The sequence below is a fragment of the Pleurodeles waltl genome, chromosome 4_2 (assembly GCF_031143425.1).
Source record: "Pleurodeles waltl isolate 20211129_DDA chromosome 4_2, aPleWal1.hap1.20221129, whole genome shotgun sequence".
Lineage (NCBI taxonomy): Eukaryota > Metazoa > Chordata > Amphibia > Caudata > Salamandridae > Pleurodeles > Pleurodeles waltl.
The window spans coordinates 996,322,150-996,466,328 of NC_090443.1; positions in this window are offsets into that span (position 1 = coordinate 996,322,150).

A 144,179-nucleotide genomic window follows, 5' to 3' on the forward strand; every position below is an offset into this window, starting at 1 on the left:
CCTCATGTGCTCAAAGTCTTTTGAATCGAAATCTAATCTGTAACTTCTTTTTAAATGTTTAGGCCCGTATTTATACTTTTTGACGCTAATCGGCACTAACGCAGTTTAGCGTCAAAAAAATTAACGCCGGCTAACGCCATTCTGAAGCGCCATGCGGGCGCCGTATTTATAGAATGGCGTTAGCTGACCGGCGCTGCCTGGTGTGCGTGGAAAAAAGCCGCGTACACCAGGCAGCGCCGGCGTAGGGGAAAATGGCGTATGGGCGTCTAAAAATGGGGCAAGTCAGGTCGAGGCAAAAAAATCGTCTTAACCCGATTTGCGCCATTTTTTTACGACGCCCATCCCCCATCAACATGACTCCTGTCTTAGCAAAGACAGTAGTCATGCCCCCTTGCCCAATGGCCATGCCCAGGGGACTTATGTCCCCTGGGCATGGTCATTGGGCATAGTGGCATGTAGGGGGGCACAAATCAGGCCCCCCTATGCCACAAAAAAAAATGAAAAAAATACTTACCCCAACTTACCTTTTCTTCCCTGGGATGGGTCCCTCCATCCTTGGGTGTCCTCCTGGGGTGGGCAAGGGTGGCAGGGGGTGTCCCTGGGGGCAGGGGAGGGCACCTCTGGGCTCCTTCTGAGCCCACAGGTCCCTTAACGCATGCCCTGACCCAGGCGTTAAAAAGAGGCGCAAATGCGGGGTTTTTTGCCCCGCCCACTCCCGGTCGTCATTTTTGCCCGGGAGTATAAATACCACGCACATGCCTCGGAGTCATTTTTTAGGACGGGAACGCCTCCCTTGCATATCATTAACGCAAGGGAGGTGTTCACGCCAAAAATGACGCTAACTCCATGAACTTTGGCGCTAGACGCGTCTAACGCCAAAGTATAAATATGGAGTTAGTTTTGCGTCGAAAAAAACGACGCAAATTCGGCGCAAACGGAGTATAAATATGCCCCTTAGTGTTTCCAATATCGATATTTTATTTGTCTGCTAAGTTCGCTAATCTCTGATGTACTTTGCCTACCTCCCTAGTAATCTTGGGGCATAAGTATCTCAATTCTGCCTCTGTGTAGGACTCCAATCTATTTACTCCCATTGTCCCTTCTACCAACTCGGCAGCTTCCGCCCCTAGTCGTACAAAGTTCAAGTATTCATCTTGTTTTTCTTTCTCTGGTTCGACTGTAACCACTGCGGTTTTCTGTGAAGTATAAGTTTTTTCTAGCCATTCATTTAACTGTTGAACTGTAAAACCTTGCAGTGAAATGTTCCCTGCATGCATCATTGGGGAATGTGAGGTATTTGTGCTCATGGTTTGTGGAGTTAGAACTCCCAATCCTGCTTGACGCATTGCTTCGAGAGGTGCTCCTACTGGACTAAGGTCCATTAAGGTCCTTGGCTGTTCAATTACTTGTTCCCCGGGGGCCATTATCTGTGGAGTTCCTATGGACCCTCCTCTTATTGCCTCCTGAGTCATCACTCCCTGATCACACACGCCCGTTTTACCCTGTGCATATAGTGGCACTGGTGGACCGACAGTAATGGGTAACGATATAGAGGCAGGTGTCTGACCCGGACCCAGACTTCTTGGAGCAGCAACTCCATAAGTCTGTTCCAATGTACCCGGAACCGGCACTAATGGTGGACCTGCTACAGGGTTGTACCCTGGTATCAGCTGTGGTTGTGGTTGAGACATTAATTTCGGAGTTGATTCAATTTGTATTAGCTTTGGCTTCGTGTATATCGGGTCTGGCGGCACTATCAAGTTCGTAGTTGTCTCAAGCACTGGGACATCAGGGTAGATTCTCTGGCCCGTATTTATACTCCGTTTGCGCCGAATTAGCGTTGTTTTTTTCGACACAAATTCGGCGCAAAACTAACACCATATTTATACTTTGGCGTTAGACACGTCTAGCGCCAAAGTATGGGCAAATAGCGTAATTTTTTTGTGTGAACGCCTTCCTTGCGTTAATGAGATGCAAGGAAGGCGTTCCCGTCTAAAAAAATGACGGCGACGCAAATGCGTCGTATTTATACTCCCGGGCAAAAATCACGCCCGGGAGGTGGCGGGTCAAAAAACCCCGCATTTGCGCCACTATTTAACGCCTGGGTCAGGGTAGGCGTTAAGGGGCCTGTGGGCTCAAAATGAGCCCACAGGCGCCCTCCCCTGCCCCCAGGGACCCCCCTGCCACCCCTGCCCACCCCAGGAGGACACCCAAGGATGGATGGACCCACCCCAGGGACATTCAGGTAAGTTCAGGTAAGTATAATTTTTTATATTTTTTATTTTTTTTTGGGTGGCATAGGGGGGCCTTATTTGTGCCCCCCTACATGCCACTATGCCCAATGACCATGCCCAGGGGACATAAGTCCCCTGGGCATGGCCATTGGGCAAGGGGGCATGACTCCTGTCTTTACTAAGACAGGAGTCATTCAAATGGCGTCTGGGCGTCGAAAATAATGGCGCAAATCGGGTTGAGGCGATTTTTTTGCCTCAACCTGACTTGCCCCATTTTAAGACGCCCTAACGCCATTTTCCCCCTACGCCGGCGCTGCCTGGTCTACGTGGTTTGTTTCCACGCACACCAGGCAGCGCCGGTCTGCTAGCGCCGGCTAACGCCATTCCATAAATATGGCGCCCGCATGGCGCTTCAGAATGGCGCTAAATTTTTTTACGCTAAACTGCGTTAGCGCAGTTTAGCGTCAAAAAGTATAAATATGGGCCTCTGTATCTGTGGTGGAGGCTGCAACTGTATCGGTATGTCTGGAGCAGTGGGTACACTGACACCATTCTGTATCGAAGCTGTATCGCTAGTCTGTACCGTATCAGTAACTCCCTTTTCCTGCGTCTGGTTCCCAGGATCCAAGCTAGTACTTGGAGCACTGTCGCTCACCGCATATGGTGGCGGACGATCATGTAATAATCTGTCCATAAATTCCTCATCATCTGAATCATCTTCCTCTTCCCAAGATCTTTTATTCTCTTTAGATTTCCCTGAATCTTTGTCGGTTTTACAGGAGGCTTTCTTTCCCTGCGTCTCTTCTCCCTGTGTTATTGCTGGGAATAATTTCAATCCGTCAACAATTCCCCGTCTCCACATTTTGTTCTCATTGTCCCACCTAGCCTCTGCATAAGATTTCTCTGCCCTTCTCAGTCTTCTCTGAAACCTTTCTTGTCTATGTTTAAGAGCCACCAAGTCCCAAATCGCCAAAGCCTCATACTGAGCTGTTCTCGGAGGTGGTTTCTGCGTACTTAGGGGCATATTTATACTCCGTTTGCGCCGAATTTGCGTCGTTTTTTTCGACGCAAATTCGACGCAAAACTAACTCCATATTTATACTTTGGCGTTAGACGCGTCTAGCGCCAAAGTTCATGGAGTTAGTGTCATTTTTTGGCGTGAACACCTTCCTTGCGTTAATGATATGCAAGGTAGGCGTTCCCGTCTTAAAAAATGACTCCCAGGCATGTGCGTGGTATTTATACTCCCGGGCAAAAATTACGCCCGGGAGTGGACGGGGCAAAAAAACCTGCAATTGCGCCGGATTTTAACGCCTGGGTCAGGGCAGGCGTTAAGGGACCTGTGGGCTCAGAATGAGCACAGAGGTGCCCTCCCATGTCCCCAGGGACACCCCCTGCCACCCTTTCCCACCCCAGGAGGACACCCAAGGATGGAGGGACCCATCCCAGGGAAGAAAAGGTAAGTTGTGGTAATTTTTTTTTTTTTTTTTTTTGTGGCATAGGGGGGCCTGATTTGTGCCCCCCTACATGCCACTATGCCCAATGACCATGCCCAGGGGACATAAGTCCCCTGGGCATGGCCATTGGGCAAGGGGGCATGACTCCTGTCTTTGCTAAGACAGGAGTCATTTCAATGGGGGTTGGGAGTGAAACAAAAATGGTGCAAATCGGGTTGAGGCGATTTTTTTGCCTCAGCCTGACTTGCACCATTTTTGGACGCCCATACTCCATTTTCCCCCTACGCCGGCGCTGCCTGGTGTACGTCGTTTTTATTTAACGCACACCAGACGGCGCCGGCGGCTAACGCCGGCTAACGTCATTCAATAAATACGGCGCCCGCATGGCGCTTCAGAATGGCGTTAGCCGGCGCTAATTTTTTTGACGCAAAACTGTGTTAGCGCAGTTTTGCGTCAAAAAGTATAAATATGGGCCTTAGGGGCATATTTATACTCCGTTTGCACCGAATTTGCGTCGTTTTTTTCGACGCAAATTCAACGCAAAACTAACTCCATATTTATACTTTGGCGTTAGACGCGTCTAGCGCCAAAGTTCATGGAGTTAGCGTCATTTTTTGGCGTGAACACCTTCCTTGCGTTAATGATATGCAAGGTAGACGTTCCCGTCTTAAAAAATGACTCCCAGGCATGTGCGTGGTATTTATACTCCCGGGCAAAAATGACGCCCGGGAGTGGGCGGGGCAAAAAAACCTGCAATTGCGCCGGATTTTAACGCCTGGGTCAGGGCAGGCGTTAAGGGACCTGTGGGCTCAGAATGAGCCCAGAGGTGCCCTCCCATGCCCCCAGGGAAACCCCCTGCCACCCTAGCCCACCCCAGGAGGACACCCAAGGATGGAGGGACCCATCCCAGGGAAGAAAAGGTAAGTTGTGGTAAGTATTTTTTTTTTTTTTTTTTGTGGCATAGGGGGGCCTGATTTGTGCCCCCCTACATGCCACTATGCCCAATGACTGGGCATGGCCAATGGGCAAGGGGGCATGACTCCTGTCTTTGCTAAGACAGGAGTCATTTCAATGGGGGTTGGGAGTGAAAAAAAAATGGCGCAAATCGGGTTGAGGCGATTTTTTTGCCTCAGCCTGACTTGCACCATTTTTGGACGCCCATACTCCATTTTCCCCCTACGCCGGCGCTGCCTGGTGTACGTCGTTTTTTTTAACGCACACCAGACGGCGCCGGCGGCTAACGCCGGCTAACGTCATTCAATAAATACGGCGCCCGCATGGCGCTTCAGAATGGCGTTAGCCGGCGCTAATTTTTTTGACGCAAAACTGCGTTAGCGCAGTTTTGCGTCAAAAAGTATAAATATGGGCCTTAACATCCACCTCAAATTTTCCAGTACCTTTGGATTAAACATCCCATGCTCTGGGAACGCTAGACATCCCTCTTTCTCTGTTAATTTGCGCCATTGTTTCATCCACAAGCAAGGCGCGACACCTTTCTCTTCCATGACTATGTAAGCTGGAGTACCCTCAGGTGGGGTAGGCTCCCCATCGGTTACAACAATATATACGTCTCCCTTTAGAGCGCTCTTAAATGCTTTAACGAAATTAATTTTTGTGATTCTCTTATTTTGTATTTAATCAGAAGTGACTTAGTTCCCAGGACACTCTTCACCCGCCTTATTCCATCTATTGCCTCCCACGGACGGCAACCAATCCGTGCGCGACCCCTCTCGACAACTAACCTATCTCAGCACTATGCACTGACGTCACACTCACACACACTGCAGCTGACAAAGTCTCACGGCTCATCCGCTCCTCACTGAACCCATACAATCTCACATAAACTAATGCGATTATTGCAAGCACTTTAAATGACAACACAAATCTGCCGTTTTACTACAGGAAGGGTAACACATTCGCTTCAGAACTTTACAGAGATTTCACTTGAAGCCTCGGCCGCTACTCTCTCCTTATCAGTTCCCGCATACGCAAGCAGAATTCGACCAACAAATCCTACTCTTGACTTGTCAATGGCTCCTTCTAGTGCACTTTAGAATTTGTCAAATCTCCATCAACGGTTTTCATACACACATTATGACCCAGACTTGACTTGTCAATCACACCCGATTGACCTATTAAACTGCACAGATTACAACATAAACCATATTTTCTTCATACTCCGGAGTCTTAGACCTCGACCGGTCCGTACACAACAACCAACCACGTGGATAATTTTGAGCATTAAAGCGCTACATTCACATGAAGTACGCCGACTTCCCTACTCTCATACTGTGGAGTACGGCCACTCCTACTAAACAACACTTAGGCCCATATTTATACTTTTTGACGCTAAACTGCGCTAACGCAGTTTAGCGTCAAAAACTTTTGCGCCGTCTAACGCCATTCTGAAGCGCCATGCGGGCGCCGTATTTATGGAATGGCGTTAGACGGCGCAATCAGACCGGCGCTGCCTGGTTTGCGTGGGAAAAAAACACGTAGACCAGACAGCGCCGGCGTAGGGGGAAAATGGCGTATGGGCGTCTTAAAATGGGGCAAGTCAGGTTACGTCGAAAAAATCGTCGTAACCCGACTTGCGCCATTTTTTTTCGACGCCCATCCCCCATCAACATGACTCCTATCATTGTAAAGATAGGAGTCATGCCCCCTTGCCCAATGGCCATGCCCAGGGGACTTCTGTCCCCTGGGCATGGTCATTGGGCATAGTGGCATGTAGGGGGGCACAAATCAGGCCCCCCTATGCCACAAAAAATAAAAAAATAAATACTTACCTGAACTTACCTTAATGTCCATGGGATGGGTCCCTCCGTCCTTGGGTGTCCTCCTGGGGTGGGCAAGGGTGGCAGGGGGGGTCCCTGGGGGCAGGGGAGGGCACTCTGGGCTCATTTTGAGCCCACTTGTCCCTTAACGCCATGCCTGACCCAGGCGTTAAAAAGCGGCGCAAATGCGCCGTTTTTAGCCACGCCCACTCCCGGGCGTCTCTTTTGCCCGGGAGTATAAATACCACGTAAAGGCCTGGGAGTCATTTTTTAAGACGGGAACGCCTCCCTTGCATATCATTAACGCAAGGAAGGGGTTCACGCTAAAAAATGACGCACATTCCGGGAACTTTGGCGCTAGACGCCTCTAACGCCATAGTATAAATATGGCGTTAGTTGGCGTTAATTTAGCGTCGAATTTGCGTCGAAAAAAACGACGCAAATTCGGCGCAAACGGAGTATAAATACGGCCCTTAGTTTGGCCTAAATACACACAATTCTTCACAATCACCTGCAAAATGCATAAGCTAAGCAAGCGCAAAGACCCTAACCACCTATACTATGGCGCCAAGAACATTCCCCAACTCATTCAGGCAGGCTCCGAGATCCCGGGAAAGTCATGGTGAACTTAGAAACCCATCATACCTCCAATTTGCATTATCACAGAAAAACAAATTAAACAATGAATCTCCGTCCTAGGGCCCCCAAGGGCCAAACCGTCACTCTGCTACCAAACTGATAACACGTCCCTTTATGGCAATTTTATACACATTAGGACTCGTTTTAGGCAGATGAATTTTTTGACCCAGTGGTGAGACACCGTAGAACGAGATAACTGATCAATATGTCAAGCAATATGTCAATGACGTTATCAACATATATCACCACAATATACTTTACTTTGGATAAAGACATTTATTAAACTGCTTGGCGCAACCATGACCTTTCAGCCATGAATAACCACACCTTTATTGGAGTTTTTGTGAATTTTATTCCCTATTGATTACAATCTAATAATAAAAGTGTCAATCTCAAAATCAAGAAGCATATGAGCAAAGTCACAACACGACAGCTATGATAAGGCTTCAATAATGCAAAGATCACAGACATTAAGAGCACCAAGATAAGAGATGCATAGATCAGAGTGCATAGAATGTCATATATGTCTCAGTTCAGCATAGCGCAATGTCGGTCACGTCTATTTGCGTCAGTCAAAGTGATCACCTAGCCTAACCACTAATTAGCATCAGCATGTTGGACTTCATGCAAAATAATTTTGAACACAAATTTGGAAAACATCTGACTAAGGACTCTATCCAAAAATACAGCAGTTGGTACCTAGAAAGGAAAAGCAACAGACAAATTACAATAGCATTGTCATAATTACCCTCCTCGGCATACAGGATCAGTCTTCGTCTTCAGGGCATCAGTTGGATCGCCAACAGTTTATTTCATCTAAGGGACAGGGGACACTTCCCTCATAAGGAGGAGAAGTGTAAAGGGGCAGTCTATGGATGAGGATGTTTGTTTAAGTCTCAAGTCACCAAACAGAGTGACAGAGTTTCTGGATGCAATCGATATCATTCCCTACCTAATTCTAACAACACTTCTGTGTCATGAGTTTTGATCCCTTTTTTGCAATACCTTCCCCCAAAATTCTATTGGATAATCGCTATACCCCACTATCTTTAGCCTATCAAATTATACATTAGGTAATCCAAATTGTCACCCCACGATAAGTTATAACGTTTTGATTGGTCTTCATAATTGACGTCTTCGTAGGTGGCACATCCGGGGTTACTTCATCCTTTGGCACGTTCTTCGGGTCAAAAGTTCTCTTTTCCATGGTAAAGTGTCCTTGAATGTTTCTATATTTGTTTCAAAACGTATAAACTTATACTAAGGCAGCTAGCATGTGGATGGGAATAAGGCATAACTTGCAACATAAAACAAAGTAAAAGAACACATGCTGGGTCATGGCATTTTACGAATCAGTACACTGAAAAACAGAAAAATATGCTTTAATATGAGAGCTACACGGCTAACTTTCAACTCACGCTAATTTAAGGCCTATAGGTTCTAATGCAAATGCAATATTCGTAAGCGTTAACATATTCAATTAATTATAATGCAAACAATTATTTCTTGCAGTCGACATTAGTTTATGTGCACAATAGTAACTTCACTCTTATAATCATGTTAGGAATACATTTAAGCAAATAATATTTTATGATCGTTTTTGTATGCAGCATTGTTAGGTATAAGCATTTCACATCTAATATGAAATATTTAAACTACGCTCTCTCAGTGGGAATCTCCTTAACGCCACCTGAGCGTAAAAAAAATGGTGCTAGGGTGCCGCAAAGGGGGTGCTAGAGGCTTGTAAACATGCCCCATCTGTGCATATTTACAAGAAAGTGGTGCATCGGTCCTGATACGCCACTTTTCTTGCTCCGCCCCATTCCACCATATGACAATCACGGTGGTGCAGTATTTAAAATATGGCGAATCGTAGAACAAAAACATCAACATTTTTTATGCTGTTGTGCGGCTTTTCTGCAGTAGCATCAAAAATATTGATGCTAGTGCAGCAAAGCACTTTGAGGCCAGCGGCAGGGAGGAGAGCGGCAACGCAGCTCAAAACTCACATTCTTCACGGATGACTACGTAGAGAAAACAAACTCCAAATCACTTTATAATTATAATGCTAAAGATGCGTTTTTTTTATCACGCTTTTACAAACAACAAGGCCCGTATTTATACTTTTTGACGCTAAACTGCGCTAACGCAGTTTAGCGTCAAAAATCTTTGCGCCTGCTAACGCCATTCTGAAGCGCCATGCGGGCGCCGTATTTATTGAATGGCGTTAGCCGGCGCAAGCAGACCGGCGCTGCCTGGTGTGCGTGGAAAAAAAACATGTACACCAGGCAGCGCCGGCGTAGGGAAAAATGGCGTTAGGGCGTCTTAAAAATGGCGCAAGTCAGGTTGACGCAAAAAAATAGTCTTAACCCGATTTGCGCCATTTTTAACGACGCCCAGACGCCATTTAGATGACTCCTGTCTTAGTAAAGACAGGAGTCATGCCCCCTTGCCCAATGGCCATGCCCAGGGGACTTATGTCCCCTGGGCATGGTCATTGGGCATAGTGGCATGTAGGGGGTCACAAATAAGGCCGCCCTATGCCACCCAAAAAAAAAAAAAAAAAATTTATACTTACCTGAACTTACCTGAATGTCCCTGGGATGGGTCCCTCCATCCTTGGGTGTCCTCCTGGGGTGGTCAAGGGTGGCAGGGGGGGTCCCTGGGGGCAGGGGAGGGCACCTGTGGGCTCATTTTGAGCCCACAGGCCCCTTAACGCCTACCCTACCCCAGGCGTTAAAAAGTGGCGCAAATGCGGAGTTTTTTGCCCCGCCCACTCCCGGGCGTGATTTTTGCCCGGGAGTATAAATACGACGCATTTGCGTCGCCGTCATTTTTTAAGACGGGAACGCCTTCCTTGCATCTCATTAACGCAAGGAAGGCGTTCACGCAAAAAAATGATGCTATTTGCCCATACTTTGGCGGTAGACGCGTCTAACGCCAAAGTATAAATATGGCGTTAGTTTTGCGCCGAATTTGCGCCGAAAAAAACGACGCAAATTCGGCGCAAACGGAGTATAAATATGCCCCCAAATATAAATCAGATATAAATAGCAGTTTTCATTATACAGTAGATCTAAATTAAACAACTATTATAACTTTTATAACAAAGGTTTTTACAGACCTCTGAATAATCAAAGATCTTCCAAAAATTTCAATGTCTCATCTTCAGTCACCACACAAAGGGCCATATTTATACTTTTTGACGCAAAACTGCGCTAACGCAGTTTAGCGCCAAAAAAATTAGCGCCGGCTAACGCCATTCTGAAGCGCCATATGGGCGCCGTATTTATTGAATGGCGTTAGCCGGCGTTAGCCGACCGGCGGTGCCTGGTGTGCGTGAAAAAAAAGCACGTACACCAGGCAGCGCCGGCGTAGGGCAAAATGGCGTTTGGGCGTCCAAAAATGGGGCAAGTCAGGCTGAGGCAAAAAAATCGTCTTAACCCGATTTGTGCCATTTTATTTTGGCGCCCAGACGCCATTAACATGACAAAGACAGGAGTCATGCCCCCTTGCCCAATGGCCATGCCCAGGGGACTTCTGTCCCCTGGGCATGGTCATTGGGCATAGTGGCATGTAGGGGGGCACAAATCAGGCCCCCCTATGCCACAAAAAAAAATAAAAAAAATACTTACCACAACTTACCATTTCTTCCCTGGGATGGGTCCCTCCATCCTTGGGTGTCCTCCTGGGGTGGGCAAGGGTGCAAGGGGTGTCCCTGGGGGCTTGGGAGGGCACCTCTGGGCTCATTCTGAGCCCACAGGTCCCTTAACGCCTGCCCTGACCCAGGCGCTAAAATCCGGCGCAAATGCGGGTTTTTTAGTCCCGCCCACTCCCGGGCTTCATTTTTGCCCGGGAGTATAAATACGACGCATATGCATCGCAGTCATTTTTTAAGACGGGAACGCCTACCTTGCATATCATTAACGCAAGGAAGGTGTTCACGCAAAAAAATGACGCTAACTCCATGAACTTTGGCGCTAGACGCGTCTAACGCCAAAGTCTAAATATGGAGTTAGTTTTGCGTCGAATTTGCGTTGAAAAAAACGACGCAAATTCGGCGCAAACGGAGTATAAATATGCCCCAAAGTGCAACTGAACCCAAGACACGAAATTTGAAATACGCACACGATTCTTCTGATCATTTTATTAAAGATTTCGGGGCATATTTATACTCTGTTTGCTTTTTGCGTGAACACCTCCCTTGCGTTAATGATATGCAAGGGAGGCGTTCCCGTCTTAAAAAATGACTCCGAGGTATGTGCGTGGTAAGGGACCTGTGGGCTCTGAAGGAGCCCAGAGGTGCCCTCCCCTGCCCCCAGGGACACCCCCTGCCACCCTTGCCCACCCCAGGAGGACACCCAAGGATGGAGGGACCCATCCAAGGGAAGAAAAGGTAAGTTGGGGTAAGTATTTTTTTTTGTGGCATAGTGGGGCCTGATTTGTGCCCCCCTACATGCCACTATGCCCAATGACCATGCCCAGGGGACACAAGTCCCCTGGGCATGGCCATTGGGAAAGGTGGCATGACTCCTGTCTTTGCTAAGACAGGAGTCATGTTGATGGGGGATGGGTGTCCTAACTGGCGTTACCCGGCGCTAAACTGCGTTAGCACAGATTAGCATCAAAAAGTATAAATACGGGCCTTCATTTCTGGTCGTACTGTAAATGTGGTCATTTGACTGTTATGGCGATTAAGTACATGTAGTTGACCTTGAAATGTGCAGAAGAAATTGTAGATATTGTGGCCCATATTTATACTTTTTGACGCTAAACTGCACTAACGCAGTTTAGCGTCAAAAACTTTTGCGCCGTCTAACGCCATTCTGAAGCGCCATGCGGGCGCCGTATTTATGGAATGGCGTTAGACGGCGCAATCAGACCGGCGCTGCCTGGTTTGCGTGGGAAAAAACCACGTAGACCAGACAGCGCCGGCGTAGGGGGAAAATGGCGTATGGGCGTCTTAAAATGGGGCAAGTCAGGTTACGTCGAAAAAATCGTCGTAACCCGACTTGCGCCATTTTTTTTCGACGCCCATCCCCCATCAACATGACTCCTATCATTGTAAAGATAGGAGTCATGCCCCCTTGCCCAATGGCCATGCCCAGGGGACTTCTGTCCCCTGGGCATGGTCATTGGGCATAGTGGCATGTAGGGGGGCACAAATCAGGCCCCCCTATGCCACAAAAAATAAAAAAAAAATACTTACCTGAACTTACCTTAATGTCCATGGGATGGGTCCCTCCGTCCTTGGGTGTCCTCCTGGGGTGGCCAAGGGTGGCAGGGGGGGTCCCTGGGGGCAGGGGAGGGCACTCTGGGCTCATTTTGAGCCCACTTGTCCCTTAACGCCATGCCTGACCCAGGCGTTAAAAAGCGGCGCAAATGCGCCGTTTTTAGCCACGCCCACTCCCGGGCGTCTCTTTTGCCCGGGAGTATAAATACCACGTAAAGGCCTGGGAGTCATTTTTTAAGACGGGAACGCCTCCCTTGCATATCATTAACGCAAGGAAGGGGTTCACGCTAAAAAATGACGCACATTCCGGGAACTTTGGCGCTAGACGCCTCTAACGCCATAGTATAAATATGGCGTTAGTTGGCGTTAGTTTAGCGTCGAATTTGCGTCTAAAAAAACGACGCAAATTCGGCGCAAACGGAGTATAAATACGGGCCTGTATGCTGAATAGTACTGTATTAAAGTCTACTTGTGAGAAGTCGATTTTGTTTTAAAGGGAGCGAGGGGTTTGACTTTTTTTTGCAATGTATTATGGGCAAATGGGACCTCCAGTAACAGCCGCTGTCAAGGCTCTCCTAGGGTATATCCACCAGGACTGACCTAATTAGGGACCTCTAATGACAATCTGCGGTACTGCACCCCGGGTGTATTGTGCCTGGCTGACTTCATGAGGGACCCCTAGGGAGCACTCGTGGTACTGCACCCTGGTGTATTTCGCGAGTTTCATTACCGCACAGGACCACGTAGTACGTTCCTGGAACGTACTGTAACCGGGGGCGAGTACATAATGCAGCAAGAAAAGACAAATTATGCGGCATAATGCGTCACATTAAGTGATAGTATTGTTTCCTCAGTTTGACATTTTTAAACTTGTTAACACTACCTGTGCCTTGGTTGCTTCTCACTGGTGCTAGTTTAACACCCAAATATAGCAATAAGCAATACAAATGTAACTAGTCTACCTTTGCAAAAGGCATTCCACTGCCTAGGAAAGAGTGCCTCTGCATTTTTAGGAACCTTTTGGTCAGTTCAGCTAGAAACACATTTTAAAAACAATCTTCAGGTTATGAGGGAAATGATGGACTAGCAGATGCGCAAATCTATTGCAACGAAGTCACCACAACATCGTTTCCTACGCAGACGAAACCCAGCTGATCCTCTTGCTCACCAAGTACCCCGCCACCGCAAAAACCAACCTCCACGACGGATTGCACTCCATTGGCAACTGGATGGAGAAGATCCGCCTTAAACTGAACTCGGACAAGACTGAGATCCTAGGCTCCAACCTCTCCGCATGGGACGACTCCTGGTGGCCAGCCACCCTAGGGAGTGTTACCAACACCTACCACCCAAGCAAGCAACCTAGGTTTCATCCTAGACTCATCGCACACCATGACCCAGCAAGTCAACGGCGTCTCATCTTCGTGCTTCAACACCCTCCGCATGCTTCGTAAGATCTTCAGATGGATCCCCACCAAAACCAGAAGGATGGTCACCCACGCCCTCGTCAGCAGCAGACTGGACTACAGTAACGCACTCTACGCGGGAACAACGGCCAAGCTCAAGAAGAAACTGTAACGAATACAGAACGCCTCCGCACGCCTCATCCTCAACATCCCACGCCACAACCACATCTCAGCCCACCCCAGAGATCTGCACTGGCTTCCCGTCAACAAGAGGATCACCTTCAAACTCCTCATCCATGCCCACAAAGCCCTCCACAAGGCAGGCCCCGCCTACCTCAACGAGCGACTCACCTTCCACGCTCCCATCCACCAATTCCGCTCCGCCAACCTCGCCCTCGCCACCGTTCCTCGCATCGATCGAACTACAGCCGGCGGCAGATCCTTCTCCCACCTCATTCCCAAGACCTGAAACTCTCTCCCCGTTCACCTACATCAGACTCAGGACCTCCCGACCTTCAGGAAACGCTTCAAGACCTGGCTATTCGAGCAGTAGCAATCCTTCCCCTCCCCCCCACCATCCCCCCTCAGCGCCTTGAGACCCAAGCAGGTGAGTACTGCGCTTTACAAGTGATTGATTGATTGATTGACACTGCACAATCGCATAATTCCAGTGGCCCTGACTATACCCATATCTGCCAACATTTTAGAAGAGGAAAGTGGAAAATTAAAAAAAAGTAATCAGGCAAAAAAAAAAATCCCCATTGAAACAGAGGCAATTTCAGGACGCAGACAACCAAAATATAGCGTATATATATATATATATACATATATATATATATATATAATTAGATATGGTGCACACACGTGGCGTTAGGGGGGGAGCCAATGGGCGCCAGGCCAGACAAGTGGTGCTGCATTGGATGCACTTTTCTTAAATCAGGCCCCATAAGTTCAATGGTCCCATGTTGGTCAAGGGGTCCTAAAAAATGATTGCCACATGTGTAGACCTACTACAACTATTGGGGAGGTGTGAAATAGACACCTTACAGGGTGTGAAGTGAACACAAACGGTCAGAATCAATTTTAAAAGTCACTATATCAGTCTCTACGCCTGGGTTTTGGAGGCTTTTTCTGATGGAATGCCCACGCTGCATACATTAAAATCTTTGTGGTGCAGCCATATCCTAGGCAAGTTTTTTTATGCAGGCCTTTCAAAATGACACATTTATCCAAATGCGTCACATTGTAAATATGGAGCTAACAAAGAAAGCAAGCTCCTTGTAAATATCCCCTATAATATATAAATTTCAAAGAAGTAATTCAACCGAGGGCCAAAGCTTAGTGGGGCGTGAGTCAGATCAACCTATACTTTTCTGTGCCCCCCCCATAGAAAGTGGAGGCTTTGTACTTGCTTTTAGTTTGTTTGCCACCTTATGATTTTTATTATCTATTTGGGCCTACTACAAGATTGCTCTCTGTGTATTGATTAAGGGTCCGAGGCTGGGTGGAGACTGGTCTCCGAGAAGAGTGGAGTAGGGTCAGGAAAGCATGTGGCGTAACCTAATGGCTAGAGCTGTTTTTAATGGCCAAGTAAAACCTGACGGTAAGGAATAGGAAAATTGTTACAAAGCTTCCCCTGCCATGGTAGAAGGCTCTCATGGCGAGGGGGGCCTCATATTTTATCTCTTCATAGAAGAAAATAGCGTTTTGATATTTTCTTGTTAAAAATGATAAATGATTATCACCTGCTACAGGTCTGCGTCCTGCCGCAGCAGCCCCATAGCAGTAATATGGATTGTCAGGAACCGCTATAATGGCTGTTCTTGGTAATGATTTTATAAATGACCGCCCACTTGGCAGGCATTTATAAATTAGTTACATGGCGTCTGAGTCATGGGGGCAGAGTAATTTACTCCGTCCTCATGGCGGAATAGCACGTTGCCCACCATGAATTAAATCAGACCCTTAGGGGCATATTTATACCCCATTTGCGTCAAAATTGACAACATTGTTTATGCAAATTCGGGCAAAACGAACTCCAAATTTATATTTTGACGTTAGACATGTCTAACGTCAAAATATTGGAGTTTGCACCGTTTTTTAGATGTGTGAACCTACCTTGCGTCAATGAGATGCAAAGTAGGCATTCCCATAAAATAAAATGGTGCTAACCCAATAGCCCCATATTTATCCCCGTGCCAAAATGACACACGGGTGGAAGGAGGGGGCGTTGCACCATTATTTAATGCCTGGGCCAGACCAGGTGTTAAGGGACCTGTGGACGCATTTCAATGGTTAAACACCATGGAATGGGTCCACAGGTGCCCTCCTCAAGCCCCAGAAACACCCCCACCCACTCCAGAAGAACACCGGAGGATGGGGGACCCCATCCCAGGTAAGTAGGGTAAGTATAGGTAAGTAAATTTTTCTTTTTTAATTAAAGTGCCTCTGGGAGCCCAACTTGGGGCCCCATGTATGGCACAGGGTGCAATGGCCATGCCCAAGGGACCCTTGTCCCCTGTGCTGGCCATTGGGGTGGTGCGCATGACTCCTGTCTTTTCTAAGACAAGAGTCGTGGTATGGATGGTTTGTGTCAAAAAATGACGCTAGGTTGGTTAGAGTCATCTTTTTTGACTCGCTAACGAGCCTAATGTCATTTTTTGGGGCAAAATCCCCGTCTCCCATACCACCAGCCCCACCCGGCTAACGTCATTTTTTTTTTTACGCTAGCCCACCCTTTGCACCTGCTTGCGCTATTCCATAAATATGGCGCCTGTCTGGTGCGCAGGAATGGCACAAGCTGGTGCTAATCATTTTGGTGCAAAACTGCTTTAGTGCCTAAAAAATAAAAGTGAATGTGTCCTTGTGAAATGTAACTGCTGGTGCTCATGTACTCAAACAAGGTATTCAAGCCTTCCCAGAGACACTTTGCAAGTTTCACAACCTATCTGTTTGTTGATACCACTCGATCAGCTTCTCTCTCAATCTGGGATAATCGTTAGTAAAAGATAGAATATCTCCTCTAGTCCAAGGCACATGAACTAAAACACCACCAGCTGTTTCTCTCATAGGTGATATTTTTACTGATTCCAAATCAGGTGAGGTCTTGGCTTGATTAGACCCTGAGCTGTCACCTTTTCCCTTATCTCTTTTCTTTGCCCATCTGCCTTCCCATTTTTCCAGTGCACCCCAAATTTGTGCGCTTTGCAACAGTTCTCTCAAATGTGCCTTCATTCCTGCAGACCTCATGTGCTCAAAGTCTTTTGAATCGAAATCTAATCTGTAACTTCTTTTTAAAAGTTCAGTGTTTCCAATATCGATATTTTATTTGTCTGCTAAGTTCGCTAATCTCTGATGTACTTTGCCTACCTCCCTAGTAATCTTGGGGCATAAGTATCTCAATTCTGCCTCTGTGTAGGACTCCAATTTATTTACTCCCATTGTCCCTTCTACCAACTCGGCAGCTTCCGCCCCTAGTCGTACAAAGTTCAAGTATTCATCTTGTTTTTCTTTCTCTGGTTCGACTGTAACCACTGCGGTTTTCTGTGAGGTATAAGTTTTTTCTAGCCATTCATTTAACTGTTGAACTGTAAAACCTTTCAGTGAAATGTTCCCTGCATGCATCATTGGGGAATGTGAGGTATTTGTGCTCATGGTTTGTGGAGTTAGAACTCCCAATCCTGCTTGACGCATTGCTTCGAGAGGTGCTCCTACTGGACTAAGGTCCATTAAGGGCCTTGGCTGTTCAATTACTTGTTCCCCGGGGGCCATTATCTGTGGAGTTCCTATGGACCCTGCTCTTATTGCCTCCTGAGTCATCACTCCGTGATCACACACGCCCGTTTTACCCTGTGCATATAGTGGCACTGGTGGACCGACAGTAATGGGTAACGATATAGAGGCAGGTGTCTGACCCGGACCCAGACTTCTTGGAGCAGTAACTCCATAAGTCTGTTCCAATGTACCCGGAACCGGCACTAATGGTGGACCTGCTACAGGGTTGTACCCTGGTATCAGCTGTGGTTGTGGTTGAGACATTAATTTCGGAGTTGATTCAATTTGTATTAGCTTTGGCTTCGTGTATATCGGGTCTGGTGGCACTATCAAGTTCGTAGTTGTCTCAAGCACTGGGACATCAGGGTAGATACCTTTCTTGTCTATGTTTAAGAGCCACCAAGTCCCAAATCGCCAAAGCCTCATACTGAGCTGTTCTCGGAGGTGGTTTCTGTGTACTTAACATCCACCTCAAATTTTCCAGTACCTTTGGATTAAACGTCCCATGTTCTGGGAACGCTAGACATCCCTCTTTCTCTGTTAATTTGCGCCATTGTTTCATCCACAAGCAAGGCGCGACATCTTTCTCTTCCATGACTATGTAAGCTGGAGTACCCTCAGGTGGTGTAGGCTCCCCATCGGTTGCAACAATATATACGTCTCCCTTTAGAGCGCTCTTAAATGCTTTGACGAAATTCATTTTTGTGATTCTCTTATTTTGTATTTAATCAGAAGTGACTTAGGGCCATATTTATACTCCGTTTGCGCCGAAATTGCGTCGTTTTTTTTGACGCAATTTCGACGCAAAACTAACGCCAACTAACGCCATATTTATACTATGGCGTTAGAGGCGAATAGCGCCAAAGTTCCCGGAATGTGCGTCATTTTTTAGCGTGAACCCCTTCCTTGCGTTAATGATATGCAAGGGAGGCGTTCCCGTCTAAAAAATGACTCCCAGGCCTTTACGTGGTATTTATACTCCCGGGCAAAAGAGACGCCCGGGAGTTGGCGTGGCTAAAAACGGCGCATTTGCGCCGCTTTTTAACGCCTGGGTCAGGCATGGCGTTAAGGGACAAGTGGGCTCAAAATGAGCCCAGAGTGCCCTCCCCTGCCCCCAGGGACCCCCCCTGCCACCCTTGCCCACCCCAGGAGGACACCCAAGGCTGGAGGGACCCACCCCAGGGACATTCAGGTAAGTTCAGGTAAGTATTTTTTTTTTTTGTTTTAATAATTTTTTTTGGCATAGGGGGGCCTGATTTGTGCCCCCCTACATGCCACTATGCCCAATGACCATGCCCAGGGGACAGAAGTCCCCTGGGCATGGCCATTGGGCAAGGGGGCATGACTCCTATCTTTACAATGATAGGAGTCATGTTGATGGGGGATGGGCGTCGTTAAAAAATGGCGCAAGTCGGGTTAAGACGATTTTTTCGACGTAACCTGACTTGCCCCATTTTAAGACGCCCATGCGCCATTTTCCCCCTACGCCGGCGCTGTCTGGTCTACGTGGTTTTTTCCCACGCAAACCAGGCAGCGCCGGTCTGATTGCGCCGTCTAACGCCATTCCATAAATACGGCGCCCGCATGGCGCTTCAGAATGGCGTTAGACGGCGCAAAACTTTTTGACGCTAAACTGCGTTAGCGCAGTTTAGCGTCAAAAAGTATAAATATGGGCCTTAGTTCCCAGGACACTCTTCACCCGCCTTATTCCATCTATTGCCTCCTACGGACGGCAGCCAATCCGTGCGCGACCCCTCTCGACAACTAACCTATCTCAGCACGGTACCACTGACGTCACACTCACACACACTGCAGCTGACAAAGTCTCACGGCTCATCCGCTCCTCACTGAACCCATACAATCTCACATAAACTAATGCGATTATTGCAAGCACTTTAAATGACAACACAAATCTGCCGGTTTACTACAGGAAGGGTAACACATTCGCTTCAGAACTTTACAGAGATTTCACTTGAAGCCTCGGCCGCTACTCTCTCCTTATCAGTTCCCGCATACGCAAGCAGAATTCGACCCACAAATCCTACTCTCGACTTGTCAATGACTCCTTCTAGAGCACTTTAGAATTTGTCAAATCTCCATCGAAGGTTTTCATACACACATTATGACCCAGACTTGACTTGTCAATCACACCCGATTGACCTATTAAACTGCACAGATTACAACATAAACCATATTTTCTTCATACTCCGGAGTCTTAGACCTCGACAGGTCCGTACACAACAACCAACCACGTGGATAATTTTGAGCATTAAAGCGCTACATTCACATGAAGTACGCCGACTTCCCTACTCTCATACTGTGGAGTACGCCCACTCCTACTAAACAACACTTAGTTTGGCCTAAATGCACACAATTCTTCACAATCACCTGCAAAATGCATAAGCTAAGCAAGCGCAAAGACCCTAACCACCTATACTATGTCGCCGAGAACATTCCCCAACTCATTCAGGCAGGCTCCGAGATCCCGGGAAAGTCATGATGAACTTAGAAACCCATCATACCTCCAATTTGCATTATCACAGAAAAACAAATTAAACAATGAATCTCCGTCCTAGGGCCCCCAAGGGCCAAACCGTCACTCTGCTACCAAACTGATAACACGTCCCTTTATGGCAATTTTATACACATTAGGACTCGTTTTAGGCCGGTGAATCTTTTGACCCAGTGGTGAGACACCGTAGAACGAGATAACTGATCAATATGTCAAGCAATATGTCAATGACGTTATCAACATATATCACCACAATATACTTTACTTTGGATAAAGAAATTTATTAAACTGCTTGGCGCAACCATGACCTTTCAGCCATGAATATCCACACCTTTATTGGAGTTTTTGTGAATTTTATTCCCTATTGATTACAATCTAATAATAAAAGTGTAAATCTCAAAATCAAGAAGCATATGAGCAAAGTCACAACACAACAGCTATGATAAGGCTTCAATAATGCAAAGATCACAGACATTAAGAGCACCAAGATCAGATATGCATAGATCAGAGTGCAGAGAATGTCATATATGTCTCAGTTCAGCATAGCGCAATGTCGGTCACGTCTATTTGCGTCAGTCAAAGTGATCACCTAGTCTAACCACTAATTAGCATCAGCATGTTGGACTTCATGCAAAATAATTTTGAACACGAATTTGGAAAACATCTGACTAAGGACTCTATCCAAAAATACAGCAGTTGGTACCTAGAAAGGAAAAGCAACAGACAATTTACAATAGCATTGTCATAATTACCCTCCTCGGCATACAGGATCAGTCCTCGTCTTCAGGGCATCAGTTGGATCGCCAACAGTTTATTTCATCTAAGGGACAGGGGACACTTCCCTCATAAGGAGGAGAAGTGTAAAGGGGCAGTCTATGGATGAGGATGTTTGTTTAAGTCTCAAGTCACAAAACAGAGTGACAGAGTTTCTGGATGCAATCGATATCATTCCCTACCTAATTCTAATGACCCTTCTGTGTCATGAGTTTTTATCCCTTTTTCGCAATACCTTCCCCCAAAATTCTATTGGATAATCGCTATACCCCACTATCTTTAGCCTATCAAATTATACATTAGGTAATCCAAATTTTATGACAAGACCGGAGGCTCCTATTATGCAGTAGTCTTTTCTTTATTTTAATAGCAGCTCCAGTCAAGATCAACTACAACTCCCATAAGGCAAACCACAAGTAGCCAATGGGAGAACAACAGTAGTCCATAACAGTGCACCAATCACCGCCGTATCCACGGAATAATACCCATCCTGACTGAAAGCAGCTCTCTTTTCTTGCTGCTCCTCAGTCAAGATAAGTATTATTCGTTTTTCCCTTCATTTTATAATCAGCGCATCGTTAGTGCGTGTTAGACATTAAAATTATTTATTTCGTTTTCATGTGGGTTGTTAGTTCGGCTTGTCAGCCGCAGGGGTTCTATATTGATTTTTTTGGATCGCGCGCGGCCGGTAACGGTCCCTGTGACCGTTTGAGTTTCTTCAGCGCACGTTGGCATATTTCAGCCTACGCGCGTTGAAGAAACTGCACGCTTACCTCGGCGCTGCTCCTGGGGCTCAGCAGACGCTCGTCTTGGCAGGTTCATCGGCTTTCTGTCAGTTTCAGCTCCCGGCTCGGTTTCTTCTCGGATAACTCCGCCCATGGGCGGGGCCAGATATCTCCTTTCCTCTCTTTGAGAGAGGTTTAACCCTTGCCTGTCTGGGATAAAAGGGTTGTGTTTCAGATTTTATCATGGATAGTACCCAGCCTCAGTTAACTCATGAGGAGGAGGAAGATGTTTTAAAGAACATTTAAATGATTTTATTCAGTCTTCTGTGGATCAGGCTATGGTTGCCTCTTGGCAAAAACTTGGAAAATTCGGTTGTTAATATTGTGTCCAAGACCATGCTGGCCCATTCTGCGGGGGAAAGCAGAAAGCGTCCAATCCCTTCAAAAAATAAAAAAGCGACGCTAACTGGAAGTGACAGTGTTTCACACATGGCGGAGGACGTGGTTCCTCATGAGCCTCCTAATAAGGAGGGGTTAATAGCTAAGTCTATGAGAAAATGCATGGTTAAAACCAAACATATATCATCCTCTATTAAAATAACAAAAATTTTGGACACAGATGAGGAAATAAATGCTCCTGAGTCGGATGAGGGTAGTTCGGATGAGGATGTTGGAGAGTTGTTCTTCCCTCCTCCTCTCAAAAAGTCCAAATATGTTTCGGAGTCCACAGCCATTCTGGATTCTGAAGGGGTACCTATGTTTGACCCTGGGGATATCCAGCATCCGAATTCCACAGAGTGGCTTCCCTCAGAACATGTGGCGAACTACGTCACTGCCAGACTTCGTACCCCCTTGGATAAACAGGTCCAGGCGAAGTTAAAATCGGAGTGTCCTCGCCCGGCTCTGTCTTCTAAGATAACGGCGACTCCAGCGATTGATTCCTCACTCCTGACGTTCTTCACCAGATACGGCAAGGATCCCCGTAAAGGGGTAGATAAGGCCTGGTCCACATGTCAGGATAAACTTTTGGACATTGTGGGTCCCTTGACTCGCATATTTGATATAGCGGAATCAGCTCGGCTGGAACAGGTGGCCATTGACCCGGAAGAACTCTCCTTATGGGCGCAGCGGGCTGTTTGTTTGTTAGGAAATGCTAATTCCTCCATTACCCACGAACGGAGGAAAGGACTCTTGCTCAAGTTGGACCCAAAATTGGTTAATTTAGCCGGTTCAGATCCGGGGGTAAAAGCAGAAGGATTGCTGTTTGGTGATTCCTTCATTAAGGAGTTAAGCAAGTATGTGACCACTTTTTCGTCGTTGGATAAGGCGCAGCAATCTTTGAAGAAGATGTTCGCTTCTCGGGTTTTCACCAGGGCCGGCAGAGGTAGGAACCGCTTTGCCGGCCAAACTTACGCCAACCAAGGTTCCCGCGGTGCCTACCAGAACTCCTATCAGGATTACAGGCCTCAATTCTATCCCCAAAGAAGCAGGGCTTCAGGGCAAAAGGAGGCCGTAACACCAGAGGTGCGACAACTCGGTAAGTCAGACTTCCTTTACTCCTGTGGTGGGGGACGCATTGCGCAATGTCTGTCAAGATGGGAGGATCTTACAAAGGATCCTTGGGTTTTAAACACAGTGCGAGGTTATGTTATAGAACTCTTTTCAGAACCTTTTCAAGAGGTTTTTCCTCCTCCTCTTCAGTTTTCAGATCAAATGACAGATTTGATCTCGTTGGAGATTCAATCTCTGCTGCAAAAACAAGCTATTGTTCCTTGTTCTCTAGATCCTTCAGGTTTCCTCAGTTCCGTTTTTCTTGTTCAGAAAAAGAACAAGAAAATGCGTCCAGTCATCAATCTGAAACAGTTCAACCAGTTTGTTCTTTATCGGCATTTCAAGATGGAGACTATTCTTCATCTCAGAGATACTCTTCTTCGAGGCGATTGGTTGGTAAGATTGGATCTTCGGGATGCTTATCTGTCAGTTCCCATTCATCCCGTCTCGCAGAAGTTTCTCCAATTCCACTGGGCAGGTCAGTACTTTCGTTTCACCTCTCTTCCTTTCGGCCTTTCCTCCGCCCTGTGGTGCTTCACAAAATTAATGAAGCCTGTGGCGGCTTTTCTCAGAGCTCGAGGCGTACGCCTGGTGATTTACTTGGACGACATTTTGATCATGAGTCAGACTCGCACCTTGCTATTGTCTCAAGTGCGTCTAGCTTGCGTTCTGTTGGAGGATCTAGGTTTTATTGTAAATTACGAGAAATCTTCTTTAGAGCCAGTTCAACAAATCGAGTTCCTAGGCTTTTTGGTAGATTCCGTATCAGCTACTCTCCTTCTACCGTCATCAAAGATCAAATCCATAAAGTCAGAAATTCTTCTGATTCTTCGCAGTTCTTTTATATCCCTCAGATCTTTAGCAAGAATTGTGGGTCGGCTTTCGTCCTCAATTCAAGCAATTTTTCCGGGTCCTCTGCATTATCGAGCATTACAAAGACTAAAGATCCGGCATATCCAAAAAGGTCTAGCTTATTCAGATATTATAGCTCTAGATCAAGAGTCATGGGCAGAACTCCAGTGGAGGATAGACCATTTAGACGCCTGGAATGGCAGAACTATCTTTGCATCAGCCCCAGATCTTGTATTAGAGTCAGATGCAAGTCTGACGGGTTGGGGAGCCCGGTGTGGTGCAATCTCGACTGGAGGTTCATGGTCTCTAGAGGAGTCAAAATTGCACATAAACTGTTTAGAGATGCTTGCAGGCTCCTTTGCAATCAGGAGCCTCGCAAGAGACAGGATTTCTTGTTCGGTTCTGCTCAGAATGGACAACATTTCGGCGGTGCGTTACATAAATCGGTTAGGAGGCACAAAATCCAAACCTTTAGTGGAATTAGCGAAAGGGTTTTGGGAGTTCTGTCTTCAAAACAAAATCTCTGTTCAAGCCGAATATTTTCTGGGCAACCTCAATCTGGTAGCGGACTGGTACTCCCGTTTCTTTCGGGATTCCAGCGACTGGAGGCTCAACTTACAGGTGTTCAACGCCCTACTACACAAGTGGGGACCCTTCCATATAGATCTCTTTGCTTCACGGCTAAACGCTCAACTTCCACGTTTTTTCAGCTGGCTTCCAGATCCTCTAGCTCTAGCCTTCGATGCGTTTACTCAGGATTGGTCGTTTTCCCTCAATTACGCCTTTCCTCCTTTTATCTTGATTCCCAGAGTTCTGGCACAAGTCAGACGTCAACGAGCTTCTCTAGTCCTCATAGTTCCTTATTGGCACTCCCAGGTGTGGTTCCCTTCCATCCTGGAACTGTCAATCGAATCCCCGATTCTGATACCCTCCTTTCCAGATCTCCTGTCGAATCATCAAGGCCTCCGTCACAGTTTAATTCTTCAAGAGTCCCTGATCTTATCGGCATGGAAAATTTCGGGGAATCCCGATCTAGCGTTTCAATTTCGGCAGAAGCTGCAGCCCTCATTGACCGGGCTACAGCTCCTGGAACAAAGAAGGCTTATAGATCAGCTTGGTCTCTCTGGTGTTGCAAGTTGATCCCATTACAGCGGATGTGTCTTTGATGGTCAATTTTCTGGCGTCGGAAGCCAGTAAAGGTAGGTCCTTTCGTACTATTAATTTATATAGATCTGCGATTTCTTCGGCTCATGTTTACTTCCAAGGGAAGCCTATTGGCGAACACCCGCTGGTTTGTCGTTTATTAAAGGGAGTAAAAATGTGTAATCCGCCAAAACCTAAGGGGCATATTTATACTCTGTTTGCACCGAATTAGTGTCATTTTTTTTTTACTCTAATTCGGTGCAAAACTAACTCCATATTAATACTTTGGTGCTAGACCCCTCTAGCACCAAATTTATGGAGTTAAAGTCATTTTTCGAAAGTGGAGACCTACTTTGCCTTAATGAGATGCAAGGTAGGCGTTCCCGTGCAAAAAATCACTCTATGGCCTTAACGCCATATTTAGGGGCATATTTATACTCTGCGGCATATTTATACTCTGGGGCATATTTATACTCCGTTTGAGCCGAATTTGCGTCGTTTTTTTCGATGCAAATTCGGCGCTAAACTAACGCCATATTTATACTTTGGCGTTAGACGCGTCTAGCGCCAAAGTATGAGGAATGAGCGTCATTTTTTTGCGTGAATGCCTTCCTTGCGTTAATGAGATGCAAGGTAGGCGTTCCCGTCTAGAAAATTGACTGCGAAGCAAATGCGTGGTATTTATACTCCCGGGCAAAAATCACGCCCGGGAGTGGGCGGGGCAAAAAACCCCGCATTTGCGCCTCTTTTTAACGCCTGGGTCAGGGCAGGCGTTAAGGGACCTGTGGGCTCAAAATGAGCCCACAGCTGCCCTCCCATGCCCTCAGGGACCCCCCCTGCCACCCTTGCCCACCCCAGGAGGACACCCAAGGATGGAGGGACCCATCCCAGGGACATTCAGGTAAGTTCAGGTAAGTATATATATTTTTTTATTATTTTTTTTTTTGGCATAGGGGGGCCTGATTTGTGCCCCCCTATATGCCACAATGCCCAATGACCATGCCCAGGGGAACAGAAGTCCCCTGGGCATGGCCATTGGGCAAGGGGGCATGACTCCTGTCTTTACTAAGACAGGAGTCATGTTAATGGGGGATGGGCGTCGTAAAAAAATGGCGCAAATCAGGTTAAGTCGATTTTTTTTACTCAACCTGACTTGCCCCATTTTAAGACGCCCATATGCCATTTTCCCCAACGCCGGCGCTGCCTGGTGTACGTGGTTTTTTTCACGCACACCAGGCAGCGCCGGTCGGCTAACGCCGGCTAACGTCATTCTATAAATACGGCGCCCGCATGGTGCTTCAGAATGGCGTTAGCCGGCGCTAATTTTTTTTACGCAAAACTGCGTTGGCGCAGTTTTGCGTCAAAAAGTATAAATATGGGCCTCTGTTTGCACCGAATTCGTGCCATTTTTTTTTACTCTAATTCGGTGCAAAACTAACTCCATATTTATACTTTGGTGCTAGACCCATCTAGCACCAAGGCCCTGATTTAAACTTTTTTTGCACCGCATTAACGTCATTTTATGACGCAAAAGTGGCACAAACTTACAAAATATTGGCCCTTATTTATACTTTTTGCTGCAAAACTGCACTAACTTAGTTTTGCACCAAAAAGTTTAGCACCGGCTTGCACCATTTCTGTGCACCAGCCAGGCACCATGGCCCGTATTTATACTTTTTGACGCTAAACTGCGCTAATGCAGTTTAGCGTCAAAATATTTTGCACCGGCTAACGCCATTCTGAAGCACCATGCGGGCGCCGTATTTATTGAATGGCGTTAGCCGGCGCAAGCAGACCGGCGCTGCCTGGTGTGCGTGGAAAAAAACCACGTACACCAGGCAGCGCCGGCGTAGGGAAAAATGGCGCTAGGGCGTCTTAAAAATGGTGCAAGTCAGGTTGACGCAAAAAATCACCTCCACCCGATTTGCGCCATTTTTAACGACGCCCAGACGCCATTTACATGACTCCTGTCTTAGTAAAGACAGGAGTCATGCCCCCTTGCCCAATGGCCATGCCCAGGGGACTTATGTCCCCTGGGCATGGTCATTGGGCATTGAGGCATGTAGGGGGGCACAAATCAGGCCCCCCTATGCCACAAAAAAATATAAAAAAAAAAAATATTTATACTTACCTGAACTTACCTGAATGTCCCTGGGGTGGGTCCCTCCATCCTTGGGTGTCCTCCTGGGGTGGGCAAGGGTGGCAGGGGGGGTCCCTGGGGGCATGGGAGGGCAGCTGTGGGCTCATTTTGAGCCCACAGGTCCCTTAACGCCTGCCCTGACACAGGCGTTAAAAAGTGGCGCAAATGCGGGGTTTTCTGCCCCGCCAACTCCCGGGCGTGATTTTTGCCCGGGAGTATAAATACGACGCATTTGCGTCGCAGTCATTTTTTGGGACGGGAACGCCTACCTTGCATCTCATTAACGCAAGGAAGGCGTTCACGCTAAAAAATGACGCTCTTTACTCATACTTTGGCGCTAGACGCGTCTAGCGCCAAAGTATAAATATGGCGTTAGTTTTGCGCCGAATTTGCGTCGAAAAAAACGACGCTAATTCGGCGCAAACGGAGTATAAATATGACCCCATATTTATGGAATGGTGCAAGCCGGTGCAGAGGGTAGGCTAGAGTTTAAAAAAATTACTTTAATCGGGTGGGGCTGGCAGTATAGAAGAAGAGGGTTTAGCACCAAAAAATGGCTTTAGGCAGGTTAGAGTAAAAAAAAATGACTCTAACCAGATTAGCGTCATTTTATGGTGCTAAACCTACCATGCCACATGACTCCTGCCTTAGAAAAGGCAGGAGTCATGCCCACCACCCCATTGGCCAACACAGAGGACAGGGGCCCCCTGGGCATGGCCATTGCACCCTGTGCCATGTATGGGGCCCATTTCAGGCACTTTCAAAAATAAAATGCACTTAACTGTACTTACCTGGGATGGGGTCCCCCAGCCTTGCAGTCCCTCTAGTGAGGGTGGGAGTGCCCCTTGGGCCTAGGGAGGGCACTTCTGGGCTTATTCCATGGTGTTCCACTATGGAAATAGGGCCACAGGTCCCCTAACGCCTGCCCTGACCCAGGTCTTAAAAAATGGGGCAAAGCAAGCTTTGCCCCATTTTTTGACCCCTCCTGCCTCCCTTGCACCATTTTTACATGGGAGTATAAATATGGTGTTAAGGCCATAGAGTCATTTTTTTGCATGGGAACGCCTACCTTGCATCTCATTAAGGCAAGGTAGGTTTCCACTTCCAAAAAATGACTTAGGGCCGTATTTATACTCCGTTTGCGCCGAATTTGCGTCGTTTTTTTCGACGCAAATTCGACGCTAAACTAACGCCAACTAACGCCATATTTATACTATGGCGTTAGAGGCGTCTAGCGCCAAAGTTCCCGGAATGTGCGTCATTTTTTAGCGTGAACCCCTTCCTTGCGTTAATGATATGCAAGGGAGGCGTTCCCGTCTAAAAAATGACTCCCAGGCCTTTACGTGGTATTTATACTCCCGGGCAAAAGAGACGCCCGGGAGTGGGCGTGGCTAAAAACGGCGCATTTGCGCCTCTTTTTAACACCTGGGTCAGGCATGGCGTTAAGGGACAAGTGGGCTCAAAATGAGCCCAGAGTGCCCTCCCCTGCCCCCAGGGACCCCTCCTGCCACCCTTGCCCACCCCAGGAGGACACCCAAGGCTGGAGGGACCCACCCCAGGGACATTCAGGTAAGTTCAGGTAAGTATTTTTTAATTTTTTTTTAATAATTTTTTTTGGCATAGGGGGGCCTGATTTGTGCCCCCCTACATGCCACTATGCCCAATGACCATGCCCAGGGGACAGAAGTCCCCTGGGCATGGCCATTGGGCAAGGGGGCATGACTCCTATCTTTACAATGATAGGAGTCATGTTGATGGGGGATGGGCGTCGAAAAAAAATGGCGCAAGTCGGGTTACGACGATTTTTTCGACGTAACCTGACTTGCCCCATTTTAAGACGCCCATGCGCCATTTTCCCCCTACGCCGGCGCTGCCTGGTGTACGTGGTTTTTCTCGCGCACACCAGGCAGCGCCGGTCTGCTTGCGCCGGCTAACGCCATTCAATAAATACGGCGCCCGCATGGCGCTTCAGAATGGCGTTAGCCGGCGCAAAACTTTTTGACGCTAAACTGCGTTAGCGCAGTTTAGCGTCAAAAAGTATAAATATGGGCCTTAAACTCCATAAATCTGGTGCTAGACGGGTCTAGCACCAAAGTATAAATATGGAGTTAGTTTTGCACTGAATTAGAGTTTTAAAAAAAATGACGCTAATTCAGTGCAAAAAGAGTATAAATATGCCCCTTAGCGTCAAAAAATGATGCTAATCTGGTCAGAATCATTTATTTTGACTCAAAACTGCCTAACGTCATTTTTTTTTAAGCTAGCCTACCCTTTGCACCGGCTTGCACCATTCCATAAATATGGTGCCCAGCTGGTGCTAAAAAATGTTGCAAGCCGGTGCAAAACTTTTTGGGGCAAAACTGCCTTAGTGCAGTTTTGCACCAAAAAGTATAAATAAGGCCCTAAATACAGTTGTTTATGGGATGTCAATGCAGTACTAACTTTGTTTGCCTCTTGGCCCGACAATCCTTTGTTACCTTTAAAGCAGTGATCGGCTAAGCTAGCTATGCTTTTATGTTTGGTATCTTTTAAACGATTATCTGATGTTAGAGCTCTCGATGTTACTGCTCGCTATTTTACTCCCTCCGGGGTTCTGTTTAATGTAGTGAGACGTACCAAAACTAACCTTTCTTCAGTTTTTTATCCCTTTTTTCCTGATCATCCCAGGCTCTGTGTGGGTCAATGTTTAAAGGTTTATGAACAACGGACAGCCGATTTGAGAAAGTCCTCTTCTACTCAGTTGTTGATCTCTTTTAGGAAACCTTACAATCCTGTGTCCTCTCCTACTTTGGCCCGTTGGGTCCGCTGGATTATGACTTTGGCTGGTATTGATACCTCTGCTTTTGGTGCGCATTCAGCTAGAGGAGCCATGGCATCTAAAGCTTTCTGGGCTGGTTCTCGTTTAGAGGATATTCTCAGGTCGGCTGACTGGTCTAATGATAATGTATTCAAAGTTTTTTATTGTAAACCGATTCAGCATGCCTCTTTTAATGTGTTAGATTCGCTTTAAAATTGCATAATAGGAGCCTCCGGTCTTGTCATAAAATGTAGATTTTCCTAGTAATTTATGAAGGAAAGTCTTAATTTTATTAAAGACACGGAGGCGAGTATTATCCCGCCGCTATAAATTCTAATTCTGTTTTTTTATTACCCTCCCTTTTAGCTTCTACTTCAACACAGCAAACCTCTGCATAGAGATCGTTTAGGTGCGGTGGCCTTCCCGGAGTTTCCTTTCAAGGATTGTCAAGAGACGAGTCGACAAAACCTGCCGGATTTCCTTCAGAGACTGTTATTTTATCTACAAAAAGTTTTCTCGCTCTGTTTGGCGTTTTGTATTTGTTGTGCTATTATTCCATTGTTTACTTCTCATTGAGTTTCGCACAAGAAAAGAGGGCTGCTTTCAGTCAGGATGGGTATTATTCTGTGGATACGGCGGTGATTGGTGCACTGTTATGGACTACCGTTGTTCTCCCATTGGCTACTTGTGGTTTGCCTTATGGGAGTTGTAGTTGATCTTGACTGGAGCTGCTATTAAAATAAAGAAAAGACTACTGCATAATACTCGCCTCCGTGTCTTTAATAAAATTAAGACTTTCCTTCATAAATTACTAGGAAAATCTACATTGTCACCCCACGATAATTTATAACGTTTTGATTGGTCTTCATAATTGATGTCTTCGTAGGTGGCACATCCAGGGTTACTTCATCCTTTGGCACGTTCCTCGGGTCAAAAGTTCTCTTTTCCATAGTAAAGTGTCCTTGAATGTTTCTATATTTGTTGCAAAACGTGTAAACTTATACTAAGGCAGCTAGCATGCGGATGGGAATAAGGCATAACTTGCAACATAAAACAAAGTAAAAGAACACATGCTGGGTCATGGCCTTTTACGAATCAGTACACTGAAAAACAGAAAAATATGCTTCAATATGAGAGCTACACGGCTAACTTTCAACTCACGCTAATTTAAGGCCTATAGGTTCTAATGCAAATGCAATATTCGTAAGCGTTAACATATTCAATTAATTATAATGCAAACAATTATTTCTTGCAGTCGACATTAGTTTATGTGCACAATAGTAACTTCACTCTTATAATCATGTTAGGAATACATTTAAGCAAATAATATTTTATGATCGTTTTTGTATGCAGCATTGTTAGGTATAAGCATTTCACATCTAATATGAAATATTTAAACTACGCTCTCTCAGTGGGAATCTCCTTAACGCCACCTGAGCGTAAAAAAAATGGTGCTAGGGTGCCGCAAGGGGCTGCTAGAGGCTTGTAAACATGCCCCATCTGTGCATATTTACAAGAAAGTGGTGCATCGGTCCTGATATGCCACTTTTCTTGCTCCGCCCAATTCCACCATATGACAATCGCGGTGGTGCAGTATTTAAAATATGGCGCAACGTGGCTGTTGTTAGAACAAAAACATCAACATTTTTTATGCTGTTGTGCGGCTTTTCTGCAGTAGCATCAAAAATATTGATGCTAGTGCAGCAAAGCACTTTCGTACTTATACTTTTTTTAGCGCCGCATTTATAAATGCGGGTTTTTGAGGTCAGCGGCAACGCAGCTCGAACTAGAGAAATCAAACTCCAAATCAATTTATACGCTTTTACAAACACCAAGGGCCATATTTATACTCCGTTTGCGCCGAAATTGCGTCGTTTTTTTTGACGCAATTTCGACGCAAAACTAACGCCAACTAACGCCATATTTATACTATGGCGTTAGAGGCGAATAGCGCCAAAGTTCCCGGAATGTGCGTCATTTTTTAGCGTGAACCCCTTCCTTGCGTTAATGATATGCAAGGGAGGCGTTCCCGTCTAAAAAATGACTCCCAGGCCTTTACGTGGTATTTATACTCCCGGGCAAAAGTGACGCCCGGGAGTGGGCGTGGCTAAAAACGGCGCATTTGCGCCGCTTTTTAACGCCTGGGTCAGGCATGGCGTTAAGGGACAAGTGGGCTCAAAATGAGCCCAGAGTGCCCTCCCCTGCCCCCAGGGACCCCCCCTGCCACCCTTGCCCACCCCAGGAGGACACCCAAGGCTGGAGGGACCCACCCCAGGGACATTCAGGTAAGTTCAGGTAAGTTTTATTTTTTATTTTTTTAATAATATTTTTGGGCATAGGGGGGCCTGATTTGTGCCCCCCTACATGCCACTATGCCCAATGACCATGCCCAGGGGACAGAAGTCCCCTGGGCATGGCCATTGGGCAAGGGGGCATGACTCCTATCTTTACAATGATAGGAGTCATGTTGATGGGGGATGGGCGTCGAAAAAAAATGGCGCAAGTCGGGTTACGACGATTTTTTCGACGTAACCTGACTTGCCCCATTTTAAGACGCCCATGCGCCATTTTCCCCCTACGCCGGCGCTGTCTGGTCTACGTGTTTTTTGCCCATGCGCCATTTTCCCCCTACGCCGGCGCTGTCTGGTCTACGTGTTTTTTTCCCACGCAAACCAGGCAGCGCCGGTCTGATTGCGCCGTCTAACGCCATTCCATAAATACGGCGCCCGCATGGCGCTTCAGAATGGCGTTAGACGGCGCAAAACTTTTTGACGCTAACGAGTTTAGCGTCAAAAAGTATAAATATGGGCCCAAATATAAATTGCAGTTTTTAATATAGATCTAAATTAAACGCTATTTTTAAACACATATAGCTTTCGTAACAAAGTTTTTTTTAGACCTCTGAATAATCAAAGATCTTCCAAAAATTTCAATGTCTCATCTTCAGTCACCACACTAAGTGCAACTGAACCCAAGACACGAAATTTGAAACAAGATACTTCCGATCACTTTAAAATTTCATTCTTGTTCGTACTGTAAATGTGGTCATTTGACTGCTATGGCGATTAAGTACATGTAGTTGACCTTGAAATGTGCAGAAGAAATTGTAGATATTGTATGCTGAATAGTACTGTATTAAAGTCTACTTGTGAGAAGTCGATTTTGTTTTAAAGGGAGCGAGGGGTTTGACTTTTTTTTGCAATGCATTATGGGCAAATGGGACCTCCAGTAACAGCCGCTGTCAAGGCTCTCCTAGGGTATATCCACCAGGACTGACCTAATTAGGGACCTCTAATGACAATCTGCGGTACTGCACCCCGGGTGTGTTGTGCCTGGCTGACTTCATGAGGGACCCCTAGGGAGCACTCGTGGTACTGCACCCTGGTGTAATTCGCGAGTTTCATTACCGCACAGGACGCAGCAAGAAAAGACAAATTATGCGGCATAATGCGGCACATTAAGTGATAGTATTGTTTCCTCAGTTTGACATTTTTAAACTTGTTAACACTACCTGTGCCTTGGTTGCTTCTCACTGGTGCTAGTTTAACACCCAAATATAGCAATAAGCAATACAAATGTAACTAGTCTACCTTTGCAAAAGACATTCCACTGCCTAGGAAAGAGTGCCTCTACATTTTTAGTAACCTTTTGGTCAGTTCAGCTAGAAACACATTTAAAAAAAAATCTTCAGGTTATGAGGGAAATGATGGACTATGTAGCAGATGCGCAAATCTATTGCAACGAAGTCACCACAACATCGTTTCCTACGCAGACGAAACCCAGCTGATCCTCTCGCTCACCAAGTACCCCGCCACCGCAAAAACCAACCTCCAAGACGGATTGCACTCCATTGGCAACTGGATGGAGAAGAGCCGCCTTAAACTGAACTCGGACAAGACTGAGATCCTAGGCTCCAAGCTCTCCGCATGGGACGACTCCTGGTGGCCAGCCACCCTAGGGAGTGCTACCAACACCTACCACCCAAGCACGCAACCTAGGTTTCATCCTAGACTCATTGCACACCATGACCCAGCAAGTCAACGGCGTCTCATCTTCGTGCTTCAACACCCTCCGCATGCTTCGTAAGATCTTCAGATGGATCCCCACCAAAACCAGAAGGATGGTCACCCACGCCCTCGTCAGCAGCAGACTGGACTACAGCAACGCACTCTACGCAGGAACAACGGCCAAGCTCAAGAAGAAACTGTAACGAATACAGAACGCCTCTGCACGCCTCATCCTCAACATCCCACGCCACAACCACATCTCAGCCCACCCCAGAGATCTGCACTGGCTTCCCGTCAACAAGAGGATCACCTTCAAACTCCTCATCCACGCCCACAAAGCCCTCCACAACGCAGGCCCCGCCTACCTCAACGAGCGACTCACCTTCCACGCTCCCATCCACCAACTCCGCTCCACCAACCTCGCCCTCGCCACCGTTCCTCGCATCGATCGAACTACAGCCGGCGGCAGATCCTTCTCCCACCTCATTCCCAAGACCTGAAACTCTCTCCCCGTTCACCTACATCAGACCCAGGAACTCCCGACCTTCAGGAAACGCTTCAAGACCTGGCTATTCGAGCAGTAGCAATCCTTCCCCTCCCCCCCACCATCCCCCCTCAGCGCCTTGAGACCCAAGCGGGTGAGTACTGCGCTTTACAAGTGATCGATTGATTGATTGACACTGCACAATTGCATAATTCCAGTGGCCCTGACTATACCCATATCTGCCAACATTTTAGAAGAGGAAAGTGGAAAATAAAAAAAAAGTAATCAGGAGAATCTTTTTTTTCCCCATTGAAACAGAGGCAATTTCAGGACGCAGACAACCAAAATATAGCGTATATATATATATATATATATATATATACATATATATATATATATATATATATATAATTAGATATGGTGCACACACGTGGCGTTAGGGGGGGAGCCAATGGGCGCCAGACAAGTGGTGCTGCATTGGATGCACTTTTCTTAAATCAGGCCCCATAAGTTCAATGGTCCCATGTTGGTCAAGGGGTCCTAAAAAATGATTGCCACATGTGTAGACCTACTACAACTATTGGGGAGGTGTGAAATAGACACCTTACAGGGTGTGAAGTGAACACAAACGGTCAGAATAAATTTTAAAAGTCACTGTATCAGTCTCTACGCCTGGGTTTTGGAGGCTTTTTCTGATGGAATGCCCACGCTGCATACAGTAAAATCTTTGTGGTGCAGCCATATCCTAGGCAAGTTTTTTTCATGCAGGCCTGTCAAAATGACACATTTATCCAAATGCGTCACATTCTAAATATGGAGCTAACAAAGAAAGGAAGCTCCTTGTAAATATCCCCTAAAATATATAAATTTCAAAGAAGTAATTCAACCGAGGGCCAAAGCTTAGTGGGGCGTGAGTCAGATCAACCTATATTTTTCTGTGCCCCCCCCCATAGAAAGTGGAGGCTTTGTACTTGCTTTTAGTTTGTTTGCTACCTTATGATTTTTATTATCTATTTGGGCCTACTACAAGATTGCTCTCTGTGTATTGATTAAGGGTCCGAGGCTGGGTGGAGACTGGTCTCTGAGAAGAGTGGAGTAGAGTCAGGAAAGCATGTGGCATAACCTAATGGTTAGAGCTGCTGACTTTGGAACCGGGAGACCGGGTTGGAGTCTTGGCTTTTGGGCAAACATCCTGTGATTATGGGCAAATCCCTTAGGGCCCGATTTATACATTGTCAGTATGCATATTCTGTTGCCACTGTGACGTAGTGTACATATTGCCAATATGAAGGTCCGCCCATCTGATTTAAATGCTTGCGGACCTACAATTTGGCCACAGCAGAGACTACTCTGCCATGGCAAACTTTCTCTGACGGCCCTGGTGAGTATTGGCCTTGGAGAAATGGCTACACATCCACCCCCCCAATTTAGATAGGTGAACATGCAGTCATTGTTTTGCTGTTTTTAATGGCCAAGTAAAACCTGACGGTAAGGAATAGGAAATTTGTTACAAAGCTTCCCCTGCCATGGTAGAAGGCTCTCATGGCGAGGGAGGCCTCATATTTTATCTCTTCATAGAAGAAAATTGCGTTTTGATATTTTCTTGTTAAAAAGGATAAATGAATATTACCTGCTACAGGTCTGCGTCTTGCCGCAGCAGCCCCATAGCAGTAATATGGATTGTCAGGAACCGCTATAATGGCTGTTCTTGGTAATGATTTTATAAATGACCGCCCACTTGGCAGGCATTTATAAATTAGTTACGTGGCGTCTGAGTCATGGGGGCAGAGTAATTTACTCCGTCCTCATGGCGGAATAGCACGTTGCCCACCATGAATTAAATCAGACCCTTAGGGGCATATTTATACCCCATTTGCGTCAAAATTGACAACATTGTTTATGCAAATTCGGGCAAAACGAACTCCAAATTTATATTTTGACGTTAGACATGTCTAACGTCAAAATATTGGAGTTTGCACCGTTTTTTAGATGCGTGAACCTACCTTGCGTCAATGAGATGCAAAGTAGGCATTCCCATAAAATAAAATGGTGCTAACCCAATAGCCCCATATTTATCCCCCGTGCTAAAATGACACACGGGTGGAAGGAGGGGGCGTTGCACCATTATTTAATGCCTGGGCCAGACCAGGTGTTAAGGGACCTGTGGACGCATTTCAATGGTTAAACATCATGGAATGGGTCCACAGTTGCCCTCCTCAAGCCCCAGGAACATCCCCACCCACTCCAGAAGGACACCGGAGGATGGGGGACCCCATCCCAGGTAAGTAGGGTAAGTATAGGTAAGTACATTTTTCTTTTTTAATTAAAGTGCCTCTGGGAGCCCAACTTGGGGCCCCATGTATGGCACAGGGTGCAATGGCCATGCACAAGGGACCCTTGTCCCCTGTGCTGGCCATTGGGGTGGTGCGCATGACTCCTGTCTTTTCTAAGACAAGAGTCGTGGTATGGATGGTTTGTGTCAAAAAATGATGCTAGGCTGGTTAGAGTCATCTTTTTTGACTCGCTAACCAGCCTAATGTCATTTTTTGGTGCAAAATCCCCGTCTCCCATACCGCCAGCCCCACCCGGCTAACGTCATTTTTTTTTTTACGCTAGCCCACCCTTTGCACCTGCTTGCGCCATTCCATAAATATGGCGCCTGTCTGGTGCTCAGGAATGGCACAAGCTGGTACTAATCATTTTGGTGCAAAACTGCTTTAGTGCCTAAAAAATAAAAGTGAATGTGTCCTTGTGAAATGTAACTGCTGGTGCTCATGTACTCAAACAAGGTATTCAAGTCTTCCCAGAGAGACTTTGCAAGTTTCACAAACCTATCTGTTTGTTGATACCACTCGATCGGCTTCTCTCTCAATCTGGGATAATCGTTAGTAAAGGATAGAATATCTCCTCTAGTCCAAGGCACATGAACTAAAACACCACCAGCTGTTTCTCTCATAGGTAATATTTTTACTGATTCTAAATCAGGTGAGGTGTTGGCTTGATTAGACCCTGAGCTGTCACCTTTTCCCTTATCTCTTTTCTTTGGCCATCTGCCTTCCCATTGTTCCAGTGCACCCCAAATTTGTGCGCTGTGCAACAGTTCTCTCAAATGTGCCTTCATTCCTGCAGACCTCATGTGCTCAAAGTCTTTTGAATCAAAATCTAATCTGTAACTTTTTAAATGTTTAGTGTTTCCAATATCGATATTTTATTTGTCTGCTAAGTTCGCTAATCTCTGATGTACTTTGCCTACCTCCCTAGTAATCTTGGGGCATAAGTATCTAAATTCTGCCTCTGTGTACGACTCCAATCTATTTACTCCTATTGTCCCTTCTACCAACTCGCCAGCTTCCGCCCCTAGTCGTACAAAGTTCAAGTATTCATCTTGTTTTTCTTTCTCTGGTTCGACTGTAACCACTGCGGTTTTCTGTGAAGTATAAGTTTTTTCTAGCCATTCATTTAGCTGTTGAACTGTAAAACCTTGCAGTGAAATGTTCCCTGCATGCATCATTGGGGAATGTGAGGTATTTGTGCTCATGGTTTGTGGAGTTAGAACTCCCAATCCTGCTTGACGCATTGCTTCGAGAGGTGCTCCTACTGGACTAAGGTCCATTAAGGGCCTTGGCTGTTCAATTACTTGTTCCCCGGGGGCCATTATCTGTGGAGTTCCTATGGACCCTGCTCTTATCGCCTCCTGAGTCATCACTCCCTGATTACACACGCCCGTTTTACCCTGTGCATATAGTGGCACTGGTGGACCGACAGTAATGGGTAACGATATAGAGGCAGGTGTCTGACCCGGACCCAGACTTCTTGGAGCAGCAACTCCATAAATCTGTTCTATTGTACCCGGAACCGGCACTAATGGTGGACCTGCTACAGGGTTGTACCCTGGTATCAACTGTGGTTGTGGTTGAGACATTAATTTCGGAGTTGATTCAATTTGTATTAGCTTTGGCTTCGTGTATATCGGGTCTGGCGGCACTATCAAGTTCGTAGTTGTCTCAAGCACTGGGACATCAGGGTAGATTCTCTGTATCTGTGGTGGAGGCTGCAACTGTATCGGTATGTCTGGAGCAGTGGGTACACTGACACCATTCAGTATCGGAGCTGTATCGCTAGTCTGTACCGTATCAGTAACTCCCTTTTCCTACGTCTGGTTCCCAGGATCCAAGCTAGTACTTGGAGCACTGTCGCTCACCGCATATGGTGGCGGACGATCATGTAATAATCTGTCCATAAATTCCTCATCATCTGAATCATCTTCCTCTTCCCAAGATCTTTTATTCTCTTTAGATTTCCCTGAATCTTTGTCAGTTTTACAGGAGGCTTTCTTTCCCTGCGTCTCTTCTCCCTGTGTTATTGCTGGGAATAATTTCAATCCGTCAACAATTCCCCGTCTCCACATTTTGTTCTCATTGTCCCACCTAGCCTCTGCATAAGATTTCTCTGCCCTTCTCAGTCTTCTCTGAAACCTTTCTTGTCTATGTTTAAGAGCCACCAAGTCCCAAATCGCCAAAGCCTCATACTGAGCTGTTCTCGGAGGTGGTTTCTGCGTACTTAACATCCACCTCAAATTTTCCAGTACCTTTGGATTAAACGTCCCATGTTCTGGGAACGCTAGACATCCCCCTTTCTCTGTTAATTTGTGCCATTGTTTCATCCACAAGCAAGGCGCAACACCTTTCTCTTCCATGACTATGTAAGCTGGAGTACCCTCATGTGGTGTAGGCTCCCCATCGGTTGCAACAATATATATGTCTCCCTTTAGAGCGCTCTTAAATGCTTTAACGAAATTCATTTTTGTGATTCTCTTATTTTGTATTTAATCAGAAGTGACTTAGTTCCCAGGACACTCTTCACCCGCCTTATTCCATCTATTGCCTCCCACGGACGGCAACCAATCCGTGCGCGACCCCTCTCGACAACTGACCTATCTCAGCACTGTGCCACTGACGTCACACTCACACACACTGCAGCTGACAAAGTCTTGCGGCGCATCCGCTCCTCACTGAACCCATACAATCTCACATAAACTAATGCGATTATTGCAAGCACTTTAAATGACAACACAAATCTGCCGTTTTACTACAGGAAGGGTAACACATTCGCTTCAGAACTTTACACAGATTTCACTTGAAGCCTCGGCCGCTACTCTCCCTTATCAGTTCCCGCATACGCAAGCAGAATTCGACCCACAAATCCTACTCTCGACTTGTCAATGACTCCTTCTAGTGCACTTTAGAATTTGTCAAATCTCCATCGAAGGTTTTCATACACACATTATGACCCAGACTTGACTTGTCAATCACACCCGATTGACCTATTAAACTGCACAGATTACAACATAAACCATATTTTCTTCATACTCCGGAGTCTTAGACCTCGACAGGTCCGTACACAACAACCAACCACGTGGATAATTTTGAGCATTAAAGCGCTACATTCACATGAAGTACGCCGACTTCCCTACTCTCATACTGTGGAGTACGCCAACTCCTACTAAACAACACTTAGGGCCGTATTTATACTCCGTTTGCGCCGAATTTGCGTCGTTTTTTTCGACGCAAATTCGACGCTAAACTAACGCCAACTAACGCCATATTTATACTATGGCGTTAGAGGCGAATAGCGCCAAAGTTCCCGGAATGTGCGTCATTTTTTAGCGTGAACCCCTTCCTTGCGTTAATGATATGCAAGGGAGGCGTTCCCGTCTAAAAAATGACTCCCAGGCCTTTACGTGGTATTTATACTCCCGGGCAAAAGAGACGCCCGGGAGTGGGCGTGGCTAAAAACGGCGCATTTGCGCCGCTTTTTAACGCCTGGGTCAGGCATGGCGTTAAGGGACAAGTGGGCTCAAAATGAGCCCAGAGTGCCCTCCCCTGCCCCCAGGGACCCCCCCTGCCACCCTTGCCCACCCCAGGAGGACACCCAAGGCTGGAGGGACCCACCCCAGGGACATTCAGGTAAGTATTTTTTTTTTTTTTTTAAATAATTTTTTTTGGCATAGGGGGGCCTGATTTGTGCCCCCCTACATGCCACTATGCCCAATGACCATGCCCAGGGGACATAAGTCCCCTGGGCATGGCCATTGGGCAAGGGGGCATGACTCCTATCTTTACAATGATAGGAGTCATGTTGATGGGGGATGGGCGTCGAAAATAAATGGCGCAAGTCGGGTTACGACGATTTTTTCGACGTAACCTGACTTGCCCCATTTTAAGACGCCCATGCGCCATTTTCCCCCTACGCCGGCGCTGCCTGGTGTACGTGGTTTTTCTCGCGCACACCAGGCAGCGCCGGTCTGCTTGCGCCGGCTAACGCCATTCAATAAATACGGCGCCCGCATGGCGCTTCAGAATGGCGTTAGCCGGCGCAAAACTTTTTGACGCTAAACTGCGTTAGCGCAGTTTAGCGTCAAAAAGTATAAATATGGGCCTTAGTTTGGCCTAAATGCACACAATTCTTCACAATCACCTGCAAAATGCATAAGCTAAGCAAGCGCAAAGACCCTAACCACCTATACTATGTCGCCGAGAACATTCCCCAACTCATTCAGGCAGGCTCCAAGATCCCGGGAAAGTCATGATGAACTTAGAAACCCATCATACCTCCAATTTGCATTATCACAGAAAAACAAATTAAACAATGAATCTACGTCCTAGGGCCCCCAAGGGCCAAACCGTCACTCTGCTACCAAACTGATAACACGTCCCTTTATAGCAATTTTATACACATTAGGACTTGTTTTAGGCCGATGAATCTTTTGACCCAGTGGTGAGACAACGTAGAACGAGATAACTGATCAATATGTCAAGCAATATGTCAATGACGTTATCAACATATATCACCACAATATACTTTACTTTGGATAAAGACATTTATTAAACTGCTTGGCGCAACCATGACCTTTCAGCCATGAATAACCACACCTTTATTGGAGTTTTTGTGAATTTTATTCCCTATTGATTACAATCTAATAATAAAAGTGTCAATCTCAAAATCAAGAAGCATATGAGCAAAGTCACAACACGACAGCTATGATAAGGCTTCAATAATGCAAAGATCACAGACATTGAGAGCACCAAGATAAGATATGCATAGATCAGAGTGCAGAGAATGTCATATATGTCTCAGTTCAGCATAGCGCAATGTCGGTCACGTCTATTTGCGTCAGTCAAAGTGATCACCTAGCCTAACCACTAATTAGCATCAGCATGTTGGACTTCATGCAAAATAATTTTGAACACGAATTTGGAAAACATCTGACTAAGGACTCTATCCAAAAATACAGCAGTTGGTACCTAGAAAGGAAAAGCAACAGACAATTTACAATAGCATTGTCATAATTATCCTCCTCGGCATACAGGATCAGTCCTCGTCTTCAGGGCATCAGTTGGATCGCCAACAGTTTATTTCATCTAAGGGACAGGGGACACTTCCCTCATAAGGAGGAGAAGTGTAAAGGGGCAGTCTATGGATGAGGATGTTTGTTTAAGTCTCAAGTCACAAAACAGAGTGACAGAGTTTCTGGATGCAATCGATATCATTCCCTACCTAATTCTAACAACCCTTCTGTGTCATGAGTTTTTATCCCTTTTTCGCAATACCTTCCCCCAAAATTCTATTGGATAATCGCTATACCCCACTATCTTTAGCCTATCAAATTATACATTAGGTAATCCAAATTTTATGACAAGACCGGAGGCTCCTATTATGCAGTAGTCTTTTCTTTATTTTAATAGCAGCTCCAGTCAAGATCAACTACAACTCCCATAAGGCAAACCACAAGTAGCCAATGGGAGAACAACAGTAGTCCATAACAGTGCACCAATCACCGCCGTATCCACGGAATAATACCCATCCTGACTGAAAGCAGCCCTCTTTTCTTGCTGCTCCTCAGTCAAGATAAGTATTATTCGTTTTTCCCTTCATTTTATAATCGGCGCATCGTTAGTGCGTGTTAGACATTAAAATTATTTCTTTCGTTTTCATGTGGGTTGTTAGTTTGGCTTGTCAGCCGCAGGGGTTCTATATTGATTTTTTTGGATCGCGTGCGGCCGGTAACGGTCCCTGTGACCGTTTGAGGTTCTTCAGCGCGCGTTGGCATATTTCAGCCTACGCGCATTGAAGAAACTGCACGCTTACCTCGACGCTGCTCCTGGGGCTCAGCAAACGCTCGTCTTGGCAGGTTCATCGGCTTTCTGTCAGTTTCAGCTCCCGGCTCGGTTTCTTCTCGGATAACTCCGCCCGTGGGCGGGGCCAGATATCTCCTTTCCTCTCTTTGAGAGAGGTTTAACCCTTGCCTGTCTGGGATAAAAGGGTTGTGTTTCAGATTTTATCATGGATAGTACCCAGCCTCAGTTAACTCATGAGGAGGAGGAAGATGTTTTAAAGGAACATTTAAATGATTTTATTCAGTCTTCTGTGGATCAGGCTATGGTTGCCTCTTGGCAAAAACTTTCAAAAAATTTGGAAAATTCGGTTGTTAATATTGTGTCCAAGACCATGCTGGCCCATTCTGGGGGGGAAAGCAGAAAGCGTCCAATCCCTTCAAAAAATAAAAAAGCGACGCTAACTGGAAGTGACAGTGTTTCACACATGGCGGAGGACGTGGTTCCTCATGGGCCTCCTAATAAGGAGGGGTTAATAGCTAAGTCTATGAGAAAATGCATGGTTAAAACCAAACATATATCATCCCCTATTAAAATAACAAAAATTTTGGACACAGATGAGGAAATAAATGCTCCTGAGTCGGATGAGGGTAGTTCGGATGAGGATGTTGGAGAGTTGTTCTTCCCTCCTCCTCTCAAAAAGAGTCCACAGCCATTCTGGATTCTGAAGGGGTACCTATGTTTGACCCTGGGGATATCCAGCATCCGAATTCCACAGAGTGGCTTCCCTCAGAACATCTGGCGAACCACGTCACTGCCAGACTTCGTACCCCCTTGGATAAACAGGTCCAGGCGAAGTTAAAATCGGAGTGTCCTCGCCCGGCTCTGTCTTCTAAGATAACGGCGACTCCAGCGATTGATTCCTCACTCCTGACGTTCTTCACCAGATACGGCAAGGATCCCCGTGAAGGGGTAGATAAGGCCTGGTCCACATGTCAGGATAAACTTTTGGACATTGTGGGCCCCTTGACTCGCATATTTGATATAGCGGAATCAGCTCGGCTGGAACAGGTGGCCATTGACCCGGAAGAACTCTCCTTATGGGCGCAGCTGGCTGTTTGTTTGTTAGGAAATGCTAATTCCTCCATTACCCACGAACGGAGGAAAGGACTCTTGCTCAAGTTGGACCCAAAATTGGTTAATTTAGCCGGTTCAGATCCGGGGGTAAAAGCAGAAGGATTGCTGTTTGGTGATTCCTTCATTAAGGAGTTAAGCAAGTATGTGACCACTTTTTCGTCGTTGGATAAGGCGCAGCAATCTTTGAAGAAGATGTTCGCTTCTCGGGTTTTCACCAGGGCCGGCAGAAGTAGGAACCGCTTTGCCGGCCGAACTTACGCCAACCAAGGTTCCCGCGGTGCCTACCAGAACTCCTATCAGGATTACAGGCCTCAATTCTATCCCCAAAGAAGCAGGGGCTTCAGGGCAAAAGGAGGCCGTAACACCAGAGGTGCGACTCAACTCGGTAAGTAAGACTTCCTTTACTCCTGTGGTGGGGGGGTCGCATTCCGCAATGTCTGTCAAGATGGGAGGATCTTACAAAGGATCCTTGGGTTTTAAACACAGTGCGAGGTTATGTTATAGAACTCTTTTCAGAACCTTTTCAAGAGGTTTTTCCTCCTCCTCTTCAGTTTTCAGATCAAATGACAGATTTGATCTCGTTGGAGATTCAATCTCTGCTGCAAAAACAAGCTATTGTTCCTTGTTCTCTAGATCCTTCAGGTTTCCTCAGTTCCGTTTTTCTTGTTCAGAAAAAGAACAAGAAAATGTGTCCAGTCATCAATCTGAAACAGTTCAACCAGTTTGTTCTTTATCGGCATTTCAAGATGGAGACTATTCTTCATCTCAGAGATACTCTTCTTCGAGGCGATTGGTTGGTAAGATTGGATCTTCGGGATGCTTATCTGTCAGTTCCCATTCATCCCGTCTCGCAGAAGTTCCTCCAATTCCACTGGGCAGGTCAGTACTTTCGTTTCACCGCTCTTCCTTTCGGCCTTTCCTCCGCCCCATGGTGCTTCACAAAATTAATGAAGCCTGTGGCGGCTTTTCTCAGAGCTCGAGGCGTACGCCTGGTGATTTACTTGGACGACATTTTGATCATGAGTCAGACTCGCACCTTGCTATTGTCTCAAGTGCGTCTAGCTTGCGTTCTGTTGGAGGATCTAGGTTTTATCGTAAATTACGAGAAATCTTCTTTAGAGCCAGTTCAACAAATCGAGTTCCTAGGCTTTTTGGTAGATTCCGTATCAGCTACTCTCCTTCTACCGTCATCAAAGATCAAATCCATAAAGTCAGAAATTCTTCTGATTCTTCGCAGTTCTTTTATATCCCTCAGATCTTTAGCAAGAATTGTGGGTCGGCTTTCGTCCTCAATTCAAGCAATTTTTCCGGGTCCTCTGCATTATCGAGCATTACAAAGACTAAAGATTCGGCATATCCAAAAAGGTCTAGCTTATTCAGATATTATAGCTCTAGATCAAGAGTCACGGGCAGAACTCCAGTGGTGGATAGACCATTTAGACGCCTGGAACGGCAGAACTATCTTTGCATCAGCCCCAGATCTTGTATTAGAGTCAGATGCAAGTCTGACGGGTTGGGGAGCCCGGTGTGGTGCAATCTCGACTGGAGGTTCATGGTCTCTAGAGGAGTCAAAATTGCACATAAACTGTTTAGAGATGCTTGCAGGCTCCTTTGCATTCAGGAGCCTCGCAAAAGACAGGATTTCTTGTTCGGTTCTGCTCAGAATGGACAACATTTCGGCGGTGCGTTACATAAATCGGTTAGGAGGCACAAAATCCAAACCTTTAGCGGAATTAGCGAAAGGGTTTTGGGAGTTCTGTCTTCAAAACAAAATCTCTGTTCAAGCCGAATATTTTCCGGGCAACCTCAATCTGGTAGCGGACTGGTACTCTCGTTTCTTTCGGGATTCCAGCGACTGGAGGCTCAACTTACAGGTGTTCAACGCCCTACTACACAAGTGGGGACCCTTCCATATAGATCTCTTTGCTTCACTGCTAAACGCTCAACTTCCACGTTTTTTCAGCTGGCTTCCAGATCCTCTAGCTCTAGCCTTCGATGCGTTTACTCAGGATTGGTTGTTTTCCCTCAATTACGCCTTTCCTCCTTTTATCTTGATTCCCAGAGTTCTGGCACAAGTCAGACGTCAACGAGCTTCTCTAGTCCTCATAGTTCCTTATTGGCACTCCCAGGTGTGGTTCCCTTCCCTCCTGGAACTGTCAATCGAATCCCCGATTCTGATACCCTCCTTTCCAGATCTCCTGTCCAATCATCAAGGCCTCCGTCACAGTTTAATTCTTCAAGAGTCCCTGATCTTATCGGCATGGAAAATTTCGGGGAATCCCGATCTAGCGTTTCAATTTCGGCAGAAGCTGCAGCCCTCATTGACCGGGCTACAGCTCCTGAAACAAAGAAGGCTTATAGATCAGCTTGGTCTCTCTGGTGTTGCTGGTGTTTGGGAAGACAAGTTGATCCCATTACAGCGGATGTGTCTTTGATGGTCAATTTTCTGGCGTCGGAAGCCAGTAAAGGTAAGTCCTTTCGTACTATTAATTTATATAGATCTGCGATTTCTTCGGCTCATGTTTACTTCCAAGGGAAGCCTATTGGCGAACACCCGCTGGTTTGTCGTTTATTAAAGGGAGTCAAATGTTTTAATCCACCAAAACCTAAGGGGCATATTTATACTCTGTTTGCACCGAATTAGTGTCATTTTTTTTTACTCTAATTAGGTGCAAAACTTACTCCATATTTATACTTTGGTGCTAGACCCTCTAGCACCAAATTTATGGAGTTAAAGTCATTTTTCGAAAGTGGAAACCTACTTTGCCTTAATGAGATGCAAGGTAGGCGTTCCCGTGCAAAAAATCACTCTATGGCCTTAACGCCATATTTAGGGGCATATTTATACCCTGCGGCATATTTATACTCTGTTTGCACCGAATTAGTGCCATTTTTTTTTACTCTAATTCGGTGCAAAACTAACTCCATATTTATACTTTGGTGCTAGACCCATCTAGCACTAAGGCCCTGATTTAAACTTTTTTTGCACCGCATTAATGTCATTTTATGACGCAAAAGTGGCACAAACTTACAAAATATTGGCCCTTATTTATACTTTTTGCTGCAAAACTGCACTAACTCAGTTTTGCACCAAAAAGTTTAGCACCGGCTTGCACCATTTCTGTGCACCAGCCGGGCACCATATTTATGGAATGGTGCAAGCCAGTGCAAAACTTTTTGGGGCAAAACTGCCTTAGTGCAGTTTTGCACCAAAAAGTATAAATAAGGCCCTAAATACAGTTGTTTATGGGATGTCAATGCAGTACTAACTTTGTTTGCCTCTTGGCCCGACAATCCGTTGTTATCTTTAAAGCAGTTATCGGCTAAGCTAGCTATGCTTTTATGTTTGGCATCTTTTAAACGATTATGTGATGTTAGAGCTCTCGATGTTACTGCTCGCTATTTTACTCCCTCCGGGGTTCTGTTTAATGTAGTGAGACGTACCAAAACTAACCTTTCTTCAGTTTTTTATCCCTTTTTTCCTGATCATCCCGGGCTCTGTGTGGGTCAATGTTTAAAGGTTTATGAACAATGGACAGACGATTTGAGAAAGTCCTCTTCTACTCAGTTGTTGATCTCTTTTAGGAAACCTTACAATCCTGTATCCTCTCCTACTTTGGCCCTTTTGGTCCGCTGGATTATGACTTTGGCTGGTATTGATACCTCTGCTTTTGGTGCGCATTCAGCTAGAGGAGCCATGGCATCTAAAGCTTTCTGGGCTGGTTCTCGTTTAGAGGATATTCTCAGGTCGGCTGACTGGTCTAATGATAATGTATTCAAAGTTTTTTATTGTAAACCGATTCAGCATGCCTCTTTTAATGTGTTAGATTCGCTTTAAAATTGCATAATAGGAGCCTCCGGTCTTGTCATAAAATGTAGATTTTCCTAGTAATTTATGAAGGAAAGTCTTAATTTTATTAAAGACACGGAGGCGAGTATTATCCCGCCGCTATAAATTCTAATTCTGTTTTTTTATTACCCACCCTTTTAGCTTCTACTTCAACACAGCAAACCTCTGCATAGAGATCGTTTAGGTGCGGTGGCCTTCCCGGAGTTTCCTTTCAGGGATTGTCAAGAGACGAGTCGACAAAACCTGCCGGATTTCCTTCAGAGACTGTTATTTTATCTACAAGAAGCTTTCTCGCTCTGTTTGGCGTTTTGCATTTGTTGTGCTATTATTCCATTGTTTACTTCTCATTGAGTTTCGCACAAGAAAAGAGGGCTGCTTTCAGTCAGGATGGGTATTATTCCGTGAATACGGCGGTGATTGGTGCACTGTTATGGACTACTGTTGTTCTCCCATTGGCTACTTGTGGTTTGCCTTATGGGAGTTGTAGTTGATCTTGACTGGAGCTGCTATTAAAATAAAGAAAAGACTACTGCATAATACTCGCCTCCGTGTCTTTAATGAAATTAAGACTTTCCTTCATAAATTACTAGGAAAATCTACATTGTCACCCCACGATAATTTATAACGTTTTGATTGGTCTTCATAATTGATGTCTTCGTAGGTGGCACATCCAGGGTTACTTCATCCTTTGGCACGTTCTTCGGGTCAAAAGTTCTCTTTTCCATGGTAAAGTGTCCTTGAATGTTTCTATATTTGTTGCAAAACGTATAAACTTATACTAAGGCAGCTAGCACGCGGATGGGAATAAGGCATAACTTGCAACATAAAACAAAGGAAAAGAACACATGCTGTGTCATGGCCTTTTACGAATCAGTACACTGAAAAACAGAAAAATATGCTTTAATATGAGAGCTACACGGCTAACTTTCAACTCACGCTAATTTAAGGCCTATAGGTTCTAATGCAAATGCAATATTTGTAAGCGTTAACATATTCAATTAATTATAATGCAAACAATTATTTCTTGCAGTCGACATTAGTTTATGTGCACAATAGTAACTTCACTCTTATAATCATGTTAGGAATACATTTAAGCAAATAATATTTTATGATCGTTTTTGTATGCAGCATTGTTAGGTATAAGCATTTCACATCTAATATGAAATATTTAAACTACGCTCTCTCAGTGGGAATCTCCTTAACGCCACCTGAGCGTAAAATAAATGGTGCTAGGGTGCCGCAAGGGGGTGCTAGAGGCTTGTAAACATGCCCCATCTGTGCATATTTACAAGAAAGTGGTGCAACGGTCCTGATACGCCACTTTTCTTGCTCCGCCCCATTCCACCATATGACAATCACGGTGGTGCAGTATTTAAAATATGGCGCATCGTGGCTGTCGTTAGAACAAAAACATCAACATTTTTTATGCTGTTGTGCGGCTTTTCTGCAGTAGCATCAAAAATATTGATGCTAGTGCAGCAAAGCACTTTGAAGCCAGCGGCAGGGGGGAGAGCGGCAACGTAGTTCAAAACTCACATTCTTCACGAATAACTATAGAGAAAACAAACTCCAAATCACTTTATAATTATAATGCTAAAGATGCGTTTTATTTATCACGCTTTTGCAAACACCAAATATAAATTGCAGTTTTCAACATAGATCTAATTTACCGCTATTTCAAAACATATATTATAGCTTTCATAACAAAGTTAATTTTAGACCTCTGAATAATCAAAGATCGTCCAAAAATTTCAATGTCTCATCTTCAGTCACCACACAAAGTGCAACTGAACCCAAGACACGAAATTTGAAATAAGCGCAAGATTCTTCTGATCATTTTAAAATTTCATTCTTGGTCGTACTGTAAATGTGGTCATTTGACTGTTATGGCGATTAAGTACATGTAGTTGACCTTGAAATGTGCAGAAGAAATTGTAGATATTGTATGCTGAATAGTACTGTATTAAAGTCTACTTGTGAGAAGTCGATTTTGTTTTAAAGGGAGCGAGGGGTTTGACTTTTTTTTGCAATGCATTATGGGCAAATGGGGCCTCCAGTAACATCCGCTGTCAAGGCTCTCCTAGGGTATATCCACCAGGACTGACGTCATTAGGGACCTCTAATGACAATCTGCGGTACTGCACCCCGGGTGTGTTGTGCCTGGCTGACTTCATGAGGGACCCCTAGGGAGCACTCGTGGTACTGCACCCTGGTGTAATTCGCGAGTTTCATTACCGCACAGGACCACGTAGGAACGTACTGTAACCGGGGGCGAGTACATAATGCAGCAAGAAAAGACACATTATGCGGCATAATGCGGCACATTAAGTGATAGTATTGTTTCCTCAGTTTGACATTTTTAAACTTGTTAACACTACCTGTGCCTTGGTTGCTTCTCACTGGTGCTAGTTTAACACCCAAATATAGCAATAAGCAATACAAATGTAACTAGTCTACCTTTGCAAAAGGCATTCCACTGCCTAGGAAAGAGTGCCTCTGCATTTTTAGTAACCTTTTGGTCAGTTCAGCTAGAAACACATTTTAAAAAAAATCTTCAGGTTATGAGGGAAATGATGGACTATGTAGCAGATGCGCAAATCTATTGCAACGAAGTCACCACAACATCGTTTCCTACGCAGACGAAACCCAGCTGATCCTCTCGCTCACCAAGTACCCCGCCACCGCAAAAACCAACCTCCAAGACGGATTGCACTCCATTGGCAACTGGATGGAGAAGAGCCGCCTTAAACTGAACTCGGACAAGACTGAGGCCCATATTTATACTTTTTGACGCTAAACTGCGCTAACGCAGTTTAGCGTCAAAAAGTTTTGCGCCGTCTAACGCCATTCTGAAGCGCCAAGCGGGCGCCGTATTTATGGAATGGCGTTAGACGGCGCAATCAGACCGGCGCTGCCTGGTTTGCGTGGGAAAAAACCACGTAGACCAGACAGCGCCGGCGTAGGGGGAAAATGGCGCATGGGCGTCTTAAAATGGGGCAAGTCAGGTTACGTCGAAAAAATCGTCTTAACCCGACTTGCGCCATTTTTTAACGACGCCCATCCCCCATCAACATGACTCCTATCATTGTAAAGATAGGAGTCATGCCCCCTTGCCCAATGGCCATGCCCAGGGGACTTCTGTCCCCTGGGCATGGTCATTGGGCATAGTGGCATGTAGGGGGGCACAAATAAGGCCCCCCTATGCCACCAAAAAAAAATATAAAAAATAAAAAATTATACTTACCTGAACTTACCTGAATGTCCCTGGGGTGGGTCCCTCCATCCTTGGGGGTCCTCCTGGGGTGGGCAAGGGTGGCAGGGGGGGTCCCTGGGGGCATGGGAGGGCACCTGTGGGCTCATTTTGAGCCCACAGGCCCCTTAACGCCTGCCCTGAGCAGGCGTTAAAAAGTGGCGCAAATGCGCCGTTTTTAGCCACGCCAACTCCCGGGCGTCTCTTTTGCCCGGGAGTATAAATACCACGTAAAGGCCTGGGAGTCATTTTTTAGACGGGAACGCCTCCCTTGCATATCATTAACGCAAGGAAGGGGTTCACGCTAAAAAATGACGCACATTCCGGGAACTTTGGCGCTATTCGCCTCTAACGCCATAGTATAAATATGGCGTTAGTTGGCGTTAGTTTTGCGTCGAAATTGCGTAAAAAAAAACGACGCAATTTCGGCGCAAACGGAGTATAAATATGGCCCTGAGATCCTAGGCTCCAACCTCTCCGCATGGGACGACTCCTGGTGGCCAGCCACCCTAGGGAGTGCTACCAACACCTACCACCCAAGCACGCAACCTAGGTTTCATCCTAGACTCATCGCACACCATGACCCAGCAAGTCAACGGCGTCTCATCTTCGTGCTTCAACACCCTCCGCATGCTTCGTAAGATCTTCAGATGGATCCCCACCAAAACCAGAAGGATGGTCACCCACGCCCTCGTCAGCAGCAGACTGGACTACAGCAACGCACTCTACGCAGGAACAACGGCCAAGCTCAAGAAGAAACTGTAACGAATACAGAACGCCTCCGCACGCCTCATCCTCAACATCCCACGCCACAACCACATCTCAGCCCACCCCAGAGATCTGCACTGGCTTCCCGTCAACAAGAGGATCACCTTCAAACTCCTCATCCACGCCCACAAAGCCCTCCACAACGCAGGCCCCGCCTACCTCAACGAGCGACTCACCTTCTACGCTCCCATCCACCAACTCCGCTCCACCCACCTCGCCCTCGCCACCGTTCCTCGCATCGATCGAACTACAGCCGGCGGCAGATCCTTCTCCCACCTCATTCCCAAGACCTGAAACTCTCTCCCCATTCACCTACATCAGACCCAGGACCTCCCGACCTTCAGGAAACGCTTCAAGACCTGGCTATTCGAGCAGTAGCAATCCTTCCCCTCCCCCCCACCATCCCCCCTCAGCGCCTTGAGACCCAAGCGGGTGAGTAATGCGCTTTACAAGTGATCGATTGATTGATTGACACTGCACAATTGCATAATTCCAGTGGCCCTGACTATACCCATATCTGCCAACATTTTAGAAGAAGAAAGTGGAAAATAAAAAAAAAGTAATCAGGAGAATTTTTTTTTCCCCCATTGAAACAGAGGCAATTTCAGGACGCAGACAACCAAAATATAGCACATATATATATATATATATATATATATATATATATATATATATATATATATATATAATTAGATATGGTGCACACACGTGGCGTTAGGGGGGGAGCCAATGGGCGCCAGACAAGTGGTGCTGCATTGGATGCACTTTTCTTAAATCAGGCCCCATAAGTTCAATGGTCCCATGTTGGTCAAGGGGTCCTAAAAAATGATTGCCACATGTGTAGACCTACTACAACTATTGGGGAGGTGTAAAATAGACACCTTACAGGGTGTGAAGTGAACAAAAACGGTCAGAATCAATTTTAAAAGTCACTGTAACAGTCTCTACGCCTGGGTTTTGGAGGCTTTTTCTGATGGAAGGCCCACGCTGCATACAGTAAAATCTTTGTGGTGCAGCCATATCCTAGGCAAGTTTTTTTCATGCAGGCCTGTCAAAATGACACATTTATCCAAATGCGTCACATTGTAAATATGGAGCTAACAAAGAAAGGAAGCTCCTTGTAAATATCCCCTATAATATATAAATTTCAAAGAAGTAATTCAACCGAGGGCCAAAGCTTAGTGGGGCGTGAGTCAGATCAACCTATATTTTTCTGTGCCCCCCCCCATAGAAAGTGGAGGCTTTGTACTTGCTTTTAGTTTGTTTGCCACCTTATGATTTTTATTATCTATTTGGGCCTACTACAAGATTGCTCTCTGTGTATTGATTAAGGGTCCGAGGCTGGGTGGAGACTGGTCTCTGAGAAGAGTGGAGTAGAGTCAGGAAAGCATGTGGCCTAACCTAATGGCTAGAGCTGCTGACTTTGGAACCGGGAGACCGGGTTGGAGTCTTGGCTTTTGGGTAAACATCCTGTGATTATGGGCAAATCCCTTAGGGCCCGATTTATACATTGTCAGTATGCATATTCTGTTGCCACTGTGACGTAGTGTACATATTGCCAATATGAAGGTCCGCCCATTTGATTTAAATGCTTTCGGACCTACAATTTGGCCACAGCAGAGACTACTCTGCCATGGCAAACTTTCTCTGACGGCCCTGGTGAGTATTGGCCTCGGAGAAATGGCTACACATCCACCCCCCCAATTTAGATAGGTGAACATGCAGTCATTGTTTTGCTGTTTTTAATGGCCAAGTAAAACCTGACGGTAAGGAGTAGGAAAATTGTTACAAAGCTTCCCCTGCCATGGTAGAAGGCTCTCATGGCGAGGGGGGCCTCATATTTTATCTCTTCATAAAAGAAAATTGCGTTTTGATATTTTATTTTTAAAAAGGATAAATGATTATCACCTGCTACAGGTCTGCATCCTGCTGCAGCAGCCCCATAGCAGTAATATGGATTGTCAGGAACCGCTATAATGGCTGTTCTTGGTAATGATAATTAGTTACGTGGCGTCTGAGTCATGGGGGCAGAGTAATTTACTCCGTCCTCATGGCGGAATAGCACGCTGCCCACCATGAATTAAATCAGACCCTTAGGGGCATATTTATACCCCATTTGCGTCAAAATTGGCAACATTGTTTATGCAAATTCGGGCAAAACGAACTCCAAATTTATATTTTGACGTTAGACATGTCTAACGTCAAAATATTGGAGTTTGCACCGTTTTTTTTAAATGCGTGAACCTACCTTGCGTCAATGAGATGCAAAGTAGGCATTTCCATAAAATAAAATGGTGCTAACCCAATAGCCCCATATTTATCCCCCGTGCTAAAATGACACACGGGTGGAAGGAGGGGGCGTTGCACCATTATTTAATGCCTGGGCCAGACCAGGTGTTAAGGGACCTGTGGACGCATTTCAATGGTTAAACACCATGGAATGGGTCCACAGGTGCCCTCCTCAAGCCCCAGGAACACCCCCACCCACTCCAGAAGGACACCGGAGGATGGGGGACCCCATCCCAGGTAAGTAGGGTAAGTATAGGTAAGTCAATTTTTCTTTTTTAATTAAAGTGCCTCTGGGGGCCCAACTTGGGTCCCATGTATGGCACAGGGTGCAATGGCCATGCCCAAGGGACCCTTGTCCCCTGTGCTGGCCATTGGGGTGGTGCGCATGACTCCTGTCTTTTCTAAGACAAGAGTTGTGGTATGGATGGTTTGTGTCAAAAAATGACGCTAGGCTGGTTAGAGTCATCTTTTTTGACTCGCTAACCAGCCTAATGTCATTTTTTGGAGCAAAATCCCCGTCTCCCATACCGCCAGCCCCACCCGGCTAATGTCATTTTTTTTTTTACGCTAGCCCACCCTTTGCACCTGCTTGCGCCATTCCATAAATATGGCGCCTGTCTGGTGCTCAGGAATGGCACAAGCTGGTGCTAATCATTTTGGTGCAAAACTGCGTTAGTGCCTAAAAAATAAAAGTGAATGTGTCCTTGTGAAATGTAACTGCTGGTTCTCATGTAAAGAGCTCAAATATCTCAGAGTCAAGTTTGTGCTATATAAAATTGCAAAACAAATACTCATGTTTCACTTTGGGCCCAGTGGGGAAAATAAGCTGACAAGAGGAGCGGAGGAGCAGCTGTGAGATGTGGCCAAATTCCCTTGCTTGACTCTGTCAGCCTCCAAATTAAATCATCATCCTGAAGGTTCAGCACCTGTACAGGTGGGGTGCACAGTTGAGGGAACAGCTTCCATAAGTTTCCCTGAAGGACCCAAAGTTGGTGCTGCTTTTAATGCACCTGCGGCCTGGCCCACATTTTCAGGAGATTGCCTGCACTAGCCTCCCAGTGCCAGAGTCACCTCTCCCTACCGCATGTACCATCATTGCATTTCCTTCTGCTGGCATGGAGCTGTGGAGCTGTGGAGCTGCTCATTTCATGGCCTGAGCCCCCTAATGCTATGGCAGCTGGCATCATAACATTTGCAGCACTCTTCTGCATGGAACTGCTTGCAGCTCTAGTGACCATGGCAGTTATAGGCAGCAAGCGCACTCTAGCTGAACAAGGAATCAGCAGCTGGGCCCGCAGTACTGTACAACTTGGGAGCAAAAGTCATCTACTGCTCTTCAAGTAAGTCATATACACATAAAACAAGAAAGGAAGAACCCTTTCTCATAAGAGATGGGAAAGCTATCAATGTTTAATTGTTTTTATCTATAGCCACACACATTCACTTTTTGCACATTGCTGTTTGAACAGATTAAAATAAAATCCACGTCGCTCAAAATCATCATTTGTCTCTTTTCCTTCACAAGTTCATACATTATGCTTTTGATATCAAATTTGAGATGGAGGATACAAATGCCTTGACCCTTAGAAGCTCTGCCTCTTCTACATCTTCAGGAAATGGTGCTGCGCCACATGGAATAGGGAAAGTTTTAACCAGAAGATAAAAAAAAGACCCTCCTTCACCCACGAAATCTGTCTCCTCCATTTCCATGGATCTTCTTCTGGTGCAGATAAGAGCATAGTGACCGTGCATAGAGGAAACTAATACTAAACCTCAGAGTTTGGACGATAAATGGTCAAACTTGGTAAAGAGGTTGGTGGTGGCTAAACAGCACATACTGGATCTCACCAACTCAGTTCTTGAAGTCCCAATTCTTCATTCACAGATTTTCTTGCTGCAGGAAGCTGGCCTGGTCTGCGGTGAGCACCTATGGTGTTATCACCTTGTACCAGGTCCAGGTATTCCCTATTAGAGAAGTGTAGGCAGTGTCTAGGAAGCCACGGCTCTCTAGAGGTAGCTGTAGATGAGCAGCCAAGACTTATCTAGGAGACACGCAAAGCTTATGCAATACCACTATAGTCACACAGCAACTTATCACACATGAAAGAACCACACAGTCTTACAAAAATAAAGGTACTTTCTCATGGTAACACAACACTAGGGGCCAGATGTATGAAGAAATGGCACTGCGAATCGCAAATAGCGATTTTTAAGAAATCGCTATTTCCGAGTCGCAATAGGCAATGTACCATAATTGCGATTCGGAATTAGCGATTTCTTAAAATTCGCTATTTGTGGTTTGCAAGGCACAATTACCGAATCTCAATTTGCATTTTTGCAAATTGCGATTCGGTAATTGAAAATCGCAAATTGCGAGAAATTTCGAGAAAGCACACCTGGAGGAGCCTGATGACATCACAAGCAGGAAGTGAGTCATCCCAGGCAGTTTAAGGTGCCACACCCAAACCAGCATCCAGAGAGAGTCAGCCCAGCCACACTGAGCAACACTCTGAAGGAGGCAGCACACCTGTACAACCATGGACACCTCAGCCCAAGGAAAGGAGAAGGGAGAAAGAAAGTGGAAGCTAAAATTTAGCGAGCAAGAGCTGGAGGTGCTGACAGAGGAGGTGGTCAGGAGCCATGACCGGCTTTTTGGCAAAAGCTCACTCCAGGTGCTGGAGAGTGAGAAAAGGAGACTCTGGGCAGACATACACACTAAGATCTGCGCTATTGGAGTGGCACAGCGCTCTGTCGAAGAAATTAAGAAGAGGTGGTACGACCTGCGGTCCCGTGCCAAGGAGAGGGTGGCAAGAAGACTGCAGGAGGCCAGGAGCACAGGAGGTGGTCCACCCACAGAGTCACCATCCACCCCGTTAGAGGACCTAGTGGAGTCCACACTCCTCCCTGAAGCAGTCAGTGGGGTCACAAAGATAGACACCTCAGGCACACCGAGTACCAGCAAAGTTAAGTGCAATATTGAATTGTAACCCCATATGTGTATGCACGAAAGCCCCTTAGGAATTAGCAAATAATGTAAAACATTGTGAGAAGTAGTCCATTCCACATCTTAGAAGCAGCACAACAATGCATTATGGGAGTGGCAGTCCACAACCCAGAGCTGAAAGTAGCACATACAGGCCCATATTTATACTTTTTTAGCGCTGCATTTGCGCTGTTTTTTGACGCAAAAGCGGCGCAAACTTACAAAATACAATTGTATTTTGTATGTTTGCGCCACTTGTACGTCAAAAAACAACGCAAATGCGGCGCTAAAAAAGTAAAAATATGGGCCACAATGTATTTAAGTTGAGCGACACCCAGAGGATCACAACACCCACAACACAGTGAAAAGAAGTACCTGTACCTTTATTACCATTGTGTGCCCTTACTTGTAATAAACATAACTGACATGCTGCATATTGTCATTGCAGGTGGGCCAGGCCTAGCAGCCACAGCATGTGCCAGCTTAGGGGAGACTGACACCCATCCAGCCTCAGACTCCAACACAAGTGGGTCTCTCACCATTGCGCCACTCCGACGCAGGCCCAGGGCACTGTCACTGCCAGAGCTCAGTCAGGACTCCGATGAGCAGCAGGAAGGGCCACATACACCATCCCCAACTGGCAGATGCACCCAGATGCAGGAGGCCAGTTCGCAGCAGACCACAGCACCCAGCAGGATGGCGACAAATGCAGGTGCACAGGCGTATGAGGCAGGTGAGGGAACCTCCTTTTTTGGTGGCCTGGAAGCAGCTATGTTGCAGCAGCAGCACCTGCAGAACAAAAAAGATCACTGGTTTACAAAAACAGATGCAGCAACATAATGCTAACATGGGGAGCCTGCATCGTCAGCTGGAGTGCCTGAATACAAATAAAGAACAGCTGCATGAGGGACAGGTCCAGGCATCGCAGGACACAAGGGAGCTCACTTCTGCTGTGCGGGAACTATGCCAGGAGCTGCGCCATGACAGGGTGAGCCACCGCAGGCAGGAGCGACGCTTCATGAACATGTTCAGGGGATTCTGTCGCTCTGTCGATAGGCTAGCTAATTCAACCTATGAGATTGCACGTCGTGCAGTGGCTGCACAGGTGGAGGCAGCACACAGCAGCAGGGATGTGGCTCACTGACTTGTCCAAATCACAAATGTGATAGACAACATCATGGGACACAGGTCAGCCACACTTAGGGGCATATTTATACTCCGTTTGCGCCGGATTTGCGTCGTTTTTTTTGACGCAAATTCGACGCAAAACTAACTCCATATTTATACTTTGGCGTTAGACGCGTCTAGCGTCAAAGTTCATGGAGTTTGCGTCATTTTTTTGCGTGGACACCTTCCTTGCATTAATGATATGCAAGGTAGACGTTCCCTACTAAAAAATGACTCAGAGGCATGTGCGTCGTATTTATACTCCCGGGCAAAAATGACGCCCGGGAGTGAGCGGGTAAAAAAAAATGACGTCCAGCCGCGTTTGCGTCATTTTTTAACGCCTGCTCAGGGCAGGCGTTAAGGGACCTGTGGGCTCGGAAGGAGCCCAGAGGTGCCCTCCCATGCCCACAGGGACACCCCCTGCCACCCTTGCCCACCCCAGGAGGACACCCAAGGATGGAAGGACCCATCCCAGGAAACTTAAGGTAAGTTCAGGTAGGTATTTTTTTTTTTTTTTTGGGTGGCATAGGGGGGCCTGATTTGTGCCCCCCTACATGCCACTATGCCCAATGACCATGCCCAGGGGACATAAGTCCCCTGGGCATGGCCATTGGGCAAGGGGGCATGACTCCTGTCTTTGCTAAGATAGGAGTCATTTCAATGGGGGTTGGGAGTGAAAAAAAATGGCGCAAATCGGGTTGAGGCGAAAAATTTGCCTCAGCCTGACTTGCACCATTTTTTGACGCCCAAACTCCATTTTCCCCTACGCCGGCGCTGCCTGGTGTAAGTCATTTTTTTTTACGCACACCACTCCGCAGCGCCGGCTAACGCCGGCTAACGTCATTGAATAAATACGGCGCCCGCATGGCGCTTCAGAATGGCGTTAGCCGTCGTTAAATTTTTTGATGCACAACTGCGTTGGCGCAGTTGTGCGTCGAAAAGTATAAATATGGCCCTTAGTGAGCTTGGACTGGGGGACATGGAGAACACTTCCAGCCTCAGCAGCCTAGCTGTACCCGCAATGGACACCAGATGGTGCAGTGACAGGCCCAGCACTGCCACAATCGAGGTGCCAGTAAGGCAACTGGGCACCCGAGTGGTGTGCGTGGCTGCAAGAAGTAACTGTAGCGGCCAGAGGGGTAATTAGTACACTATGAAGTAATAGTGCTTTACTCTGAACTTCTATTGTTTCTATTTGTTAACTCACTTTTGTTGGTATTCGTTGGACTAACATTACCTGACATTAAGGTAATAAATTTACTTCACTACAGGTACATTTGTCAGTGCATTTGTCTTATTCATACTTAAATCTGAAATGGTTGTGTGTGATGTCAGCACGCCTTTGCCTTCCCTCTGCTGCACTGGTCCTGTCTGCTGGCTGTAGGGGTGGTTTGGGATCATCATCCTCATCAGAATCAGTATCACATATTTCTACAGGTATGCCCCTGGTGGTAGCTATATTGTGCAAGATTGCACAAGTAGCCACTATTCTACATGTCGTCTCTGGGCAGTACTGTAGTGCCCCTCCACTTTTGTGGAGGCAACGGAAGCGACTGTTCAGCAGTCCAAAGGTGCGCCCCACCACACTGCGGGTCGCCCTGTGTACTGCATTGTATCTCCGTTCAGCAGGTGTTGCAGGATTGAGGTAGGGCGTCATCATGTAGGTGCGCACTGCGTAGGCACTGTCTCCTGGAAGGGACAGAGGGTATGATGAGTAAGTGAGCCATCTTACATCAACACGCCATCAATGCGCCAGTGTACAGAGGGACAATACCTAGTAGATATCCTTCTCCAAACTCCCCAGCTAGCAGTCTTGTGTGAATGCCGCTATGGCGAAAGATGTACGAATCATGTGTGCTCCCTGGGTACCTGGCCACGAGATCAGTAATGATGTATAAGGCATTGCATATCACCTGTATATTTATTGAATGTTAGTTTTTACGGTTGCGGTACACATACTCTGTGGCTGATGGTGGACAGATTGCAACATGTGTCCCATCTATGGCACCTAGGACGTGGGGGAACTGTGCTATCTGGTAGAAATCTATTTTTGTCTGCTGTATAGCCTGTGGGGTGTGGGGGAATCTGATGTACCGGTGTATCCTGCTCAGCATGGCGTTGATAAATGCATTGAAAAATCTAGAGAGGGTACTCTGTGATACCCCTCCAGCTGCTGCTATGACCCCTTGATAGCTCCCTGTGGCGAGTAGGTGGAGGGAGCATAATACCTGCACATGGGTGGGTATGCTATGAGTCCTTTATGTTCTGCGCTGCAGTATGGGTTGTAGCTCAGCTATCAGATCAAGTATCATGGCTGAGTTCAACCTATACCTCTCAAATATTTCCTCCTCTGTCTGGTTAAAAAGTGTAATGCGCACTCTGAAAATGCGCTCCTGTCTCCTCCTCCCTCTCCTCAAACCTGCCAGGATCCTCATTCTTCTCGCCATGACGTAGAGTGCAGCCATTGTGGAAAAGAGTCTGAGGCATTCTGGGCCTCTTTATATAGGATGCACCTGGTTACCACCTGGTTTCACTTAGTGGTATTTTGCATGTGCAAAATTCCATTCTGCGAAAAATTGCAATTCCTACTGGAAATACCGAATCGCAAAATGCGACTCGCAAAACCAGGTCGCAACGCAAAAATCTAAATTTTTGCGATTTCTTATTTTTGGTCTGCGAATGCATTTTATGCATCGCAGACAACGTTTTTGCATTCGCAAACGGCCGATTTTTGCGATTCGCACCGTTTGCGAATGCAAAAATGTTTCATACATCCGGCCCTAGAATACTTATAGGCCGTTCCCTCCGACTGAAGGTAAGTACACACTAATTACATACACTGTAGTAATCAGCAAATAGCATAAAAAGCAACAAGCATTGGCAATACTAAGTAAAAACTAGAAAGGGCCCTAGGGGAGGGCCAAACCATATACTAAAAAAGTGGAATGAAAGATACAGTCCCCCACCCAAGGATGTGGAATCATGAGAGGGGAGCTCGAGGAACTAGGAACCCCAAGTGGTGAGTACCACAGTGAGCCCCAGCGACCAGGAAAGCAGATGTAAGTTCCTGGTCATCCAAAGAGCTAACACGAGGACTTAGAAAAAGAACTATACAAGAACAGGACCAGACAGGAAGGAAGAACCCAAAGGTGGATTCCGGTAGAAGAGGACCTTCAAAGGATAGGGATAGAGTCCAGTTCATGATGGAGTGTCCGGTTGTGGCAGAAGCCACTACTAACCCTTCTGTGGATGCAGGACCAGGTCGATGGGGAAGAAGAAGACCAGCTGTGCAGTGCAGGAGCCTAAGAGGAGTCCCTGGAGCAGTGCAGGTGGTGTCCCACACCGGTTGTTGGGTCGCAGATGGTCAGTTGTTCAGGAGGACCACCAGCAAACCTTGGCAAATGCAATGGGTGCAAATGAAGAACTGCAAGGCTGAAGAGGACCAGCAAGGCCCGGGGTCTCGAACCAGGGAGGGGAGTATGAGGTGACCCTCAGCAGTCGAGAGGGTCAACAGAAGCAGTCACAGCCCCAACAGACAATCTACTGGCAGCAGGCACAGCAAGTCGCAGTGAGGCCCAGTCAGCACACTTGAAGAGGAGTTCCACGTCGCTGGGGCAGCAGATACGAGACTGTGCTTGGCAGGAGGAGGTACTGGGAGCCGGGGCAACATGGAGCCTGAAGATCCCTTGGAGCAGGATTAAACAAGCCTTGGTAGCTGCAAGAATCGAGGTGCACAGGAGGACTCTCCTGCAAAGAGAGGCAAGGGCTTACCGTCTCCCAAGTTGGACAGCAGACAGAGAGGACCAAGAGGACCACTCAAGAGGCAGGATCCATACAGTTCCAGAGAATGGAAGATCCACGTAGCCGGACATCATGCAGTTGGTGCCTGCAGGTACAGGGGACTGATTCCTTTACTTCAAGGGAGATTCTTTCTTTCTTCTTGGTGCAGGCTGAAGTCTCGGGGACCTCAGAGGATGCACAGTTGGGGAAATGTTGCAGTTGCTGGAAGGAGCCGGAGAAACATTGTTACAAAGTGGGGTCATCTCTGAAGTTGCAGATTATCGGTTCCTGAAGAGTCCAGTTACGGTTCTAGTGCCCAGGAGATGAAGTAAACAATGCAGGGGAGTCCTGTTGGAGTCTTGCATGTCAAATCCGGAGACCCACCCTTAAGGGATTCACTAAATAGCCCTAAAAGGGGGTTTCATCACCTAGTGAGGTAACCACCTATCAGAAGGAAGCTGTAACATCACCTACCTGACCTGGCCAATCAGATGCCCCCAGGGGCCACTGCCCATCTTGGCTTCAAGATGGCAGAATCGAGTAGCCCCCTGGAGGAACTCTGGTCACTCCCCTTTCCTTTGTCCAGTTTCACACCAGAGCAAGGACTGGGGGTCCCTGGGCTAGTGCAAACCAGTTTATGCAAGGAGGGCACCAAATGTGCCCTTCGAAGCAAACCAGTGTCTTGGGGAGGCTACCCCTCCCAAGCCATGTAAAACCTATTATCAAAGGGAGAGGGGTTTAGGAAATCCTTTGTTCTGCCTTCCTCTGCCTTCCTCTGCCTAAGCTGGTCAAGCAGCAGGAGGGCAGAAACCTGTCTGAGGGGTGGCAGCAGCGTGGGCTGCCCGGAAAACCCCAAAAGACCGGTAGGAGCAATGCTGGGGGTCCTCTAAGGAGCCCCCAGAGTGCATAGAATCATACAACCAATACTGGAAATGGTATCGGGGTATGAGTTTGACATGTTTGATAACAAACATGCCCAGGTTCGGAATTAGCATCATGTAGCTGGACACAGGTGTCCAGTACATGGGTAAAATGGCTTCCCCTCACTTACGTAGTCCAGTGCAATGGAGTTGGAGATCATAGGGGTACCCCTCGTGCAGGGGTGCCCTCACACACAGGGACCTGCACCCTGCCCTCTGGTCTAGGATGGCCTACCATAGGGGTGACTTACAGTGACCTATTGTAAAAGGGTGCATGCACCTTTTCATGCAGGCTGCAATTGTAGTGAATCCTAGTTTGTTTTAATGGGATTACAGGAGTTAGCTTAGCCTTTGGCTTGCAGACTTGTGCCCCCAGTCTTAGCCCATTTAATTATTTAATTAATCTAAGATGGCTGCCTTGTTTATAGTTGGGCCACTTGTTATGCTTTGCATTATCAGTGCCACTGCGCTAAGGCGTCAAGATCAAGCGACAAAGACAAACAAACAGTAGGTGTTCACACTTAGGGATTTTCCTTCTCTATACTTTTGAGGGATTTGTTTATAATAATTGCTGTCCCAAGCATGTCTGTTATCTATTGTTTGGGAACACACATATGTCAGGAGTCCTGGTAGATCTGTATAAATACATCGCACTTTAGACAGATAATCAGAGGGATTCCGACCAGAGGGCATCGCCACCATCGCTGATATCGATGCTGAACGTCGTCTTGATGCTGACCCAGTCTTCGTGTCCCTGCGGGGTCTGAGACAGAGACCTCATTCCAAGGTAACAAGGGTGGGGGGCTCCTCTCATGGACATGGCATTGGCAGATTAGGTTTAACAAACCCAGCTCTCCTTTAGGTAGGAGGTGAGGCCTATCATATTAGGGTATTAGGGCATATTACACCTCTTATGTATTTTACATGCATTGTAAGATGGTGGGGATCTTTGTAATAATGACTCTCGTCTTCACAGTTCTGTTTCTTGCACTATTCATTATCCTAATCATTGCAGCCCATGCAACATATCACAAATTGCAGTTGTGTTAAATAAAAACTATTGAAACTTTACTGCATCTTTGTCATTGTCTGTGTTTGTATGAGACATGATATATCTGTGAGAAAGGGGTAATCTCCGTTTAACCATGACACTCCCTGAGATGTCTTATTCTCAAGTCCATGTGTAAAGTCTGCCACAAATCACCTTTTACTATTATGTTTCTGGTGAGGTGCTGCTAATGAGCCAGTAAGGTTAGCACAACAGTTGTGACTTGTTGTAGGATAGACATAGTCGCCTACGAACAAAAGTACTGTCATCCTTAGACCAGCAGTCTTGCCGAGAGAAAGAGTCCAAACTACGACACAATGGGAGGCCTGCAGACATATTTTGCATGGGTTCCCATGGGTGGCACAATACATGCTGCAGCCTATGGGGATCCTCTGGTGCCACAATGCCCCAGGTACCTTAGTACCATATACTGGGGACTTTAAAGGGGGCACAGTATGCCAATTGTGGGTGTTGCAAAGTCCTAGGCATACAAAATTTAGAGGAAGAGAGCACAATCACTGGGGTCCTCGTTAGCAAGATCCCAGTGAAAACAGTCAAAGCTTTTTGATAGCAGGCAAAAAGTGGGGGTAACCATGCCAAAAAGAAAGTACTTTTCAACACTTGCTTCAAAGGCAGGTTGAAGATGTGGAAAACAGGAATAGCAGGAGCAATCTACGCATTTATGGTTTGCTGCAGGGAACGGCGGGCTCTGATCGAGACTCATTTTTTTGGACCTTTCTTCTCAAATTACTTCAGTTGTCAGCGTCCTCTCCTCTAAATATTGAGGGTGCACACAGACAGACCATGCACCTCATGCAGCATCTATTTCCACCAGACCGAGAGGTGTTATTTTATATTTTCTTGAATACACTGATTTGATCGAAGTTTTAGCAGCTGCTCAGACTAAGGAACACATTTTATGGACTGGACATAACATATACTTCACTCAAGATTATGTCAATAATATAGCAGACCGACGCAAATAATTTCTTTACTTGAGACCTGCACTGGTGCTGTTTTGTTCTGTTCCATCTATGCCTGTTCAAAGTCACCTATAACAACATTACTTCCACCTATGAGGATTCTGCACATTTGCAAGCTTTCCTTCAAGAACTCAGTGGAGTTCATGGACACCACAAAATCCAACAAGACTTGAGATAGGCTTTCTTCTAATATGGTTTCTGGCTTGTTTCTTCCTATTTGCAGCATCTTTTTGTGTTAATCCATCACATGATGCCATTTAATCCTTCTCCTTATGTTTGATATAAAATGTATTTAATGTTTAAATTGTACTCACCTGGATTTTCTTTTTACAGGTTTACGTTCCTCAACATTATCTTGTGATCACCCCAGTATTCTCCTACATCATTCACCTTCTCTCCCATTGCCTTCTACCTCGAGCTCAGATGTGTCATCCTTCAATGTGGTCTCAACATCCCCCATCTATTTTTATGTTCTTTATAGGTATATTTTCCTCATTCTTCTCCTTTTTCTTTAACTTTTGTCTGCTCTTCCATGATTCCATTCATGTCTATCACTCTATTCTCAATTCACTTATTTCTTTCTATTTTGGTATTACATTTTTTCTTCTCTCTTATCCTTCTCTTTTTCCTATGTTGTCCACTGTTGTTGCTAATTGTATGCATCATATGTGTTTTAAGTGCATCCTCAAATAACCGTTTTCACTTTTTTATTCCATGACATTGAACATTATTTCTTGGAATGTCAAGAGATTGGGTTCACGAATTAAGCACCAAAGGATCTTGTCTCATCTAGCTCGCTTAAATGACTTATTCAAGAAACACACCTTACTGAAGCTGAGCCTATAACATTAAAGAGAGGGTGGATGGGCATTGTCTTCTTTTCACCAAGTAATGGAAAGAAAAATGGTGTTGCTACATTATTTGTAAATCACTCAGGGCCATATTTATACTCTGGTTGCGCCGAATTTGCGTCGTTTTTTTCGACGCAAATTCGACGCAGAACTAACGCCAACTAACGCCATATTTATACTCTGGCGTTAGACGCTTCGGGCGCCAAAGTGCCCGGAGTGTGCGTCATTTTTTAGCGTGAACACCTTCCTTGCGTTAATGATATGCAAGGGAGGCGTTCCCGTCTTAAAAAATGACTCCCAGGCCTTTACGTGGTATTTATACTCCCGGGCAAAAGAGACACCCGGGAGTGGGCGTGGCCAAAAACGGCGCATTTGCGCCGCTTTTTAACGCCTGGGTCAGGGATGGCGTTAAGGGACAAGTGGGCTCAAAATGAGCCCAGAGTGCCCTCCCCTGCCCCCAGGGACCCCCCCTGCCACCCTTGCCCACCCCAGGAGGACACCCAAGGACGGAGGGACCCATCCCATGGACATTAAGGTAAGTTCAGGTAAGTATATATATATTTTTTTTTTGTGGCATAGGGGGGCCTGATTTGTGCCCCCCTACATGCCACTATGCCCAATGGCCATGCCCAGGGGACATAAGTCCACTGGGCATGGCCATTGGGCAAGGGGGCATGACTCCTATCTTTACAATGATAGGAGTCATGTTGATGGGGGATGGGCGTCGAAAAAAAATGGCGCAAGTCGGGTTACGACGATTTTTTCGACGCAACCTGACTTGCCCCATTTTAAGACGCCCATACGCCATTTTCCCCCTACGCCGGCGCTGTCTGGTGTACGTGTTTTTTTTCCACGCACACCAGGCAGCGCCGGTCTGCTAGCGCCGGCTAACGCCATTCAATAAATACGGCGCCCGCATGGCGCTTCAGAATGGCGTTAGCCGGCGCTAATTTTTTTGACGCAAAACTGCGTTAGCGCAGTTTTGCGTCAAAAAGTATAAATACGGCCCTCAATGTTCAATTAATTTCACAGGCATTTGACTCTGTAGGAAGATGGTTGCTCACTTGTCTCTAACTTAATGGTGTTCCAGGTTCTATTTTTAATGTTCAACGCCCTACTAGTCCTGACAATCATTTTTGGTCTAATGTCTCTCAGAAACCTTTACAATGCCCTGATGATGATTTTGTATTTGCAGGAAACTGTGATCAGATTGTTCACCCTTTTATTGATAGAATTTCATCCTGCACATACCTGCCTAGCAAGTGTCAGAAATTGTTTCTTCACACCATTAAACAGCGCACCTTGATGGATGCATGGAGATTTTCTAATCCAACTCAACACCAATACACATACTATTTCCCATGCACAAATTTCAACTATGAGTTTATTACGATTTTATTTCACATGCTTTATCATAAAATTTACACTCACCTGATAAAAGCTCTATTCCAATTTCTGATCGCGCCCCAGTATCCATACTTTTAGATATTCCATTCAACACTGATAGATCGAATCGAAGTAGATTTAATAATACTCTTGTTCAAAATTATTCTTTCACTTCTGCTTTCCCCCCATTTTTTCTTGACTTCCTCCACTTGAATGATACCAATCAACTTGACTTTCATTACATCCGCGGTTCGTTCAAAGCCTCTGCTCGAGATTTTGTTATTAGATTTGTTTCTAGAAAGAAGAAATCTTCTCTTAAAAATAACATTGAATTACTTCAGCGTATTGAACAATTAGACACACTCACACTCTTATTACACTTCTAGGACCAAGCAGAGCCTTCAAGATCTCATGAATGATAAACTTCAATACAATAAATCTTCAACTGATGCTGCAGCTACTTTTCTTCTCAAATCTAGTGCCAGATATGAAATGGGTCAGAATAAATCTGGCAAATTGTTAGCTAATTATCTCAAGATTAAAAAGAATAGAAACAAAATTGAATAAATTAAAGCCCACTCTGATTTATTATATAAAAATTAAGACATCTTGGGCCAATTCATACAATTTTACAAACAATTATACATTTATATACAATTATACATTCCTGAGAATACCCCTACAGACTCTGACATTAAACAATATTGATCACATTCACAAAAGGATTTTGATAAAACTACTGATTTCTCTGAACGTCTTAGTGCTTTATCTTCTCTTGCACCACACAAAGCACCATGGATTTACTGCTGAATATTTCTCTCATTTTTTCAAACTACTCCTTCCCAAATTGTCTCTTTTCATTAAACATTTTCTTCAATCAGGCAAATCTTCTGGTTCCTTTTCCGATGCCCTCATCTGTCTTATTCCAAAGGAAGGCAAAGATTCTCAGCATTGTAAAAATGACTGATCAACTTCACTTGTCACTATTGACTATAAAATATTTTCCAAAACCTTAGCGCTCCATCTGGAATCCCTATTACCAAATTTACGCAGAAAAGAACAATCCGTATTTGTCAATGGACGATATATAACTGATAACACTCGTTTATTCACAGATGTACTTCATCGTCTAGCAGCAATTACCCTTGACGCGGGAAGGCTTTTGATTGTATCAAGTTGTCTTACATTTTCAAAACAATCAAATGGTTTGGCTTTGGACTTAACATTATCTCACTCAATTCTCTTTTATATTCCTCTCCTCAAACAGCCATATATACAAATGGACATACCTACTTCTATTTCCCTTTAGGTAGGGGGTTCATCAAGGCTGCCCCCTTTCTACTTTCCTTTTTATGATCGAGCCTGTCAGTGCATGCTCCAGTGCATGTATCTTGCTTGAGAGACTCTGTTGTGTTTAATGGAAGGCTTAGGCCCATATTTATACTTTTTGACGCTAAACTGCGCTAACGCAGTTTAGCGTCAAAAAATTTTGCGCCGTCTAACGCCATTCTGAAGCGCCATGCGGGCGCCGTATTTATGGAATGGCGTTAGCCGGCGCAAGCAGACCGGCGCTGCCTGGTGTGCGTGGAAAAAAACCACGTAGACCAGACAGCGCCGGCGTAGGGGGAAAATGGCGTATGGGCGTCTTAAAATGGGGCAAGTCAGGTTACGTCGAAAAAATCGTCGTAACCCGACTTGCGCCATGTTTTTTCGACGCCCATCCCCCATCAACATGACTCCTATCATTGTAAAGATAGGAGTCATGCCCCCTTGCCCAATGGCCATGCCCAGGGGACTTCTGTCCCCTGGGCATGGTCATTGGGCATAGTGGCATGTAGGGGGGCACAAATCAGGCCCCCCTATGCCACAAAAAAAAAAAAAAAAAATACTTACCTGAACTTACCTGAATGTCCCTGGGGTGGGTCCCTCCAGCCTTGGGTGTCCTCCTGGGGTGGGCAAGGGTGGCAGGGGGGGTCCCTGGGGGCAGGGGAGGGCACTCTGGGCTCATTTTGAGCCCACTTGTCCCTTAACGCCATGCCTGACCCAGGCGTTAAAAAGCGGCGCAAATGCGCCGTTTTTAGCCACGCCCACTCCCGGGCGTCATTTTTGCCCGGGAGTATAAATACCACGTAAAGGCCTGGGAGTCATTTTTTAAGACGGGAACGCCTCCCTTGCATATCATTAACGCAAGGAAGGGGTTCACGCTAAAAAATGACGCACATTCTGGGAACTTTGGCGCTAGACGCCTCTAACGCCATAGTATAAATATGGCGTTAGTTGGCGTTAGTTTAGCGTCGAATTTGCGTCGAAAAAAACGACGCAAATTCGGCGCAAACAGAGTATAAATACGGCCCTTAGAGCCTACCTGCCGCTCACCATTTGTTGGTTTGCGTGGCACTCTTCTTTGCAGCCTCGTAATTCATCAAGGCATGTCTGGCATCATTTCCGTTCGTCTTTGTGGAGCAAGGAACAACCACTGATTGATTCAATTTATTTAGTGCCCGTCCTCTGCTCCCGATGTAATCAAGTACTATTTTGTTATTTTTAACTTCTAGTGCCCTGCAAACAGAATTGTGCCCAGCTGGGAAAGCAAAATTGCAAATTTTTATTTTTAAAGCTAACTTTATTTTATTTTGCCAAGTCGTCTTTTCTCACTTTCCACTCATGCTTTCGTTTGTTTTTGCTTGTGCGTGCTCTTCTCAAAAGATGACAGTTAACTTGTTCGAAATATTGCTAAGCGACTATTTTTTTAATGATGTGTGCTCTCTCAAATGATGCTTTAACACCTAATCATGCAGGACTGGGTGCAGCGCCACTTTTCTTACATCTGCCCCATAGTTTTTATGGATGTGTGTTCACACAGTGCATGGAAAAACTCTTACTATATAATTAGGGGCCTATTTATGAATTGCAGCAAGGGGTCTTGCTATGCTATACTGTGTGACTTGCTGCGCTACACTGCGTGACCATGGTGTAAGGGTCCCTGCGTTGCATCCAGGATTGTTTTTGTGCAGGAAGGGGCACCTTCCTTCACAAAGGAAATTCTGGGAGGCATATTCCTCTTTCTATGTGTGCTGGAGAATACAGCACATAGAAAGAGGGAGAAACAAGAATAAATAGAGATAATTCTCCTTGTTATGCAACCCCTGGGAAAGCGTAATATCTTGGCGCATTCCCAAGTTTACAAGTTCTTGTAAACCTGGGGATGTGTCGCAATCCATGGGAGTTGTGTGGCAACACCCATGGAACTCCTTCTCAGGGCAGGGTAACACAACACAGCGATTCGCACGATCTTGAGTTATTCTAGATTTTTTAAGCCACTCAGGGCCACGCAAAGTGTCTTTGCATTGCTTCAAAAATCTGACTTAGTGGTTTGTGTCATGCATGTACCATGTTGAGTGGTGCAAACGTGACACAACCATCTCATAAATATGCCCCTTAGCAAAGTTTTTGGAAATGAAAGAAAGTGCAATTAACTACTCAGAATCAAGACCAGAATTATCAGTTGAAGGAATATTGGGGCATATTTAAGAGCTCCTAGCGCTACCGGAGTGTCACTTTTTGTGGCGCACCGGTGGCACTATGCCCTGCGCTGTATTAACAAGGTGGCGTTAAGCCAACTTTTGTGGCTTAACGCCACCTTGTAAATATGACCCCTTCACACGCAGCCCTTTGCGTGGAAGGTGCGTGCAATGGGTATTGCTGTGGGCGTGCCACAACAAGACCCATTGCATTTTGACGTTGCCTCAGATTTATGAGTTTTCGTAAACCTGAAGCAGTGCCAAAGTGTAACGCCACCCCAGGGGTGGCGTTACCAAGGTGCAACGAGGAAGAATAGTTTTATTTCTCCTCTTTTTTTGCTTTTTCTATGTGTGCTCCATTCTGCAGTACGCATAGAAAAAGCAAAATGCCAGATATTATTGTTTATGTGTGGAAAGGTGTCCCTTCCTGCACATAAACAATCATTGAAAAATGACACTTTGGCACTTCTGGGTGTGCTGCATTTTGCAGCAAACACAGAAGCGCCAAATCGCCATTAGTGATTGTATATGTGCAGGAAGGGACACCTTCCCCCACATAAACAATCACACCTCTCAACGCAGACATCCTTGCATGATGGTGCAAGGATGCCTGCGCTTGCAGCTAAATTTAGCACCAGCGCAGGGGACAACACAAGGGTGCGCTGTATTCAATTAAATACAGCTCATCCCTGCGTTGTGAAAATGATGGAGCACAGCGCTGCCAGTTTTGGCACAGGGTTGCGCTCCGTCATTTTCCTATAAATATGGGCCATTGTCTCCTAGTGTAGCAAAGTGCACGGAGGCCCATAGGTTTATATGTGAGCGTTATTTTAATGCCTTCTCTGAGCAGGCGTTAAAAATTACCCCAAAAATGGCACAGTGAAATCTGTTAAATTTCACTGCGCCATTTTTGCAGGCCTTTTGCGCCCCCTTATGTACATTATGCAAATAAGGCACGTGGAAAAAGCCACTTTAGAGACACTTTGGGCCTTATTTATACTTTTTGGTGCAAAACTGCACTAAGGCAGTTTTGCCCCCAAAAGTTTTGCACCGGCTTGCACCATTTTTTAGCACCAGCTGGGCACCATATTTATGGAATGGTGCAAGCCGGTGCAAAGGGTAGGCTAGCTTAAAAAAAAATGACGTTAGGCAGTTTTGAGTCAAAATAAATGATTCTGACCAGATTAGCATCATTTTTTGACGCTAAGGGGCATATTTATACTCTGTTTGCACTGAATTAGAGTCATTTTTTTTTAACTCTAATTCAGTGCAAAACTAACTCCATATTTATACTTTGGTGCTAGACCCGTCTAGCACCAAATTTATGGAGTTAAAGTAATTTTTTGGAAGTGGAAACCTACCTTGCCTTAAAGAGATGCAAGGTAGGCGTTCCCGTGCAAAAAAATGACTCTATGGCCTTAACACCATATTTATACTCCCATGTAAAAATGGTGCAAGGGAGGGAGGAGGGGTCAAAAAATGGGGCAAAGCTTGCTTTGCCCCATTTTTTAAGACCTGGGTCAGGGCAGGTCTTAGGGGACCTGTGGCCCTATTTCCATGGTGGAACACCATGGAATAATCCCAGAGGTGCCCTCCCTAGGCCCTAGGGGCACCCCCACCCACACTAGAGGGACTGCGAGGATGGGGGACCCCATCCCAGGTAAGTACAGGTAAGTGCATTTTTTTTTTGAAAGTGCCATAGGGGGCCCTGAAATGGGCCCCCATACATGGCACCGGGTGCAATGGCCATGCCCAGGGGACCCGTGTCCTCTGTGCTGGCCACTGGGGTGGTGACATGACTCCTGCCTTTTCTAAGGCAGGACTCATGTGGCATCGTAGGTTTAGCACCATAAAATGACGCTAATCTGGTTAGAGTCATTTTTTTTTTACTTTAACCTGCCTAAAGCCATTTTTTGGTGCTAAACCCTCTTCTTCTATACTGCCAGCCCTACCCGACAAAAGTCATTTTTTAAAACTCTAGCCTACCCTTTGCACCGGCTTGCACCATTCCATAAATATGGTGCCTGGCTGGTGCACAGAAATGGTGCAAGCCGGTGCTAAACTTTTTGGTGCAAAACTAAGTAAGTGCAGTTTTGTAGCAAAAAGTATAAATAAGGGCCAATATTTTGTAAGTTTGCGCCACTTTTGTGTCATAAAGGGCCTTATTTATACTTTTTGGTGCAAAACTGCACTAAGGCAGTTTTACCCCAAAAAGTTTTGCACCGGCTTGCACCATTTTTTAGCACCAGCTGGGCACCATATTTATGGAATGGTGCAAGCCGGTGCAAAGGGTAGGCTAGCTTAAAAAAAAATGACGTTAGGCAGTTTTGAGTCAAAATAAATGATTATGACCAGATTAGCATCATTTTTTGACGCTAAGGGACATATTTATACTCTGTTTACACTGAATTAGCGTAATTTTGTTTTTACTCTAATTCAGTGCAAAACTAACTCCATATTTATACTTTGGTGCTAGACCCGTCTAGCACCAAATTTATGGAGTTAAAGTCATTTTTTGGAAGTGGAAACCTACCTTGCCTTAATGAGATGCAAGGTAGGCGTTCCCGTGCAAAAAAATGACTCTATGGCCTTAACACCATATTTATACTCCCATGTAAAAATGGTGCAAGGGAGGGAGGAGGGGTCAAAAAATGGTGCAAAGCTTGCTTTGCCCCATTTTTTAAGACCAGGGTCAGGGCAGGCGTTAGGGGACCTGTGGCCCTATTTCCATGGTGGAACACCATAGAATAAGCCCAGAGGTGCCCTCCCTAGGCCCTAGGGGCACCCCCACCCACACTAGAGGGACTGCGAGGATGGGGGACCCCATCCCAGGTAAGTACAGGTAAGTGCATTTTATTTTTTTAAGTGCCATAGGGGGCCCTGAAATGGGCCCCCATACATGGCACAGGGTGCAATGGCCATGCCCAGGGGACCCCTGTCCTCTGTGCTGGCCACTGGGGTAGTAGGCATGACTCCTGCCTTTTCTAAGGCAAGAGTCATGTGGCATGGTAGGTTTAGCACCATAAAATGACGCTAATCTGGTTAGAGTCATTTTTTTTTACTCTAACCTGCCTAAAGCCATTTTTTGGTGCTAAACCCTCTTCTTCTATACTGCCAGCCCCACCCGACTAAAGTCAATTTTTTAAACTCTAGCCTACCCTGTGCACCGACTTGCACCATTCCATAAATATGGTGCCCGGCTGGTGCACAGAAATGGTGCAAGCCGGTGCTAAACTTTTTGGTGCAAAACTGAGTTAGTGCAGTTTTGCAGCAAAAAGTATAAATAAGGGCCAATATTTTGTAAGTTTGCGCCACTTTTGCGTCATAAAATGACGTTAATGCGGTGCAAAAAAAGTTTAAATCAGGGCCATGGTGCTAGATGGGTCTAGCACCAAAGTATAAATATGGAGTTAGTTTTGCACCGAATTACAGTAAAAAAAAAATTACACTAATTCGGTGCAAACAGAGTATAAATATGTTGCAGAGTATAAATATGCCCCTAAATATGGCGTTAAGGCCATAGAGTCATTTTTTGCACGGGAACGCCTACCTTGCATTTCATTAAGGCAAAGTAGGTCTCCACTTTCAAAAAATGACTTTAACTCCATAAATTTGGTGCTAGAGGGGTCTAGCACCAAAGTATAAATATGGAGTTAGTTTTGCACCGAATTAGAGTTAAAAAAAATGACACTAATTCGGTGCAAACAGAGTATAAATATGCCCCAAAATGCCGTTAATGCGGTGCAAAAAAAGTTTAAATCAGGGCCTTGGTGCTAGATGGGTCTAGCACCAAAGTATAAATATGGAGTTAGTTTTGCACCAAATTAGAGTAAAAAAAAATGACACTAATTCGGTGCAAACAGAGTATAAATATGACGCAGAGTATAAATATGCCCCTAAATATGGCGTTCAGGCCATAGAGTCATTTTTTGCACGGGAACGCCTACCTCGCATCTCATTAAGGCAAAGCAGGTCTCCACTTTCAAAAAATGACTTTAACTCCATAAATTTGGTGCTAGAGGGGTCTAGCACCAAAGTATAAATATGGAGTTCGTTTTGCACCGAATTAGAGTAAAAAAAAATGACACTAATTCGGTGCAAACAGAGTATAAATATGCCCCTTTAGCATAAAAAAATGACTCTATGGCAGCGCCAAGGTGGCACTCGGTGCTCTTAAATGTGTCTATAGTTTGGACACACTGCACTCTAGAAGTTGTAGTTGTGTTTGGACTTCCTATAGTTCTAAATTATGGTAGTTTGTAAAATTAAATAAACAGGACTTCAGGATGGTGTTCCTTCATGAAACAAGTCTTCTGGTAAAAATAAAAATAAGGTAAATAAAGCTTCTCAATCTTCATTCGTCCCATTTTTTAGAAAGAAAATAGACAGTGTTGCTTATAACTAATGTTCGCAAGACAGTGCATTTTGTGTGGTTAGTTTACATCTGACCATGACCAAACTGCTTTAGTTTGACACTAAATTACAAAAATATAACTTTCTTGTCAAAGATTATGCAAATAATTGAAGTTACTTGATCTGCAGCTTAGGTAATATTTGTAAGGAGTTTCAAGGCCTGTTCTGTTCTAAGTTAACTCGCTGTAGTCAGTGACCTTCCTTTTCGGGTGTTTTACAGCCTTTGTAGGGCTTTTGGGAGCTTTTTGTGTCTATAAAGTGGGAACTTTGTGATATTTAGGCCCAGGTTTACTAGATTCACAAGTAGCGCATCAGCCACAACAATCTGCGACGCGTGATTTACAGACGTATGTCACTCTCCTTCCCTCTACCTAGCGCCAGCAAAGAATGTTGCTGCTCTGCGCCCCACACACACCCTTGCGCCATAGTGCATAAGTATCTGCGTGAGTCTATCATAGGTTTTGTACTGGAAGGATAGCCTGCCTGTGAAAAATACTATGCTTAAGCTAACTTTAAAAACTTTCCCCACTTTGTATGTACTGGACAGTGAAGCGCATATGCAAAGTCAGAAAAGAAAGGAGAAATAAAAGCATTTCTCTGTAATAGCGCCTAATTGGAAGGGCCACTAGTTGTTTTTACACAAAACCTTGTCTCCTTTTTTTAGGGAAATAGGGTTTTGCATCAAAAACCTTGGGTGGTTGCATGGGAACACCAATGCACAACCCATGGAGGGCCCACTTTGCTCTAAGTAATGCAAAACAGCACCATGTGCTGCTTTGCGTTGCTTTCAAGTGATTTTCTAGTGCAAAACAAATTTTGCCTGGAAACTAAGGGCCATATTCATACTGAATACAATGAAAAAAATGCAATGAAAGTGCATAGGGCAGCACTGCAAGCATTTTTGCGTCTGCCCTGTGCCAATTCAAAAGGGCAGGAATGCACTGTATTAAAGAGATACAGTGCATTCCTGTCCTTTCAACCATCACCGGTGCACAATTTGCTGCCTAGCGCCAACGCCGGCACGCTTGCACCAGGGTGCAATAGTGTCTGCATTGCTGGTGGGATTGTTTTTGTGCAGGAAGGGACACCTTCCTGCACAAAAACAATCCATGAAGGCTTTTTTCTCTTTCTATGTGTGCTGCAGAATGCAGAATGCAGCACATATAAAAAGAGGAAAAAGTCAGGAGAAATAGGCGCACAGTTTTGACACATTCCCAGGTTTACAAATCCTTGTAAATCTGGAAATGCATCAAAACCCATTGGTGGTTCTGTGGGTGTAGGAAAGTACCATCTTGCCTGGCATGTTACCCCCATTTTTCACTGTATATATGTTGTTTTAGTTGTATGTGTCACTGGGACCCTGTTCTCCAGGGCCCCAGTGCTCATAAGTGTGCCTGAATGTGTTACCTGTGTAGTGACTAACTGTCTCACTGAGGCTCTGCTAATCAGAACCTCAGTGGTTATGCTCTCTCATTTCTTTCAAATTGTCACTAACAGGCTAGTGACCAATTTTACCAATTTACATTGGCTACTGGAACACCCTTATAATTCCCTAGTATATGGTACTGAGGAACCCAGGGTATTGGGGTTCCAGGAGATCCCTATGGGCTGCAGCATTTCTTTTGCCACCCATAGGGAGCTCTGACAATTCTTACACAGGCCTGCCACTGCAGCCTGAGTGAAATAACGTCCACGTTATTTCACAGCCATTTTACACTGCACTTAAGTAACTTATAAGTCACCTATATGTCTAACCTTTACCTGGTAAAGGTTAGGTGCAAAGTTACTTAGTGTGAGGGCACCCTGGCACTAGCCAAGGTGCCCCCATATTGTTCAGGGCCAATTCCCCGGACTTTGTGAGTGCGGGGACACCATTACACACGTGCACTACATATAGGTCACTACCTATATGTAGCTCCACAATGGTAACTCCGATTATGGCCATGTAACATGTCTATGATCATGGAATTGCCCCCTCTATGCCACCCTGGCATAGTTGGCACAATCCCATGATCCCAGTGGTCTGTAGCACAGACCCTGGTACTGCCAAACTGCCTTTCCTGGGGTTTCACTGCAGCTGCTGCTGCTGCCAACCCCTCAGACAGGTTTCTGCCCCCCTGGGGTCAAGCCAGGCTTGTCCCAGGATGGCAGAACAAAGGACTTCCTCTGAGAGAGGGTGTTACACCCTCTCCCTTTGGAAAATGGTGTGAAGGCAGGGGAGGAGTAGCCTCCCCCAGCCTCTGGAAATGCTTTCTTGGGCACAGATGTGCCCAATTCTGCATAAGCCAGTCTACACCGGTTCAGGGACCCCTTAGCCCTGCTCTGGCGCGAAACTGGACAAAGGAAAGGGGAGTGACCACTCCCCTGACCTGCACCTCCCATGGGAGGTGTCCAGAGCTCCTCCAGTGTGCTCCAGACCTCTGCCACCTTGGAAACAGAGGTGCTGCTGGCACACTGGACTGCTCTGAGTGGCCAGTGCCACCAGGTGACGTCAGAGACTCCTTCTGATAGGCTCCTTCAGGTGTTGCTAGCCTATCCTCTCTCCTAGGTAGCCAAACCCTCTTTACTGGCTATTTAGGGTCTCTGTCTCTGGGGAAACTTTAGATAACGAATGCAAGAGCTCATCAGAGTTCCTCTGCATCTCTCTCTTCACCTTCTGCCAAGGAATCGACTGCTGACCGCGCTGGAAGCCTGCAAAACTGCAACATAGTAGCAAAGACGACTACTGCAACTCTGTAACGCTGATCCTGCCGCCTTCTCGACTGTTTTCCTGGTGGTGCATGCTGTGGGGGTAGTCTGCCTCCTCTCTGCACTAGAAGCTCCGAAGAAATCTCCAGTGGGTCGATGGAATCTTCCCCCTGCAACCGCAGGCACCAAAAAGCTGCATTACTGGTCCCTTGGGTCTCCTCTCAGCACGATGAGCGAGGTCCCTTGAATCCAGAAACTCTGTCCAAGTGACTCCCACAGTCCAGTGACTCTTCAGTCCATGTTTGGTGGAGGTAAGTCCTTGCCTCTCCACGCCAGACTGCATTGTTGGAAACCACGTCTTTTGCAACTACTCCGGCTCCTGTGCACTTCCGGCGGAAATCCTTTGTGCACAGCCAAGCCTGGGTCCACGGCACTCTAACCTGCATTGCACAACTTTCTAAGTTGGTCTCCGGCGACGTGGGACTCCTTTGTGTAACTTCGGGTGAGCACTGTTTCACGCATCCTTGTAGTGCCTGTTTCTGGCACTTCTCGGGGTGCTACCTGCTGCTGAGAGGGCTCATGTCTTGCTCGACGTCCCCTCTACCTCCTGGTTCAATTTGCGACTTCCTAGTCCCTCCTGGGCCACAGTAGCGTCCAAAAACGCTAACCGCACGATTTGCAGCTAGCAAGGCTTGTTGGCATTATTTTGGCGGGAAAACACTTCTGCACAACTCTCCACGGCGAGAGGGATCCGTCCACCAAAGGGGAAGTCTCTAGCCCTTTTCGTTCCTGCAGAAACCTCAGCTTCTTCTGTCCAGTAGAAGCTTCTTTGCACCCACAGCTGGCATTTCCTGGGCATATGCCCATCTCCGACTTGCTTGTGACTTTTGGACTTGGTCCCCTTGTTCCACAGGTACCCTAGATTGGAAATCCATCGTTGTTGCATTGTTGGTTTGTGTCTTTCCTGCATTATTCCTCTATCACGACTTCTATGTCCTTGGGGAAACTTTAGTGCACTTTGCACTCACTTTTCAGGGTCTTGGGGTGGGCTATTTTTCTAACCCTCACTATTTTCTAATAGTCCCAGCGACCCTCTACAAGGTCACAAAGGTTTGGGGTCCATTCGTGGTTCGCATTCCACTTTTGGAGTATATGGTTTGTGTTGCCCCTATCCCTATGTGTCCCCATTGCTAACTATACATTGTTTGCACTGTTTTCTAGGACTATACTGCATATTTTTAGTACTGTGTACATATAACTTGTGTATATTTGCTATCCTCACTCTGAGGGTACACTCTGAGATACTTTGGCATATTGTCATAAAAATAAAGTACCTTTATTTTTAGTATAACTGTGTATTGTGTTTTCTTATGATATTGTGCAAGTGACACTTGTGGTACTGTAGTAGCTTCACACGTCTCCTAGTTCAGCCTAAGCTGCTCTGCTAAGCTACCATTATCTATCAGCCTAAGCTGCTAGACACCCTATACACTAATAAGGGATACCTGGGCCTGGTGCAATGTGTAAGTACCCCTTGGTACTCACTACAAGCCAGTCCAGCCTCATACATTGGTTGTGCAGCGGTGGGATAAGTGCTTTGAGACTACTTACCACTCTTGTCATTGTACTTTTTATAAGAGAAAAATATACAAAACAAGTTCAGTGTGTGTACACATAGCTAAAAGGTTTTGCATTTCCTCTTTTCACTCTTTTCTAAAGTGCTGAAAAGTACTTCTAAACTTTCAAAAAGTTCTTAAAAGTTTAAAAAGATTTTTGTTTTTTTCTGTCTTTCTAAAAAGTTCTGAAAACTTTTTTCTCTTTTTCTATCACTTTAACTCTCTCTAAAAAATGTCTGGCACAGGCCAAAATGTTGATCTGTCCAAACTTGCATATGACCACCTTAGCTGGAAAGGAGCAAGGAGTCTCTGTGTAGAGAGAGGTTTGAGTGTAGGGAAGAATCCTTCCTTGGAATTATTGCTTAATATGCTTAGAGAACAAGATAAGGCCAAAGGGGCCACATCTGTTGAAAAAGTAGCAAATGGTTCCCAATCTGATCCAGGGACTCCCCCAGGAAAAGATTCAGGAAAGAAAGTTCCTAGCCTGCCCATTACTAGACAGTCTAGCATAGTTGGTAATGATGAAGAGCCACACCATACAAATAGTGTTGTCTCACATCATAGCAAGAGCATTTATTCTCACCACAGTGGAAGTGATGTTTCTGTTAGCCAAGCTGTTAGGGTGGCTTCTGTAAGGGACAGGTCTCCTTCTGTTCATTCTTCTGTGTCTAAGAATGTCCCTCCCACCAACCCTGATGACAGAATGTTAGAAAGGGAACTCAACAAGTTGAGAGTGGAACAAACCAGACTGAAGCTTAAAAAGCAACAGCTGGATTTGGATAGACAGTCTTTTGAACTAGAGAAGGAAAGACAAAAGTTGGGTTTTGATACCCATGGTGGCAGCCTCAGTATTCCCCATAGTCATCCTGTAAAAGAGCATGATTCCAGGAATCTGCACAAGATAGTTCCCCCTTATAAGGAGGGGGATGACATTAACAAGTGGTTTGCTGCACTTGAGAGGGCCTGTGTTGTACAGGATGTCCCTCAAAGGCAGTGGGCTGCTATCCTATGGCTATCATTTAGTGGAAAAGGTAGGGATAGGCTCCTTACTGTGAAAGAAAGTGATGCCAATAATTTTACAGTTCTTAAGAATGCACTCCTGGATGGTTATGGCTTAACCACTGAACAATACAGGATAAAGTTCAGAGAGACCAAAAAGGAGTCTTCACAAGACTGGGTTGATTTCATTGACCATTCAGTGAAGGCCTTGGAGGGGTGGTTACAAGGCAGTAAAGTTACTGATTTTGAAAGCCTGTATAACTTGATCCTGAGAGAGCACATTCTTAATAATTGTGTGTCTGATTTGTTGCACCAGTACTTGGTGGACTCTGATCTGACCTCTCCCCAAGAATTGGGAAAGAAGGCAGAGAAATGGGTCAGAACAAGGGTGAACAGAAAAGTTCATACAGGGGGTGACAAAGATGGCAACAAAAAGAAGGATGGTAAGTCTTCTGACAAGGGTGGGGACAAATCTAAGAATGAGTCTTCATCAGGCCCACAAAAACACTCTGGTGGGGGTGGTGGGCCCAAATCCTCTTTTAATCAAAACAAAGAAAAGAAACCATGGTGCTATTTATGTAAAGTAAAAGGCCATTGGACAACAGATCCCAGTTGTCCAAAGAAAAGCACCAAGCCTCCTACCACTACAACCCCTACTGCTACACCTAGTGTCCCTACTAATAGCAGTGGTGGTGGGAGCAAACCTACTAATAGCCAATCCAAGGGAGTAGCTGGGCTCACTATTGGTAACTTAGTTGGGGTTGGTCTTGTTAGGGAGACCACAGAGGCTGTGTTAGTCTCTGAGGGGGCTATTGATTTAGCCACCTTAGTTGCTTGTCCCCTTAATATGGATAAGTACAAGCAGCTACCCCTAATAAATGGTGTTGAGGTTCAGGCCTACAGGGACACTGGTGCCAGTGTGACTATGGTCATAGAGAAACTGGTCCACCCTGAACAAGACCTACTTGGTCACCAGTACCAAGTAACCGATGCTCACAACAACACACTTAGCCACCCCATGGCTGTTGTAAATCTCAACTGGGGGGGGGTTACTGGTCCAAAGAAAGTTGTGGTAGCCACAGATTTACCTGTAGACTGTCTACTAGGAAATGATTTGGAGACATCAGCTTGGTCAGATATGGAGTTGGAGGCCCATGCAGCAATGCTGGGCATCCCAGGGCATATTTTTGCTTTGACAAGGGCTCAGGCCAAAAAGCAAAAAGGACAGGGAAGCTTGGATCCTGGAACAATGGACCAAGTGCTCCCTAAAGCTAGGGTTAGTAGAAGCAAACCACTTCCTACTATCCCTCCCTCTACAGTGGATTCTACTTCTGAGGAAGAAGAATTCCCTGCCTGTGCAGAACCTACACCAGAGGAGCTTGAAGCAGACACTGCTGAGCTTTTGGGTGAAGGGGGGCCTGCCAGAGAGGAGCTGAGTGTGGCACAGCAAACCTGTCCCACACTAGAGGGTCTGAGACAGCAAGCTGTCAAACAGGCTAATGGGGATGTCAGTGACTCTCACAGAGTTTATTGGGAGGACAATCTCTTGTATACTGAGGCAAGGGATCCTAAACCTGGAACTGCCAGGAGATTAGTGATCCCTCAGGAGTACAGAAAGTTCCTCCTAACTCTTGCTCACGACATTCCCCTAGCAGGGCATCTGGGACAAATGAAAACTTGGGACAGACTTGTTCCCTTGTTTCATTGGCCTAGGATGTCTGAGGACACAAAAGAATTTTGTAAGTCCTGTGAAACCTGTCAAGCCAGTGGCAAAACAGGTGGCACTCCAAAGGCACCCCTTATTCCACTGCCTGTGGTTGGGGTTCCCTTTGAAAGGGTAGGGGTTGACATAGTTGGCCCCCTTGACCCTCCTACTGCTTCAGGCAATAGATTCATCTTGGTGGTAGTGGACCATGCCACAAGATACCCTGAAGCTATTCCTTTAAGGACCACTACAGCTCCTGCAGTGGCAAAGGCCCTCCTGGGAATATTTTTCAGGGTGGGCTTCCCAAAGGAAGTAGTATCAGACAGGGGAAGCAATTTCATGTCTGCATACTTAAAGGCCATGTGGAAGGAGTGTGGTGTAACTTACAAGTTCACTACACCCTATCATCCACAAACAAATGGACTGGTGGAGAGATTTAATAAAACTCTCAAAGGCATGATTATGGGTCTCCCAGAAAAACTCCGCAGGAGATGGGATATCCTGTTACCATGCCTCCTTTTTGCCTACAGGGAGGTACCCCAGAAAGGAGTGGGCTTAAGCCCCTTTGAACTTCTTTTTGGACACCCTGTTAGGGGTCCACTAACACTTGTAAAGGAGGGTTGGGAACAACCTTTAAAAGCTCCTAAGCAGGATATTGTGGATTATGTACTTGGCCTCAGATCAAGGATGGCAGAGTATATGAAAAAGGCCAGTAAGAACCTTCAGGCCAGCCAAGAGCTCCAGAAGCAATGGCATGATCAGAAGGCTGTTTTGGTTCAGTACCAACCAGGGCAGAAAGTGTGGGTCTTGGAGCCTGTGGCCCCAAGAGCACTCCAAGATAAATGGAGTGGGCCCCACACAATTGTTGAGAAAAAGGGTGAAGTCACTTATTTAGTTGACTTAGGCACTGCCAGGAGTCCCCTTAGGGTGCTCCATGTCAACCGCCTGAAACCCTACTATGACAGGGCTGATCTCACCCTGCTCATGGCAACTGATGAGGGACAGGAAGAAGACAGTGATCCTCTACCTGATCTCTTCTCTTCCACAGAACAAGATGCTCTTGTGGAAGGTGTAGTTTTGGCTGATTGTCTTACTGCTGAGCAGAAAGACCATTGCATAAATCTCCGAGATCAATTCTCTGAACTCTTCTCTACTGTGCCAGGTACCACTTCTTGTTGTGAGCACACTATAGATACTGGAGACAGCTTGCCTGTCAAAAGTAAGATCTATAGGCAGCCTGACCATGTCAGGGACTGCATAAAGCAAGAGGTGCAGAAAATGTTAGAACTAGGAGTGGTTGAGCACTCTGAAAGTCCATGGGCTTCTCCTGTGGTACTTGTACCAAAACCCCATTCCAAAGATGGAAAGAAGGAAATGCGGTTTTGTGTAGACTATAGAGGTCTTAACTTGGTAACCAAAACTGATGCTCACCCTATACCCAGGGCAGATGAGCTCATAGATACACTGGCATCTGCCAAGTATCTAAGCACTTTTGATTTGACTGCAGGGTATTGGCAGATCAAATTATCAGAAGATGCTAAACCTAAAACTGCATTTTCAACCATTGGAGGACATTACCAGTTCACTGTAATGCCTTTTGGATTGAAGAATGCACCTGCCACTTTTCAGAGGTTGGTGAACACAGTCCTGCAAGGGCTGGAAGCTTTCAGTGCAGCATATCTGGACGATATAGCTATCTTTAGCTCCAGCTGGGATGATCACCTGGTCCACCTATGGAAAGTTTTGGAGGCCCTGCAAAAGGCAGGCCTAACTATCAAGGCTTCAAAGTGCCAGATAGGGCAGGGTAAGGTGGTTTATCTGGGACACCTTGTTGGTGGGGAACAGATTGCACCACTTCAGGGGAAAATCCAAACAATTATTGATTGGGTTCCCCCTACTACTCAGACTCAGGTGAGAGCCTTCCTAGGCCTCACTGGGTATTACAGGAGGTTCATTAAGAACTATGGCTCCATTGCAGCCCCTCTTAATGACCTCACTTCCAAGAAAATGCCTAAAAAGGTATTATGGACAGCAAACTGTCAGAAAGCTTTTGAGGAGCTGAAGCAGGCCATGTGCTCTGCACCTGTCCTGAAAAGCCCTTGTTACTCTAAAGAATTCTATGTCCAGACTGATGCATCTGAATTAGGAGTAGGGGCAGTCCTATCACAACTTAATTCTGAGGGCCAGGATCAACCTGTTGCTTTTATTAGTAGGAGGTTGACCCCTAGAGAAAAGTGTTGGTCTGCCATAGAGAGGGAGGCCTTTGCTGTGGTCTGGGCACTGAAGAAGTTGAGGCCATACCTGTTTGGCACTCACTTCATTGTTCAGACAGACCACAAACCTCTACTTTGGCTAAAACAAATGAAAGGTGAAAATCCTAAATTGTTGAGGTGGTCCATATCCCTACAGGGAATGGACTATACAGTGGAACATAGACCTGGGAGTAGCCACTCCAATGCAGATGGACTCTCCAGATATTTCCACTTAGACAATGAAGGCTCATCAGGGCATGGCTAGTCTTATTGTCCTTCGTTTGGGGGGGGGGGGGGTTGTGTAGGAAAGTACCATCTTGCCTGGCATGTTACCCCCATTTTTCACTGTATATATGTTGTTTTAGTTGTATGTGTCACTGGGACCCTGTTCTCCAGGGCCCCAGTGCTCATAAGTGTGCCTGAATGTGTTACCTGTTTAGTGACTAACTGTCTCACTGAGGCTCTGCTAATCAGAACCTCAGTGGTTATGCTCTCTCATTTCTTTCAAATTGTCACTAACAGGCTAGTGACCAATTTTACCAATTTACATTGGCTACTGGAACACCCTTATAATTCCCTAGTATATGGTACTGAGGTACCCAGGGTATTGGGGTTCCAGGAGATCCCTATGGGCTGCAGCATTTCTTTTGCCACCCATAGGGGGCTCTGACAATTCTTACACAGGCCTGCCACTGCAGCCTGAGTGAAATAACGTCCACGGTATTTCACAGCCATTTTACACTGCACTTAAGTAACTTATAAGTCACCTATATGTCTAACCTTTACCTGGTAAAGGTTAGGTGCAAAGTTACTTAGTGTGAGGGCACCCTGGCACTAGCCAAGGTGCCCCCACATTGTTCACGGCCAATTCCCCGGACTTTGTGAGTGCGGGGACACAATTACACGCGTGCACTACATATAGGTCACAACCTATATGTAGCTTCACAATGGTAACTCTGAATATGGCCATGTAACATGTCTATGATCATGGAATTGCCCCCTCTATGCCATCCTGGCATAGTTGGCACAATCCCATGATCCCAGTGGTCTGTAGCACAGACCCTGGTACTGCCAAACTGCCTTTTCTGGGGTTTCACTGCAGCTGCTGCTGCTGCCAACCCCTCAGACAGGTTTCTGCCCCCCTGGGGTCAAGCCAGGCTTGTCCCAGGATGGCAGAACAAAGGACTTCCTCTGAGAGAGGGTGTTACACCCTCTCCCTTTGGAAAATGATGTGAAGGCAGGGGAGGAGTAGCCTCCCCCAGCCTCTGGAAATGCTTTCTTGGGCACAGATGTGCCCAATTCTGCATAAGCCAGTCTACACCGGTTCAGGGACCCCTTAGCCCTGCTCTGGCGTGAAACTGGACAAAGGAAAGGGGAGTGACCACTACCCTGACCTGCACCTCCCCTGGGAGGTGTCCAGAGCTCCTCCAGTGTGCTCCAGACCTCTGCCATCTTGGAAACAGAGGTGCTGCTGGCACACTGGACTGCTCTGAGTGGCCAGTGCCACCAGGTGACGTCAGAGACTCCTTCTGATAGGCTCCTTCAGGTGTTGCTAGCCTATCCTCTCTCCTAGGTAGCCAAACCCTCTTTTCTGGCTATTTAGGGTCTCTGTCTCTGGGGAAACTTTAGATAACAAATGCAAGAGCTCATCAGAGTTCCTCTGCATCTCTCTCTTCACCTTCTGCCAAGGAATCGACTGCTGACCGCGCTGGAAGCCTGCAAAACTGCAACATAGTAGCAAAGACGACTACTGCAACTCTGTAACGCTGATCCTGCCGCCTTCTCGACTGTTTTCCTGGTGGTGCATGCTGTGGGGGTAGTCTGCCTCCTCTCTGCACTAGAAGCTCCGAAGAAATCTCCTGTGGGTCGACGGAATCTTCCCCCTGCAACCGCAGGCACCAAAAAGCTGCATTACCGGTCCCTTGGGTCTCCTCTCAGCACAACGAGCGAGGTCCCTTGAATCCAGCAACTCTGTCCAAGTGACTCCCACAGTCCAGTGACTCTTCAGTCCAAGTTTGGTGGAGGTAAGTCCTTGCCTCCCCACGCCAGACTGCATTGTTGGAAACCGCGTCTTTTGTAACTACTCCGGCTCCTGTGCACTTCCGGCGGAAATCCTTTGTGCACAGCCAAGCCTGGGTCCATGGCACTCTAACCTGCATTGCACAACTTTCTAAGTTGGTCTCCGGCGACGTGGGACTCCTTTGTGTAACTTCGGGTGAGCACCATTTCACGCATCCTTGTAGTGCCTGTTTCTGGCACTTCTCCGGGTGCTACCTGCTACTGAGAGGGCACTTTGTCTTGCTCGACGTCCCCTCTACCTCCTGGTCCAATTTGCGACTTCCTGGTCCCTCCTGGGCTACAGCAGCGTCCGAAAACAGTAACCACATGATTTGTAGCTAGCAAGGCTTGTTGGCGTTCTTTCGGCGGGAAAACACTTCTGCACGACTCTCCACAGCAAGAGGAATCCGTCCACCAAAGGGAAAGTCTCTAGCCCTTTTCGTTCCTGCAGAAACCTCAGCTTCTTCTGTCCAGTAGAAGCTTCTTTGCACCCACAGCTGGCATTTCCTGGGCATATGCCCATCTCCGACTTGCTTGTGACTTTTGGACTTGGTCCCCTTGTTCCACAGGTACCCTAGATTGGAAATCCATCGTTTTTGCATTGTTGGTTTGTGTCTTTCCTGCATTATTCCTCTATCACGACTTCTATGTCCTTGGGGAAACTTTAGTGCACTTTGCACTCACTTTTCAGGGTCTTGTGGTGGGCTATTTTTCTAACCCTCACTATTTTCTAATAGTCCCAGGGACCCTCTACAAGGTCACATAGGTTTGGGGTCCATTCGTGGTTCGCATTCCACTTTTGGAGTATATGGTTTGTGTTGCCCCTATCCCTATGTGTCCCCATTGCATCCTATTGTAACTATACATTGTTTGCACTGTTTTCTAAGACTATACTGCATATTTTTAGTACTGTGTACATATAACTTGTGTATATTTGCTATCCTCACTCTGAGGGTACACTCTGAGATACTTTGGCATATTGTCATAAAAATAAAGTACCTTTATTTTTAGTATAACTGTGTATTGTGTTTTCTTATGATATTGTGCAAGTGACACTTGTGGTACTGTAGTAGCTTCACACGTCTCCTAGTTCAGCCTAAGCTGCTCTGCTAAGCTACCATTATCTATCAGCCTAAGCTGCTAGACACCCTATACACTAATAAGGGATACCTGGGCCTGGTGCAAGGTGTAAGTACCCCTTGGTACTCACTACAAGCCAGTCCAGCCTCCTACAGTGGGGAAAACACACTGCAACGCCCCTGGAATGCATCTCTGATGCAGTGTAAGGCAATGCAGTGACTTGAGGAGCGATGCACCATATTTACAGGAATATGGTGCATCCCTGTGTTCTCCCCTGCGCTGGCATTAAATCAGCTGGCTAGCTCCAATGCAGGAACCCTTGTGCCATAGTGCAAGGGTGCCTGCGTTGCGTGAGTGATTGTTTTTGTGCAGGAAGGGACACCTTCCTGCACAAAAACAATCATTAATGGTAATTTGCTCCTTCTATGTGTGCTGCAGGAGGGAGCAGACATAGAAAGAGCAAAATACAAGTATTTCTCCTTGTTGCACCACTCTCTGGTGTGGCGTTAATTTTTGGTGCTGTGTCAGGTTTACAATTTCTCGTAAATCTAGGACAGTGTCAAAAGCATGGGTGTTGCTTGGGTACACCCACAGCAACAACCATGGCACACCCCTTTGCCGCAGTAAACCGCGTTGGAGCAGCCATATTTACAAGTCTTTTTTAAGCCACGGAAAGTGGATCAACGCAGGCCGCTTTGTAAATATGGTGCAGGGCACAGTTCCACTGAAGCGTCGCAAAAAGTGACGCTTTGGTGGTGCTTGTAAATAAGCCTCTAAATAGTTAAAAAAAGATTTTGGGTCGATTTCTGTCACTTTGTGACGCAAACACTTTGAAAAATCTTAGTAAATATACCCCTTAGGGCCAGATTTATAAGGTCTTAGCACCACTTATTGCCACACTGGCATCATTTTTTTACACTAATGTGGCATTAAGGAGGCCATTCTCCTTCACCATATTTACAAAGTGGCACAATGCTTACATTGCGCCACTTTGTAACCCGTTGCGCCACATTATGCCTGTGCCAGGCATAATCTATGCAAGGGGGGGTGTTCCCCCGCAGGGAGGCCCGTGACAATGGCACAGTGAAATATACATTTCACTGCGCCATTTCTAGCATCATTTTTAACACCTACTCAGAGCAGGCATTAAAATGACGCACCCGTTACTTTCAATGGGCCTCCCTTTACTTTGCAGGATTAGCACCACAATGTGTGGTGCTAATCCTGCAAAGTACTACAATAGGGTCATACATTTTGATGCTATTGTCCTAATGTGTGCCATGGTGCGCTGTGTTGTAAATACGGCCCACACATGGTGTTGTTGGGTGGAACTGGGGGTGCAAGAAAGTGACGCATCACAGCTGATACGCCACTTTCTTGTAAATCTGGCCCTTAGTTCTTTACATAGTTATTGGTTGGTTTTATGCATGATAGTGTCACTGACAGTCTCACTGATTGGTAGTGAAATGTCACTTATGCACACAGAAATCATCGAGTCACACATAAACAAACTGAAAACCTGGCACCTGAGCTATGTTTCTCTTTCTCTTGCATCAAAGAATAGAAGCCTCAGCACTTATGTCCTTGCATTGTTTAATATTCTGTATCTGGAGCCACACTGCTGAAAGTGCTTCAGCATTCCTGTGTTTAGGCTTATTACGGTCGGTTCTCATAGTGTTCATTCATCTATGCCAAGTGCTGGTTTATATTTGTGTAACAGACATGCAAGTTAGGACTCCACAGCAGGGACTGGCAGTATGTGCGCATGAGGAGGAAATTTGCGTAGGTGCCCATTGAATTTAGTCTCACTTCATGCATTTTGAAGTAGAAATCAGAATTCTGCTTAAAATGTTTCCCAAAAGCTATTTTTTGTATTTGCATCTCTGGGACCTGACTTAAGAAAAGTGGTGCTGCACCCAGTGCAGCGCCACTTTTCTTGCACCCATTGGTTCCCCCCTAACTCCATTATGTGTGCGTCATTTCTAAGATAAGGTGCATCATGGCAGTAGTTACGGAAACTAGCATCACAATTTTGGACCCTAGTTCAGACCTTAAGCAAAGGTGTGCCTCCTTTTAAAGCCTGCTCTGAGCAGGCGTTAAGGCCCATATTTATACTTTTTGACGCTAAACTGCGCTAACGCAGTTTAGCGTCAAAAAGTTTTGCGCCGTCTAACGCCATTCTGAAGCGCCATGCGGGCGCCGTATTTATGGAATGGCGTTAGACGGCGCAATCAGACCGGCGCTGCCTGGTTTGCGTGGGAAAAAACCACGTACACCAGGCAGCGCCGGCGTAGGGGGAAAATGGCGCATGGGCGTCTTAAAATGGGGCAAGTCAGGTTACGTCGAAAAAATCGTCGTAACCCGACTTGCGCCATTTTTTTTCGACGCCCATCCCCCATCAACATGACTCCTATCATTGTAAAGATAGGAGTCATGCCCCCTTGCCCAATGGCCATGCCCAGGGGACTTCTGTCCCCTGGGCATGGTCATTGGGCATAGTGGCATGTAGGGGGGCACAAATCAGGCCCCCCTATGCCACAAAAAATAAAAAAAAAAATACTTACCTGAACTTACCTTAATGTCCATGGGATGGGTCCCTCCGTCCTTGGGTGTCCTCCTGGGGTGGCCAAGGGTGGCAGGGGGGGTCCCTGGGGGCAGGGGAGGGCACTCTGGGCTCATTTTGAGCCCACTTGTCCCTTAACGCCATGCCTGACCCAGGCGTTAAAAAGCGGCGCAAATGCGCCGTTTTTAGCCACGCCCACTCCCGGGCGTCTCTTTTGCCCGGGAGTATAAATACCACGTAAAGGCCTGGGAGTCATTTTTTAGACGGGAACGCCTCCCTTGCATATCATTAACGCAAGGAAGGGGTTCACGCTAAAAAATGACGCACATTCCGGGAACTTTGGCGCTATACGCCTCTAACGCCATAGTATAAATATGGCGTTAGTTGGCGTTAGTTTAGCGTCGAATTTGCGTCGAAAAAAACGACGCAAATTCGGCGCAAACGGAGTATAAATACGGCCCTAAAAGTGCAGATAAAAATGACGCAAAGAAATCTTTTAGATTTCTTTGCGCCATTTTTTCAGGTCCCACCAGAGGGCGAACGCCCCCTATGCATACATTGTGCCTGGTGCAGTGTAGGAAGGTAGCCTCTTTCTAGCCTTGTTACCCCCACTTTTGGCCTGTTTGTGAGTATATGTCAGGGTGTTTTTACTGTCTCACTGGGATCCTGCTAGCCAGGAACCCAGTGCTCATAGTGAAAACTCTATTTGTCAGTGTGTTTTATATGTCTCACTGGGACCCTGCTAGAAAGGACCCCAGTGCTCATAGGTTGTAGCCTGTATGTGTATCCCTGTGTAGTGCCTAACTGTGTCACTGAGGCTCTGCTAATCAGAACCTCAGTGCTTATGCTCTCTCTGCATTAAAAATTGTCACTATAGGCTAGTGACCATTTTCACCAATTCTAATTGGCACACTGGAACACCCTTATAATTCCCTAGTATATGGTACCTAGGTACCCAGGGTATTGGGGTTCCAGGCGATCCCTATGGGCTGTAGCATTTCTTTTGCCACCCATAGGAAGCTCAGACAATTCTTACACAGGACTGCTACTGACGCCTGAATGAAATAACGTCCACGTTATTTCACAGCCATTTTACACTGCGATTAAGTAACTTATAAATCACCTATATGTCTAACCCTCACTTAGAGAAGGTTAGGTGCAAAGTTACTAAGTGTGAGGGCACCCTGGCACTAGCCAAGGGGCCCCTCATACTTGAGGGCAATTTCCCCAGACTTTGTGAGTGCGGGGACACCATTACACGGGTGCACTACATATAGGTCAATACCTATATATATGTAGCTTCACAATGGTAACTCCGGATATGGCCACGTAACATGTCTAAGATCATGCAATTTTCCCCTCATGCCAAATCTGGTATTGGGGTGCCAGTCCCATGCATCCCTGAGGCTCCAGCATGGACACCGGGTACTGCCAAACCAGCTCTCTGGGGTTTTCACTGCAGCTAGCGCTGCTACCAACCCATAGACAGGCTTCTGCCCTCCTGGGGTCTGGGCAGCCCCTGCTCTGGTGCAAAACTGGACAAAGGAAAGGGGAATGACCACTCCCCTGTCCATCACCACCCCAGGAGTGGTGCCCAGAGCTCCTGCAGTGTGTCCCCAACATCTGCCATCTTGAATGCAGAGGTGTGAGGGCAAAATGGAAGCCTCTGAGTGGTCAGTGCCAGCAGGTGATGTCAGGGACCCTTCCTTATAGGTGCTTACCTGACTAGGTGGCCAATCCTCCTCTGAGGGCTATTTAGGGTCTCTCCTGTGGGCTTCTTGTCAGATAACATATGCAAGAGCTCACCAGAGTTTCTTTGCATCTCCCTCTTCGACTTCTGACAAGGATCGACCGCTGACTGCTCCAGTACGCCTGCAAAACCACAACAAAATAGCAAGATGACTACCAGCAACATTGTAGAGCCTAACCCTGCCGGCTTTCTCGACTGTTTCCTGGAGGTGCATGCTCTGAAGGCTGTCTGCCTTCACCCTGCACTGGAAACCATGAAGAAATCTCCTGTGGGTCGACGGAATCTTCCCCCTGTTACTGCAGGCACCAAACTTCTGCTTCACCGGTCCTCTGGGTCCCCTCTCATCTTGATGAGCGTGGTCCCTGGAACACAGGAGCTGAATCCAAGTGACCCCAACAGTCCAGTGGTCTATCTATTGAAATTTGGTGGAGGTAAGTCCTTGCCTCCCCACGCCAGACAGTAATCCTGTGTACTGCGTGAGTTGCAGCTGCTAGGGCTTCTGTTCACTTTTGCAAGGAATCCTTCATGCACAGCACAGCCCAGGTCCCCAGCACTCCCTCCTGCATTGCTCAACTCGCTGAGTTGACCACCGGCTTCGTGGGACCCTCCTTTGTAGTGTTGAGACAACCACCGTGCTCAGATTTCTCAAACCCCTGTTCAAGTGCTTCTGCGGGTGCTGCCTGCTACTGTGTGGGCTCTCTCATTTTCTTTAACCGCAACGTTTGCAGCTAGCAAGGCTTGTTTGAGGTCTGCATGGAAACAACTCTGCATCCTTCTGCATGCCGTGGGACATCTTCTGACTAAAGGAGAAGTTCCTGGCATCTTCCGTTGTTGCAGAATCTTCACCTTCTTCCACCCAGAGGCAGCCCTTTTGCACCTTCATCTGGGGTTTAGTGGGCTCCTGCCCCGCTGGACACTTTCGTGACTCTTGGACTTGGTCCCCTTCCTTTACAGGTCCTCAGGTCCAGGCATCCGTCTTCAGTGCTTTGCAGTCAGTTGTTGTCTTTGCAGAATCTCCTATCACGACTTTGGTGTGTTTCTGGGGAAGCAGGGTAACTTTACTCCTACTTTTCAGGGTCTTGGGGTGGGGTATCTTGGACACCCTTAGTGTTTTCTTACACTCTCAGTGACCCTCTACACACTACACTAGGCCTGGGGTCCCTAAGTGGTTCGCATTCCACTTTCTTAGTATATGGTTTGTTTTGCCCCTAGGCCTATTGCATCCTATCGTATTCTACAGTGTTTGCACTACATTTCTAACTCTTTACATACCTGATTTTGGTTTGTGTGTATATTTTGTGTATTTTACTTACCTCCTAAGGTATATCCTCTGAGATATTTTTGGCACATTGTCACTAAAATAAAGTACCTTTATTTTTAGTAACTCTGAGTACTGTGATTCTTATGATATATTTCTATATGATATAAGTGGTATAGTAGGAGCTAAGCATGTCTCCTAGTTCAGCCTAAGCTGCTCTGCTATAGCTACCTCTATCAGCCTAAGCTGCTAGAACACTACAAATCTACTAATAAGGGATAACTGGGCCTGGCACAAGGTGTAAGTACCATCAGGTACCCACTATAAGCCAGGCCAGCCTCCTACATTAAGGCATAATGTAACACATAGGGTTACAAAGTGGCGCAATGCATGCATCGCACCACTTTGTAAATTTGGAGCGGCTATTTTGTCCTCATTGGGCCACGTTAGCATACAAAAATGCCGCTAATGTGGGGCAAGGAGGCGCTACAGGCTCTTAAATCAGCCCCTTGGAGTGCAGGAAAGTGCTGTTTTACACAAGAGAGGGAACAACCCTGAACATTAAGAGGCATATTTAAGAGCCCCTTGTGCCGTCTAATGAAAATTAATGTCCTTTTTTTACGCTAATTTGGCGTTAGATGGCCAAAAACGCAGCGCCACATATACAAAGTGGCGCAACGCATGCAATGTGCCACATTTAACCATTTGCACTACATTATGCATGTGCCATGCATATTGTATGCAAAGGGGGTGCCCACAATAAGAGGGGGCGAAAAAATGGCGCAAAGAAATCTCAGCACTTTTGCCTGCTCAGAGCAGGCATGGAAGCACACCCTTATTTAAAATGGGCCTCAATGGACTTTGGATAATTACAATCAATATTTTTGACATCCATGGGGGATCCTCACAATGCTTGTTTTTAATCTGTCTCTTAATTGTAAGTAATGTTCACTTTTATATCAGACCAAACAAGTGACTCAACCTAGAACAGCTTCCAAAAATTTGAATATAGATTGACTACCACATGAGGTACAAATAAACACTCCGTTTACAGTAAAATACGTCCGGAAAACATCAGTAAAGTGTTGCCATGTAGAAAGGACTGAAAGTTATCACATAACAATGTTAGAGCGACATCAGAACTTTCTACACGAGACACCACAAAACATGGTCAGACATAGGTTTTATTGCCATTAAAGATTGTTAACAATCTCTGATCTTATAGGGCTGCAAGAGCATTTCCATCACGGCTTAAATGCAGATATTGCGCAAAGCATGATGGGGAAGATGGGTGCCCACCCTCCCCCAGCTACAGAGGAGCCTCAAGAGATCCCAGGAGGGGGAGCCAGGCTCTGGTCAAAGGAAGCATTATGCTGAGAACGGGGTTTCGTTCTAAGCTGAAACAAGCATTTGCAATGCAACGGGTGTCGCGTTTCTCCAAGTTAGAGCTATTAGTAGTAGTAAACTCCCAATGGGACTTTTCTTGCCTCATTAAATGGTGAAAAATGAGCGCGATTGCGCTGCTAACCAAGCGAGATAGCACTGCGAAAATAGAGAAAAAGTAGTCCACGAACTGTACGGAAAACAGAGATCCTCGAATGTTTTCAGCACTTGGTCGCTGCGCTCGAGGAGGGCTACTCAACGGAAAAGGCATGATGTATGAGTGCCTTCCACTAATGAAAGCAAGCCGATTTGAAAAGGCAAGCCCACGAACCAATGCAAGACACTGACGTGCAATGGGTGGGTCTCCGAGCCCTTTTCTAACTACTACAGTGTCTGGCAAGAGATACGCATGCTCAAGGATCAGCAGTAAACAATCTCTGTAATGGGTCCTCATTAACATATTTTGTCATTTGTATCCGAACTGTGTGTATGTGTCAAACGGAAAGGCCCCCCAAATGCGCTTCATCCCCCACCCACACGTCTAATAACCACACTGCTTCGTAAAAGCTATTTCTTTGCATTTTCCTACTTGGGCTAAACCTGGTCTGCAGCTGCACTGAATTTGGCGTCTGGTAGCTGCCAACCTATCACCCTGGGCACTGAGCAGCTGCTGCAGATTGAGGCAAAGCACAAAGAAACTCTAATGACACAAGACGGCAAATGACAGAAAAACTATAATAATGCATGCTATGACTTTTCAATCAAAGCAAAGCAATTCCCTCTTCATTCTCCAACCTAGAGCCAACGAGCAGAACCGCTTCCAGAAACCGAAATATGGATTACCACACGAAATGCAAACGAAAAACCCACAGCAATCTTCCACAGGCACGGTCAAGCCTCCAGTACTGAAAACACATAAGCTCTGCTCAGGGAGCATCGAGAGACGTGTCACAACCTTTGAAACCACATTGGGAAATAATTCAGTGACAGCTGTTTTAGTGTAAAAGGTAATTTATTAGGACAGGATTGCATAAGCAACATAACCTTAAATTTTAAACATAAACCGTAACTTTAATAACGCCCCCCCTTTAACATCTCCTCGCTCATCCTTCCCCTTCAAACCTTTATTTCGTTTCCATTCCCCTACGCTCTCCCCTTTTCCTTTCATGTCCCATTCGGTTCGTGCGTACCCCCACTCAGAGCCTTCACCTGCTTGTTTATTCCCTGGAAGGGTGGCCAAGCCCGCATCTGACTCACCACCCTCCCCATCTACTGCCAACCAGCACAAACCCATTTGGCGTTTTGCTGCCCCACCCCTCCCCAAGGCCACGCTACTGCAACCAGAATTTCTAATTTCTTGCTTGTAATCCACAAGTTCTCTCCCCACAACTCCTCAACCAGCAATCTCAGATCTATCAAATAATATGCATTTCCCAGTGTGGACAGGTGAACACCATCGTCTCTGAATAATGCTGCCTCCTGCTCTGTAATGTTCTCATGTTTCAGTGTTTTTATCCCTTGTGCCCAGCAAAAAACCCTCATTGCTCTGTTAAGTTTACTTCAAGCCCGCTCCATGGCTCCTTGCTTTACTGCCCCTCTCCACACTCTACGGGGAACAAATTCTGTCCACACCAAGCATGTACCATGCAGTTTTTGCTTGAGAATCTCCAAGTCTCTCTGCATGTGCTGCAGTAGAGTGAGTCCTGATAATTTTACCAGATCGTTCTCTCCCAAATGGATGATTAACAAATCCGGACATCCCCAGTTCAATAAATTAGCTGTGATGAAAGGAAGCAGGTTACCCCACTGCATGCCGCTCTTTCCCCACCATATCACCTTGTGCCGCCTGCTGGATAGACCCAGGGCCCGACCATATATCTGTTTCTCCGCGAACTTCGCTGCCCCGTGGACCAATGAATGGCCGACCAGCCATGTTACCATCTTGCCCTGCGATGGACCAAACGCATCTCCTATAATGGTAAAATAACTGTAAGAGGTGTTTTAAATATCAACCTCCCCACCCCAAAAAGAACCCTGCAGCTGTCCCTCCTCACATCTCAGGGTCTAACGTATCGTTCACAACACCTTGATCTCCAGCGGCCTATCACCCTGACCTTTGCCCAGTCCCAACCCAAATGTGCAGCGGCCGTAGCTGCCCCAATTCTAAATGAATGTGTGCCAAAATCCATGGCCCGGCAGCCCACACGTCCCAACGCCATCCTCAATACTCGTAAAAGCTGAAAACTGGTGAGCTTGGACCCTGATCTGTGCACAAAAACCCCGGCTTCCCTGTTCAACATACATGAGGATTGAAACTTGCTCCATTCCGTAACAGGACAGGCCAACACGTTGCCCCCCTTTTCTAACCATACCCACTTTCCCCTGCCTAGCTGGTCGTTTTTTGTTCGTCTAAGCCAGATCCCCAATCGATCGCCGTGCACGCACACCTCCCTGTAGTGTCTCCCAACTGCTGCCCCAACACCCAACAACTCTGACACTCGAAAAGCTCCAAAAAACATCCACACCATGCATAAGCGGAAAAGTGATAACTCGTATTCGTCTCCGCAACATACCGGCAGTACATGTAACAACTCCAGTAACAACTCAAAATCAATTGGTTCCCTGGCCGCCCTACCCTCTACTGCTCTGATTCTGCCCCCACCTTTTAACATCCTTCCCAAAAGATCGTTTCTTGCCGGGTCTTGATCAAAAAACAATTTTCCATAAAATGATACACCTGGCAATTTTCCCCCGATAGTAGCTGCTGATAAACCTTTCTGAATCATGCACAGCACGAAGCGCAACTCCCGATGCTCTAGCTGCTTATCGCTCTGTCCCCCAAAATTTCCTTTAAACTGCTCAAAAAACTGAAACTCCAACCAGGCCAGCCGGTAACTTCGCCGAGTGGAATCCGCTAAAGACATCTCCACCAGCCCCGTGATCATCATGCCCCCCATTCCCAAATGTCTGCCGGGACCGCTGTCTTGGAATGTTCTGCTCCTGGCGCCAGGTTGCGCAAAACGCTGCCACTGTGAACGAGACAGGGAATCCGCAATCTCATTGAAAACTCCTGCTATATGTACCGCTTTAAAGATCACATTCAAAGATAAACACTCCAACAAAACGGCGCAACAAGCCCAAAACCCTCAGGTCCCTTGCCTTCTGTCTATTAACCAGCTCAACGACTGTTATATTGTCAATTCTTAACAAAACTGTCCTATTCGCTAACTCCTGCCCCCATACTGCCATAGCTACCAGAAGGGGAAAAAATTCTAGAAAGGCAATACTCCTCCCTTGTTGTAACCAAGATGTTGGCCACACCTCTGAGCACCACCTGCCGTCCCAAAAGATCCCAAAACCATGAGCTCCTGCTGCATCTGAAAATATCTGTACCTGCCATACTATCTCTTCCTCACAGAAAAACATGGATACCCCATTGAAATGTCTCAGGAATGTTTCCCACACCCTAACATCTTCTCTAAGGCCCATTGAAACTCTTATTCTGTGATGTGGCAACACCGCTCCTGACATAGCCAACCCCAACCTCCTGCAAAAAGTCCTCCCCCCTCTGACTGCCCCACAAGCAAAGTTCAGGTACCCCCAACAGCTTCTGGGCTGTTCGCAAATCAATTTTCCGTGCCTCCTTCACTGTTCCCAAAAATTCCAGCATGTCTTTCACTTTTTGTTCCAGCAGTCTGGCTGTCAGTGTAATGGTATCCAACTCAATGCCCAGAAAGGTGAGATCCGAGGCGGGCCTTCAGTCTTTTCGGGTGCCAGCGGGACCCCCATCTGGTGTGCCATGTCCTGAAAGGTTGCTAAAGCCTTTGCGCCATCCCCTTGACTCCTTATTTCCTACAAACAGGAAATCATCCAAATAATGGGTCACCGCGTAATGCCCACTTATCTTGATAAAAACCCACAGCATTAAAGTGCTAAAAGCCTCAAACGGAGCGCATGAAATCGCGCAACCCATGGGCAGGACCCTGTCCACAAAGATTGCCCCTTCAAACTGCATCCCCAGCAAATCTAAATCCCCAGGGTGTATTGGCAACAGTCTGAAGGCTGATTGTATATAGCATTTAGCCAGTTCTGCCCCGTAACCACACAACCTGACCAATTTTATAGCATCATCCACTGATGCATAAACTACCCTGGTGTCCTCTGCCGCAATGAAATCGTTGACAGATGTGCCCTCCGGCCATGACAGGTGATGTATCAGCCTAAACTCACCCGGGGCCTTCTTCAGCACGACTCCCAGTGGGGATATCATCAAATTGTTTTTCGGCCACTCATAAAATGGGCCCACAATTCTGCCCAAGGACAATTACTTATCCAGCTTTTTTCTCACCACCTGTGGTAGTTCTTTTGCAGACCGCAAATTGTCTGCCCAGCGCCTTCCCCGTGGACCTTTATAGCTGATCCTGAAACCCTCTCAAAAACCCTCCGCTAACTCAATCGCCACTGCCCTATCCGGGTATTTGTGCAGCCATGGTAAAATGAAGTCTAGCCTAACTGGCGTAGGCCCCCTTTGGAGCAGGAGCCCCCTGAGTCCCTCTGCCTTTCGTTGCTCTCCATTGTTCGGCTGGACTGGAAAGCGAAAAACATTGTGTGACCGGGTGACGGCCCCCGCATTTGGAGCAGTTATGTTTAAATTTGCTGGGGTGTCTGGAACAGAACCCTTTGTTAAAGTTCCAGCAAGCTCCCGTCGTGTTAGTAGTTGTTCTCTGTCCTACGCCCGCCCCTCCCGGGGCGGGACGTGCCTGAAACGGCTTATAAACTACTGGCAAACCGCTGGCCATGTATGTGGATGCCGTGGACTGCGACGACAACATCCATTGCATCCATAACTCTGGGTCTACGTCCCCCCACGGCTTCTCAGGGTTGATACTCACACGGGCTCTGAACTCCTCATCATAACTTAACCAGGCGAACCCCCCGAAGTGCATCTGCGCTTTCTGGATAATGTCCATATATTTAAATAGTGCTATGGCCCTGTCAAGGTATTTTTTTCAATAAATGCTTGCGAAAATCAAAAACGCTGATGTCCAATTATCCATATTAATTAGCACCCTCGGCCTTTGAACCAATTCCCATTCTTCCTCCTTGGACCCTTCCTTGGCTTGTATGTCCCTGTGTAAGAGTTTAAAAACGTCTACATACTCGTGTCTCCATATTCTGGCCTTAGTTTTTTCTGCTATGTGTGAGCCCAATGGCATAGCCAGACCCATGTAGGGAAGTCTCTTTTTGTGATCTCCCCCTTCTTTCTCATCAGTCCCTGACTTTTCTCCTGTCACCTTGTCCCCGCTGTCGCCCTCAGCTGAAGTTCTAACTCGTGGCTCTTTATTTGTCTCGCTGCCTTGTGTGTCTTTAGGTGATAATGAGTCGAGTATCGAACCATCACCTACCCCCACAGATCTACAGACCGAGGCGTCCCCCACCCCTGCTCCATCCCCCCAAACCGACCACCATTGCCCTTTACCTCTTGCTTGTGGTCCCACAGGTCGCGAAACCTTCCGGGACCCACGGCCACGTGCTTGTTCTGGCCTCCTCTCATGAGAACCTCCGCTGGTATCGTGATCCTGAAAGATAGAAGCGGAAAGAGGGGTTGCGCCGCTCCTGCGTCCTCTTCCCCTCACCCTCATGCTGTGTACCTCTGTCTCCGTAATCTCCCCATCTTCCCACTCGTCAAGCTCCTCCTCATAGTCCAGTTCAAGAACATCTTCTTCACCCACATCCATTCTCTTATCCACACTTCCACTCATCATCGAGTAATTCGCTGTGATCCCATCATGACCCTCATGGCGCCCACCATCTCTGTGTTGTCCCCAATCCTGCGGAGTAGAGAAGGCCGCCGAAGACCCCTCTAGCGCTTCAGACCAACGTGCAGGGGCCGTGTTGCGCCCCGTTGGCATCGCCTTCTTTCTGCCAACCTCTTGTGTTGGCATTGACCTTCCGCGCTTTGTGTGGCCGTGTGCGCCACCAGTCCCCATCGCGTTACCTAACCCACCGGCCGCACCAGCCTCCTGACCCCTACCGCTTGGAACCCACACCCAACTACCTTTGCCAGCGTCCTGTGACATGTTTCCTGCATACCCCATGTTTTCGGCAGGCCTCTTGAGCTGCCGACCGTATGGCTCGGTCATCTCCCGCTCCATGCACAATTGGGACCACCTATCCTCTGTTTCTGCCATTATGCGGCGTTGTTCCCGGATCCTGGCTCTAAATCCCATGCTTCGCCTGCATCTAACCTGCCCGCCCTGGGGACAACCTGGCCCGTGCATATGGGAAACTCGGCCCGCCCCCCCAGGCTACATTGGGCTGCCCCTTGTTGGCCTTGCCCCTGCCCTGCCTGCCCGGCTGTCTGGGGCCTTTGCCTTTCTTTTATGAGGTATTGCTGGCCCCGGCCTGGGTGGCACCTCCCCTGGGTAGCGACAGGTCCATAGGCGTCATCTCTGTGATGGGGGGTCTTGTACCACTATTTCTTGCGCGGGGGTCCCGTCCCCCAAGTTCTGCTCCTGGGGTAATTCCATGTCCCCTGTCTGCTGATTTGGGGCCGTCCCCTCCTCTGAGGGCCCTGGCTCGCTCGAGGGTCCCTCCCCATCGCCCAATTGACTGGTGGGGGAGGGCGTGCCACGCGCCTTTGCCACCACTGGTTTTTTGGGCTTTTTTGCCCTCTCCAGTGATGTGCATGCGGCTACTGCCGCCGCTACCCCACCGGACACAATGCGCGTCGGCCGCACCATCCCCACCCAGGCCTGTTCAAGGACCCCAGGCCTGAGGAGGTCGGCCCGGCCAGCTTCGCCTAGTATATGGAGCGCGGCCTGTACCGCCTCCGCGTCGAGGCTGGTTGCCATGGCGACGAGGTGGAAGGTCCTTCCGCCCCTTATTGACCGGCCCCTAGCTGTGGGCCGAAAAACAAAGCCTGACAAGGGGGTCTGTGGCCTACGTGCGCACAACAAGCCGCAACTTACTTGTGGCTGGCTCTACAGCCTCCCTTCGTCCTTGCCCTGATCCAGACAGAAATGTTGATATAATTACATATATATAATCACCTTAACTATATTATTCTTCTTCCTTTTTTTTTTTTTATATATATAATTTCCCCGCTTTTGAATTTACTCTTCCTTTCCCACAAAACAAAAAAGGCCTTTAAAATTTGCCCCCCGAGCGGCCGGCGCGTTCCCTGTCCTGCCGTTGTTTTTAAAGATTCTCCACACGGCCTGGAAGCCTTTTCTCGGGGCCCGGCGCACTGCCGCCGTAAGTGATCAAAGCGCCCCCCCCCACCGTTGCCGCGGAGCTGTGGCCCGGCAAAGCACGTGTGCTCCCAAAGGGGAGTGCCGCCCCCTGCCAAGTTATGCAGGCTTGCGTGGAAGCCCGCGCGCACTCCGCCCTGCAGCGACTGAACAATTTAAATAAATTAAGTGCCCCGGCCCTGCCTAAACACTCTACCTTGAAATTTGTCTCCCTGTCCCCTGGGACCGGCCAAACTCTAAACTAACCCCGCGATGGGTCAGCGCGGAAAGAGGCCGGTCCCTCCACCCCCAACCCCTTTTATTACCACCCCCTAAACTCACCCCCACTTACCTTTCCCCCAATCACTGTCCCGCGCCGTCACTTCCTTCCCGAAATGGCCCGCGGGAAGACTAGAGCGTTGCTCCTGCTTCCCGCGGGCCCCTCCATATTAAAATGACTGAAAAAGTTATCGCTCAACAATGTTAGCGCAAGATCAGAACTTCTAAAGGAAACCACAAAGCATGGTCTTAAATAGGTTGTAATACCAATAGAGATTGAAAACCTCCTTTGATCTTAGATGAATGCAAGAGTAACTCGATGAGGGCTTGAATGCAGACATTGTGCAAAGGATTGTGGGGAACACGGATGGCTGGGGGGGTCATTTGGGTGCATGTTTATACTTTTTGATGCAAAACTGCGCTAACACAATTTTGTACCAAAAAGTTTACCGCTGGCTTGCTTCATTCCAGAGCGTCAGCCAGGCACCAAATTTAAGGAATGGCACAATCTGGAGCAAAGCCTGGCCTAGCGTAAAAAAGACGATAGCCAGGTGGGGTTGGCGGTAGGAGTGAAGGGGGTTTGCCTCAAAAAATTACGCTAGGCTGGATAGAGCCCAAAAAAATGCAGCTAAGACAGGAGTCATGCCCACCATCCCAATGGCCAGCATAGAGGACCAGTGTCCCCTGGGCATGGCCGCTGCACCCAGTGCCATGCAGGGGGCCCCATGTTAGATAATACTATAATACTTACCCATGCTTACCCTACTTACCTCGGATGGGATCCCCCATCCTCTGGTGTCCCTCTGGTGTGGGAGGGGGGTGTTCCTGGGGCCTGGGGTGGGCACCTATGGTGTTTGGCCATGCACATGGGTCCACAGGTCCCCTAACGCCTGGTCTGACCTAGGTGTTGAATAATGGCGCTAAGCAAGATTAGGGACATATTTATAATGCGCTAGAGCCACCTTGCACCACATTAACATCATTATTTTTTACGTTAATGTGGCCCAACGAGGCTGAAATTCCCACGCTGTATTTATAGAGTGGTGCAATGCATGTGCCAGGCATAATGTATGCAAAGGGGGCGTTTCCCCATTAGGGGAGCCGGAAAAATGACGTAAGCAATTCTATGAAATTTCCATGAGATATTTTTAAGGCACTTTTAGCGCCTGCTCAAAAGTAGGCGTTAAAAGGGACTTCCATTCTTTAGAATGGGGCCCTATGCACTCTGCAGGAGTAGCGTCAATATTTTGGTGCTACTCCTGCAGAGTACAGCAATAGCATCATTAGAAATTACGCTATTGCCCTCTACCCTGCGCCATGGTGCTCCGCATTATCAATACGGCACACACATGGTGGTGGTAGGAGGGTGCTAAGGGGACCAGGGAATGTGGTGCTGCACTTGGTGCAGCGCCACTTTCCATAAATCTGACCCTTAGGCCCATATTTATACTTTTTGACGCACAACTGCGCCGATGCAGTTGTGCGTCAAAAATGTTACAGCCGGCTAACACCATTCCAACGCGCCATGCGGGCGCCTTATTAATGGAATGACGTTAGCCGGCGTTGCGGACTGGTGTGCGTCAAAAAAAATTACTCACACCAGGCAGCGCCGGCGTATGGGAAAATGGGGGTTGTGCGTCAAAAACGGTGCAAGTCAGGTCTGAGGCAAAATTCAGGCCTAAAACAGGATTTGCGCCATTTTTTTTTACATCCAGCATCCATTGACATGACTCCTGTCTTGGCAAAGACAGGAGTCATGCCCCCTTGCCCAATGGCCAGGCCCAGGGGACTTATGTCCCCTGGGCATGGTCATTGGGCATAGTGGCATGTAGGGGGGCCCAAATCAGGCCCCCCTATGCCACAAAAAAAATCGGAACAAAATACTTACCCGAACTTACCTTTCCTTCCCTGGGATGTGTCCCTCCATCCTTGGGTGTCCTCCTGGGGTGGGCAAGGGTGGCAGGGGGTGTCCCTGACAGCAGGGGAGGGCACCTCTGGGCTCCTTCCGAGCCCACAGGTCCCTTTACGCCTGCCCTTACCCAGGCGTTAAAAAACAGCGCCCATCAGGCTAATTGCCGTTTTTTAAGGCCCACCCCCTCCTGTGCGTCAAAATGACGCCAGAGTATAAATAAGGGGCACAGGCCTTAAAGTCATTTTTTGGAAGGGAACGCCCACCTTGCATATGATTAACGCAAGGCTGGTTCCCCCTTCCAAAAAATGAGGCACATGGTGGAATTTTGACGCACGCGGGGTTGGACGTCAAAGTATAAATTTGGGGCAGGGTTTGCGCCGATTGTGCGTCAATAATTGTGACGCACATTCAGTGCAAACAGAGTATAAATATGCCCCTTAGTACCATTATTAGGGTCTGCCTCACACCCGTGCGTCATTTTAGCACGGGGGATAAATATGGCGCTAAGGGGATAGTGTAATTTTTTAGATGGGAATGTCTACCTTGCTTCTCATTAAGGCAAGGTGGGTTGGGGTATCGGAAAAATTGTGTTAACTCCAAAAAAATTACGCTAGAGGTGTCTAGCGTCAAAATATAAATATGGAGTTAAGTTTGTGCCACATTTGCATTATAAAATGACGCAAATGCGGCACAAACAAAGTATAGATATGCCCCTAGGTCCCAAATTTGAGTGCCTCCTAACGCCTCCTGTGCCACATTGGCATCATTTTTAAGGCGCTAATGTGGCTTAAAGAGGCCAAGAGGCACATTTATACTTTTTTTGGTGCAAAACTGCGCTAACGCAGCTTTGAGTCAAAAAGTTTACTGTCGGCCTGCGGCATTCCAAACCGCCAGCCAGGCACCAAATTTATGGAATGCAGCAAGCTGGCGCTAAGTTTGGGCTAGCGTCGAAAAAAAATACGCAAATGTGGTGCAAACTGAACTGCATATTTATACTTTGATGCTAGACCCACCTAGCATCAAAATATTGGAGTTTGCGTAATTATTTGGACGGGTGACCCCACCTTGCATCAATGAGATGCAAGGTGGGTGTTCCTGCCCAAAAAATTACGCTATCGCCTTAGCGCCATGGTGCATATTTATACTTTTTGATGCAAAACTGCGCTAACGCAGTTTTGCATCAAAAAGTTTAGTGCTGGCTTGCGCCATTGTACAGCGCAAGCCAGGGTCATATTTAAAGAAGCAGAATTACTGCACCCAATGGTAAGAAAGTATCCACATCTGTGAGATAACTTGCCCCATTAAAACTATGGATTCCGTGGCAATATATCTGGTAGGCTGCTTTAGTGACTTGTAGTGAACGAGCTGTGGGTTATACATTCAAGCACAGCCTACTAAGGCATCCTTGCTTCCAAGGTCAGGAAGTGCACGAGTCTTCAACTGGGTAAATGTAGCGCATTATATTTATAGTGCTTAGAAATGGTAGAACGGGGGGGTGAGAAATTATGTAGAGGCAGATGTGAATGTTTGTGACAAGCCTATGTGCAGCCAATAAGGTCACATGGTCCCAGAGCCGGGGACTGCATGTGCCTAGAAGCCAGAAAGAGCAGCTTCACCCAGACACGAGCGAGTTCTGAGGTACTGGTGCCTTCACACTCATAGACTCAAGACTGCAGCTTGCTCATCTTTTAAAATAATTATAATAGTAGTTCTGCGAAATACCAACCTTTCTGATATTTGGAAGTATATCAGAAATGCTGCAGGACGTTTTAAAATTACTAGTTTGGTGTTTTTTGCAAGCGCAAAAGCACCAATACCCGTCCTTCTATGAAAGCGCAGCGCTTCTTCTAGGGGCATGAGCTGCAGAATCTTGGCACGGACTATGCCATGGTACACGGAGGGCACGTGGTACCCTCCGAGACAGGGAGCTGCATCTTTTAAGCAACACTACTGGACAGTTTAATCACTTTTCAGCCCAAACTTTGCCAGCAAAGAGGGCAGACTGAATAAGAGAAAGAATGCTGTTAGGAAGTGGACTAGTTTAGTTAACCAGGTATTTCCCGGTCTACCCATGTGGCAAGCAGAATGACATAAGAGCTGGTGTTGAGAAAGAAGTGCCGGTGCTGAGAACCGGAAACCACCGGCTCAAATTAGGCACTCGATGCAGCACACGTGGAACGAGGAAAAAGCCTCCAAGGATTGATTTTGTGCAGAAAGGTGTCCCTTCCCACAAAACCAATTCTGCATGCAACGCAGTCACCCTTGCACCATAGTACAGGGGTTCCTGTGTTGGCATTTCCCCTGGTTTATATGATTGAGCCCTCACCATTCACTGCTAATTACCCCACAAATTACAGCCCTCGTTACATCTTTGATAAGATCATTGATAATATCAACGTAATAATTGAAGTAAAAGTTTTCACAAAAACAATTCATGGCAGGGGCACGAGTTATAGTTACCTTAGGGCACGACTAAACAGTTACTTGTGATAACTCTAACTGTAACAGGTGAATTTCTATGGTTTTGTATGTTTAAAATGTGAGCCTAACTATAACGTCCCTGTAAACTTTGGTACCACACAATACAGGGACGCTACAGTTACGTTCTGAATTTTTTTGTACAAAACCATAGAAATTCACCAGTTACAGTTATTTCGAGTAACTATAACTTGTGCCGTAAGGTAACTATAACCTTGCCCCCGCAACGCACAGTTTTTTATTAATAATTCAAAAACAAATGCTACAGTAATATTATCAATGATGTTATAAAAGGAGTCATGAGTGCTGTAATATCTGGGGTAATTAGCAGTGCAAGGTGGGAAAGTGAGTTATAGTTACCTAAGGGCACGAGTTATAGTTACTTGAAATAACTATAACTATAACTGGTGACTTTGTAAGGTTTTGAACGAGTAAATTCAGAACCTAACTATAACATCCCTGTAACCTTTGTTTTTTTTAGTGAATTTCTATGTTTGTTTAAATATTCTATTTCCTAACTATAACGTCCCTGTAATCTTTGTTTTTTATGTGAAGTTTTATGTTTTTTTTTTAACATAAAGTAATTTTCATTACCATATGTTAATCCAACCACCTCCTCACATGTCCTTTGGCTGTGAGTGGGCCACTTACCCCCACCGATTTCGACTCCGGAGATCCAGGGAAATAACACCGACACACATACAGTTGAGCACTCAGCCATCACCCTTCAGTCTAAGACCTTAACCACTAGTCCAAAACGTATTCCTTACCATGTAATGTCCAGACTTAGCTATGACATTGAACAAAAGATTTTGAGTGGAAAAAGACTTCAATGTTGAATAACTAGGAATGTTTAATAGTCAAAACACTAGAAAATAAACAGACACACTGCTATGAGATACAGTAATTTGAACCTTTAGACCTACTGATAGTCCCAGAGCTTTACCTTTAGGCCAGAATTGACCCTGTTCCGCTGTGCCTCAAAATGTAAGTATATCATTTTAGCGAAACATTTTGCAAGAGTGGCACTTTGAAGTCATTGTATGGAGTGACAATTGCAATAACAATCCTTTTTTCTCTTCCATCTATAGGATGCAAGAGAGAGAGAGAGTGACAGGGCCATGTGGGGAGCATCAAGGCTCCCTCGGTCCTAGCCATCTCCCACATCCAATAGGAGCCGGCATTGCTCCCACAAGCAGGGAGCAGCCTGAAACTTCAGCTTGCGGGAGCAATGTTTTCATCGGTTTCCCTGCACGCATATTTCCGTGCAGGGAAACAGATGAAAACTCCTTTTTCTGCAAGTGAGAGCTGTTTGAAAGCTCTTACTTGCAGAAAGCAGAGCGTTTGCTACGACTTAGTAAGAGCTGCCAAAGCTCCCGCCAAATCAGAGCAAGCAGCTATGTCTCAGGGTGGGCACCCTGGGACGTAGCAGGAACTGGCCCTGTGAGTGTCAGTCCCCAAGGTCATCTACGGAGTGGCTCCCCTCCAGCGTTCTATTTTTCCCAGGGAGTTGATGGTCCTCGGGTTTGGTGGGTCTGTATGTTTGCCCCGGGAAGGTGGTGGTCCCTAGGGACGTGGGTTCACTGCACGACCCCCAGAATTCTTAAATGATTTCACCCCAGGTAAGTGGCAGTCACGGGGGCTGCAGAGGGACCACAAGACCCCACTTCACACAATTGTATGTTTGCCTCAGGGAGGTGCCAGTCCCCAGAGTTGCAGGGGGTGTGCACACCCCCAGCATCAGATTGTATCTTTGCCTCTGGGAGGTGGCGGTTCATGGGGCTGTCTTTTTTCTCTGTAAACGCCTGGGGAGGTGATGCTCCCCAGGGCTAATAGAAACCCTAGGAGGTGGGCCCTCTGCGCCCCCCCTCCTTTTTAAAGCCCCCAATGCCCCTGGGATCTGGCCTACCCAGTAGCAAATAAAAACAAGCATTTACAATGCAACGGGTCTCGCGTTTGCTCATGTTAGAGCTGATCGCGTTGTAAGCCGACTTTTCACCTATCGGGCAAAAGTGCATTTCTGTACATAACCCGAAAAAGTTACATTAACTATGTAAAGCGCTCGACTTCTGCCAAGCGAGATCGCGCTCGTAAATTAGAGAAAAAGAAGTCCACAAGCCCGATGGAAAACAGCGAGCCTCACATGTTTTCTGTACTTGGTCGCTGCGCTCAAGGTGGGCTAGCCACCAGAAAAGGCATGACCGATGCGTGCCTCCGACTAAGAAAAGCAAGCAGATTTTATTAGGCAAGCCCACGAACCAATAAAAAACACTGACGTGAAGTTGACAGGGCTCAGAGCCCTTTTCGAAATACTAAAGCATCTCGCTGCGATACACATGCGCGAGTGCATGCTACGCAGGCTCGACCCTAAAAAGGGTGGGAGACCGCACTTTTTACAAAAAAAAGTTGTGAAAATCTGCAGATCTGTAGCTTTTCCTGATATTTAAAACAATGTTTTTAAGCCATGGCTTTAGACCAAGACTATGGGCTCAGGGTATCCCTACCCTGGCCCCTTTCCATTTTTTCACTTTTTTTGTGGGACTTGGAAGAAGCCGAGTCCCAAGATGGCTGCCAACACTTGCTGGTTGAAGTGCTGTCAGCTAATCAGATATCAGCATGGGCCAGATGGATCTGCAGAGTATCTACACGCCCAGATAGCTATATTTTTGGGCCTTTAATATCTCTAACACCACTGAACGGATTTACACCAAATCACAAAAGGCGTGCTTTCGTGACCAAGAGCTAGCTTCCTGCCAAGTTTGGTGTAATTCCTTTCAGTGGTTTGGGCTGTAGTCATGTTCAAAAATTTGAAAAATCCTATTGATGTAGAGTGGGGGAAAATGTGTTTGGGACCCTACTTTTTCTCAGCCCCTACTTGACAGATCACCCAAGACAGCAGCTGAACTGACTAAAGTATGCGTTTTGAAAATTTCATGAAGATTCATCAAACGGCACTGAAGTTGTTCGCAAAAAAAAAATACCCCATCTAAGGAAAAAATGGTCCGAACTATAACTACCTAGTAGTGACCACCACTATGTAATACATATGTATATATGTTCACTAAAAAAAACAAAGGTTACAGGGATGATACAGTTAGATTCTGAATTTACTCATACAAAACTATGGAAATTCAACAGTTATAGTTCTTTCAAGTAACTATAACTCGCGCACTAAGGTAACTATAACTTGCGCCCCCACCAGTGAATTTCTAAGGTTTTTTTAAATGCTAATTCGTATCTATAAAGCCCTGTAGTTGTAATTGTATTTATATTTATATGGTGCTTATTACCCCTGACGAGACGTCAAATTACTTTTCAGCCAGTAGCACGCTACTCCGGAACCCAAGAGGATTAGTGGTGGATTAATATAGGGAAATATGAGTACAGTATTTGTATTAGTATGAGTTAATTTGAGCAGAGTAATTTGAGCAAAGGATATGTAAGTTGCTTAGTAGGTTTGAAGAGAATAATGGAGGGATAGAGGAGGGAAGAATCTAGAAGTGTTAATTGGGAGTTTATAGTAATCGGATGAGGCTTGGGATGGGTGAAGGAGAGATGGAGGAGTGAAGAGACTGTAGAAATGGGTTAGGGAGGTCATAGTAGTAAGGGGTTAGGGAGGTCATAGTAGTAGAAGGTATTTTGGATGAGTCAATGGTGAGATAAGTGAGGGAGAATATAGTAGGGTTGTGTGGGAGATCATAGTAGTAAACTGAGGTTCGGGTGAGCCAGGAGCAGTAGAGGAGGGAAGAGCTATTTTGGAGATCATAGAAGTAGAATGGTTTTGGGATGAGTCAGACAGTGAGGATAGATTGATAGAGGTATAGGGTGATGGGGAGACAAAGTAAAGCTTTTGAGTGAGAATATGTATATATATATATATGTATATATATATATATATATATGTATAGATATATATTTTCCTTCTTGTAAAGTACGACTAAAATAATAAATAGATATGTAAATACATAGTAAGGGAATATATGTTCAAGGAATATAGTAATGGATATAATATTTTGAGATTTAAAGTTGTGTTGTATAAACACAGTGTATTAAGAATAGTAATATTTGAGGTTAATTTATTTGTGTACTTTTCTAACACTAGTTTATCTTTCCTCAATTTTCCATACCGAAATACTTGCTCATAAAGTAGTTAGGATAACATTTGCTCATTGTGATAGTTAAAATGAAAGCAAGAACTGATAAATATCTAATCAAACAACGTATCTAGGAACTATGCAATAACCTATGAGCACATTAAGTATAGAATAAGATACACACATATAGGTATACATACACATGTACACATATGTTGCATATATGTGTGTCCGTACATGTATGCACATCTATATACATACACATACCACACAGATATACATTTAACCAAGAATGAATATACATTTATTAAAGAGGCTTAAAGAGTATGTACATATTTCATTATTATGAAATAGTAATTAGACATATTTCTTAAAGAAATACACATATCTAGGAAAGAAATACACATGACTACAGCAACGCACTATACGCCAGAACCACCACCAAGGTACAGTAAAGACTGCAACGCATCCAGAACCCTCTGCCCGTCTCATCAAGAACGCCCCCAAACACAGCTACACCTCTGCCCTCCACCCTACTGAGAGACCTGGACTGGCTCCCAATAGACAAGAGAATAACATTCAAGCTTCTCACACACGTCTACAAAGCCCTTCACAATGCCGGACCAGAATACCTCAACCGCAGACTCCACTTCTACACGCCCACCAGACAGCTCCTCTCCGCCGACCTCGCCCTCGCTGCCAACCCACACGTGCAGAAGACCACAGCCGGAGGAAGATCCTTCTAACACCACACTACCAAGACCTGGAACTCCCTCCCCATCCACCTCAGAAGATCTTCCCCTCTGTATCACAATTCAGAAAAGACCTCATAACCGGGCTCTTTGACTGATCCCCAATGATCATCGACGGCTGTTCACTTGCTGCCCTCCCCAGCACCTTGAGACCCTAGCGGGTGACTAGTAGCGCTCTACAAGTCTGGAGGAGTTTGGAAAATGATTGTGCAAGACCCAACCAAGACTGGAAGAACCCAAAAGTGGATCCTGACAGAAGAGGACCTGCAAAGGAAGGGGACCAAGTCCAGTCCCCAATGGACTGTCCGTTGTGGCAGGAGCCACCACCCACCCTTCTGTGGATACAGGACCAGGTCGATGGTGGGCGAAGAAGGTCAGCAGTGCAGCACAGAAGCAGAAGAGGAGTTCTAGAAGTAATGCAAGTGATGTCCCACATCGGTGGTTGTGGTGCAGTCAATCAGTGGTGCTGGAAAACCACCAACAAGCCTTGGCAAATAAAAGAGTCGGAGAAGAAGGTTTTTCAAGGCTGAAGAGGGCCAGCAAGTCCAGGGGGCTCGAGCCAAGGAGGGGAGTCCGGGGTGACCCTCAGCAGCTGGGAGGGTTACAAGAAGAGGAGGCATTCCCCACAGGCAACCCACTGGCAGCAGGGACAGGAGTCGAAGTGAGGCCCAGTCAGCATACCTGGAGGAGTGACCCACGTTGCTGGAGCAACAGGCAAGAGACTGTGCACTGCAGGAAATAGTGCTGGAGGCTGGGGCTACACAGAGCCTGAAGATCTCTTTGAGGAGGGAGAAACAAGCCTTGGTAGCTGACAGAGTCCAGGTGCAAAAGGGTACTGTCCTGCAAGGAGATGCAGGGGCTCACCATCTTCCAAGTTGGATAGCTGGTAGAGAGGACTAAGTGGACCACTTCAGACCACCACCTATGATGCAGGATCCACGCAGCTCCGGAGGAGAGAAGATCCATGCAGCAGGTAGTTAAAGCAGTTGGTTCCTGAGGATGCAGGGGAGTGACTCCTTTCATGGGAGATTCCTTCTTATTTCTTGTGCAGGCTGAAGACTCATCACCCTTAGAGGATGCACAGCTAGGGGAATGTTGCAGTTGCTGGAAGAAGCTGGAGAAACAATGTTGCAGAGCAGAGTGGTTACTGTATTTGCAGATTGTCGGTTCCTGGAGAGTCCAGTTGCAGTCCCAGTGACCAGAAGGTGAAGCAAACAATGCAGAGGAGTCCTGCTGGAATCTTGCACGTCGAATCTAAGGACCCACCCAAGAAAGAGACCCTATTTAACCCAGGAAGGGGGATTGGTCACCTAGCAGGGTGAACATCTATCAGGAGGCTGCTGTGATGTCACCTAACTGACCTTGCCACTCAGATGCTCCCAGGGGCCTCTTCCCACCTTGGATTCAAGATGTCAGAATCAAGTGGCCACCTGGAGGAGCTCTGGGCACCACCCCTAGGGTGGTGATGGACAGGGGAGTGGACCCTCCCATTTCCATTGTCCAGTTTTGCGCCAGAGTAGGAACCAGGGGTCCCCGAACTGGTGCAAACTTGTTTATGCAAGGAGGGCACCAAATGCACCCTTCAAAGCATACCGGTTGCGTGGCGAGGCTACCCCGCCCAAGCCATGTAAGATCTATTTCTAAGAGAGTGGAGATTACTGACACCTATTTCTAAGGGATAGGGGTTAAGTCCCTCTCCTATAGGAAATCCTTTGTTCTGCCTTCCTCTGCCTGAGCTGGGCAAGCAGCAAGAGGGCAGAAACCTGTCTGAGGGGTGGCAGCCATGCAGGCTGCCTGGAAAAACCCAGAAGACTGGTAGGAGCAATGCTCGGGGTCTTCTCAGAAGCACCCAGAGTGCATTGAATCATACAACTAATACTGGCAAAAGTATTGGGGTATGCTTCCGATATGCTTGATACCAAACATGCCAGGGTTCAGAGTTAACATTATGTAGCTGAACAGATAAAAAGGCTTCCCCGCACATACAAAATCCAGTGCAATGGAGCTTGAGTTCATAGGGGCACCTCTGCTCATGTAGGGGTGCCCTCACACACAAGTAACTGTACCCTGCCCTCTGGGCTATGAGGACCTACCATAGGGGTGACTTACAGTGACCTGGTGCAGTGACCTGTAGTGAAAGGGTGAATGCACCTTTTCACACATGCTGCAATGGCAGGCCTGCAGATAAATTTTGGCATATATGGCACAATACATGCTGCAGCCCATGGGGAATCCCTGGTGCCCCAATGCCCTGGGTACCTAAGTATCATATACCAGGGACTTACATGGGGGCACCAGTATGCCAATTGTGGGGTGTGCAAAGTCCTAAGCAACCAAATTTAAAGGGCAAGGGCACAATCACTGGGATCCTGGTTAGAAGGAGTCCAGTGAAAACAGTCAAAACACACTGACAGCAGGCAAAAAGCTGGGGTAACCATGCCAAAAAGAGGGTACTCTCCTACATATGCACATAATCAGATTAGAAATGTTTACCAACACAGGCATATGCAGCCCATTGCTGTTTGGATATGGGGGTTATGAAGGAAAGAGACAAATCTTGAGTAGTTTTTTTAAGACAAAATAGTTATCCGTGGATCTTATATTTGGGGGTAATTAATTCCATAGTTTGGCTGCTTGACCAGAGAATGATGTACTACCTAAGGTCTTTTTCTTGTATTGTGCCATTTTAAGGTGGGGTGCCAATCTTGAGAAAAGGTTTCTTTGTTGAACGTATTTAGTGATTTTATTCCTGATGAAAAGCGGTCCCGTTCCATGTACTGCTTTGTGGGTGATACAAAGCAGCTTGAAGGTGGGTCTTCTAGCATCAGTAATGAATGTAGTGCTTTCAAGGCAGGGGAGATGTAGGCTTATGGTTTTACATGTAGTGGTAGTCTGGCAGCCAAATTCTGAATTCCTTGTAGTTTATTCATAGTAGATCGAGATGATCCATGGTAGAGGCCATTGGCGTAATCAAGTTAAGATAGTACAAGGGAGATTGTAGCCTGGACCTTGTGTGGAAACCTGAGGTGGGGGAAGATGTGTTGCAGAGTATTCAAGGTAATGAAGCTTGATTGTGCTAAGTTGTCCACCTGGGCATTTATTGTTAAGTTGGAGTCCATGGTAATTCCACTGTTTTTAACTTCCTTAGATACTTGAGGAGATGGTCCCAGATCGTTAGGCCAGGCACACAGTGGGTCATAATTTTTCCAGTCACCACATGTGAGTATTTCTGTTTTGGAGGCATTCAGTTTGAGATGGCCCTAAGTCATCCACTGATCAACAACTCTGAGGCAATGGAAGATTTGTGAGTTTCAATTGTCTTTGGGCATTCCAATTTAAGGAGTATTTGTGTGTCATCTGCATAGTTGTAGCATGTGAGTTGAAAATCATTGATCATTTCTGGTAATGACATCATGTAGATGCTGAAAAGCATAGGTGAGATGACTGATCCTTGAGAAACCCCTGCTTTTGCAACTGTTGTTTTTTCAAATATATGTTTTGAGAGACAGGATAAATAGCGGGGGCAAGCAGCTGAGCTGTGTTATTTTAGTAGAGCTGTCACTTCCATACTTCACAGAAGCCTATCATTTCTGCAATGTATTTATGTATGACCATCACACCTACAATGGAGTATGCCTGTATACACTTGCTGCGGCATCTTTAATTTTCATTGTGACAAAAGTGTTAAAAGCCTAGGTGGCAAAGAAGCAGAACTGGTTTCAAGAATAAACCTAAATACACCATTTGTCCGCAACAAAATATGACCAAACCTATCAAATGCACAAAGCTGTGGGGTTCTGAATTATAACAATGCAGTGCATAGTGAAATCCTTCTTCAGCAAACCCCTGACAAAAGAAAAAATCTGCAAGGAGAGGCAAATTTGTGGTGTGCCAATGCTAAGCATTCTCAGGCTAACAATGCTGACAGAGTTGCACAGGCTGTAACCCAATGCGCGATTAAAGCAAATTAAAGAAGCCTTACAGCACACAGTTTATACCAGTGGTTTCCAAACTGTGGTCCGTGGACCCCTGGGGGTCCGCGAAGCCTTCTCAGGGGGTCCGCGAGAGCCTAATAAAATTAAAAAATATTAACTAATATTGACAAATTGGGTACCCAGCTTCCAGTAATGACTCAGACGGGGGTCCCCGGATTCTAATGATGATTCAGTGGGGGTCCCTGGGTTCCATTAATGTTAAAGTGGGGGTCCACAGAAATCAAAAGGTTGGGAACCACTGGTTTATACTATTTATCACACCTCACACGTATATTATTTTGTCCTGAATGGATTATCAGCAAAAGCACTTTCAATAGAGCAGAAAAACATTAGCAAAACGTACTCATGCCAGGTGATTTGGATAAATGGTGCCACACGCTTCCAAAGGAAAGATATGTGGGTAGGGCTGCCACATGGCTGGGATTTTATGTTCATGCCAGCAAAAAAAGGTTTTGGAAAAGTAGTGTTACCTTGTATGTTTCCTTTGTGAAATATAAATCAAAACAACAAGCAAATGAATAACAGTTTTCTGGGCAAATTACGTTCTCTCCCCATGTTGAATGCAGTAGAAAATGAAATGTAAAATTTTACTGCGAATTTCAAAACCACTTTGTGTACTATCTATCGCAGAGGTACCTCAATAATGTGAAAATATCTTTCGCCACCTAGCTAGGTTGACACTATAAACTAACCTTTAGTCAGTGGTTTCAAACTTTTTAATGGTGTGCCCCACCAGTGGGAAAAAATATATATATCAGCCCGCCTCAGAATTTTTCACAATTATTCTAATAAATTGTTGCTTAAATATGTCTAAACTTATTTAAACTTTGCAGTTAAGTTCTGTTACCTTTTTAAAAATGCAATAAATGTTTTTCTGCTTTAAAGAAACACTTTTTGCATAATGCTTCTTTTGGCCAGAGCCTGGTGCCCCCCGGGATCACTTGAGGCCCCTTAGGGGCACTTTGAAGACCCTTGCCTTTAGTTCAGAAGTCCATGCTTTTCCAGCGACGTACTCCACGAGAAGCAATATGCCATGTACAGAAAATAAAGCAAGCATTTGCAATGCACTAGGGTCTCCCATTTGTCCGAGTTACAGCTATTACCAGTTGTAAACTCCCAACCGGATTTTTCTTGCCACGTTGAAAGAAAAAAACTGTGCGATTGCGCTGCTACAGTTCACTCATAATGAAACCTATTGGCAAAAGTGCAATTATGTACGTAAACGGCAAAAGTGCAATTAACTGTGTAACAGGGTCGATATTATGCAAAGTGTTCGACGTCTGCCAAGCGAGATCGCGCCGTGAAAATAGAGTAAAAGTAGTTCACAAACCTGACGGAAACAGCGATCCTCACATGTTTTCTGTACTGGTTGCTGCGCTCGAGGAAAAGGCATGACGTATGCGTGCCTTCCACTAATGAAAGCAAGCAGATTCTAACAGGCTATTAGCTTTGTAAATTCCTAACCGGACTTTTCTTGCCACATATACTGAAAAGTAAAACAGATTCACCTAAGCGAATCAACAGCCTCCATAAGCGCAAAGCAAACACACAAAAGGAAACCCAAGTTCCCCTACAGTGAAACATATCGGCAGAAGTGCAATTATCCATGTAACCAGAAAAAGTGCAAATATCCATGTAACAGGGTCGATGTGATGCAAAGCGCTCTACTACTGCCCACCATGGAGCCCAGAGACGACAGGTGATCAAGAACTATCCCCACATGAACACAGGGCAGGGGGAGAGATGCCCCCTGGACCAAACAGACAACCAGAGAAGGGAAGATGGGAATCCCCTGCAGAAGAAGAACAACCCCAGGAGGCCACAACTCTGTCAAACACCTCGGGAGCCGACCATAGACCGAGCAAAAGAACACCAGCTCCGACGCCAACGAAAACACCGGGACAAGTGGTGGCTGTCCCTGAAGAGGGGCGTCGGGCAGGATAGGGAGTGAAGGGACAAAGGGGTGTGGGTCACAAAACAATCATTAAAAAAAAACACTTATCTGTGAGGGGAGACGCGTTCGTTTCCCCTCCACCCTCTTCCTCTTCCCGGCTGCGCAGGCTCCCAGGCGCTTTACAATAAACTAGCAGACAGTATGTTACTTATGTTTTTTATATATATATAACAGCAACACTGTGGAAATAGCACTACAGTGATGGGAATGCAGCGCCTCCAGATACGATTGACCCTGATATCATTGGGGACCTTGCTAAGACTAGGGCCCATATTTATACTTTTTGACGCTAAACTGCGCTAACGCAGTTTAGCGTCAAAAATTTTTGCGCCGTCTAACGCCATTCTGAAGCGCCATGCGGGCGCCGTATTTATGGAATGGCGTTAGACAGCGCAATCAGACCGGCGCTGCCTGGTGTGCGTGGAAAAAAAACACGTAGACCAGGCAGCGCCGGCGTAGGGGGAAAATGGCGCTAGGGCGTCTTAAAATGGCGCAAGTCGGGTTGACGCTAAAAAATCGTCTTAACCCGATTAGCGCCATTTTTTCGACGCCCAGACGCCATTTAAATGACGCCTGTCTTAGTAAAGACAGGAGTCATGCCCCCTTGCCCAATGGCCATGCCCAGGGGACTTATGTCCCCTGGGCATGGTCATTGGGCATAGTGGCATGTAGGGGGGCACAAATAAGGCCCCCCTCTGCCACCCAAAAAAAATTGAAAAATAACAAAAATTATACTTACGTGAACTTACCTGAATGTCCCTGGGGTGGGTCCCTCCATCCTCGGGTGTCCTCCTGGGGTGGGCAGGGGTGGCAGGGGGGGTCCCTGGGGGCAGGGGAGGGCACCTGTGGGCTCATTTTGAGCCCACAGGCCCCTTAACGCCTACCCTGACCCAGGCGTTAAAATGTGGCGCAAATGCGGGGTTTTTTGACCCGCCACCTCCCGGGCGTGATTTTTGCCCGGGAGTATAAATACGACGCATTTGCGTCGCCGTCATTTTTTTAGACGGGAACGCCTTCCTTGCATCTCATTATCGCAAGGAAGGCGTTCACGCTAAAAAATGACGCTCTTTGCCAATACTTTGGCGCTAGACGCGTCTAACGCCAAAGTATAAATATGGCGTTAGTTTTGCGCCGAATTTGCGTCGAAAAAAACGACGCTAATTCGGCGCAAACGGAGTATAAATACGGGCCCAGATTCCTCTGTCCAAGTGTCACCAAGGCCCTGCCTTTATCAGCCGGTATGGCCTCCCCCTCCGGTGGTTTCCACACAGGGCAGGTCATTATATTGACAGATGCTCATGGCGCGTGCCATGCATTGTTGTATAAACGGCCTGGTCTGGCTCAGTAGCTTTGTTGTTAGAGTCTGGTCAATTAATGTAACAGGGATACGTGACGTGTTTTGTCACTTTAGTTACATTGTAACCAGTTTATGCTGGCTCCAGTTGTCAAAAATAAACAAATAAATAAGCTTACTTCGCTGAGCTTGGTGAGAAGTCCTTAGTATGTATGACATCCCCAAACTAGGTCTCGTTTTGCAGGAACACCAGAAGAGGTGATAGCCTGAGGCACGCGCTCTGTTCATGTTACTCTTATATTGTCAATATAATAACACGGAGCGCTACAAAGCCTTACTATTGAGCTATGCAGTTATCTGTTACAAAATGTAACTCGTAAGCATTCCTGTGTGTGCTTTGAGGCAATGTGTGTTTTTACCCTACAAAGTTGTACGTTTCTCTTTCACTTTAACAATTATCTTCAAATGCAAAAGTTTCTATCAAATGCTAACAGGACTGTGGCAACAACGCTCCTGCTGTCTTATCTTGTTTGTTTGCAGGGAGGAGACGACACATTGATGCTGGGCAGAAGGATGTAAGAAAATCGCTGCCTCTAGGAAACACTTTTATAGCAACCACAAATAAAACAAGCATTTGCAATGCAACGGATCTCGAGTTTGCTCATGTTAGAGCTGATCGCGTTGTAAACTCCTAACCTGACTTTTCATCTATCAGCAAAAGTGCTTTTATGTACATAACCCAAAAAAGTGAAATTAACTGTGTAAAGCGCTCGACTTCTGCCAAGCAAAATTGCACTAGGAAAATAGAGAAAAAAAGTAGTCCACGAGCCGGACACAAAACAGCGAGCCTCGCATGTTTTCTGTACTTGGTCGATGCGCTCGAGGAGGGCTAGCCACTGGAAAAGGCATGACGTATGCATGCCTTCGACTAATGAAAGCAAGCGGATTTTACTAGGCAAGCCCACGAACCAATGAAAAACACTGACGTGATGTCGACAGGGCTCTGAGCCCTTTTCTAATGCCTAAAGCGTCTTGCTGCAATACGCCAACTCCCAACCGGACTTTTCTTGCCACATTGAATGGAAAAAAAGAGCGCAATCACGCTGCTACAGTTCACTTGTAATGAAACCTATCAGCAAAAGTGCAATTATCTACATAACCGGCAAAAGTGCAATTAACTATGTAACAGGGTCGATGTTATGCAGCGTGCTCGACTTCTGCCAAGCGAGATTGCGCTGCGAACAAAGATAAAAAGTAATCCACAAACCTGACGGGAAACAGCCAGCCTCGCATGTTTTCTGTACTTGGTCGCTGCGCTCGAGGAAGGCTAACCACCGGAAAAGGCATGACGAATGCGTGCCTTCCACTAATGAAAGCTAGCCGATTCTAACAGGCAAGCCCACGAACCAATGAAATACACTGACATGACTTGGACGGGGCTCCGAGCCCTTTTCTAATTCCTAAAGCGCCTCGCTAGTGAAACACATGCTCAAGCGCATGCGACACAGGCTTGATCCTAAAAAGAGGGGGAAGCAAAAACATGTCAGATGAAAATATGGAGGTGGCTGTGACGCACTTACAAAATGACAGGAGCAAATGCTCAGAAAATTGTTTTCCCAAAGAAAAAGCGAGAGGAAGGTGACATTGCATAGCGCTACAGGAGAGCAGCAGAAATTTTCTGCCAGAGATCGCTGAGTGGGCTTCTCTATGATTGCTCACAGGGATTCAGTCTGAAAAGTTAAAGCTGCATACTCCCCCGGGGCGCGTCCAATTACCAGGCCATCTTTCTTCCGCTTTTATGATGCGAGCGCAGGCAAAATATTTCACTGCTTACTACCCATCTCATTAAGAAGCAATAAGCTAGCATTTCTGTGCGGACAAATTACAAATGGAACTGAAATAATCAGCGTGAGGTGTGTGCTGTTTGCATCCCTCCTTATTAATTAATTTTAGCATGCCCTCGGGTCCTGGCCCACCCAGGGGCTTCATTAAAAACAAGCACTGGAGCAACACTATCTCTGGTGTAAGTACTGTAGATCATTGTTCCAGAAACGTTTCTAAACTCCATGCATGTCTTCTCTGGTGCTTTCACAGAGTCTTCAATCATAAAAACCTGACATGTAGTCAATTTAAATGGAGCACTTAATTTCACCTTTTCCACTGCAACCTGGTACTGTCACCTCCTTAAGGTCTTTGTTCTGTCTTTTCCGTTCAACAAGGAGCTTCATTACAAACAGAAGTGGTAAAGCAGGCAGCTGTGTCAGACATGTGACAGGACTAGGACTAGGGCTTGGTCTGCTTTCCATGCGCTAGCCAACAAGTGCTTTAGATATTGCTATTCATTGTCCTCACCATTTGACAGGAGTCCCCCAATTCCAATGTTTTGAGTGTACTGTTCATATACTTATAGGAAACATGATTGAATGCCTTTTCCTGATCAAGCCTTCCAGTCTTTAATATTCTTGATCATTTCTAGGGATAGACTGTCCACAATTTGGCAAACTGGTTTCTCACAGAACTGTTCAGGGTGGACTATCTTTGTGATTATCCTCTTAAGACAGTTAGCCATTACCGCTGCTAAAATTTTGCAGTTCACATTAAGGAGCAAGTTTGGCTTCCAATTGTAGAAGTCTTCTCTTTTTTCTGCAGCCCCCTTTTTCGGCCATCTCTCCAAAGTCCTGACGGGTAGGTTGCCAGCAGTGTGGCAGCCTCCCCGCCGGGACGATTATGAGTTTCCCCTGTGTCAGCAGCTGGAAACAGCCTACAGCATTGTCTCCAGCTCATAATAGAGCCGCTGGCAATGTTGTAGTGAGTAGGGTGCACCAGCACCCTTTGCAATGTTCACTGTCTGCAAGGCAGACATTGAACATTGTGACATGGACTGGCCAGGGTGGGGCCTGCACTGCCCATGCCAAGTGCATGACAGTGCCGGCCCCCCCCGGTGCACCCTACACCCCGTCTCCACCAGGATGGTGAGGTTACTGCCATGAAATCGCTGGTGAGAAGGGGGTCGTAATCCCCAGGGCAGCACTGCTTGCAGAGCTGCCCTGGCGGATTAGGACCTCCAGCACCACCAGACCATCGTGTCGCAGTCCAACCGTGGCGCTATCGCCACAGTCGTAAAATGGCGCTCGGACTGCCTCATTGCTGGGGTCCCTGGCAATGAGGCCCAGAGTGTGGGAGCCAATTGGTAGGACCTCAGCGTTTCTGGCTTCCAGACATTTTTCTTCCAATATGACAGGCAGGTTCAGGCCCTGTCTCTCTTCTAACCTAGCATCTTTGACATGCCGTGTAGGAAACTGTCTGCCTTGTACCCTCATATGACTTTGATGAGTAGAGTTTGCCATAAAAACAGGTTGCTTCTCTCATAACTTGCTCTTTTCTACGTTGGAAGTCCGTCTCTAAGTGCCAAAGCTCCACCATTGCAGTGCGGATGGACAGCAGTTTCTTAAAGAAGCACAATCTGCATTTTTTGTCCTTCTCCGGGTTCTCGGTTTTGGGTGGGAAGATGATTTTCCCATAAGTGGACAACAAGCCCTTCTTGGACTTGCTCCAGTTAATCACCCACATCCCAAGTTTGTGTAGTTGCTGCAGTTTAATTTGCAGATCTGACCATACTCTTCTTTTGTCATGCAACAGGTCGCTTGCATCCCGGAAAGAAGCTCTGGAGCCTGTCCTGCACTTATTCCCACCACTCGCCATAAGAATGAAAGAGGTCTTTGATGCTACTGCACTCTACATTAGCAATTCTGAGGCTCACCATGTTGGAGGGTGAATTTTAATAATGTTTTAGTGGAGCAGAAGGTGACAAATTATGTCTCATGTTTAACAGCCTAACTTAGAAAGCTGCACTAAAATGTTCATGTTTTCATTTGTGGCGGTCACAGTTTGTGCCCACTGGATTTAGCAATGAGCTAATAAGATTTAAGTGATGCCAAAGTATATTGTAGACTTTAGATTAACTGCTAATATCAAAACGAATTAGCATCCTTGATGTTTAATGTGTGATTCATAAGTTTAAATAAATAAATAAAATAAATACACTTCTCTGTCATATCTAATCTGATGCATTAACAAGTTTTGCAGTTTAGAAAGAAATGTTTTTTTTCTTTCTGATAGTATATTATTAATGTTGAATTTACAAGTTTGCATATTAAGTTCATTTATTAACAAGTATATTAATGCATTTATATTTCTTGTGTTAGTATACGTAGGCCTTCATAGCTTGTATTTACAGTAATCTAAAGTGATAAATCATTGTACTTTTAACGTGAATTTTTCCATTAGGTTCTGTTCCCATGAGTATAGGTTCTCTGTTCAATAGCACAGAGACTTTTAGTTCAGTGACCTAGGTCCAGAACATTTAGGCCTGTGGACTTAATGTGAAATAAATTGTTTCAATTGGTATATGGATTCACATGGGACTGAGACAAACACATTGTACACCTTAGGAAGAAACTGGATTGTTGAAATCGAAAATAAGTTGTTTCAAAACTGTTTGGAGTCACTCGGAAAGAAGAGATGATCTCAGGCTAGACTTAGGAATTTGACAGACTATTGCAACCAGAAAACGTAGCAATAATTTGATTGGAAATTACTCCTTTTGCGTGATATGGTGCCACTGGATCAACAAATCTGAGTATAATGTTCGTTTTGATTAGGGATGGACTTCATACATTTCAGACACTCTTTCCTTGACTCTTGAGACCCCTTGGCTCCATGCAGATCCTTCTGCACTTTCCTGATGATGCTTTGGACTGGATTTGCTGCAGATAACTTTGCTGATGAAGAATCCTTGAATGCTGACCCTTGGAGGTATATCTCCCTGCTGATTGCCATTTCCCTTGACATGTCTCTTTTTCTAGAATAGAAGCTAGCATGCTGACACTCACATATTTTATTTTTTTAGTTAGTATTTTGTAGCCCTATATCTATTCTTTTCCAAGTAATTTTTGTCTTTTTTGTGTTTTGCCTGCATGCATTAGCCCGTCCCAACACATGCATATCCTAATTTGGTTAGTTGTAGAGACAACCCATGTCCACCCCTAAATTGTATACTTTGCTTAATTGAGCTTGACAAATGCTAACTCAGTCTGATTTGAGATATGTATCTGTGTTTCAGATTATGTCATTAATGATATGTATTATCCTTTTGAATATTTAATTGTGTTGATGCTAATTCGATTAAACTTGTTTCACCATTTTGGGAAGCAAATAGGGGTGATATTTCTTTATAACTTGATTTCGCACACAGTCTTCATGACATTAGCTTTGTGGTTATAAAATAAAGCTTTGAAACTTCCAATGATTGGAGATTTTCTTCCGTGGCCACATTGGTCATAGTGTTTAAATTGTTGGGCTGGTGTTGAAGTAATTGTGCATGGTTCACCACATTTCTTACTGGGTCAAAAGGTTCGTCAACCTCAGTGAAACATTTGATTCCCATGCAGGATGAAAAAATGAGCTAACACCACTAATTCCTCATTATCCAACAGTGTTTCGTTCACTTTACACAAGCCCGAGTTAGCAGGGAACTTTCCTTCCTGGAAGTTCACCCTTAAAAACATATTATTTGTGGCCATAGGAGTGTAACAGATTTTACAGCTGAGGAGATGAATACAAAGTGAATTTGTTAATGCACAAAGCCATTGGTTTGACTACAGAACACATTTCTGCCATTCTCTCCCATACCTCATATGACAGCCTTCAGGAATGTTTGCTACCCATCTCCATCAGAATCGCTATTTTATTTACTATAATCAGTCTGTCATTCTAGTAGGTCATCTTCTTATTTTCAGGATAGCTTTAGTTTTTCAACTATTGTTTTGTCATCTGTACCATCATGCACCCTTAATCTATGACCTGATTGATGGTACTTCTTACAGTACTGTTCAACCAGGGAATAACAAGCTTTTGTATAGCACTCTATATCTCCTTTTCCCACTTTGCCAAAAACATTTTACTTGAAGCCTTATGGAGCTTTTTCCCAAAAGTTCTCCAATCTTCTCCAAGTTTCTGAATCTCCTTTCAGAAGTCCTCCTTTGGGTCTCCAGTGGTCCACGCCAATGGTGTCCCTCTGGTGGGGGTGTTCCTGGGGATTGAGGAGGGCACCTGTGGACCCATTCCATGGTGTCTGTCAATGGAAATGGGTCCACAGGTCCCCTAACGCCTGGTCTAACCCAGGTGTTAAATAATGGTGCAATGCAAGCTTTGCTCCAATATTTGGCCCCTCCTCCCACCCATGCGTCATTTTAGCACAAGAGATAAATATGGGGCTAGCACCATTTTTTAGATGGGAACGCCTACCATTCATGTCATTGACGCAAGGTAGGTTCAAGCATCTATAAAATGGTGCAAACTCCATTATTTTGACTTTAGATGTGTCTAACGTCAAAATAAAAATATGGAGCTAAGTTTGCGCCACATTTGCGTAAAAGAAATGACACACATGCAACGCAAAAACAGTATGAATATGGGCCGTAGTTTCTCAGTGTGCAGCAGGTGCAGTCATGCAGAGTGCAGTCCTTTGGGGTGGAGACCAGGTTTCCGGCAGGGCAGTCTATCTTCTCCTTGTAGTTCAGGCAGTGATCTGAGCTGCTGTGCAACTCTGACATATTTGTCCAGTGCTCCTGGGTGACAAGTGGGGGGGTTACCCTGACCAGTGGGGTGCATGGTGCCACCTTCAGGCATGACCACTTCCTCCAAAGTGTGGCATATTCCTGTCCCAGAAAGCACTATTCTTTCAAAATCCAAGATGGAGGAAATCTCTCCTTGAGGTTAAGATCTGGCTAAGCCATCCCACTGGTGTGGCTTATTTCCCTTAACACTCCCCCTCCAGCCCCTCTACTAATCAGATCACTGGGGCTCCTATCTGGCTGGGGTGGCAGGAAGTTGGGGTGAGCCTGTGTCCTGTACTAAGTGTCATTCTTCCTTTGAATACTAGTTTGGCTTCCAACCTCTTTCCTGCCTTTTGTTCTGCAGCTTGCAGATCTCCCCTCACCAAATGTCACATTGTCTCAATACAGGCCACTTAACATCTCATTAATGCAGCATGGCTCAGCCTGGCAGAGGCTGGCCAATCAGAGAAGACAAGCAGAAGAGCTGTATTTTGGCTCATCAGAAAAGCAAGTTATACAACCTTTTTACTGTAATAGTTATAATGAATCTACCAGTGACATATTGGTAGATTTACTTTAATAACGTTTTCCTATGTTAGCCCATGGAGCTACTGTACTAAAATGGGCACATGAAACATCTTTTATAATGTCCCTGCTTATAGTTACAAGGCAACCTACCACTGGGGCACCTAGGAGAGACCTTTGGGGTGACATATGTAAAAATAAGGTAGCTAAGAATTTGGAAGTACCTTCAATTCCAAAGTTGGATTTACATAGAGTTTACTTTTAAAAGGAGCCTGCAAAGCAGGTCTGCCTTTAAAGTAACAACAGGTACCACATCAGTGCACACCTAAGTGCATTAACTCCACTGGGACTCTAACCCTCTATGCCTTTGATATACTAGGGGCTTACAGAAAGGTTGTCATCCCAATCACTATTGTGTCTAATTTGCACACACTTTTAATCAGAGCACAGGCCCTGTGTCTGGTTAGCAAAGCCCAGGGCACTCTCAGAGTCATAAAACCAGTATGTAGTGGTCACAAACGAGGGCAAACAGTGGGGGACACTGCAAAAAAAACTGTTTTCTCACAATACACCATCACAGCAAGCAACTATAATGCAGAGTGCCCACCTGGAACCTCGTCTTCACCCAGGACACCAACTCCATCACAAAGTCCATCCATTAGGGAGCTCCTACAGACCCATGCCAGCACCACATCTCCAACCACGGAACCTAAAGAATTAACCAGGAACTCACCAACCTGCTCAACACCACTGTCAACACAGCAATATTCCCCAAAGCCTAGAAACATGCCAAAGTAAGGCAATTACTCCAAAACACCTCTGCCCACCCCAGCTAACTCAAAAACTACCAGCCAATCAATTCCCAGCAATGGAACTGGAACAGATCACCAGCAAGCAACTCATGACACACCTGAAGCAGAACCAGCTTCCCAACCCCCCCCAACTCCAGGTTCCGCAGCAATCACAGCACCAAAACTGCCCTGATCGCAGCCACCGAACCCTCATGGACTGAGGAGAAACAGCAGCTCTGATCCTCCTTAACCTCTCAGCAGACTTTGACACAATATCCCACCACACTCTGATTGAAAGACTCCACCACATTGGCATCCAAGGGGACGCACTCAGACGGATCACCTCTTTCCTCACCAGAAGAACCCAGATGATCCACCTCCCTCCTTTCACCTTTGAACCCAAGGAGATCACCTGCGGTATTTCCCAGGGCTTATCCCTCAGCTCTAAGCTCTTCAATGCATATATAACCTAATTGGCCAACATCATCGTATCCCAAGATCTCAACATAATTTCCTACACAGATGACACCCAACTCATCATCTCACTTACCGATGACCCCACCACCACCAGAACCAACTTCCGCAGATGCATGACAAGCGTTGTCGATTGCAGCTGAACACAGAGAAGATGGAAGTACTGGTATTCGGCAACAGCAGCAATGCATGTAATGGCTCCTAGTGGCCATCAGACCTAGAACCCAAAGCCACTCCCTCCGACCACACGAGAAACCTCAGAATCATCTTTGATAACAAGCTTGCCATGAAATCACAGATTAACGCTGTCTCCTCCGCTTGCTTCCTCACTCTGAGCATGTTATGTAGTAACTTCAAGGGGCTACCGCCACACACGAGAAGCACAGTGAAACAGGCCCTCATATCCAGCAACGCCCTCTATTTGGAAATTGCCACACATCTTTTACAGAGACTTTATACCATACAGAATGCCCCAGTCAGACTCATCCTCTTCATGTCCAGACAAACTCACATCACACCCCACCTCAGGCATCTCCACTGGCTCCCCGTGCAGGAGATGCCAATTCAACCTGCTGACCCACACACACAAGGCTCTTCATAACTAAGGATCCGCCTACATTAACCACTGCCTAAACTACCACCAACCGTTGAGACGATTATGCTCTGCCTCCCTTTCTCTTGCCCATACTCCCTGCATCTACCAAAGCAGTAGTGGAGGACGCTCCTTCTCCAACATTGCACCAAAAACCAGAGAGGGCCCCCTTTTGCAGCTCCAAATCATCACCCCACTTCTGGAATTTCAAACGGCCCTTAAGATCTGGCTGTTCGAATAAGCCTCCGGGACCTGCAGGTGCCTGGATACCCTATGGGGTGATAAGGCACTCTCCAGAAATCCTGATTGATTGATTGACTGACTCAATGGGCAGGACCTGAGCCACCAGGCAGACAATGGACCTGAAGCAGTGGATGGCAGAAGCAAAGACCCACCATGGTCCTTTTCAGGTAACCAAACACTCATATCCAGACTCTCCTGGACAAGAAGAAACACCTGACAAACTGGACCAAATATTGACAGTGAATGGAGACACCTGAGCAGCCTTAGTGTAAAGAATTGACATAGTAGCTGCTGACATTATTCCGCTCTGGGATGAACAAAGCAAACTTAATGATCAAGTCAAAACAACAAACCTTGTTGAAGAACTTCTGCTCCAGAGGAACAATATGATTAAATAAAGTCAGCATTTAAAGGGCAGACTGCATACCTAGGAAATTCCCACCAAAGATGCAGCAAGTTGGGCAAGGATTAATGTTTTGTACACTGAGGACATGCCAGAGAAAATGGAATACATAAATGCCAGGCTAAACATAGAGTCCTGGCTCAACAAAAAAGTTTCCCTGGAGGGACTATTACCCATGTTCACAGTGAAACACGCGCACCATCTCCCACCCGAATCCATGCCATGACCAACGGTTGCAAAACTCCTAAACTATGTTGAACCTGGATGCCACACTGCACAAGGCGATGATTTAATAGTCAAGAATGATAAAGTAGGGATTGTAGTAGCGCAGAGCGTCCTTCCCATCTGTTAAACAACAATTGCGAGACATGGGGTTGAAATATTTGCTTATGTTCCCAGTCTGCCTCAATCACCGGTCAATAACGCCACTACTTCATGGAGCCAGAGTAAGGGAGAAACAAGCTGATCTACTGGAGCTCCTCCAATGTATAGCTAAAGTGAAATATGCAGAAATAACCCACTCTAAAGGAGATAAAGCTGGCCTATTAAGCCACCACTTACAAATATACCAATATTATCCCTATGAACTTGCCATGGGAACCTGGCTCACACACAGGAGGTGTTCCGTGAGTAGTATGCAGAGCTTTAATCTGAAAACGTAATGCCTAGTGACAAGACCCTGAGTTCTTACTTGGAAGATATAGAGCTCTTCCGCCCCTGACCAAAAAAAGGCAATGATGCTGTTCTCACAGAACATGAGATATGGCCAGGAATCCACTCCTTGGCAAGAAGTAAAAAGTCCTGGATCAGATGGGTTACCAGTTGAGTTCTACACTGCATATGATTTGCAACTCACACCCAAACGTCTTAAAAAACAATATGATATATGAAGCAGCAAAAGCCTTGGGATGCCTTCCTGCCATGACCAGTGAAGCAGTGGTTACTTTCCATTCTCAGACCAAAATGAGTCTATCCTGCATAGAAATACCTTCCTAAAACTTAGAAGGCTTTACAAAAATGCAGGGGGTAGCCCCATCAATATGGCCCAAATCAGCTTGTTTGCAATAGCCCAGACCAAGCGTTCAACACTATTTAATGGTAATACACGTATAAAGTCCTACACCAGTTTGGCATTGGTGAACACATTGCCTGGATGAAACTCCTGTGCTGCATATAGGCCACAATATAGCCAGGGGAATGAGACAGGGTTGCCCACTCTCCCCATACTGTTCACTCTGGCTTTGGAGCCTATGGTTTCAAAAATTAGGCTTTGAGATAATGCTTGGGGGGGGGGAAAGACTGAAGGAGAAACACACGTAATTTCCTTATTTGCAGATGATGTTGGGAGACATTGGGGTGGATCTGACTCCAATTACTAACAAAATGCAACAATTCAATAATTCAAAGAAGCATCAGGATTAAGGGTCAATTAGAATAAATAATGTGCCTTCCCTCTAGGACAATCACACCTACCACAATAGGCTGTTATATTAGGGAACCAACAGTTGTGATGGGAAGTGAGCTCCTTTTGCTATTTAGGTATAAGCATGTACTATGCTGTCTGGGTGTGATAGAGGAGAATCTACACAGAGTGATACTCTCTGTACATACTCTCTCTGTATATACTCCTTTTGTCTTTTATTGGGCGAATAACCATTGTTGAGATGTTTTTTCTCCCACAGCTTTTATATTATTTGGTGAACATCCTGTTTGTTCTTCCTCCAAGTGCTTCTAAAGGTTTGAACTCCTTGTTGGAAAATTTGATATGGGAATCTGGACAGACAAGAGCTGCTTTAGCTAAACTGAAGCTGACAACCATTAATGGAGGTGTGGAAGCCCCAGACTTTCCAGGATATTATACAGTAGCCCATCTTCAATAGGTGGCATGTTGGTTAGAGGATTATCATCTTTCCGAAATGGGACTTAGAATTACACAACCACAAGAGGGCACTCTACAGACGTTACTCCTACCACACTTTAAGACTTCAAAAAGCCTACTAATTAGAACTGCAATAAACTATTTAAAACAGGGAATCACATATACACGCTCAGCTCTAGCATACACCTCCCTGTAGGGCTTATCAGGGAACCTAAGCAACCTTACCTTTCCTGACTTACAACACTGGGACGCAGCAGGCTGTGTAGAGTAGAAGACCGCTTCACTGATGGAACTCACAAAGATTTCTACACCTTAGTTAATGACTGAAATCTACCAAGAGGGCAGTTCCTCATGTACAGTAGAATTGTTCACGCTATTAGACATCAATGGGGCATTGATGCCACCAAGGCCCAAACACATGCACTGATGTGGACTCTATTGGGCATAGTTGCAGACTAGTTTCATGGCTCTATGAATCTCTACTAGAGCACAGAGAAGTCTTGTTGCAATCCATTGGGTATAAATGGGAAAATAACAGTGAGTTGTATTTTTAAAGATAAGCAATAGCAAGGGGCATTGGATTACCCCTCAGAAATAATCTTGCAACGCTCTTTTCAGATATCTACAGTCTCATATGTTACACAGAATTTATCTTGCACCATGTAAGATTAATCACATTTATCCTGATGCCTGCCATAACTACCCACAACATCCTGCAGACACAGCAACCTTTCAGCTAAATATTTGTGAATACTCAACTATACTGGAAGGCAGGGTTGGACTGCATGACAGAAACATCAGGGAGGAATGTTTTTGGTAATATGGAGAGATGCCTGTCAGGGATGTATTTTTGGTGTACGAGAAGTAGGGTTGATACGGAATTCTCAGACCTCTCTCTATTGCTGGCCAAGAGGGCCATAATTGTGAGATGGAAATCTGCTCTGCCCCTACACTGGAAGTTTGGCAACACAATGTAGAGTACTGGGCAAAGGACGAAAGTAGAGTGCACTGGAGGGAAGAACGAAGGGCCGCATTTACAAGGATTGACACTTTGCTGCATTGTGGCAGCAATGCATCAAAGTAGTCACGATGCATCAAAACAGGTGACGATGCCATGAATGCGTCATAAATAATACGAAGCACCATGGTGCAGAGACCAAAGGATGTGTCAGAAGTTCTGGTGCATCAGTGAGAACTCTGCTGCAAAGCATGAGCCTCAAAAGTGGCGCATAGCTACAGTTGGCCTCACAACTGATGCAACTTCAGCAATGCATCAGAAATCAGAGGTGATACGTCAGTTCCAACTGATAGAAGTAGCCTAATGTGTGGGGACCAGTGTGAAATACTGTAAAATGGTGGAATATCATCTTGTACAATCTCATTGGCCCTGGATGTAGTGTAAGCGGTATGGCTATGTGTCACATTACACTGGGCATAGGCTGCTTATCTGTATGTGGAGACCTGAGTATGTATGCCATAGTGAGTGACAGTGTTATGTGAGTGAATACAAGGATATGGTGTAATGTGATCTGGCAATACATGTATTACCTACCTTATGTGTGTACTTACCTGTTGTCCTTTGGAGTACACAGGCCTCGACTTGGGGACCACTTCTTCCACAGAGAAGTGACAATCCTGGCCTGTCCCTTGCAAGTGGTAGACAACATCACATTGCCTTGATGCAGTGGATGATTATATCATAGCTGCCATGATCCCAGCTGGGTCAAGGGGTCCTACAACATGATTGCCACATGTGTAGACCTACTACTAGTGGTGGGGATATATAATACAGGCATTTCCACTGTGTAAAGTGACTTCAGATGGTCAAATTCTTTTACAAAGCCATAGCGTCAATTTCTACGTCTGGGTTATGGTAGTTAGGAATTCCGAAGCATGTCAGGCTTTGCGGGACACATCTTGAAGAAGCATCACACAATGGAAAACTTGTAGATATCACTGCATCAGTTGTGACATTTGCCGATGGAACTCCCACTCTGCATACAAAAAAATCTGAGTTATGTAGTCTGTTCCTGCACTGGTTTTTTCTCACACAGGCCACATAAAAGCGATGCATCTGGGAGAATGCGCCACCTTGTAGATATGGAGTTACAATAGCCCAGTAACAGCAGTGCAAGCTCCTTGTAAATATTCTCCTTAGAGGCTTAAGTACAAAGCCCATTGCAAGCACCTGGGATGAATTTCTCCAAACAAATAGATAGTCTGGGAATGACAACCATAGACCACCCCACACTGATCTAACAGGCAGATAGCATAAAATGACCCTGCTAAGAACTAGCTGTACAGTACCAGATATCCCTTTAAGGACTGGTGGCAGTGACTTTGGAAAAACAATAGGGGTAGACTTTTAGAGAAAGAACATAAAATATCATTGTAGGGTGCCACTACTTCCCATTCCTCCCTTGATTAATGTTCCACTTTTGAGGGAACTGTGGTGCTGGGTTTGAGACACCAAGGCCCAGAGTGCTATGGTTTTGTATCAGGATTTAAGCATTTTTGTGGCACAGCACGGACACAGAGTCCTTTTCAGCATATACTTTACTTGGCTTTGTGTGGATTACTAAATACAAAGTAACTGGTGTTACATGGTTGGAGCATGGGTGTCCCCACACATCCTTCCATGTATTGTGATGCAAACCCAGATTTACAAAGACTTGTAAACCTAGGTTTGCACCAAAATGGGGTGTCTACCTGACAGAGGCATAACAAAGAGAAATAGCTTTACTTATCTTAGTTACTTCCTCTTTCCATATGTGCACTCTGCAGCACACATTGAAAGAAGAATATGCCTTTAAGTATTATTGTTATGCAGGATGGTATCCCTTCCTGCACAAAAACAATCCTGATCATAATGCAGGCACCTCTGCACAATGTTCCAAGGGTGCCTACATTGATGCCAGGCACTTTAGAGTGCACCAGTGCAAAGAGAGAACAGAAATTATCTTTGTACATATGGAGCATTTATGCTTTCTCCCTTTCACGCCACGTGGAGCAGCAAGTTCCTTTGCTGCGCAGCTTTGTGTGAAAATATAGTAAATGTGCCCCCAACTCCATGAACACACTACTACCTTGACATTACTTAATACCTAGATAGTTGCATGAAAAATGATCTCCTAGGGCAGCCAAGTTGAGGGTGAAGGGTGTGTTTAATGAATTTTCTCTGTAATGCATAGTTGAACCACTTTGTTATAGCGTTGAATATACAGCTATTTGTTCGCACATGGACGCGGATTTCCTTTATTGCATTCTTGACTGTGTAGAACCGAGCACAGTGAAATACAAATGTTAATGTTGTAAATTATACTATTGAATTGTTGATTTATGAACCGAAATACCAATAAAATGGATTTAAAACAAGCATTGGCAAAGCCAATAGGTCGCACCCATGCAAGAGCTGTTTGCTTTGCCAATATGCTCTAGCAATGCTGTACACCAGCACAGCTGCAGTTCATCAGGGCTAAAAGTTAATAGGGTAAAAGAGAGTGTCATGGAGAGGAGTGTTGTAATGTTTAACAGAGTGGAGTGTTACAGAGTGGCGTGGAGTGAAGTGGAGTGTCATGGAGTGGTGTGACTGTTGTGGAGTGTTTTGGAGGGGTAGAGTGTCGTTGAGTGGAAAGAAATAGAGTGATGTAGAACAGAGTGGAATGGTATAGAGCAGATGGAAGTGGTATAGAGGGGTTTGCGTAGAGTGTTGTACAGTAGAGTGGCATAGAGAGGAGTCAATTGTCAAAGAGGAGTGGCATCAAGTAGAGTGATGTGGGAGAGTGGAATGGCATAGAGTGGAGTGGAATAGTATGTCATAGCATATATTGGAGTAAAGTGGTATGGAGTGGTACAGAAGGAGTAGTGTTGTAGAGTGGCATAGAGTGGAGTAGAGCACTGTAGACTGGAGTAGAGTTTAATGGAGTGGGGCATCATAGAGTGGAACATTATATATTGTAATGTCATGTAGTGTCACACAGTGGAGTGGAATGGCCTAGAGTGAACTGGCATAAAGTACAGTGGTGCAGAGTAGATTGGGGTAGTGTGCAGAAGAATAAAGTGCATTGGTTTTAAGTAAAGTGGTGTAGAGTGCACTGGCATAGAGTGCAGGTACATGGCATATGATGCAGTGATGTAGAGTAGAGTGGCTTAGGTTGTAGTGGCATAGAGTAGAGTGGTGCAGAGTAGAGTGTAGAGGCATAGAGTACATTGTTTTAGAGTAGAGTGACGCGATGTAGAGTTGAGTGGTAAAGAGTAGAGTGCAGTGGTGGGGAGTGCAGTGGCGCAGGGTGCAGAGGGGCAGAGTAGAATAGAGTAGCTTAACATGCAGTGGCTGTAGGAAAGTGCCATCTTTCTTGGCATATTACCCCCATTTTTACATGTATGTCAGTTTGTTTTTGCCTGTCTCACTGGGATCCTGCTAGCCAGGACCCCAGTGTGGCCTGAATGTATATAACTATGTAGTGCCTAACTGTGTCACTGAGGCTCTGCTAATCAGAACCTCAGTGCTCATGCTCTCTCTGCCTTTAAATGTGTCACTATAGACTAGTGACCACTTTTACCAATTCTCATTGGCATACTGGAACACCCTTATAATTCCCTAGTATATGGTACCTATCTACCCAGGGTATTGGGGTTCCAGGAGATCCATATGGGCTGCAGCATTTCTTTCACCACCCATAGGGAGCTCAGACAATTCTTACACAGGACTGCCACTGCAGCCTGAGTGAAATAACGTCCATGTTATTTCACAGCCATTTTACATTGCACTTAAGTAACTTATAAGTCACCTACATGTCTAACCCTCACTTGGTGAAGGTTAGGTGCAAAGTTACTTAGTGTGTGGGCACCCTGGCACTAGCGAAGGTGCCCCCACATTGTTCAGGGCAAATTCCCCAGACTTTGTGAGTGCGGGGACACCATTACACGCGTGCACTACATATAGGTCAATACCGACATGTAGCGTCACAATGGTAACTCCGAACATGGCCATGTAACATGTCTAGGATCATGGAATTGTCACCCCAATACCATTCTGGTATTGGGGGGACAATTCCATGCATCCCTGGGTCTCCAGCATAGAGCCCGGGTACTGCCAAACTAACTTTCCGGAGTCTCCACTGCAGCTACTGCTGCTGCCAACCCCTCAGACAGGTTTCTGCCCCCCTGGGGCCTGGGCAGCCTGGTCCCAGGAAGGCAGAACAAAGGATTTCCTCTGAGAGAGGGTGTTACACCCTCTCCCTTTGGAAATAGGTGTGAAGGGCCTGGGAGGAGTAGCCTCTCCTGGCCGTTGGAAATGCTTTGAAGGGCAGAGATGGTGCCCTCTCTTTATAAGCCAGTCTACACCTGTTCAGGGATCCCCCAGCCCTGCTCTGGCGCGAAACTGGACAAAGGAAAGGGGAGTGACCACTCCCCTGACCAGCACCTCCCAGGGGAGGTGCCCAGAGCTCCTCCAGTGTGTCCCAGACCTCTGCCATCTTGAATGCAGAGGTGTGAGGGCACAATGGACAGCTCTGAGTGGCCAGTGCCAGCAGGTGACGTCAGAGACCCCCCCTGATAGGTGCTTACCTTTCTCAGTAGCCAATCCTCCTCTGTGGGCTATTTAGGGTCTCTCCTGCGGGCATCTCACCAGATAACGAATGCAAGAGCTCACCAGAGTTCCTCTGCACTTCCCTCTTCGACTTCTGCCAAGGATCGACCGCTGACTGCTCCAGGACGCCTGCATAACCGCAGCAAAGTAGCAAGAAGACTACCAGCAACATTGTAGCGCCTCATCCTGCCAGCTTTCTCAACTGTTTCCTAGTGGTGCATGCTCTGATGGCTGTCTGCCTTCACACTGCACTGGAAGCCAAGAAGAAATCTCCCGTGGGGCAACGGAATCTTCCCCCTGCTAATGCAGGCACCAAACTTCTGCATCACCAGTCCTCTGGATCCCCTCTCATCCTGACGAGCGTGGACCCTGGAACACAGGAGCTGGGTCCAAGTATCTTCGACAGTCCAGTGGCCTTTCTGTCCAAATTTGGTGGAAGTTAGTCCTTGCCTCCCCACGCCAGACAGTAATCCTGTGTACTGCGTGAACTGCAGCTGCTCGGGCTTCTGTGCACTTTTGCAAGACTTCCTTCATGCACAGCCTAGCCCAGGTCCCCAGCACTCTGTCCTGCATTGCCAAACTCGCTGAGTTGGACTCCGACGTCGTGGGACCCTCCTTTGTGACTCTGAGTTGACCGCTGTCCTCAGATCTTCTAAGTGCCTGTTCAGGTGCTTCTGCGGGTGCTGCCTGCTTCTGCAAGGGCTCTCTGAGTTGCTGAGTGTGCCCCCTCTGTCTCTTCCTCCAAGAGGCGACCTTCTGGTCCTTCCTGGGCCCCAGCAGCACCCAATATCCTCAACCACAACTCTTACAGCTAGCAAGGCTTGTTTGAGGTCTTTCTGCGTGGAAACAACTCTACGTCCTCCAGCACGCCGTGGGACATCTTCTGACCATAAGAGAAGCCCCTTGGCACCTTCCGTTGTTGCAGAATCTTTGGCTTCTCACACCCAGGGGCAGCCCTTTTGCACCTTCATCCAGGGTTTATTGGGCTCCTTCCCCCCCCGCACCTCCCCCCCAGGACACTTGTGTGACTCTTGGACTTGGTCCCCTTCCTTTACAGGTCCTCAGGTCCAGGAATCCGTCTTCAGTGTTTTGCAGTCAGTTGTTGTCCTTGCAGAATCCCCTATCGCGAGTTTACTGTCTTTCTGGGGTAGTAAGGTAAGTTTACTCCCACTTTTCAGGGTCTTGGGGTGGGGTATCTTGGACACTCTTAGTGTTTTCTGACACTCCCAGCGACCCTCTACAAACTACACTAGGCTTGGGGTCCATTCGTGGTTCGCATTCCACTTTTGGAGTATATGGTTTGTGTTGCCCCAGGCCTATTTCTTCCTATTGCATTCTATTGTGATTCTACATTGTTTTCACTACTTTTCTAACTGTTACTTACCTGATTTTGGTTTGTGTGCATATAACTTGTGTATATTACTTACCTCCTAAGGGAGTATATCCTCTGAGATACTTTTGGCATATTGTCACTAAAATAAAGTACCTTTATTTTTTAGTAACTCTGAGTATTGTGTTTTCTTATGATATAGTGCTATATGATATAAATGGTATAGTAGGAGCTTTGCATGTCTCCTAGTTCAGCCTAAGCTGCTCTGCTATAGCTACCTCTAAGCTAGGCTAAGCTCCTAAAACACCTCTATTCTACTAATAAGGGATAACTGGACCTGGCACAAGGTGTAAGTACCACAAGGTACCCACTATAAGCCAGGCCAGCCTCCTACACATGGCCATTGCATCACTTCATTTCTTAAGAGTAGTGAAGCACCAGTGGTGCAAGTGTCTCATTGATAAGCCCCTTGGAGACCTCAACACATGGACATAACTTGTACCATGCCCAGAGTAACTTTATACAAAATGTGGCACACAGTGCAGTAACATGTGCTGTGACAAATATGTTGCCAACATCCATACATTTATGAAACCCAGCACTTTTGACACATATCTTGATTGACATCAATGTGTTTGTGCGCATATTTACCTTTTCGAAAGACTCACAAATCCATTGCAGCATACGTTGGCACCTGTGCATCATTTTATCTTATTCAACATCCTCAAGATAACATCAGACATGATGTTGATACCCAAGGATAGACAATGGTGTCTTAATTGACACACTTGCCCTTTTACCACAGCATTGCAGACATCAAACTCTATCACACACAACCCTTGATCTACAGATTTGACATACAATGTAACACTTACTGGCTGCATCAGGGTCTTGTCAGGTGTTGTAGGTGGATGTCCACCTGCAAGACATGACAGGAAGACATAGCTTTGTGATTGTTGATTAAAGAAAAGCCTGGGCAACTGTTGCACATTCCACTTATTTAGCTTATTGACCTAGTTAACTTAGGTTTAGGAATGACCAACAGGCATCTATAACATGTCATTTAGACAGACATTGTTAGCCTACAAAAACACGCACAGATATGCGATTCACCCATATGTACATGTCTAAAATAAATACATAACAACTTCTTGGGGACAGGAAACTGTCAACTGACAGAATATTAGTACTTTGTAGTAAATCTATGTGAAAAGGGAGCATCAACTCAGATGCTCCACTTTTTCTGCTGCCCCCTACCACTACATAAGTCCACCATGTGTGTGCTGTATTTGACAAAGTGCACAACATGGCGCATTTTAGGACACTAATGTTATAAACCATGACATTATGGTGGCACTTTGAATGATTTGCACCATACATGAAGGTGCTAAACCTGCTAAGTGAAGTTAGGCACATTGAAAACAGGGGCAACTTGCCTTAGGCACGCATTCAAGTTAACTCCAAAAATGGCGCAGTAGAATCTAGTAGATTTAACTACTCAGTTTTTGTGCGCCTCCAACTGCCAGAATACACCTCTTGCATTCATCATGCGTGGCGCAGGCATTATGTGTCACCAGAGTTTCAAAGTGCCACATGCTTGCATTGTGTAACTTTTAACATATGGTGTGGCAATACTTGCCTCCGTCAGCACATTACCTTAGAAAACTATGACACTAATGTTGCAGTAAGAAGAGCTAGGTCCTTCTTACATTATTGTCCTTGTTGTGTCAGTTTCTACATACATGATTCAAGGAACACACACAACTATAACATGACATTCTTCCAATTGTGCCCTGGAAAGTGGAGCGGTCCGATCCCGGCAGCGGCGATCCCAGGGAGACTGGTAAGTATCCGGCGCCCACGGCCGGGGTTCCGAGGCGCTGGTATTCTCACGCCACTGCTTTGGCAGCCCAGAGAGACCACAGTGGGAGGGGCCGGACGCCGAGGAGCGGGGCAGTCGCCCGAGAGAGCCAGGATGAGGGCGGCGCCTACTACAGGGGAGGGGGGCGCAGGCGATGCAGCGCCACCTGCCAGCAGAGCCGCGAGCTGCAGCGCAGTGCCAGCAGTCCTTCCTTTGTGTCAATAGGGGAGGCGGATTAGGATTGAGCTAGAACGCTAACCCTGATCGTATAATGTGCCACGTCCGGCGCAATGGTAAACAGTGCAGCAGCTGTGAAACCCACCTACAATACAGTGCAGTTCTACTTTATTGGGCCATAGCTCCTGAGTATTCCTAGTAATGCATTTGGGTCTTATGAATTTGTAACGATTTTGATTAATCGCACCATAAATCATTGTAATCTTTTCCTGCTATATGCTGCCTAGTTTGATCAGTCCTGCGGTGTTTTTTTCTTTCTTGGAATTCAGGGACTACGGTTCTTGGTTTTATACTGGTTTTAAAATGACTACAAGTTTCAGATTTTTTTAAAAATAACAAGACTGGCCTAACTAGTCACGCATGAACTGGGGAAACTTGGGCGCTATGTTGGGCTTATTAGCCCGGGGCTCGAAAAATCTACTCGACCACACGCTATAGCGGGCCCTATTTGATCAGGTGGAGATATTTTTAGGACTTACTTGCCCCTTCTGGTGAGTTGACAAAGAACAGGTGTTCTGTTCAGTCAGAAAGTGGAGGGGAAATAAAAGATGCCTTTAAATATTGTTCTTAAGTCACATTTGCTCTGTGCTCACAGACAGAGGTCAAAAGTCAGTTTGTCTTGCAATTAATTTTCCTTCTGAACCCTGAGTTCCAGGACTTTGTAAGGTGAACTGTGTGACCTGCTGCTTAGAGTGTAAAATAAAAGGAGGCTATAGGGTGTCAGGTTTATCCTAACACACATTTAGGTTTATCCTAACACACATTTAAATGACTGTCAACTGTACAAACATTTCAAAATATTTCAGTAGTAGTGAATGCCCGTTTTTTTGTATTTGTGTGACGAAAAAATATTTGAATACGATGAAAACAAATCCTTTGTGTTGATGTGCAAAGGATATTTTTTCTGAAACCCAATTTTCACATATTGTTAATACACTATATAGTTTTATCAGCAAAGCTTCAAGTTAGTGGAAAGGTTTTTAGAAAGTTCTTGGAAATGTACTGTGTGTAGATGACAATATGTTACCACATCATGGTTTAGTAATGTACTTATTAAAAGTGAGTGTTTAAACATAAACTGAGAAACACTCCTGTCCTGATGGCAATGCTGTTAGTAAACTAAAAGCAAATCATGTGTCCACTATATGTGGACTAGATTCGTGTGATACTTGCAGCAAACTTTAGTTTACTTAATCAAACAAAAGTTTTTTTGTACTGCAGAAATGCTGAGCTCACATATTTGAAGGTGCAATCATATGTGAGAATTAAGAAAAAGGCAACTCTGTAAACCATTTGCATAGGATCACACAATTTGAGACCCATTTACTGGTCAAGTTCATTACAGTTAGATCAAGTAGATTATTTAGGTTACTCGACCTGCAGGTCTACTAACATTTTATACTCTTGAGGCTTGCAACCGTAGGCGTATTGCCAAAACATAGTTGTTTCCAGAGCTTTATTTGAAATTTATTGAGATGTCATGTTTAGTGATGTTGGTGTCACAATTTAAAATCTGTTAGTTAGGTCTCTTCACCAGGTGGAGCTTTGAGTGGTATAGTTTGGACATTAAGAGTTTCCGAACTATTGAGAAGGAAAGTTTCAGTTTCATTAAAGGCTGTTTTGTTTCACTAATGACCGAGATGATACACTCATGCACTGACAAAAAAATCTCTGGAATGCAACTGTTAGTCAGAGAAATACATTTATTAAACCACTCTGCAATGTTCATAGAGGAAGATTAGCCTGCCGAAAGCACACATTTAAAAATGGTCATAGCAATGAAATAAAAACATGCTCAAATGATTCTCCACTACAATATATACAGCAAGTGTCTGTGTGTGTGTGTGTGTGTATATATATATATATATATATATATATATATATATATATACAAATAAATATATATATATATATATATATATATATATATATATATATATTTGTATGTATAAATGTCACAATACAAAGCAGATAACAAGAATTAAAAATGCATCACCATGAGGCACGGGTAAATCTGCATCATCTCCCTCCTTATCTGGATCAGGCCACCAGATCCTGGAGGAGAGAGAGATCGTGGAGAGAGATCAATTATCCTCACAGGAAGGATGACACACCTCAGCGTCCTGAGTATGTCCGTGTTCTGAGTCACTCCCCGGTCCATCTGGTCTCAGCCTCTTATATACTTTAAACAAACCAGAAAGGAAAATTCTAGAAACCTCCTCCCACTCCGTAAGTTTATTATTAAAAAATGCTGCCTACTTCAGGTCAGATTTGAAAAGAACACGTCAAGAATTGGGCAAGATCCCAAGGCGCCCTCTCTCAAAACAAAACCGTTCCTTGCGTACCATAGAAATCATCCTAGTACATTCTTATCAGCCTAAGCCCTTGCTGAGAAAGAACACGCAAACACGCAGAATAAGAACATGAGCAAGAAGCACATTGTATAACATAGGCATGGAAAGGTACATGCAGCTTTTACCGTGGCAGTGGCTAATGCTAAAATAAAGTCAATAGGCAAAATGAAGCTGGTGGTCACCAATGTGACGGTGTGCTGCTAGGCTAAGTGTAACGTGGAGTCAGAATCAAAACACAAATATCATTACAAGGCACATAGGCGTTTTAACCTTTATTGATAGTTACCAAATTATCATGTGAACACCTAAATTGAACTATATTTCCTGAGAACACAGGGAAAATAGCAAAACAATAGTCCACCATTCCCTATCTTCTCCATTTCATAAACCTAAGTGATACCACTTCTGCCCTGCCAAGTACCACGCATTAGGGGTTGTGCTAACGCATTTTAGTGCTGGGGTCCACATAACCACACTAAAATGCATTAGTCACACATCCTGAGTGCCCTAAAGTACTGTGGGCATCATAAGGCACTTCAAAAGCTGGACCCCAGCGAGGCCCTTAATGTATGCAGTACTGCTCACAGTGCAGGCACTGCGTGCCAACAACAGTGGCCTACAGCCCAGCCAACATGTGAGACTTGTTGGTATTGTGGTGCAGTCTTCAGCTTAGGATATATTATATTAGCAGAGAGGCTTCTCAATCATCCGGCGAGCAGAGCAAGTAAATGAACAGGAAGCTCCAGGTCCAGCCTTCCGTGGATCCAGCCTTTTGCTGTTTTCCTGGGCCTGCTGCTGGTGATAGGTCCAGGCTGGCAGCAGGCATGTCCAGATTGTGTTCCCTCTGCTCTGTGCTGCTGCTGTGCTTGCTCACTCACATGGAGTCTGTTGGGTTGCATTTCTTTGACTTCAGTACAGCATTTACTCCTGCAGTTTACAGGGGACTGGTACCACCAGTCAAAGGAGTCTTTCTTGGCTTCTAGGTGTCCACTGGGGCCCCACCTGGGGTTCCTCTTGCTGGGACCAATGAGCGTCCACCTCTGGCACACATCGGTCACTCAGTTTCAGTGGTGGTGTCCGTAGGTCACTTCTGTGTCCTCTCTTCATGCTGTGGCTGGAGTTCAGGTCCTGTCGTTGGTGACACCACCTTTTCTTTTTGCAACTTAGAACTAACTTTTTGGTGCCAGGGGAACCCCTTAAAACCTGGTTTTAGGGGGCATTGAGAGTGTAGGGGACAGTGAGCTACAGGTCTCCGCGGCTAGCCCGTCACTGTAGTGAACACTTCCTGTTGGAGTGGGTCCCTTTCCTACCCAGAATCCATTAAACCAAAGGGTTGCCAAGATGGCACAACCCTTCCCTGGTGGTATAGACCCCCCAGTACACCCTAAAGGTGTGGCTAGCTTTTTAAGGGTGTACGCCTCCTGCATAGCTAATTTTCCCACCTGTTGGGCTGGAAGGGCTTTATCCTCCCAGTGACAAGTAATTACATTTCAAGGGCGGGTGAAGCCTTAGAGGCTTACCGACGAGATTACCTTTTCACACTTGCCAACCTGGGAGGGAGGAGGGGTGACCTCCTGCCTGCCCAGGCCCTTTGTCTCCATCCTGTGGAAGTGCTAGCGCAGCCAGCAGGAGGGCAGACTCTTGTCAATTGTGGCAGAGGCTTGAGAGAGCCCAACCAAAACAACAGAAAGCATGGTGACTTGGTGGGCACCCTCTAAGGGTGCCACGAGAGCACATGGTAGTTAAACCTGAGCATGGAATCATGCTCAGGGTAAAAAAGCAAGATGCTTGATACCAAACATGGGGGGAATCGTCCGGGTCATCACAGAGCTGGACATCTGGGAACTGCCCAGATGCCAGTCCATGTTATCCTATGTTATCCTATGGACCACCGGTTACTTGTGATAGTGTTACGTTTTAAATGTTATCATGGGGTCATATATGCTCATGGATATATGTCCTGACTCATAGTCTCAAAAAACAAGCACCACATCTACGACCTGCTCACAGACACACAACCTGACTTACTATTCATAACTGAATCCTGGTTGGGAGATGATATGGCCCCAGTGTTGCACAAAGCCGTTCCCCTAGGCTATCAAACCATCACACAAAACCGTATAGGCAAGAGAGGAGGTGGACTAGCTATTATATTCAAACAGGCATTGAACCTCAGTAAAACAGACAACATCTCCATACAAGGTTGTGAAGCCCTCCTTACCAGATGCCACCCTACTCCAACTTCCTCCTGTAACTTTCTCCTCCTTTACAGACCTCCACCTAACAACTCCACCTTCCCAGATGCTTTTCTAGACACAGTCTCAAATCTTATTACACTATACTCCAACCTATGCATTCTTGGGGATCTAAACATTTGGTTTGACAAACCCAATATGCCCCATCCAAAAGCTATCACCACTGGCCTAGTCGCATTCAACCTACATCAGATTGTACACAATCCCACACACATCGCTGGACACATCCTAGATGTCATTTTTGCTAAGCCTGAACTAGTTACTATTCATAGCATCACGCCAATCACTTGGTCAGCCCACCATTGGATAACTTTCCGACATACAACTCCACAAATCAACACACCCCACAACTACTTACAGACATACACCTATTGACAATGGAGCAAACTCAATTTGGATGACTTAGAAACACAACTAACAGCCAACACAGATCTAGATACAATTAATTCTGTGCCAAAACTTTATGAGTGGCCACAGGAAGCTTTTGATATCCTAATACCAATCAGAAAAACTAAACACAACAAAAGAAAACCAACACCTTGGAGAAACACAGAACTTAAAAAGATAAAGCAACAAATCAGAAAGTTGCAGCGGACCTGGCTCAAAACAAACAACAGTCAAGACAAACTCCAGCTACACAAACTTAACAGGATATACAAATCATAAATCAAAAAAGCAAAAAAAAGGTACTACTCAGACAGAATTCAAAATGCTCAATCTA